At 42.2% G+C, this 144,179-nt stretch overlaps 2 protein-coding genes across 8 annotated transcripts; one reads left to right on the top strand and one right to left on the bottom strand.

Moving 5' to 3' along the window:
- Positions 1 to 29,907: 29,907 nt before the first annotated feature.
- Positions 29,908 to 95,716, bottom strand: LOC119233739 (uncharacterized). 7 transcript variants are annotated; one of them, XM_037496333.2, is made up of 7 exons: positions 95,128 to 95,716; positions 90,675 to 90,811; positions 89,779 to 89,906; positions 86,865 to 86,939; positions 33,321 to 33,400; positions 32,987 to 33,074; positions 32,193 to 32,535 (listed from the first exon to the last, which is right to left on the bottom strand). In XM_037496333.2, exons 1-7 carry the CDS (start codon positions 95,146 to 95,148, stop codon positions 32,417 to 32,419), a joined length of 648 nt encoding a protein of 215 aa, XP_037352230.1. In that variant the 5' UTR covers positions 95,149 to 95,716; the 3' UTR covers positions 32,193 to 32,416. The 7 variants fall into 7 exon arrangements, 5 of the variants coding, with proteins under 5 accessions (XP_054546028.1, XP_037352230.1, XP_054546030.1 ...); XM_054690055.1 differs by lacking the exon at positions 95,128 to 95,716 and adding an exon at positions 94,243 to 94,355; XM_054690052.1 differs by lacking the exon at positions 95,128 to 95,716 and adding an exon at positions 93,839 to 94,063.
- Positions 95,717 to 99,267: 3,551 nt separating this feature from the next.
- Positions 99,268 to 102,518, top strand: LOC119234778 (serine/threonine-protein kinase MARK2-like). Its single transcript, XM_054690691.1, has 4 exons — positions 99,268 to 100,458; positions 100,500 to 101,756; positions 101,980 to 102,111; positions 102,335 to 102,518. The coding sequence occupies exons 1-2, from the start codon at positions 99,492 to 99,494 to the stop codon at positions 101,588 to 101,590; spliced, it is 2,058 nt and encodes a 685-aa protein (XP_054546666.1). The 5' UTR covers positions 99,268 to 99,491; the 3' UTR covers positions 101,591 to 101,756; positions 101,980 to 102,111; positions 102,335 to 102,518.
- The last annotated feature ends 41,661 nt before the right edge of the window (positions 102,519 to 144,179 follow it).

The raw sequence follows: 144,179 nt of genomic DNA, 5'->3' as shown, positions 1-144,179 counted from the left end.
TGTTACGAACATTCTTGAGCAAGTCTTTGTGGAACCATATATCCATATATATATATATATATATATATAATTTCTAGATCCAATAAGACACAATGTTTATATATATATAAAGGATATATATATATATATCACACACATATGTATTTCCTTTGATCACTGTGTGGTTGGGCAATCTCTGTTATCAGGTAGGCATGTTGTTAATTTAGAAACAAGCATTGGGACATTTTAAACTCTGACCAAAAAAGAATATGGCCAACTCCTACTTTCCCCACACAATTGTCCAAATTAGTGGTGTCATCTTTTCTTTTAAGTTTAGTCCTTTTAATGGTGTGAAATAACATCTTACTGCATTTTTACAGCATTTTCTCTTTTTAAATGATATTGAGTGTCTTTTCACATTTTCACAGTTCACTGGTATCTTGTTTTGTGAAATATGTCTTTAAATGTTTCACAGATATTTTTTAAAGATTTGTTTAATTTATTTATGCATTCAAAAGCTGGGGTGCAGGCTGTGGGTGGTGAGAGCATTCACCAGAGACAAGGTGGGGAGCAGAACAGGCAGATCTACTATAATCCACTGTGAGGGAAGCAGCAGGGAGACAGGAGAGGTCTGCTGAGCCATGTGGGCCACATCCCTGGCCAGGGATCGAACTCAGTGGCTGTGGACAGCTTCGTAGTGCTGAGATTAAACCCCTTGCACCACTGGGGAGGCCCCTTTTTGCAGATTTTAACAGGCTGGAAGAGGATTTGTGTATCCTGAGCATCAATCATGTATCATGCATATGTGGAAGAGTATAGTTTAAAATTTCATTCTCTTATGTTTTACAGTTTGATTTGAAGGGAATTTTAATCATGTATAATTTATCAATTTTCACTCTTAAGATTGTGTTTTCTTCATTCTAAAACATTTCCCCCATCTGAGATATAATGCAAAGCAGTGATGTATTCTTTCGAAAGGTTTCTAGATTTAATGGTTTCATGGACGCTTACCTTCGATATATTGACTTAACTTGTGTGGATTAGATAAGCTAAGAATCGATGTCCTTTTGATTTCATATGTCAATGCATTTAAGAAACATTTGTCAGAAACTTTGCTTTCCCACCACTGACATGCTGACTTGCCTGTGTGAAAAAGAGTTTCTTGTATATATGTGGGGCTAATCCTTTCTTAGTTTATTGTGTTTCTGTCATGATGTTCTCATTCCTGCAGCTTTGTAAAAAACCTGCAAATTTGTTCTTTTTTTTCAAAATCACTTTCACTAACCCAGACCCCTTGCATTTCCAGACTAATTCTAGAAATTACTTGTTTACTTATTCAAAAAATTTGCTAGGCTTTACAAAATTGTAATCTAAAAATTGCATAAATTGGGTCTTATTGGATCTAGAAATTCATTTTAAGAGAATTGAAATTAATAAAATTGAATTTCCCATCCATGAACATAGTCGATCTTTAAATATATTTAGGTCTCCTTTAAGTTCTTATTGCAATGAAACATGTAATTTTCAGTGTAGAAGTGTTCTACTGTTTTGTGAATATTTTCTTAAGTATTCTATGCTTTTGATGCCATTGAAATGGTATTTAATATTGTATTCTCAAATATTTCTTTCAAATAAATTTTGTATCTTGAAAATACCTTGTAATATGACTATTTTTCTACATAAACATTTCGATTTTCAATATAGTTTTCCTTCTTTTGTCCCAATTTTCATCCTTTTAATGTCTTGTTTCTATTCTATTGCATTACCTACATTGTGATGGCAGGATTCACTGGGATTTTAGTAGTCAGTTCATTCTATCCGGTTGAGAGAGTTTTGTATGTTTTGGTTAGCTAAGTGGTTTTTGGAAAGCATAAATTGGAGCGTGATTTTATTAAATGATTTTCTTCATTTTTTGGAGATAAGCTTAGAATTTGATATTTCTTTATTGTTCTATTTGATTGTTTTTAAGTGTTACAATAAGCAGAACCTCCTAGGGGTAAACCACAATGAGTACAGGGGATTTAACCTGCCTGGATTTCCAAGTGTTCCTGCAAATGTTTCTTGAATGTTTCATAGAATTCTCTTCACATACCCTGAGGTTTAGCCCTGGAGCCATTTCTAGGGAGTTGTTCTATCTGAAAAGATAATCAAACTGATTATATAGTCACAGACCAAGACAAGGTCCCTGGGTTAAACCCCAAGGTGCCGGGAAGGCTGGAGCAGCAATCTGGCCGGGTATTCATATTTCAGAAGGATGAGCTCTGGTGCCCAGAAGTCTCTGTCACTTGGCACTTGAGGGATTTTATTTACATCCTGAAAGGCTGGAGCAAGGAGGAGATTCTTTCAGAAAAGGGAGTGGGAAGCTGCCTCCTTCCTCTTATTAGCAGAGAAAAGTCATTCCCCTTACCCGTCATGATTGATGCCTGGATACTCATTTAGCTCAGCTCACCGGGGCACAGGGCATTGCCGTAGTGGGAATGATGAGGGAGAGGAGGGAGCTACATGTGTCAAGGAAGCTGACACTGCTGAGAACACCGTGTGTGCCCAGGGAGGGTAACATTAGCAAAGTGTGGTAATAAATACCCAACAACTGATCATTGTATATTAACCGGTGTCATCCATTATTGATCTTATAATATTTTGTAAGTTTTTAAAGTTTAGCTTACAAATGTTATTGACTTGTAATAATCATTTTTTTTTCTCTTGACACTTTTTCAGTATCAAAATGTGCTGGGAAGTTTTCTCCTGTCTTCCTCCATCTGTTTTGTTTGCATTTATTTGTAGCTTCTACAGTTTTAGCCCTGAATTGGCACAACAATACAAACTCACAACGTGATCAAGAGCAATCCAATCCAAGTTGGGTTTCTGGCATTTTGAATAATTTAAGTTTATTTGCTCCTTTGGTTAAATCTTTTACTAATAATTGTGTAGAAGACATTTACAACTCTGTATTTGCCCTGATTAGTACTCTTACAGACTCTGGGGCACATAATTTGGGAAAGGAAACTTTCTCAGCAGTTTGTACTTTAAAATATGTCTCCTGTGTTTATAGCAGCACTGTTGACAATAGCTAAGCTTTGGAAACAACCCAAATGCCCAAAAATAGATGACTGGATCAAGAAGATGTGGTCCATATACACCATGGAATATTACTCAGCATTCAAAAAAGATAAACACATGCAATTTGCAGCAACATGGATGGCGCTGGAAGGGATCATGCTCAGCGAAATAAGCCAGAAGGAAAAAGAAAAATACCGGATGGTCTCGCTCATAGCAGGAATCTAGAAAACTTAAGTAAGGGACCAGGAAAAAGAATAACTATAAGAAAGTAAAAATCAAAATCAACAAACAACTATGAACCAGAGACACTCTATAGGGGGAGGGGGTAGGGAGGGGAGGGATTGGGGTCAAAATAAGGGGGTTGCAATTGTATGGGGAATATAAAAATAAAATTAATCTTAAAAAAATAAAATAAAATATGTCTCCACCTGGTACAGCTGCTGACCTGAAAGAGCGGGTCCTTTGCCTTCCAAGAAAGACCTCAGCAGAGAGCACCGGTGTGTTTGCATCAGACAAGGCTTCCCTAGAGGCTCATGCCGGAGGGAGCGAGCGCTGGAAGGAGACTCTGCCGGGTCCTCAGGGCAGTCAGGAGGGTCTATTCCAGCGCAGGCCCCGGAGGCGGGAGGGCTGCACGGAACCGCGCCATGGGTCGGGTCGGGCCGGCCCGGGCGTGCGCAGCAGGCTGTGCGCAACTGTGCGCTGGGCTCTGGGTTCCTGCAACCAGCCCGCCGAGGTCATCCTTAGCCAGCATCCAGGGTGTTCCTCCAGTGTGTGCGCTATGACCAGCGTGAAGGGCCGCCCTCGTTGGACAGGACTCTCTGTTCCAAATAAAATAGCAAAACCCAAAACAGAGCGGAAACCATGGACGCTCCCTCAAGCTCAACAGCCTCTCCTTGGAGAAGAGCCGTCACTGAAGCAAGACGCCCCGCGGACAAGGAGGAAGGCCTGGCACAGCCTGTTTCTGACGCTAGGCAGATGGCCGAGGGCCACAAAGAACTTCTACAACTCAACAGAAAAGAAAACAGTGAACACAACCGGGGAAGAGCTAAGTAGAAACGTCTCCAAACAGGACAGATCTGGCCAACAGGCACCTGGGAAGCGTTCCTGGCCCCTGTCATCGAGGAGGGCTGGGCGAACCACAGCTGGACACCGGCCGGCTTCCCTGGGAGCGGCCGCGTCCCGGGGACCAGACGCCCCCCACCTGGGCGGGCGCCCCGGGCACTGTTGGGGGACGGCGCGGGGTCGAGCCCCGGGAGCCCGGGGTGGGGCTTCTCCAAGACGGAGCGCGGGTCTCCCTGGGGATCTAGAAACCCCACTGCTCGCTGGGGCCCGCGGCTGGCCCCGCCCGCGGACAGGAGCCCCAGGCGCCGTCACAGGCCCTGGGGGACAGCGGGCGCCCAGGGCGCGGGCTGGGGCAGTGGGGGGCGACGGGCATCTGCGCGCAGGAGAAACCCGCTCCCCGGAGAAGGGGTGGACGACAGCGGGGGGCCGGACGGCGCCCAGTGGAGCAGCCCTGAGGGCGTCTCGCTACCTGGAGGCAGAAAAAGGAACGAGCTGCAGGACCCATCACCAGCTCTGACTGCAGGATGGAAACTTCCAGAAGGGGGACTGGAAGAGGAAAAGCGATGTGGGGAACGGGCCCAAAGGACGGGGTGCCTTGGCACGGTGACCGCATCCGAAGGGGCGACCCTGTACCTCCAAATCATCAGTGCTGTACCCAGTTATCACCGCAATAAAACAAATAAAGATGCGAAAAAAACTTTCACTGATCTGGTAAATCTATGAAACACAAAAACATGCCGTGTTTGAGAGAATAGCTGGGCAGGTGGGAATGTTTCCCTTCAGTTAAGACAGACCAGGCTGGGCCTTCCTGGGGGCTCAGGGGGTCAGTCTCAGCGCTGCGAAGCTGTCGGCAGCCTCTGCGGCAGGAGTTCCATCCCCGGCCAGGGAGCTACCCACACGGCGCGGCAGACCTCTCCTGGCTCCCCGCTGCTCCCCTCAGCAGTGTACTTCAGTCAATCTGCCTGTTCTGCTCCCCACTGTGCCTCTGGTGAATCCTCTCACCCCACACCTCCGGCCTGTACCCCAGCCCTTGTATGCATAAATGAATCTTTAAAAGAAAAAAAAAAACCTAGATCAGGGGAAGCCTCTGAGGGAGTCTCACCCGAGCTGTGAGAGTTGACGCTGGGGCCGGCGCTGCAGGGTCCGGGGGTCTGCGGGGAGAGCTCACAGGGCCACAGTCGGGAACCAGCAGCTTCAGGGTGAGAATTTCTATTGGTTCCATCCTGGAAAAAAGCATGTGGGGTTTGGCTGGAGAAAGGAAAAGAGATTGGGCTTCCCAGGTGGGATCAATAAAGCTAAGGGCATCAACCCCTGCAGGGATCCGAGGAGTGTGTGTTCACCTTCCCAGGACGTGTCTTCATTTTCTGCTCTTCCCATGGACATCTGCCACCCCCTGGGCTCCCGCGAGCTCCTCACACTCACTCCAGCTTTGCTCTTACCCCACAGGTAATGCTGTGAGTTTAAAATTCTGACAAAACTTCACTGGTCAAGCAAGAAGTGAGCCCAGCCAGGCAAACACACCTCCCTCTTTTTAATAGGTTTGAAATATCCTTTGTCTAAAGAGATGTATTATTATAGAAAAGATCTATTTGGCAATTTATAGTTCACTTTTTATCTATTCAATTGTTCCCTGGTATTCTTAGAACAGAAAAGGGAGCCTTTTAAGAATAATAACATGCCAATTACCTTTAATTACTCTCGAGCTCTTTCAGTTAAAAAAAATCTCTCATTTTAGATTTAGCTGGTGTCTGAATAGAACATTTTATATCTGAAACCCTTAATGGAAAGGCTTTCCTATTTTCCACGATGTTCTTCTCTATTTAATGTGTTCTCTAAATTTAACACATTATTGAAAGTGCCATCCTTCTAGCTGATCAGCTTGAAAAGATGGAGAACCCACAAGTAAAGCTTATTATCCATTTATATTTTATTCTGATAATGTTTCCATTTTCACAATCAAATGCATGTTGATGGTAAAATACATTTTTCAAATCTATTTTATATAATACATTTTATGTAAATTGGACAAAAACAGTGATGTAAGCAAAGCAGAGAGCAAAATTAGGTATAATAATAAATAAGAAAGGTTGAGACCCACAGGTCACAATGGCAACTGAAACTTTAACAGAATCCAAAACTATTTCCGGAAAATCTGGAGTTGAGCAGTCCAGAAAAAAATGTTGAGCAGTCAACCTGCTAAAGATGGAGCTTCCATATGACCCAGCAATTCCACTCCTAGGTATTTACCCAAAGGACACAGAAACATGAATTCCAAAGGGTACATGTGCCCCTGTGTTTATGTTTATAGCAGCACTATTTACAATAGCTAAGCTATGGAAAACAACCCAAATGTCCCCAAACAGGTGACTGGTTCAAGAAGATGTGGTGCATGTACACAATACAATATTACTGAGCCATCAAAAAGATGAACTCATGCAATTTGCAGCAACATGGATGGAGCTGGAAGGGATCATGCTCAGCAAAATAAGCCAGAAAGAAAAAGAAAAATTGGTCTCACTCATAGCAGGAATCTAGAAAACTGAAATAAGGGACCAGGAGAAAGACTAATTATAATAAAGAAAAAATAAAAATCAACAAGCAATTATAAACCAGAGACACACTATGGGGGGGAGGAGGGAGTAGGATCAAAACAAGGGGGGTGGGAATTGTCTGGGGACCATAACCAAGATGAAAATGCATATATTGTGCAAAAATGAAAAATGATGTAAAAAATATATAAAATATAAAATAAATAAATAAATTCCACTCCTAAAAAAAATGTTGAGCAGTCAATAATCACTGCAGGCCATCAAGCTTTCTTCCTGTAGCAGACTCTGTTTGGTAAACAATCTTTGATAATTCAATATAATCTCCTCTCGAAGAGTTCTGATTGTAGCCAGGGCATTCCATTAATAATGTATCTGATTAAGATAGTTTTTTGAATTGTATTTTCCATGCTGTAAAATAAAAATGGTATCTCACTTGACTGTTTTGTGGCTTGGTTTAGAGGGAATTTACCCTGAGAATATGATATCTCTAGGTTTTCTGACAAAGTATATTTTAATGTTGGAAAACTCATCACGATAAGCTCACTGTCACGCAAGGAGAGCACCAACTTTTCTGAGGGAGAGAGACATGTCAATGAAAACGAGTTTATAGCACCCACAATTGCTCTGTTATTAGAAACTTTATCACTTCTTATGTTTTAAAGTCTCATGTTTTTACATTTACTTTAAAATCCACATTTTCACCTTCCGGACACCTATGTGAGGTTGAAAAGGAAGTCACAAAGGAAATATGACAGTTTAGGAAATGAGAAAGATTGTAAGTAGTCAAGAAATTTCAACACATTTCTGGAAAAAGGAGAGGGGACTGAAGGATACCAGGGAATATTACGAAATACGGCAAGTGGGCAATGAATATGCAATGTTCTTGTTTCAAGGAGATCAAGCTTGTGTTAAGGAATCTTGCTAAAATCTGCAACAAATACAATGTCTTGATGATTCTTCTGAATTTTCTCTGTATGTAATATTATCACTTTGTGGAGATTTGTTTTCTTTTTTCTAGTCTTTTTTTTTTTTCATTTAAAAAATCATATTCCCATATGGTTTTTATATTTCTTTTTGTTGATGTGTTGGATAACGTTGATTGATTTTCGGATGTTAAATCATCCTTGTGTCCCTGGAATGAATCCTACTTGGTCGTGGTGAATTATCTTATGGATACATTGTTGGATTCTGATAGCTAAAATTTTATTGAGGATTTTTGCATCAGTGTTCATTAGGGAGATTGTCCTGTAGTTTTCCTTTTTTGTGTTGTCCTTGCTTGGTTTTGGTATTAGTGTAATGTTGGCTTCATAGAACGTGTTTGGTATTGTCCCTTCCTTCTCAATTTTTTGGAAGAGTTTGTGAAGGATAGGAACTAATTCGTCTCTGAATGTTTGGTAGAATTCATTTGTAAATCCATCAGGTCCTGGGCTTTTGTTTTTGGGGAGGTTTTTGATTACCATTTCAATTTCACTGCTTGTAATTGGTCTGTTTAGGTGTTCTATTTTTTCTTTATCTAGCTTGGGTGATTGTAGAGTTGTAGGAATTTGTCCATCTCCTCTAGATTGTTGAACTTGTTTCCATATAACTGTTCATAGTAGTTACTGATTATTCTGTTGATTTCTGCTGTGTCCGTTGTGATTTCTCCTCTTTCATTGATGATCCTGTTTATTTGTGCTTTCCCCCTTTTTTCCTTTGTGAGCCTGGCTAGGGGTTTGTCTATTTTATTGATTTTTTCAAAGAGCTAAAAAGAAACTTCTCTGAAGAGGAAATGCAAATGGCCAACAGGCATATGAAAAAATGCTCAACATCACTTGTCATCAGGGAAATGCAAATCAAAACTACCATGAGATACCATCTCACACCAGTGAGAATGGCACATATTAAAAAAACTAGCAACAACAAATGTTGGCGAGGGTGTGGAGAAAAAGGAACTCTTCTGCACTGTTGGCGGGAGTGCAAACTGGTCCAACCACTGTGGAGAGCTGTGTGGAGATTTCTGGACCTACTAAACATAGAGCTTCCATATGATCCAGCAATTCCACTCCTAGGTATTTACCCAAAGGACACAGAAACATCAATTCCAAAGAACACCTGCACCCCTATGTTTATAGCAGCACTGTTTACAATAGCTAAGCTTTGGAAACAGCCCAAATGCCCAAAAATAGATGACTGGATCAAGAAGATGTGGTTCATATACACCATGGAATATTACTCAGCATTCAAAAAAGATAAACACATGCAATTTGCAGCAACATGGATGGCGCTGGAAGGGATCATGCTCAGTGAAATAAGCCAGAAAGAAAAAGAAAAATACCGGATGGTCTCACTCATAGCAGGAATCTAGAAAACTTAAATAAGGGACCAGGAAAATGAATAACTATAAGAAAGTGAAAATCAAAATCAACAAAAAACTATGAACCAGAGACACTTTAGGGGGGCGGGGGCAGGAGGGGAGGGATTGGGGTCAGAATGGGGGGGCTGCAATTGTATGGGGAATATAAAAATAAAATTTACTATTTAAAAAAAATTATTTATAATAAAAATAAATTAAAAATTCGATCAAAAAAAATCATATTCCCATGTCTAAAACTCCCAATATAATGACCAGAACCGCTTATAGCATCAATGTTTATCTTGTTCCAATCTCAGAGGAAGGATTTTAACATCCCTTTGGTAAGTATGATGCCTTTCAAAGGACTTTTGTAAACAGACTTTATCAGGTTAACCGCCCCTTCTTTTATTGATATTTCTAAGTTGTTAAAATGTATGATTTTTTTAAACTAGCATGTGGAGTATTTCTGCATGAACTTGACTTCCTGATTAATCTGATCACCCTTAAAATTTTCCATTAGGATATAGACAAAAATTAGATATGTATAATCTCTGAGTTACTGGTTGTAATTATTTTCATGAAGAAGTGAATATTATAACAGCTTAATTATATTTTACTGAAGGATTGCATCTTTGTAACTCATATAAATGTAATTCGGGGTTTATATAGTCCTGTCAATCTACTTTGTCAAACTAAAGTTACTCAATTCATATTTATTCATTCTTTTAAGAAAAGTGAGGCAATGCCATTTATGAACAATATATTTTTAATGCTCAATGGACTGTAGTAGAATTGACGGATACGGATGCCAACTCCTCCATAAATAACAAAACTGCACAAAAAATGAAAAGACCAAAATCCGCATTAACAGGGCTTCTCTGACCCGTTGGCAGAGGATACTGTGTGGGTTTTTAAAGTAAGTGCTAAAGGGAAATGTTGGGTAATGGTTCCCAAGATGTATTCATTAAACCATGGGGTTCATTTTATCGGGCCATGTAAGGAAAGTAGCTGGAACTAGATTCACTGCAGGTGAAATTACATAAAAAGGAAGTTAACGAGAGATCCTCATCCCAGGTTCCCTATTAGACGTCTGTTCTAGGGGACAGACACACTTCCTGTACGTTATAAGGGCCTGGTTAAGAACAAAACTATATCTAAGGTTACGAATCATAGAAAATCTATTTTTAAGAAACATTATAGGATATTTACTTCTTAACAGTTTTGTTGAAAAGAACTAGAGTAGAATCAATATTTCCTCATATGAAATATACATTCCTTTCGTCTCCTTTTAATACTATTTCTATCTATTAGTTGTTTCTCATTTTTGTCCAACATTTTACTTTGAGGAATAAATGATCTACCAGATATCAAGTTAGTGTGGTAATTGTGCTTTATTCGTATTTCAAGGTAGTGTGCTTTATTCGTATTTCAAACAATCTTACAGACATGCCAAAAATTACATTTCCAAATAAATTTTGAAGCCTACTTCTCATTATAAATTAATTGGATGTAACAAGATATAAAAAATGAGTGCAGCAGAAATAAAGAAAAAAATGAGAAGAAACAATGCAGGAGTCTATTGGGTAGAGTTTGCTTCAGAGTGGATTACCCAGCATGGCACTGACCGTGCACTCAGCCTTGTTAGCAAACGAGTCAAACTTTCGCCAGCAGCATACAGAGGGCGTTCAGGTTAACGTGATTCACAACATAAGAAAATTGGGTCAGTCAAATTGCAGATCTTATGTGGGACAGAGTCTAAAAGCCTGTTAGTAACAACAATCATGTCCTAAAGCAGGAGGCCCAGGAACTGAGCTGCAGGTGACCTCCTGGGCACCCTTCCCTTGCCATGTAGCCGGCAAGCTCAACTCTGAACTTGGCCTTCAATTAATTATCAGCAACCAAGTCAGCTTGAATAACAATGTAGTGCCCCGTAGCAAGCGCTAAGTCACACATGCTTCTACCAGCCACTGAAGTTGCATTCCAGGAAATTATTCTTTATAATTAAAAAAGCAGAATTACTTTTATAACATAATATTCATTTTCTAATTTGGGGCAGTGTCAGGTACATGCATGATAAGTCAATGTCGGTTTGTTAAAAATTGGCTTCAGAATAGGTCACCTGTGTTAATTTCTACATACCAAACAGTTTAAATATGAATTTATTTATTTGTTTATTTGTTTATTTGTTTATTTATTTTAGAATACAAATAGAAGTTTATTGTACAAAATTCAGGGCTTCATATTTCACAGCTCACTAAGCTTAAGAAATACTAGTAATGTTTTTAATCCTTCACAAAAATTTCAATTTCTCTATGCCTCCCCTTCCCCAACACCAGGTCAACTATTAAAAATTAATAACCTGCCCAAATGATGTTGATGTTATAAACAAACACATGTATTTTTTAACAAGTCCTTTTTAACACAACTATCCCAAAATTATTTCTTGGCATAAGTGATCTTCATGGCATGGGATGGTGTGATCTTAAATCCTTGTAGTGCATCCCTGGCAGCTCCAGCTTGTCCATCGTTTTCAAACTCAACAAAAGCAATATCTGCCTCCCAGGTACCAAACGTACTTCCTTGAAAGCAGGGAACTGGTTAAACAGCATGGATAACATCATCTCATTAGTCTCTTCTGGTAAATTATTAAGGAATAAATATAGTTTGGAGGGTAATCAGGGACCTGAGGATGTGGCATTGCATTTCCCTGAGTATTAGCTGAATTTAGTGTTCCCTGGCCAGGCTGTTTGTTTGCAGTTGTCGCAGTCTGTTCTATAGTTTTAAATGACTACATTTTGCAAGAATATTTTCTGGAGCGAGTTTTTCTTGGCTCTGGCCATTCACGGGTGTTGGTTCATGGAGGGGCTGCTCCCCACCTCTGCGCGACTGTGCAATGCTTCCAGGGACACGTCTGCAAACGGCTCACAGCGGGCCCAGCTCGTCCATTATTAGTCTAAGGTTCAGCATCAGCCATGTGAGGAAAAGATTCTGCAGGAAATGCTGTTTTCTTTTTGATGTATTTTAATGTTTTTCCTCTTAGAGTCTTAAGTGTGGGGCAGAACTTAACCAAAGGACAGAGGCTCCGCTGACCCCAACTTCAGCCAAAGCCCAGCTGCGCCGCCCAGGGCGTGGGTCTGCTGGACCAAGGAGCGCGCGGTGCATCTGATTCTTATTTTCTTGGATGCTATTTTGCCTTGGGTTCCTCCTCACAGTATTTCCAAAACACGCTGAGCCTTGACCTCGAGCTCTTTCTTGTTTTCAAATCTATGTAAAGGGAGGACCAAGTCGCCCCATCCTCGGGCCTCACGCCCATTCCAGGGCAGCCCGCGGGGCTCCTTCCCTGCCCTGGACAGGAGGCCTGCGTTCCTGCTGGAGTTCTGAGATCCTTTCTATCCTGGCTGACACCTGACCTGTCCAGAAGCTTCCTTCGGCCGCTCCCTCTGAAGGGATCTTCCTTGGCGCTGGCCGGGCTGATGCTGCTCTGGGACAGGAAATGCAAGCCAGGCTTTGCGCCGTCTGTAGGCACCTCGCAGAATGGTAGGTATTGGAATTAAGATGATTTATTGTTGTTTTTCCTCACTAGCTTGGCCCCACATCTCTCCTACTTGACTAGCAGAAGTGAGTGCTCCAAATAATGAACTCTCTGCTGTGATTCAAGCCTCCCCGGACTTGCTGTCGTGGGCCTAAGACATCCAGAAAGCTCTGGAACTTTGAAGAAGCCCAGAGAGAATGACTTGTCAGCATAAGAACTGTCCTAAAATGTGGGAGAAATTATCTGGCACAATAACCCTATTGACCTATTTCAAAGACAAAGTTCATAGGAGCATTAGACTCCCCAGTGTGGGGTGCCATGAGAGAAGTGGGGCGTCATTAGAGATGTGGGTGTCATTAGAGACATGGGGTATCATTGGAGACGTGGGCGTTTGCACTGTGAGGAATCTCCTCCTTAGCTTCCACCCTCTGTGATGCTAAAGCCTTTTGGTGGACCCGCTTCTCTCCTTGCAATGACCCAAATTTAGGATAAATTACTTTTCTTCTTGACACGTCAAAATGCTCGTCTTTTTCAAAGCATTCTTCTGTAAAGGAAATGTATTAAGTGTATGGCAAGTCGAATCGTAAAAGCGTGAAAGCTAAAGTGAGAAACAAGAAATGGGCGCGATTCCTGAGCTGGCGTGACCCTTATCCTCTCACAGCCAAACCTCCAGAGCAGCAGCACCTCATCCCAGCACCTTGTGTCTTCCGAGTCTACTGAACTTATGTGCAGCAGCTCCCACCACGGCTGCCCACCACGGCTCCTTCCAAAGCCAGCCTCACGGGAGGTGTTTCCTGTCTTACGATTCTTGATCCTGGGGTGGCGCCTGAGATGCGTGAATCATCATTTCATTCTTGAGGTGCTTGTGCTCTGTTTCAGGAAGGGAAACTTTCCTTTATCCAGAATCCTCCGTTGAAACTGCGTGAAATCAAATCTGAACTCAAGTTCATGTCCTGCTCTGTAAGAGGGACGCCTCCTCTCAATTTCCTTGTCTCAAAAAATGAGAAGACAGTGCTTGTGCATCCACTGCTGTGTGAATACTGGTTCCGCTGGTACTAGAACACTAGACACTTTTCAAAGAAAATAGTTCTCTGTAGTGGTGGACCTTGTGCAAGTTGCTTGCCTCTGGATGCTTGCATTTTAATAGAAAAAAACGCAAATGAACTAGAAAAATGATACATTTATTCTGTCCTAGATTTGTTCATTCAAAAAATGCCTACTAAGTTGTGACTTTTTCCGACGCTGCTGACGTGAAGGAACACCACGTAGATGCATCCTACTCCTTAGCGTAGTGAGAGAAACACAAAGGCAAGAGAAACACCAGTCTGGGCAGTGGCAACTGTTATAAAGAACTTCAGTCAGCAGGGCAGATAAAGACAAGGTTGCTGGATCAATTGCATATAAAAAAAATCAAGATTGTAATATTGTAGGATATTAAGGACAATCAGCTTCAAGAAATTGGTTTTTGAACATGAGACTCGTGAAGCACAGAGCCTGGGGTCCCAGATCAGTCACCCCAAGATGTGACAAAGTGATCCATTGATTACTCCTAACTACAGAAGCAGGCAGCCCATGAATGGTCCCGCAGCCGCTCTCCCCCCCTGAAAGCAGACATTTTCTGCTGGTCTTCCTCTCTGCTTCCCGAGAAAGCAGAAAACAAATCTCTAGCTGAAGGGCGCCCTCCCCATGTGGAGATGGGGAGCCACCCTTGCCCTCAGACCAGGGACCCCTATGTGCATGAAGCAGCCCCCCTTCACTCGCTGAGTTCATTCTCCCAAAAGCACTTTGAAGAGTGTCTCTGTTCTGTTTTTCACATCTTCATTGCTTCTTTGTCTAATAAAGATAACAACTGGCTGCTCAGGGGTCTCCCTGGTGGCCCAGGGGTTAAGCTTCAGCGCTATCAAGTTATTGGCAGCCACTGCAGTATGAGTTTGATCCCCGGCCAGGGAACTGACCCACAGGGCACAGCAGACCTCTCCTGTCTCGCCCGCTGCTCCCCTCAGCAGTGCACTTCAGTCGGTCTGCCTGTTCTGCTCCCCACTCTGTGTCTGGGGAGTCCTCTCACCCCTCACACCTCTGGCCTGCACCCCAGTTCTTGTATGCATAAATAAATAAATCTTTAAAAAAGAAAACTTGTGTGATTTGAAGAAAAGCTTCTATTCTAACTAGACATCAGCCAACAATGGCTTTTAGATGACAGTGAGAAGCAACTATTATATGTAAACATTTAATGCAATCACTAAGTAAGTGCTTATAGGAAGCAAGTGATTTTCAGACTTCTGAAAAGAACCAGAAACACAATATGTGGCTAGAAAGCAATAGAAGAAAGGGATTCAAAAAAATATAAAACTGTAGGCAACATGAGAGAGGATGAGGCAGAGCCTTGGAAAGAGCTCACCAATGAATTATTTTTGAGGATTATGAACACCCAGATTTTAGGATCGAGTGGCTAGAAATTAGTCATATCGAGAAAAGTATATGTGTGTATTATTAGTTTTTTTATCATCTACATATATTTGTGTCAGCGTAAATAGCAACCTGTGCAGGCTGAGGGCTGCTAAGAGAAGCTTCTGTCGCTGAGTGGCTGGACAGCGACTTAGGAGAAAGGCAGTCCATTAGCTCCCAGCAGTGCCCCGGCCAGAGCGAGCCAACGAGGAAAATGACCTTAAAAGGAACATGAACACCATCTGCACAATATCTATAAATATCCGCAAGTATCTTGCTCATTTTTTTTAGTTGACTTGATAGAGATTTAGGTGCATAAATAATACACATGGGTTTTCCTTCATCTGCAACCCAGGCGTAGCCGACGCTGAGATGCAGGGCTGTATTTCACAGCCTCTTCAAACACACTCCATCTGGAAGTTGCTTAAAGAATATGCATGCACACTATTCTTTAAACCTAACTCTCAATAAATGGGTGGCATTCCACACGCATGCATTCATCTAACCTTCAGAAAATATGTTATTGTTTAATTAATAGACGTTACTTTTAGTTTTAAGTTTACAAATAAGAGTGAGCAAAACGAACAAAAAAAGCTCCACGTGCAAATTTTCTGTGGCCGGGTGTTCATATTTACTCTCTGTGTAAATACTCAATTCTCAGAGTAGTTGTCAGTTCCTCAAAGACCCTGTACCTCATTTGCCAATCAAAAGTGCTCACCCTCGTCCTGCATGCTCATCATACACCTGTGGTTTTCCTTTAGAAGCCTAATAAAACTTCCACTTGTATTTTCATATAGCTGCATGTTTTTACCCAAGTAGTAATCTATTATTTGGTTTATTTAGGCCTAAAGATCAACGTGTGAGAACGGATTCGAGTAATCCATTCTAAGGAGTAAAGACGTGTGCATGACTTTCAAATGATGTCATCAGGATCATGCACTTGTAAGTGTGGAGCTGAGACTCAGCCAGCTTTTGTTTTGCAGGTGCTCCTTTTGTCTTGTTGACCTTTCTTGCGTGTGATCCTATCTCTCAGGAGTGAGCTCGCCTGAGGCGTGTCTGAGATCCTTCACCCAGCATTGGTCTGGCTAATTATAACTTCAACTCAAAGATTATGATACAGTATAGTAATTACTGTATGCTATGCTAATGTCTCCACTGTTACTCACTTGAAAAGAGTACTTTATATTAAACCAGCCTGGTCATTGTTAGAAATTATAAAGTTAGAGCCATCGAAGCATCCCACTCTAATGGTATCAATATTTAAGAAGATAATAGAAGTCATTATCGCCGTGACACCAATTAATCCTTGTTAAGCACCCACAGAATTCCTGGCGCTGAAGAGAAGGAGGAGCAGGAGCAGAACGTATGTAGAGAACCACTTAGCTTGGTTCATACAAGTAGATACTTTAAATGTCCATGAAGAACCATGAAAAGAAAGTGCATGTCCAACGCCAGTCTGGAGGTGAGAGCATGGGGAGATATTAAAAACTGGGTGTGTTGGGGCCTCCCCAATGGCACAGCAGTTGAGCGCTGGGTTGTGAAGCTGCCCACAGCCTCTGCAGCACCGGTTCGATCCCCAGCTGCTCCCCGGCCACCGGAGGAGGGTCCTACATGGCGCGCAGACCTCTCCTGCCGCCCGTGCTCCCCTCAGCAGTGTGCTTGGTCCTTCTGCCTGCTCTGCTCCCCGCTCTGGCTCTGGTGAATTCTCTCACCCTCCCGTGCTTCTGACTGTGCCCAGTGCTTGTATAATAATAGAGATAGATAGATAGATAGATTGATTGATTTAAAAAAAATCAAACAGAATAGAATTAAAAAAAAAACAAAACTGGGTGTGTTTTTCAAATGACGTTCTTGTTCTTGTATTGTTCAAGTAGATTTTTGTGTCAGAATTTTCTAGAATGAGGTAGGTTATGAATGTGTGGAGTTAACACGTAGATGTTTGAACCAGATCAGTCTTAAGCTGTCAAGTTTAATTTGCAATTGCTTCATCAAATTTTTGAAATGACGCTGAATATCACCTCTAATAGCTGCTAAATACATAAAATAGCAATTAGGAACTTTGTCAAAAAGGTTAAAATTTAAGTTCTGCTTGCTCGATGACTGCAGGCCGCACCGCCTCGTTCTGCACATCCCCGGTGACGCTCCCGTCCTAGGCTGGAGAATATTTAATTATGTGGAAGCTTGAACAGAGCCGCTCGTCTTTAGTCACCAAACCAGGACCAAGGAGAACCAGGAAACCAACGGTTAAGCCAGTGAGTCTGCGCCCACGAAACGGGGGGTGGGGGACAGACCCCGCCAGCGAGGCCAGGGCTGACCGCACCGGGGCCCGACGCCTGGGCGGACCGTCCCCGCGTCTCCACCGCCCGCGGAGCATCGGGGCTGGTCGAGTCAACACCAGTAGCCCAGAAATCGCTCATTGCTTTATTTTATTTTTATTTATTTATTTTTTTGGGTGGGACCCTCGCCGGCGGCCGGGGATCGAACCCGCGCTGCAGAGGCTGCGGGCAGCCTCACAGCCCAGCGCTCAGCCGCTGCGCCCCCGGGGAGGCCCTCATGGTCTTAATTACCCAGTAGCCTGTCGACCTGCTCTGCACCCGAAATCACCTGCTTCATTTCACAACCATCATTTGAAAACACGGAGAACAATCCCCGGCTTGTTAGTTATTGTTTTCCTACCTTGGGACTCGCCTTGTTTCAGAGGCATTTTTATTTTTTTCCCTTTAGCACCCTAAGAACTATATTAAATGGATTTTTTCTTTCATTGTACTGGTTGCGAATGATGCCACAAGCATTTGGATTTCTAATTTTGTATTTCTAATTTTTTGTATTTTTAATTTCTAATTTGTATTTCTAATCAGCACACTTAATTTTTGATGGCTCATAGATTTTCTTCTTTAAGTTGTGGCAGATTTTATTTTATATAATTCTTATATCATTTTTCATTTTTGCACAATGTATGCATTTTTATTTTGGTTAGAGTCCCCATACAATTCCCATCCCCCTTATTTTGACCCTAATCCTTCCCCCCTACATGTGTCTCTGGTTTATAGTTGCTTGTTGATTTTGATTTTTACTTCATTATAATTAGTCTTTTTCCTGGTCCCTTATTTAAGTTTTCTAGATTCCTGCTATGAGTGAGACCATCCGGTATTTTTCTTTTTCTTTCTGGCTTATTTCGCTGAGCATGATCCCTTCCAGCGCCATCCATGTTGCTGCAAACTGCATGTGTTTATCTTTTTTGATTGCTGAGTAATATTCCATGGTGTATGTGGACCACATCTTCTTGATCCAATCATCTATTTTTGGGCATTTGGGCTGTTTCCAAAGCTTAGCTATTGTAAACAGTGCTGCTGTAAACATAGGGGTGCAGGTGCTCTTTGGAGTTGATGTTTCTGTGTCCTTTGGGGAAATACCCAGGAGTGGAATTGCAGATTTTATTTTCAAAATCCACCATCCCCTGTGTTCCTTCTTACAGCCCCCTCCGGAGGGCAGGGACTCAGTCAGTTGTGAGTGACCTTCTGCAGCGGAGACCCCCCCAGCACCCAGTTACATTCTGGGTCAGCCTCTTGACACCTAAGCGTGGGGGCCTGATCCCAGCCCCAGCGCTGGACTTGTACACATAAAGCAATGGTGGGACAGAGAAAAATCTTCCATTCCGAATTCCTGATTTTCAGAATCATTGGTTGTAATATGTTAATTTTTGTTAGTTTGTTTTTAACATTTGAGGTAAGCTGTTATGAAGTCACAACTGGAGTAAATGGTTTTCAAAGCATTGCTTTAATTTTTCTGTCCACATGTATTCTATTTTCAATGGATTGGTTTAGTTATGGGGTTTTTGGTTTCTTTTATGGCTTTTCTCTGTGTGTATATGTATATTGTCTATTTCCTGGGGAAATACCTTGTTTTTTTCTATATATAATTTATGTATTTTTGTGATATATTTAGATCTCCATTTCTTGATCATCAATTTCAGACAATACTATAAGAAGCACTAATTTGACAAAAAAAAAAGAAAATAAACACACATTTCCTCAGTAGTTATTATTCAGATTCCCTTCTCAGCTAGGTTATTTTGATTATTACTAATTTCACATATCATGATTATTTCTCTATATAATTTTCAATAAAACTCTGAAATAAAATTTTATTTATTTATGTGTTTGATTTTCTATACACTCCCCTTAACCTAATTGAGGAAGTTAATGTACCTACCTCCTCCCAGCTACCATATTCAGCTCTTAGTATATAGTTCTCTATGCAAAGAGAAGCTCATAATAGTCACCATCTGATACCTTTTTGGGGGAATTGTTTAGTTATAAACATAGGTTCAATGTTTTGCATTATACAATCTATCACAAAACATGACTAACACATTAATTTCTTCTTTCTGTTGATTCTAAGATAGACATATAGAAAAACATTTTTTTTTTGTAAAGTCTGTAGTTGGAAAGTATTATTATTGAAAGAGATAGTTTCTCACAAAATGAACATAGAACAGATACAGTGAATTATAAATAGATGATTAGCATTCTAAGGCTCACTTTACATATTATAAAATGATGGCAAGGAACTCACTGGTGTCAGTTCTTCCTTAGAGATTTAAATTCTACTCTGCTGGCACTAAGGCAATGGAAAAAGACACAACTACAGGTCTCTGAAGACTTTGAATTTCTGTCAAGGATTCTTAAATGCATGACTGTCAAATGCTTGTTTTTTGACACTTTATTTTTAGGATCCAAAAAATATGTACACTGCCATTCTCTAAGACAGAAGCCACAGCAAGTTTGTTTATTTTGCAACTAATTATGTGGGTATAGATGAACAATTTTTTTTTACATAAATAGAATGAATTTTAGGTTCTCTGTAAACTGAGCATTAAGTCTTAGTCACAGGGTTATTTGCCTGATTTTCTCATGCTAATAGGGTGTAAAATGAAAGCAGGAGCTTTGTTTATAGAAAACATTAAAAGCAAGAAAGAACACTTATGTGGCTGACAAAAGAGTCTTTCTTCCTTAAAAACACTTGAAACTTCCAAAAGAATATACAAACTTAGTTCATCTACTTAAAGTGCTTTCATTTGTGAGATTAAAAAAAAAAATACAACATTTTTTTATGGTTCTTCCATAAAATGTTATAAAATGGCAAAGTAGGGGAGATGGTTTTTGAATGTGATTGATATTGTAGAGCCCAGGGCAACAGAAGCCATGTCATGTACATATGCTTGAAACATACTTGAAGGATTAAGTTGGAATAGATTTCTTTGTTGTAGCAAATGAATTTTTAGCTCCCTCCTTAGCATATTTTCTGATATCTTTACATGAAATAATATAGCAAGAACAGTAGGCTAACAAAACCAGAGGACTAGCAATCATTCCAATAAAATTCCAATAAAATCTCTGAAGAATCTCAAAATCAAGGGTGCAGGTGGAGAGAACATGATTGTCAAAGGAATCCAAAGATAAATTACCCAGTTCAAGATTGTTCTCTCTTTTGTAATAAATATATGTCTACTAATCATTTCAATTTATCAGGTCAAAATTTATTTGCAAAGTCTATTTTTTATTAAATATATCAATTATACTATTACTTGACTACACATCCATCAGGGCTCAAACAGGAAAGATGGTAAAAATACAAAGATTAAATAATTATGATTATTATACAAAATACACGGAGGGTTAGTATGGGTAAGTGATTGTTCAAGAAAGGGTTTTAGACAGTAATATTTCTAGAGAAAATATTTTAGATAACAAACTATATGGATAAAAGTTATGACAAAATATAGCTATATTTTTTAAATTTTATTTTCTATTATGATGGCATAGAATTCTGTGACAGGTCAGGGCACAGATTACAAGAAATCTCATTCTATTTGTTTATATTATAAATAATTTACTATGAACTGGAAGTTTTATCTTTCATTTTACTAAGTGTGACATTGCTGAATCTTACTTTCTGTCTCCCATCACACATAATTATTTATATACTAATAATAAATTTTTATATTTTCTAAAAATAGTCTTAGAAGAGATAAATCCTACTCCCTCCCACCCTCCCTGTAGCGTGTCTCTGGTTTATAGTTGCTTGTTGATTTTGATTTTTACTTTATTATAATTAGTCTTTTTCCTCACCCCTTATTTAATTTAGGTTTTCTAAATTCCTGCTATGAGTGAGACCAAGGGGGGGAGTGGGAATTGCATGGGGACGATAACCAAGATGGAAATGCATACATTGTGCAAAAATGAAAAATGATGTAAAAATATATAAAATTAAAAAATAAGAAGAAGAAAGAAAGAAAAAAGAAAAAAAGAAGAGATTTAAAAGCAATTACTGGAAAACACAAATTCTTAAAATAAATTGATTGAAGTTCCAAGAAAAAGCTGCAAAAATGTAAACCAAAGGGAATTTCTAAATTTGTGTAAAGAACTTATTGTGATTACATAAATAAAAGGCAAAAAGAACACAAGAAAAATAAAAGAGTCAAAGGCGTGTTATCTACAGTGATTACAGCAAGGACAGGCAGTTACGCTTAGGGCAGGAAAGAACCAGATTGGGAGGCAAGGGCGGGGCTGAATGAACTGGGTTATGATTTCAGAATATGAAAATCACAAATAAAGAACTCTAGGAACATAACTGAAAACGAAACGAGGCACACTTGTCATTCATCACTTTGTCAAAAAACATTACAATAAATGCAAATAAGGATGCATGAAAATGCCAGGCGTACTGAATTCAGTGAAACCTCTTTAGAGAGGGCTTGGCTGATGCCAGGGATAAAGGAAATTCATTTGCTTAAAAACCGACGCCTGTGGCACGTTCTGGGCAGAGTGGACGCAGGTGGCTGCAGGGAGCTGGGCACCGGGTGGTGAGGGGAGGGTGGGGGGCTGGGCCGGCAGGGGGAGAGTCTGGCTAGCGAGGGCCTGGCTTCCATCTGCGTGAGAGGACAAGGCATGGGAGGGGCTTGAAGGTTATGATCCTCGTTTTTTTTTTTAATTTTTTAAAGATTTATTTATTTATGCATGCAAGAACTGGGGTACAGGCCAGAGAGGCAGGGGTGAGAGGATTCACCAGAGACAGAGTGGGGAGCAGAACAGGCAGACTGACTGAAATGCACTGCTGAGGGGAGCAGCGGGGAGACAGGAGAGGTCTGCTGCGCCATGTGGGTAGCTCCCTGGCTGGCCCAGGATCGAACTCACGCTGCAGAGGCTGCGGACAGCTTCACAGGTTGTGTCTTAACCCCTTGCACCACCGAGGAGGCCCCATGACGTGGCCCTTAGGAGTTAGCCAGTTCCTCCTGGATACCGAGAACAAGTGTAAGTGGCCGGTGGCCGGCAGAGGCCCTGAGCAGGGTCTTTGAGTCACTGCCTGGCGACGGCGGGACGACGGGGTCAGGGAGGTGAGTTGTGGAAATAAGTTTTCGAAAAAAGTGTGTACGGATTTTATAATGTTCACAGTGAATGTCATTATTTCAAAATTAATCGACGTTCAGGGAATATCAGGAATATGATTGCTGACACACATGAGACTCTTCCTGAGAGGCTACGGTCACTCTAAAATGGAATTTTTGTTACGTCAATACAATCTGAAGTGGGAAATCATGAGGCTCACGCGGTGTTTTAGTAAAGACTCAAATATAAGAAGCTGCCAGATGCAATCACAGGCTCCTCTGGTCAGTACAGGCCCCTGCAGCCAGGACGGGGGTGAGCGGCCCCAGCGCTGAGTTCAAGTTCATGAAAACTTGTTTCTTGAACTTGTTCTTTCAGTTCGTCCATGAAAACGCAGAGTTGCGGGAGGTGACCTCTCGGGGACCCCAGCAAGGGCCGAGGGGTTGAGAAAGACCGAAGAGAGAAATGTTTGCAGTGTTTCCTGCTGCCTTCGGGACCAGGAGGCCCCCTCCCCTCGGGCTGGCAGGACGCGGTCAAGGTAAGCCTGTTCACAAGGAAAATCCTGAAAGGCCTTGACCTGGTGTGATGGCGCGCGCGATTTCTGGACACGCGCCAACCAACACAGAAGAAAGCCCGCGCCTTCCTGTCCCGACTCGGCGCCCGCATCTCCCTCTTGGGAACCAGACACCGCAGACACCCGGGCCGGAGCCGGGCCAGCACCTTGGACGGTGACCAGCCGCGCAGGTCCGTGCGCTCCAGGACAGCGGCGCTTGCAGCTTACCGGGTGCAACTGGTCACATGGGAGGTGTTTGCAAAACTGGGTCGTTTTGTGTTTTTTTCCCTAGAAAAGTTGACACTGACGCGCAGCAGCGCTGGCGCCGGGTCCTCAGGGCGCGCTTTGCGCTTCTTGGCGAGGGCGCGCGCCTGCCGGGTGGGGGCTGTCGTGGCCCCCAAAGCCTCGGAGTGGACGAAGCAGCCTCACCTGCGTGATCTGGACACCGAGCTGTGAGTTCGGGCCCATGCATTATGCAAAATGGTAGCATCTATGAAAATGTGTTTCATGAATCAACTTGGAAAGCTTTTTCCCTTGTCTTTGTTTTGTAAAATCATGTGTCAGACTCTCTCATGGTGACGCCCGGCCCAAAGGTATGAAGGCAAGTGTTAAAAAAGTGAGGTTCACAGAGGGTTTCCTCCTATAGGTAATCCAGAAGATTCTGTATGCCCTAAACCCACCCTTCCGTAACTGAATTGAGACGATTTAAAGATACGTGGATGCTAATGTGGAAACCTGTGTTGTTAACAAAATCGACCCTCATGTTGGTAACATGCAAAGATATTTTCAAAGCCTTTTTTTCTTTTTGATTACTAGAAAATCCGGGATTGTCTAACCTTTTATCATCTGCAGGTTAAAGATCATAATTGCAATCACACGACAAGAAAGAGGATTTCTCCCAAAGCTGGACTGTGGCTGAGCTGGCTATCCAACTCTGTTTAAGTCCATGTAAGTATAATCCTTCCGCCCACACACAACAGTTATTTTTGCTTGGAAAAAAAAAAACACACATTGGGTATATTTGCCAGGGATAAAAATATATTCCTTGGAGGATTATCTGCATCTGTAAATTCTACATTATAAAATTATCTCACCCTGGTTTATTTTATTTGAATTGTCCTTACACTGAGGTTTCAGGGCCAAAATACCAAACAAAATATAAATTTTCACATAAAATTCTCCTTAAATTAGGAGAGTTTGTTTCTAACATACATTTAATTGGCGGGATAATGGAAATATAAGATCATTTACCTTTAGTGCTACATAAAATTTAAAATGCAATAACTCCCAACTGACAAATTTGAAACCTGCTTGGAGTTCATTCTCTAGTAAGTTTTGTAATTTGACACTTCATCTAGAGAAATTGGGTCAGAATTTTGTTTTTCCTGCTTGGCCAATTAATATTTGAGCAGTAAATTGTGGGCTTGTAGAAAATTTGCTTTTATATTGAATTTGAAAGCTCAAATAATCAATGGCAGGAGCATGTTTTGTAAATATGCTCCCCTACTCTGGTGGAGCATTATTTTGAGGCTAAAAGGGTGTTCTAATGAGATCTGTTTTTTCTTCCTTCCTTGATAGTTCTACCAAAGTTTTGGAATTTAAAACAAAAATATTTTTGCAAAGTACTTAAATAATTCATCTAGGTACACTTAAAAATAGTGTCTAATGTAAAATATCCCTAAGCCATGGAGAGGTTACATGTATTCTGTTTCTCTACTGTTTTAGTCCCCATTCTATTTTAAAAACTACATTAGTCCATTTGAATAAGTAAATGAATAAGTTGTTATTACTTTACCATCAGCAATTACAGTGTGGGAAAATTAGCATGCTTTTTTCAAGAATCTAAAAACCATCTGAAATACTACCAGGTTAACCTAATAAATCATATTTTAATAATTTCTAATGTTCAAAAGTATCTTTCAAAATGTACTCTTCAGTAAAGTCCATCCTTGTTAATTTTAAAAGAACAAAATCATAAATCTGTATTGACTCTGGTTCACATGTGTTTTGTGAAGTATTAATTCCAATGTTTATTAATTCTGAAACTTCTTAAAGAGAGTTGATTCAAATTTTCACATGAAAACAATTTTCCAAAGATACATAAGAACGTCATATAATGTGTTTGGAAAGATGGTTCAGAGAATTATTTAGTGTAAGAAAATTCTCATTTGGGACCCTCCTTAGTGAGTTTTAAAAAGTTATTGAGATGCCTAGTTTGATGATAGCAATTGGAATTTTCCTTTAAAGGTAACATTTTATTTGAAAATAAAAGTGAAAGGCAAACAGTGGCATCCACTTCTTCTGACAGATGGTTTATGCAAAATCCCCAATGCTCAGGAGCTAGAAAGATAGGCAATGTCCGGGGCCAGGGAGGGGTTCATCTGAGACCTCTGCAAGGCTCATATTTCCCTCTTTACACTGTTTTGCAGGGGCTCACTTTGCTCACTCTATTTTTAAAAAAAAAATCATCATTGTTTATATACATTCATATTCGGTAGGTGAATGTTTCTTTGGTTTGCATTTTTGTTTCTGACAGCTAACATGATAACCTTCATGTTCAGGTAGAGGGCAGCTTTGGACAGAGTGCCTGGTTTGTCATTTAAGAGATCTATTTCTATCTTAGCTCATTTATCTGATGCCTGATGCTAAATCAAGTAACAGAAATTGGTTAGACACTTGCAGTAGGAAAACATGGCTGGCAGGCTTAAGCATCTCTGCACTGAGTGTTTCTATCTTTATTTCCATTTCTCCATCCATCCACTCATCCATCCATCCATTTCTATCATCTGTCCATGTGTTTAATTATCACCTATTTATCAACACCTGTCATGAACTAGGAGACAAAACAATCGCTTACATCTCAATAAACCGTTATGTGACCTCCCATACTAGACCTCTGAATGCCTTTCTGCGACTTTTTTGTAAAACTCATTTTGTAAACATGAAATGTTAACCATAAGGTTGCATTTAGGGCTTTTATTTAAAATTAAACCTGATACTAAACATTTATTCACATGCTATATTCTTTTACATAGTTTTTCAATCTAGGATATATATTTTTCCTCATTCTATGTAAAAATTAAATGCAATGGTAATAATCTACATAGTCAGAGCAGATACAATAATGCAGGGGAAAGCACAAAATGCAGCAACATGCAGTAAAATTCTTGTATAGATAAAACTGAAGCTAGTCTAAATATGAAAACAAAATGTGATCGGTGAAGTGTGATCAATTTATAAAAATAAATATCATTAATAACATTCACTGACCTTAGGCCTCCTATCAAGGTTCAACGGGCACATAGCAAACATTTTTGAATTCCATAAGTGTATAGGAACAAAGTCAAGATTTTCTGTAAACTGGAAAAAAATCTCTTTAACCGTACATGGTCCTCTTAATAATGTTTACTGGAACAAAAATCAAAGCTCATTCCCCTTAACCGTACATGGTCCTCTTAATAATGTTTACTCTTAAAGCAATTTAAGATCATTGTAAAGTGATATTTCTAAGTGATCATTATGAAACAAAAGAAGTTATATGTTCTTTTATAATATTTGATGTTAGACAATTTTTAAGACAGCATCTAAAATAGCTGCATTTCTAAACGTGTTCCTGCTGGTAAATGAACCAGAAGAGAGATTTTTATTGTCACATTTGCTAATACTGTCTCATTTAATTAGGTTGATTTATTATTACTTCCTTTAAAAAGTTTATCTTGTTGGGTCTCTCTAAATATTACCAATGTCTATTTGCCAGCTGTTCTAGGTTCCTTAAAGGACAGTTGATATTTAATTTTGTAAACTGATCAACTCTATTGTAAATATTCATAAATATGGCCAATTGTCAAATGTCTCAAATGATGCTCATTTTAATGACCATTTAGTCACAAACAGAATATCAGAAATAGGTTTAACCTGGTGTAAACTTTATATGTTTCATGGAACATCTCTCTAAACACACTTTTTTTCTGATGACATTGGTGAATTAAAAAAAATATATATAACTTTAAAAATAATTAAATCAATTGCAAGTGAAATATTTGTCAAAATAAACATATTCAGCTCATCATAACTAATGCTTATTGTGCTACTAGCCTGAGAAAGCCCTAAGTTTACCAGGTTTTTAGATAACACAGGTTAAGTCTGTGTCTTTTATTGACTAAAAATACATTTTCAAGACTCTATACTCCACATAAATGGTAATAATGTATTTGATATATGGGATTCTAGAAGGACTTTGACAAGATATTCATTCCTATTTGAGCTTTTAATGATAAAGAATGGCTTAAAAGGAAAAAAAAAGAAATGTGTTTTCAGCAAGCTATAGGATTCTTTAAATTCAGCCAATGTTTGCCTATAGAACCAGAATATAACAAGTTGACATAAGTTTAAATTTGTTTAGAAGCAGGTGTTATATTTAATTTTTAAATCAGGGGAACATGGCAGTATCTGTGCGTGTGTATCAAGCCTGTGCATCACCTACACTATGGAGTCTAGCATTTCTATTATTTAGAGACATACATTTGTATTAAATTACAATGCTAGCTCTTCAAGTTTGAATAACGTCTGACAACAACCAAATAAAAACTTGTTCTTGGGAGACTGTAGCCCCTTCAATAGAGCACATCTTCATGGAAAATATATTAATATTTTAGGCTTTAGAGTTTGTTTATTTTTGTTAATCTTTTGTTGATATGGAATGCATTCATAAATGTACTCCATCTATTAAGGATTGACTTTTTAGATATTTTTCACTCTGGTACAAATCAAGACCAGATCTCTAAACAGAACTTCCAATGTCCTCCAAACTGACCAGTTATTCCTCCATCAATGGTAATCACCATTTTGACTTTTAGTAGTATTGATTGCTTCTTGTTCGGTAAGTATACATAAACATCACCAATCATATATAATGTACTTTATGGATCTGATTTATTCCTCTAGCTATGATGTCAGTGAGATTTATCAGTGTTGTGTATTGTGATTTTTATTATCATTCTTGTTATGACTATCACAATGCATTTATACAATCTACCCTGTCGGATATGTGGGGAGTGTCCAGCTGGTGGAGACTAAGGGACACTCACATTTGCACACTGCTGTCAGGTCACATATCCTGGTGCAAGGCAGTGAGTGTCTCACACAAATTTCTATAGGACTGTGAACATGTGTCTCTTCTCAGCCTTCTGGCGGAGATGAAGGGCAGGGCTGTGAAGGCCCAGTAAACAGACCCCAGGAACACACCTGCAGTTCAGGCAGGGCACAAAGCTGGGCACTTTGGTTTCTTGTCACTGCAGTGCATGGAAGCCTGGAGACCCACAGACACCCTTGGGGGAGTCAGTAGAGGGTACTCAGGATGTGTGGGGTAGAACTTGTCCTACCTAAGGCTCAGCAGAATCTGTAAACCAGACAAGCTCCTGGAATTTTCAGTTCCTTGATTTTCAGAAACATGATTCTGTGCTGAGTTTCTGCGGGTTGGGTCCTCACTGTCTTGCTGCATATTGGTATGAGCACCTGGTGTCACATTTGATATTCTTGACGAGTCCAGTTTGCTGATTTTGCAAGTCGTAGCTGCCTTTGAAGACTCTGATTGATGTTCCGTGCTTAGCCCTCCCATCACAGTCTGCTTACTACTAGCTCCATTTTTTCCTTCGCTAATTTCCATGCCTCGAGAGGAGAATGGAAGCAGGGCCGGGGAAGCTTGGGGTACTTGGTTATTCCCTCCTGTGATAAAAATTCACTTATTGTTTCTAAAACTTAATGTTAAATCAAATATTTCCATGCACGCCAATGCCAACACACCTGATGAGCACACATGGAGAGTTGAAATCTATACATTCTATTTACACAAAATATGGGAAAGAATAAAGACACAGAGGACACTGTCATTTCCAACATCTGTTTTCAAATCATGTTCCTGTTCAAAAGTTTGGAAATGATTATTCCTTGGTCAACTAGTTTACCAAAAGACAAATCGCCACCACTTACAAGAGTGTAGACTCCAGACGGAGTGACTGTAGTGTAATCAAATGTACTGCGTCTGTGGGATACCATGCTGCTTCTCCATGGGGATTCTTTGGCTAATAAGACAGAGAAAGACGGGCCTCCCTGGTGGCGCAAGGGGTTCAGCACCACACTATGAAGCTGTCCGCAGCCTCTGCAGCACGAGTTCCATCCCCGGCCAGCCAGGGAGAAACCACATGGCGAAGCAGACCTCTCCCGTCTTGACTGCTGCTTCCCTCAGCAGTGGATTTCGGTCAGTCTGCCTGTTCTGCTCCCCGCTCTGTCTATGGTGGGTCCTCTCCCCCCGTACCACATCTCTGGCCTGTACCCCAGCTCTTGTATGCATAACTAAATAAATCTTTAATAAAAAAAGACAGAGAAAAATATTTACAAGTAAATCTTTTTATCTCTAATACAAGCAAGCTGAACAACCTGATGGTCTTCATCAATATTGGTACTTACTGAAGATCTTTACTTTCTGAATTAACCATGGAAGTGGGGACAAATCTTTTATGCTAATATTCATGGTAAAATAGTTTTTTTTTTTTTTTACGCAGTTGAAGTCGAGAAACAACCTATTTCTACATTTCAGTTAAAAAACTGAAAATGCTTTGACTTCTAAAGATTAAATTAAAAAAACAGTAAATAAATATGTGATATGATTTGTTATCATCAGTTCAAGCAGGTAATGCCTATGATACTCACTGATCTCAAGAATAGCTTAATTTTCTTCCTCTGAAATATTTTTTTTTTTTTGTCTACACCTATGTGTTACCACAATTTTCATGAACACTTGAGCCAAGACCCTTGGAAAATAACTTTAGCAACTGCACACACCTTAGCAAGCCATGACCCAATGCCCAGTCACTGCCCATCATGAGAATGATTCCCTGGTTCCCTATTTATCATCCCTGCACCCTGTTCACGTGAGGCCATTGGGTTTATCTAGAAAGGTGAGAAGCCCCTTCAATCCCAAATCTCACTAGATAGTCAAACACTGATTCACAAATAAACAGATTACTTTCTCTCTCAAAAACAAGTACTTATTTAATTATGGATTATTATAAATTCTAATTCCACATTGTGAAACTGTCACGGTGGGTCCCCAGGAAAGGGGGAGGTTCCAGGTTTCCTGCCCCACCCAATAGGAGGGTGGAGCTGGGCAGGGAGAGAAGAAGCTGCAGAGGAAACTGAGAAGGAAGGAAGCAGGATGGAGCCAGGAGGAGACCTGGAGGAGGCACATGGAGCCGAGAGACGTGAAGAAATCATGCTTGTCTTGTGGTCGTGGACAGGATGACACAGATGTGGGTGAGACCCGTGGGGAGGTGACAATGACAGTTTTTTATCTTGATGTTGATTTTGCACTTTTCCTTCCGGGCTTGTCTGGTTGTTTCTGACCCTTTTCTGTGGGTCCCACTGGAAGATGCTTTAGACTTGGGGCAGCTTTGGGGCCTTGTTCTGGGCCCATCCTGCCTGAGTGGCCATTTACCCACGAGGGGACGGGTCACTTTGGGTGCTTGCTTTAGAAACTAGATTCTTTGCCTTTCCTGTGTTGTTTCCTATTTGTATCAAAGTTCCTCCCCATTAAAGTCTCCCATGTTTTGTGTTGATGCGGCGGATGGCAGAACCCGTTCAGACCAGGCCGGTTTGCGGGGTTTGGGTTTGCCCCTCTCCCTGCCCTGTAACAAAACTGAAAGCATATTATGTACCAGTTTCATATTTTTCACCAATTCCTCGAAATTCTCCTTTATAATTTCTCTGTGTTTTGAACGGCACACGTTGTCCAGAATATACATGCTAGGAAGAATTTTCTAATTCATTTGCTCTTCATTCATTACTCAACTATTCAGCTGTAATCACTTTCTTTTGGGTAAAGATTTATTCCTTTGTTTAAACTTTTATTTACACACTCTTGATTTTCTTTTCTTGAAATCCGATATACAGATGTTGCATTTTTTCAGAATCACTGGCTCTCATCAAACTTAGATGACAAGAAAGTAGAATTTCTAATGGCTCTTCAGGTCTCACCAATGCCTGCCTGTATTAAGAGAAATAAGTGATATTTATCTGTTTCTTGTTGTGCTCCATATTGTAATTTATTACTAGATTCACTATCTGATGTGTTCTTAGTCACTTGTCCATATTGTCTACTTGTCACAAAACTGTTTTACTGGTTCTTTTTTGATAAGATTTATTTATTTATGCATACAAGAACTGGGGTGCAGGCCAGAGGTGAGGGAGGTGAGAGGATTCACCAGAGACAGACTGGGGAGCAGAACAGGCAATACACAGCTGAAGGGAGCAGTGGGGAGGCAGGAGAGGTCTGCTGCACCATGTGAGTCAGCTCCCTGGTAGGCATCGGAACTCCTGTTGCAGTGGCTGGCGATAACTTCACGCTGAGACCTAACCCCTTGTGCCACCAGAAGGGCCCTGTTTTCTGGTTCTTGGAGGCCCTCGCTGTCACTCTACATTGACTCCTTTAAAACTGTGTGGCAAATCATATTATTCCAATTAATTACTAAGTATTGGAAGCAAAGTGGTAATGTGGTAACAGCTTCAGTTTGCAAAGGATAAAGCAACTGGCTTGTCTCAAGATCAGTCATGAGAACAACTCACCCACCCTACCCTATATTGTTACTGGCACAGTAACAATAGTCCCAATGCCTCAAGTTCTCAGCTTAGAATAGGAGGGTTAGATTTTTGCCTGTGGGAGAAGACGGCTAAAGTGCTATTGAGAATTTTTTTAAAGTGCTACTTAAGAAATGCAAAGTGGGCTGGAGAGAAAGAGATTCAATCCTTTGGCAAGAGGACAGGCGAAGGAAACAGAACCCAACTAACAGGTATCAGGGCCGGCCCCTGGGCTGCAAGACCTCAGGGAGACCCTGAAACACCAGTTCTCTGAAAGACCCAGGAAGAAAACATCCAGGGAGTGACCTGGTCTCCACAGACATCTGCCCAAGGACAGAGGTGGCATCGCCCTTTGAGGGGGCAGAGCTGTGAGTCATATGTCACTAATAATATTCAGCTCGGATATTACTGATATATTAGTTATCCTAAGTTGACTTTATGGGCTCTAAAAGAAACAAAAAGTAGTGCGGAGAGAACGCGTGCCTTCTAAACAAGATGAAAGCCTAGAACGTCCTCGTTATCAAACTTGGCACTGACTTTTTACCTCTGTAAACCCTGCCGAACAACCGCCAGTTTATACGTTACCAGATCGAAAGTCCTTTCATTGGCTTTTTTCACCTCTTTTCTATAAACCTGTCAGGTCAGATTTTCTATTGTTCCTCTTCTTACATGATCTTCTGTTCTTTCTACTCACCAACTTAGAATAAACTTTTAAAATGCGTTTTCTAAACCATTCATTTTTGCTGTTAATTATACCAGATTTTCTCATGCTAATTCATCATTTTATACATAATTGTACTTTATTGTGAAATAGAAAAATCCTGATGATACAATACATGTCTTATTCTTATTCTATGTCTCTTGCAGTCATCCTGAGATTACAATGCATTAGAATAAAAATTGTTTTTTATTGATTGACAGTTTTCCAAAAAGTTGCAGAATATTTCTCCATACAAAAAGAAACATCTGAATTATTCTTTTGCTTAAGTACACAATTAATGGGTTTTCTGAAAAGAAAGAACATATAAAATTATTTAGATGCTTTTCCCAGAGTGGAATTGAAAACATGAGGGAAAAAATGTAATGCTTTTTTTAACACACAACAGTTTTAAAATAACTTTATTTTTATTTAGTGAAATATTGTATAAAGCATCATGCTAAAAGTTGGATAAATTAGGCAACAACTTTATTCATCTGTAAGACAAATAGTATCATGGTCTTAAGAGAAATTAAAACAAAACTGTGTTTTTCTCTTTAGTGACATATCCACAAATCAAAGAAATTGTGTCATTTAAGTTTATACATTTGAATATCTATCTATATGCACATGCATATATCTATATGCATATATTTTATAATTTATATCTTAAACTATTTTGAATAATTGAAAATATAGTCACCACCCATTTTCCTGGATTAATAGCCCGGCTATTTCACAGGGACAAAAAACCTCCTAACCTGTAAGTTCAGCTGCATCACTTAGTGTGCTTGGGAAGTCACAGTGTTTCAAAAGAATGACATAGATCGCCGGTTTCCAATCACCTGTCTGAATTAATCCATATATTTGCCAACTATAAACAGGTGCCTTTTGTGTACCGCTAGTAGATTATAAAAATTAGAGCAGCCAATCAAGACTGCTATGTACTTCACATTTGAAAATCTAGTATCAACTTCTTTGAAGATTGTTGCATTTTTTTTCTGTTAATGTATTTTCAATTTGACAACACTAAATATTGCAGCAAAGTGCTAGGCATCATACAGAATTAGAGAGAAGAGAGACCTAAATACTCACAAGTAGAGAATCCCAGGACAGTGATGGAGGGGGCAGCCTCTCCTGGACCTTGAGTAGGAGACTCGAAGCCTCCCAGGTTGCTGTCGACACAACAACAAACTGGATGAAAGCATTCAGGAGCAACCAACTCCCATCCCCAACCTCAGTCATCTCTGACATTTATTTCTGGAAGAAAATAATATTTCTCGGGTACATGGAAAGAAGAGACACAATCTAGAGGCAGCAGCAGTGAGGTGGAGAATTGGGGAGAAATCGCCACAATTGTTAGAGGTTCCATGTTGCAGAATCGTTGAAATAAAGCCTGTATTTTATAAAGAGAATTTACATTATTGTTGTATCTCATATTTCTGTGGAGCATAACCAGATGAACACGCAGTATAATTCAAATGACAACATTACTGTCCAATGCTGTTATTTGAATATATCAATATATCCCATTTATTTCATTTAAGGATGAGTCTGGAGCTTCCTGATGTTGCTTAACTACTGGCTGGAAGTTTGGACATCCTAGAGAGGGTGAAAGGAGGGAGCCTTGAGCATATCATCCTGAAAATTTGGTTCCCTGTATGATAATTCATATTTGAGATTACATATATTCAGTAGGAAACCTTTGCTTATAAGCAACAATGGAATTTCTAGTTCTGACAGAGAATACACTTCAGTTAATACTAATTTTGACACTGTGTACACCTCAGGACCTCCAATAGCCTGCTAATTTAGAAAGATGATTTTCTGAAGACAAACTGGAGAGTAAGTTATTAAAGCAATTATTTCTAAATGAGAAATGAGGAATCTTAAATCCCTTCATCCAAATCTCAAGTGGCTAACGCATGACTCTGCATGAATCAAAAAGATTCTTTGGATTTCCAAGCTGACCTCATCTGGAAAAGCTGAAACTGACATTTACACTTGCCATCTTCCTGAGCATAAAGAAAAGAAAATACCTTTTGACCCTTTTACCTTTAGTCAACATTTACATCATTAATATCTGAAAGTAAATGGAAGAATTACAGTTTGAAGGTGTATAAAGCTAATTAGCACACAAAATTATGAGTTTTGCCCTTTTTTGCTGTATAACACGCAGCTGACACAGTTCAGTAATTGATGCAATTTCTGACCTTTCCGCCAGTAACTGCCCCTCTCCCTCTGGGAACCCAGGACTGTGATGAACTTCAGTCATTCCCGGAGCTTGGCAAGTCTGGCTACGTCTTCCCACACACAAACTTCTCTCTCTGCTAGTTTGTGACTTGTAAGGTTTTCCACAACAATCCTATTCCCAGATTCTACTCCAAAGAGAATATCAGGAGTGGAATCAAATCAAACCACCTCTAATCTATGACAGTCAGTATAAACCACACTAACATTTCTGTTGGTACCAATGTCTTTTTTCTTGCCTTTTTCTTCCTGGGTTTATCTTTATATTAGAGAATTTGGTCTGTAGGATTTTTCCAAATCAATTTTATGCTTAATTTAACTTTTATGTTCTTCTTGCATTTGTGTTTCTGTTCTTCAAGTTTCTATAATGACTTTGATACAGTAACTTAGTGAAAGTTTACTTAGTATCTGGGAAAAGTTAATTCATTTTTTATAAAGTATTTCATTTACTATCAGTAGCTATTTTAGGCCCTGGGAGAATTTACCTTATCTCCGTTATTTTCACTCTCTTCAAAGTAAACAGAGGCAGGTATTGTGATTACATCTTGGAAATAGGAAAATTGAACCCTGGAAAGTTAATGGCTTGTCAAGGTCATTTGAACTTGAAAACACAGCTGAATCCATATTTCATATGTAGAAGAAAGATTTAAAAAATAATTCAATATAATCATATGTTTGGGTATTTGCAAAAGGTTACAATTTTTGAAAATCAACAGAAATATAAGCTCTGCCATGGCACCGAGGCAATCAATGCTAATGAATATTATGTAGATTTATGTGCAACAAGAGCCAGCCAGCCAAGGTTTGAATACATAAGAAATATTCTATAATTTCTCATTTCCATTTTTACCATGAACTCATTGGTGAAGATGGAAACTTTGTCTCTTTGTCAACTCTCAGATACACTGCTTGGCATCTACTTCATTCCTTACAGGGACTCTAATGACAGGGAAATACTAATACTGTGACTGGCAAACACTCTTCCATTAGCCAGTTTCATGGAAGAGGAATCTTTCTGACATTTGACATGATAAAATTATTTCTATATCCATGCAAACTCTACTTTGTAAATTATTTAGCAATATTGATTACCTTATCTGTTCAAATCATCTGCAGTCCTTATATTTTAAAGCCTACACTTACGTAAATATTTGGATTAGTTAAAAGAACTACCTACATAGCATTTTCTGATTTTCTCATTAAACATATGCTTCTGAAAATCACATTTCCATGAATTTTGCCAAGTATTCCTTGTTATAACATAATTCAAGTTTGAGAACATTCACATGATTGTTTGATTGATTTATGCCTCATAAGGAGACACGGAAATCATTTCTGCCCCACTTTTAAAAATTATAGAAAATTATCACTATTAAATGTTCTGTTTCCGTGTAATGGTTACGTGATGTTTAAAAGGTTGCTAAAAACAAAATCTCTTTTAAACCAGTTTTAGTGACCTTGCAAATGAAATACACTGTTGTTTACTGTGTTATGTGGCTGCATTTTAAAGGGCACTCTAGGTCACGTTATAACACAATTTACAAGAAGATAATATTTTAACAACCAAATAGTTATCTGTCTTGAGTTGTATTCATTTTCCTGTACTTCAAGATTTTTGGAAATGTCATGATCAGAATAAGAAGAAAGAGCAGTTTATTGTAATCAAAAAATGAATAAATATTTTCCTGTTCAAGAAACATTAGGCAAATGTTAAAAAAATGGTAGCGTATAAAATACCTTTGAAGTTTTATTTATTACAAGCATACATTCCCCTAAGCTGTCATGCCATATAGGTAACTTTAAAGGGCAATCTCTCATGCTCTCACCATTGTAGTGAGTTTATATTACCTGATACAAATACAATTACTGCAAATGACTGGGGTAGAAGTGACTCATTTCAGTCTAACACTTCCATCCTGTCCAAAACAAAGAAGTGACGTGCGGCTTTTTAAGCTTCATTTGTTTAAGGCTTATCCTTGACAACACTGTGAAATGTTAGAGCTTGAAATATTCTATATTAATCAAATTTCTAAAGAGAAAAAGAAGTAACAGAATACAGATGATTGGTAGATGGTGACAAACATACATAGTTCTATTTTTTAAAAGACTTTTTTTTTTTTTTTTTTGCATGCAAGAACTGGGATATAGGTCAGAGGTGCAGGGGGTGAGATGATTCACCAGAGACAGAGTGGGGAGCAGAACAGGTAGATCTACTGAAATACACTGCTGAGGGGAGCAGCGGGGAGACAGGAGGGGTCTGCTGTGCCATGTGGATAGCTCCCTGGCTGGGGATCAAACTTGTGCTCCAGTGGCTATAGATAGCTTCATAGTGCTGAGACTTAACCCTTTGCACCACGGGGGAGGCCCTACATACAGTTCTTAATAGCAAGGCATGGGAGGGACTGGCTCACATGACTGGAGGCTGAGAAATCCCCGGGTCTTCCGTCTGTAAGCCGGAGACCAGGAAAGCATGAGCGTAGTTCCAGCCTGAGCTCACCCACCCAAATTCTAACCTCTTCCTGCAGTACCTCATAGACACAGCCTTAATTTTTAACTAGATATCGGTGCATCCTATGGCTCAAACAAGCTGGCACATAAAACTAACCTTCACATGTTCTATATTTCAAAACATATGTAATTTTTATCACAGCTCAAGCTTCTTGAGTCCATGCAGTATATGAAAAAACATGATTTTATATTTAAGGTGTCAAAAGAAAATCATATACATGAGCTACCCAATCCAGAACTTTAGTATAAAATGGAGTTTGACTTATACTTGGTTCATGTTAGCGCTGAGTTAAAATGTTGAGTAGGGAGCAACAAAGGAAACAAAATCATTTACTGCGAAAATATCCAAGGGAAAATAGAATCTGAAAGACCAGAAAGACCAGATTCTTAGCAATTCCCCTTAGCAAATTAGCCAGGTAGCTAACTCAGATAGTCAAGCAGTGCCAATTCTTATTCATAAAAGTAATAAAATACATTTGTGAAGATTAAACACACTATTCATAAAAATGAGTGCAAAAATACTAGACTACAAATATGCAAGTGTGCAATTTTTTTCCCATCTTCTTCTCCCTTGTTCTCCCATCCCCTGCTGTGCGTCATGCTCTGCTCCGAAGCTCATCCAATTGGAGTCGGCAAGTATGAGTAGCATCTGTGAGGCTCCAAACCTAATCCTTACGACGTATAGATGGAGACCTTGACTCCCTGCTAACAGATGACCTTGAGCTCCAAGTGTCAGGCAACCAAGGGCAGTTTTTATTTCTGATACCTAGGTGTGATTGAGGGGAATACATTTGTATTTTTATATGATACATTTGCCTGATCTATCTAATATGTGATAGAAGCGGCCTAATATTAAAAAGCAATATTGCCATGAACGGGTATGTTTAAGTTAGTATTGCCATTTAGTGGATCATTTTGGAAGCATGCATTCTTCATTTTGTTGAGTCATTCTTCTCTCTTGAAATGGAACATTCCCTCGTTTTCTTTCCACCTTCTCAAAAAGCTTGAAATGCACATGCACTTGCACTCTGGCGGTGGGCACAGCATCCAGCTGAGCTGGGGGAAGCATGCACCTCATCTTGTTTTCTGTTCCTCCTAAGAATTTAATTAGCTAATTAGCTTCTCAGGTGTAAGCAACAGATGCCTCACATCTGCCCATAATGTGTGACTAGACTCTTTGGATGCAGTCTCTGTTGGCTTTTTCTTGCTCACATGATTCCAAGGAGTCCTGAAGCTAATATGCCGGCAGTCAACATGGTTCTTCTCTTGCCTTCCTTTTCGAGGTCCTTAGCTTTCCCCTCGCTCCATAACACTTGCATGTAAAGATCAAGATTTTGTTTGTGTTCAGAGTAGTCTGGTGTTTATATTCCAGATATTTTCTCCAAATTTCTTGGAAAGCGTGTTAATTGTTTCTTCTAACACAGAAAAATACCTGTTTATAGAACCTGGAATCCTTGGAAAGAAGCAAGATATATAAGGCTGGCTGATATGATATGAGTCAAAAATACATTATAGACTTTAGTGAGCTTAAAGAATCATCCAGAAGAATGGAGGAATCTTTTGGGAAATAGAAGGAACCAAATGGAGCCGATAAAGGCATAACTGGGGCAAAATCATGAACAGGAAACTTCTGGGTGACGCATCCTGCATCGCCGTCACAGCCCACCCTAGAGCCACGTGGTCTTTGCTTCTAGAAAATGAGCCTGGCTCTCTCTGCCCCGCCACCCAGAGGTCAGGGCAGCAGAGTCGCCCTCCCCATCACCGTGCTGGCTGCAGATTGAGTCACTCGGCTGAATGGAATCACAAGTCCACTCACACCCAACGCAGGGAAACGGGTAGGTGAACATTCAGCCTTTGCCAAAGAAGTCAGGCCTGGATTTTTACTAGAAATAGAGTGAAGGACAACCCAAATAAGTAGAGCGTAAGGAACCTGGCTATCTGTAAAAATAAAGACGCCAACTGCATCAATGCAGACCAAAAAAAAAAAATCTCAAGGAAAATACTTCCTGTCACAACACACAGCTACAAGGTTTTTGTTGATAGAACTTCCTGGGATGACAGAGAGTTTGTATATTTTGATTGAGAAACTGGTTTAGTATTCGCCAAAACTTATCAAATCTGTGCTGTGTGGGGTGTGTGTGTGTGATACGGTGTGATGTGTGTCTGTGTGTGTGGCGTACATGTAGTTGGTGTGGTGTGTGTGGATTGGGTGGTATGTGTGGTGTGGAATGTGTGGAGCGTGTGGCGTGTGTGGTGTGTGTGTGCATGTGCACACATCAGTACACAGCACGTGAGAAATGATGTGATAGAATTTTACCTGCGCAAGTCACTTTGGTATGTAGTGCTAAACTTATCAACCTATTTCTCACATGTATCTTAATATATAGATGCTATATAGAGGGATGCACTAGACATAATATAAATACAATTCACAGTTATGTACAAAATACAAATACCGTGAGAAGGAACTCACAGAAAGCAAGGTCTGAATCTGCAGCATCTATTAATAAGTGAGAGGTGTCCTCTTCATGTGCTGCTGTACAGGTTTATGCTATAATGTTTTTTTTTTTTAATTTCGCATGTATTTCAGAATAGAAACTAGATATGGAACTTTTTAAAAATGTGTTCATAAAAGTACGAATTCATAAAATATAACATGCATGACATCTTTAATGTCACTATTGTCTTCTTGTAAAATTAAACATGAAAGTGAAAATAAAGTTAATCAGGAAACTATGATTGTGCAGGCACATTAATTTTTATTTCTCTTGCAAAAGCTAAATGTCACACAGATTCTCAATGTCGGTATAGAAATATATTTAGTCATACAATTTTATTGTGTAAGCATTGTGAAAACAATTCTCATTTAAAATCCATGAGAACTTAAATTCCAACCCTGGCTATGAAATTGCTTCAATATTAAGTCAAGCTCCAGGGATATGTTTTAGAATCCAATCTTTTATGAAATTTTATGCCAGTGATGAGAAATTTTTCATGTTCATTTCAATGAAAAATAATGTCAGGTGATCAAAAACAAGAATTTCAATTCCAAACAAATCTCTGGAGGTGGCATCAAAAATAAAAGCAATTTTTATCTGAATAGGTTTTGAATTTTCTCTCTTTCTAGGGAATTTGTGGTGTTTCTTTATTGATGATAAATAACACAGTAATACTTATTTTGATGCCCTGGCAGATTAATGTATTATGCCACATCATATTTGTTTCATATGCCACTCTAGAGCAGAAAACACGATCTTTAAATCCTTTTTATCTATTCACTCAGCATTTTATCACTATGCACATCAAATATCTTTATCAACTGCTATTTGGCATTTTGTCTTGAAAAGAGAAGAAAGGATACCCCAAGATTAAAACTCCCCAGATTATCCATCCCCTCACGGGCAAACACCCTGACAAGCAGGATCAGCCCGAAGCAGTGCCACTGAGACCCGAAAGCTTACCTCAAATCCTAGGCACCCTCTGGCAGAGAAGCACAGGAAAGAGCCTCGTCTGGGCGCGTGTGGGACAGAAGGGGAGACACATAAACACGAATCAAGACAAAGGCGGCCATTGGCTCTGCATGAACCATCTCCCCACACTTCCTCCTCCATGTGTCTCCTCCAGCAGTGACAGGGTGCAAGCAAGGCCACCACGGAAGCAAACTCCTGAGCCCACATGCATTCGGTTACAGACCAAACATGCCTCCTCAACGCCCACTCTAGTTCTCAGGAGCTCCTGATCAGGAGTCCAGTCCATGGCGTGCTGGGACTTTTAATACCAGGGGACTGCATGTCAGTGGGGTGGGGAAAATGGCACCTCTTTGTGCGGCAATGCCCCTCCCCGTCCATGGGGAGGCATTCTGTAACAATTACTTGTTTTGAACCATACCATCTGGGGACTGCTGTGGTGAGCTCAGCTTTCTGAGGAGGAAGGCCAGAGAGGCTGCGAGCATGAAGGGTGAGCATGTTTCTCTGCTGTTAACCCGGCTAAAACTGATGCAGGATCCACCAGATACTGGTTATGTGATCTTGGACAACTCTGTGACCTCACGATACTTCACTGTCCTTATCTATAAAAAATATGTAGTAATGATGACTGAGCTCTTCTAAATGCCATGTGGAATAAATGAGTTTGTTTGTCTGCAAATAGTACCTGATACAAGACAGATTTTACATGAATGTTAAAAAAATAAACTAACTTTGCCATGAGGTTCAATACAAAGAAACACATGTTTCTTTCTTGGTTGTCAATTTAAAATTTGTAATATTGATCTTTTCCCTGTAATAAAGATTTAATTAATCAATATGTTTCATAAAGTTACACAATCGGTGTTCGAATCACGGAAGGTACTTAATAATGCACAGTATATGTTATTAATCTTGGCATGAGGAGGCAATAATTTTATTTATCTAAAATCAATCTGCTTAGTGCAAAAAATCCTAACTCAGGAAACGTGGCACAAATGAGCAAGTGCATCTTAAAAAAGGAAATTTTGTACATTAAATTTCAGAAGGCAAGAAGTGTGTGGAACAAAGGAGTTTGTAAGGAAGGTAAGAGGTATCGAGGAGCACCAACTGTAAATGTCACACTCACCCACATTGTGCAAAAAAATGTTAAGCAAATGAAATGAGAAAAGAGCTTGTAGAAAATCACGACTTTGAATATGGTGCCGTGAACAAAACAGATGGAGTCTCTAAATAATGAAAACTGTTCTTCGCTCAAAATTAACAAGGAGAGACTGACTTAGCCGGTGGTGAACAAAGGCCTGCCTCGCTTTATCCAGGCACAACTTGGAAAGATAACAGGGTAAAAATTGCACAAACTCACGGGAGATCCGAGCTGAGCATCAGCAAACGCCAGTGGACCGTGATGGAAAGGTACAGCAAGGGCCCCAGGACGAGAGGTTTTTCGGTTTTACTTTATCTGTGGAACATTTAGGGAAACGCGCCACAAAATGGCTGGCTGCAGAAATTAATGGCTGGTCGTGGTGAGAGATGAGGCTGGAACATTTGGAGCAAGTGTTTAACGCACGGATATGCTGTCTTTCTGCTGCAAGTCCACACGTTGCCCTATAAATGTTTAGGAAGCTAGAGGCTAAAATATTTCAGAAACAAATCGATTTATCTCTTAAAAGCCCAACAAAGAGATTATAATAAATCAAACTTGATAGTTGTTTATTAGAGAAGTAGTAGCGGAAGTTGAAAATTCATGAATCACGACTTGGTAAGGCAGCTTGAACACGACTGCATTCTCCCTGAAAATTTTTGGGACTCCATTTACATTGGAATGAAGGCACTATGTAGGAGCCCTGTAATCCTTTGTGACCCGAGACACTTTACCAGATTCCTAAATGTACAGTGTTGGTGGCCTCCACTATACACTTTTATTTTATTCTTTAGCTTCTCATGCCTTCCATGGATTTTTAAAGAAGAATTGACATACAGTATTGAATCAGATCCTGGTATACAATCCAACGATTCGGTATTTGCAGACCATGTGTCCCGATCTTGACTATTTCCCATCTAATCACAGCACTTATTTAAATTTTCATTACCATAGTATTTCTTATGGACAACACTTATTTAAATTTTCATTTATGACTGGAAATGTCTACCTCTTGATTCCTATTACCTATTTTGCCCACCTCCATAAGACACCCGCCCTCTGCTCTGGTAGCCACCAATTCCAGTGTGCACTTTTCACATGCTAATTTATAAAAATCAAATATTTCAATCACTTAATAGCATTAGGAGATTTGGGTCTCACATAAATGGGAAGCATGCAAATGAAGTATGAGAATTACTTCTGTATGTTCATAAAATTATCTGGTTGACACAATGCTTTCATCACCTCTCATACTACTTCTTATCAAGAAAGAAAGAAAGAAAAAAAAAAAAAAACTGATGCTATTTATCTGCTTCGGAAGTTTTGTAAGGCTAGTTGGAGTGACCCGTCTTTATAATGTGATACCCAGCTAAATGACATTCAGTTTCATTATAGTCTTATATTTCTGAGTACAGGAAGGAAGTAATTTGTCTTTGATGCAAAATAGAAAGCATAGAGCTCATTTGGGTATGATAGAGATGAAGAAAAAAGAAGGGGCTGACCTGGTGAAAATTAGATATTCATGGAATATATTACACTAAATTGCTCTGTTTCTATCGCAATCCTATAATCTTTCAATGGAAAACCTCCTTTGGCAGTCGTGAGTTTCCTGCATTGGACGACAATATTCCACTTACTTTGTTAATGACATATGTTGCTCATTTATCAAAAGTATGGCACGTGGGAAAAGAAAAAGATACTTGCAAATGAAAACAAAAATCTAAGCGATATTTTCTTCAAATGATTATTTACATCAATAGGTTTAGATCTGATTTTTTCCTTAAAATATTACAATGTCTAAATATCACTATTGCTTTCATCATGAGATCCTTAATAACTGAGGAGACCAGGCCTTTCAATTTGGTGTTTCTCGTTGCTTCCAGGAGAGAAAGTGTAAGTGCTATTCTTTGCATCTTTTAAATGCAATCAAATGTGACTGAGATATATATGCTGGATAATATTTAAGATGGTGTCATATCAAATGATTGTCTATTACTATAGCTCATTTGATAATATCATAAATATTTATATATTATCTGTGTGTGCACATATAGATTGACAGATATTTGTCTGTATATGTCTGCATCATAACAAATACACTTTGGCAAAATCATTTAAAGTTGCATATTTTCTTAAGAAAATGTTCTTTCTGAAATCCTTTCTTTTTCTCATGCAATTATTCGTTTAAATTGTGAATTAGCAAACCTTTTCTCCATAAGTAGACACCCACATTAAGCATGTGATAGCAAATGAAACTGTAATCTTTTTCTACTTCAAAATATTCCATGTTCTAGATCCTCATGAAACTTATTGAATTTATAAAAGGCAAAAACATCTAATCTCATTTACCTATAAAGATGAAGGCACAAATGAATAATAAGATTCAACCTTATATAAATGTACTGAATTTAATGTCCCTTTAAGTAATATAGTACAATGTTCTTTGCGGTTCTAATAGAATCAGAAATCCACAAGAGGTTTTGAAACCCTAAGCATTGCACCGAATTGTGGGACGAGGAGATTTTGGTAGGTAGGACCCCAACATAATCCATCCCTCTTGCTGTATCATGGTGACCAAACTGTAACAGTAAAATACTCCAATTCAGATAATGTAAAATCCCCACATGTATTTATAAATATAACAACAACATTAGCAAGATTAATCAAAGCATTTGTTTAATTTATAATTCTCCATATATTCTGTGCTTTCATTGTTATCCAGCGGGTGACCAAAAAATATTTTCAAGTGACAATTATGTTCATGACAGAAGATGAGTCAGAACCTTCTCCATCTTCTGTCTGCAGCGTTAGTAGAAACACAAACAATTTATGCAAGTACAATTTAAATTTAGATTCAGGCCTACCTTCATCATCTATTTTATGTCATTAGGGTGAGATGAGTGAAGGACACAATGGCACTCGCTTATACGTGACCTTCTGTAGGATAGGCACTGGTGATTCTCACAAGGCAGCGTAACTTTAATTAAAAATAAGTAAAATCCCGATTAGCATATCCACAAAGAACCAGACTTTCTATTGAAAATATAAAGTTACAAATGAATTCTGTATGTGTTAAGTTCTTGTGGCTCCTGTGTAAATGTCTTCAGAGGATGCATTCTCTCTTTCTAATTTTTATTAAAATTGCCTTACATGAATTATTTCTTGTTTTTCAATTCCTCTATGTCTCTACATCTATATCCCAACTTACAGGGTAAATTGACTGAGTTAAACAACATATTCCATTTGCTCTGAAAACTCCATAGTGTCCAAAAGATGACTTGCAATATTATTAATTCCATAATGTGAAATTTAGCTTTCCGTTATTTGTGCTAGTGTAGGCAGCAGATATGAATAACCCCAAATCAATTTGTGTTCATCTATAGAGAAGGCTTGAATTTATACTAGACCATGAAGTGTTGAGGAACTGGGAACTCATTTAATACAGTATCACAACACCAACAAGAGCATGATTAGAAGTCGCTAAGTTGTCAAATAGCCTCATCTTTCTCCAATACACACTACTGCATGAAATCTCCTCCCAGCAGGAAATGTTTGTTTTCTCAATTTTTCTTGTAATGTTTTCTTGAAGTGAAGGTTTTCTTAAGTATTTTGTGATTTATATTCCCTCTCTGCCTGCAAAGAAACACTTTAAACTGCATATATCCAAAAACAAACAATGGGATATAAGATGTCTACGAGTGAAATATTAATTAGCATAGAAATCTGGAAGCAATTGTAGCAGAGAAACATGACTAAAGATATTACTAATTAACATAATAATGCATATAGTAATTATCAAGAACAGACAAAGTGGGGAGGGTAGATAAATATTAATTTCTGTAATACAATTATCTAGTAGAATATTTTTATGTGCATCAGATGGTAAATCAGACCTAAAAATTTTGAGTAGGGAGAAACAAAGTAAACAAAATTATGCACTGCCATAATATCCAATAGAGGTTAGAATTAGAAAGACCAGATTCTTAGCAATTTCAGGTAACAAATTAGTCAGGTAGCTAACTCAAATAGCCAAATAACTCTTGCTTTTAAATACAATACCATAAAATAGATTTGCAAAGATTAAGCATACTATTCATAATTAGTGCAAACATACTAGACTACAAAGTTTGAAACCACAAATTGTGAATCACAGACATCTCAGTTCTTTGTCTTTAACTTACTCATATTTTGGGGTCATTTTGTCAATTTCCCCATATCCCGTATCTTCACACCATACTCTTATGGACAATTCCTCAATTATCTGCTACTATTCCTGCAACTTCACATATTTATACTATATGTGAAATGATATAGATGCTGTTTGTTCCATAAAGATATATATTCTTTTAAATTAAACAAACGTAAAATATTTTAAGATATTGACCACGTGTTCTTTATCATTTTCCTTAGCTGACTCTTGTGCTATCAGTTTGCTGTTGTATACCTTTTAATTTCAGATTGTATTCTTATATTGTGCTCCTTTTTCTATAGAGATCTGGTTCAGAGCATTTGAATGAACTGATGTCATAAATTAAAGATAACCTTTATGCCTGCTTGATTATAATGAATACATTTATAGATTTCTTCTACAGGTGTCTTCCAAATGCAAAATAATATCATATTACAGAGATTTTTTTTTTCAACCATATGTAGGTGGCCAAGTCTCCTCTTATTATATTTACTAAACTGTAAATATTTTCAAGCAAGGCTCTACGTCTATTATACCCTTTCATACCACCCAGTTTATGACAGAATATATAAGCTGAAAAGTGTTTGTTAAATAAAGGTATAATGTATGTCCCAAATTTACTAACTAAATAAATTTGTCCTGGAATAGCTCTAGAAGTTATTTAACTGAAACATATTTTACTATAGAATTTGTGTTATAAATGTGCTTACAATCCCAGCTTGGCATACACTTTTGGTTAAAATTTCCCAATGGCATAGAATAAAATACAAACTCCTTAACCTAACTTGTAAAGCCCTAAAGGATCTGCCAGGAAACCACATCTGCTTTCTCCCTTCACCACTTTCCTATGTACCTCTTATGCTGACCTCTGTTTCTTGAATATGCAAATGCATCACGAACCTGGGTGGCCAAATGTTCTGCTCTTTGGATTGTTCTTTCTCTGTTGCCTTATTACTAGGGTTTTACTGTCACTGTGATTTCTAGATCATACATGCCACATATTCAGACAGACCCACTTGGACCAGTAAATGAAAACCAACCAGCAGGCCTATCTATAAATATTATCTTTCTATTTTAATCCCCGGCCTGGCATTGATCATATCCCACTATTTTTTCCTGTTGGTTCATCTGTTTGTTTATTTAACAATTCCGCTGGCGCTTATATGTTAATATGAGCTGCTTAAAAGTCAGAGCTTACCATTCATATTCACTACCTACCATATGAAACAATTTCTAGGCACAAGGTAGGTATTTAACAGAATGTTAAATGATGACTCTTTTATACAATGTCAATTGGGAAAATAATAGACATAGAATCTTAATGGAAAAATATTGAATCTATTAATTGTTCTGAATATCCATAATTTATCTCTGGCCTAAACAAATCCCCCTGCCAGCACCACATTCAGCACTGTGTTAATGCTATATTGAGTAGCTTTCATGGAACCACATTTTGGCACTGTGGCAATGATTCAAATTTAGAAATATGATGAGAAACACCTCTTGAAGATTATTTACTGTAAGAGTGTGCCTTAATACATAATCCACTGCCCTATAGAATTTCCTTTTTAAAAATGACTAAGAGGCAGATATTTTCCTTCCTCTGGTTTTAATATCAATAATTGTTTGATTCTTCAGAAATTAAATATTACTGTCAGTATTTGTCATGTAAATTTTTCTCAAAACTACATCGAAAAATCATAGAACAAGTCTACACCAAGTCCACATTGTATAGCAGCATGTGTTTCTGAGCATTAATTTGATGATTTTTATATTCTCATGCCTTTTCCCACTGAGACTTGGTTCTATTGAAGCCCTCCAAAATCCTTTTTCAAAAATAAGTCTATGTGGGGCTTCCCTGAGGGTGCAGGGGTTAAGTCTCTGCTCTATCAAGCTATTGCCAGTCTCTGAGGTAGCCTGAGTTCCATGCCCGTCCAGGGAGCTGACCCACAGGGCACTGTAGACCTCTCCTGTCTCCCCGCTGCTCCCCTCAGCAGTGTATTCAGTAGATCTGCCTGTTCTGTTCCCCACTCTGTCTCTGGTGAATCCTCTCACCCCACCCTCTGCCTACATCCCAGTTCATATATGCATAAACAAAGGAAAATAAAACTTTAAAAAAAGAGTCTGTGTTTTAGTGTATGTCTTAACAATGCTAAGGACACAAGTACTTTGGGTATAAGTTAGACCTTACCCTTGTGCATATAGATGAATAAATGCAAATAGCTTTGACATGGAAATTGATGAGTGTCTCAGTCTATGTACTATTTGTTTTTAAATTAGTTCAAATGGACAAATGGGTTGTACATCTTAAAATATTGTATTATAGGTTTTTTAATTGGTCCATTATCACTTGGGATATATTGCTAAAGTTGTCAAGGTAGGTCAGATCATAGTGAAGGTGATCCGTGAAGTGAGATTTTAGATCTCAGCCTGTATTTCGGTTTTGCTCTTTCATTTATGAAAAAAGTGATTGAATTATTAGTTATAAGCTGGTGGGTGCAAAACAAGAACTGGAAGGACAGAGGAGCAAACAGAAATTTTATAAATTTTTATATTTCTATCATCTCAAATAAGTTAAAACTTCACATACTTTATAACAATGACATCTTAAACTCAGCGAACTACCAAGAAAAGATCATTGTGAACACTCATAAAGTTCTCCTTTATTTCCCTATCATTAACAACAAATTGAAAAAAAAAAAGTTCTATGATAACAGAAACAACATCTAAGCATAAATACTCTATGACTCATGAGTAATGTTATATTGTGTGTCCATTTGCCTCCTGAAAGTATCCAGCAGGGTTGCGTTGCATCAATATTTCTTTCCAAAGAACACAGAAACATCAATTCCAAAGAACACCTGCACCCCTATGTTTATAGCAGCACTGTTTACAATAGCTAAGCTTTGGAAACAGCCCAAATGCCCAAAAATAGATGACTGGATCAAGAAGATGGGGTCCATATACACCATGGAATATTACTCAGCATTCAAAAAAGATAAACACATGCAATTTGCAGCAACATGGATGGCGCTGGAAGGGATCATGCTCAGCGAAATAAGCCAAAAAGAAAAAGAAAAATACCGGATGGTCTCACTCATAGCAGGAATCTAGAAAACTTAAATAAGGGACCAGGAAAATGAATAACTATAAGAAAGTGAAAATCAAAATCAACAAAAACTATGAACCAGAGACACTTTTTGGGGGGGGGGCGGGAGGGGAGGGATTGGGGTCAGAATGGGGGGATTGCAATTGTATGGGGAATATAAAAATAAAATTTATTAATTAAAAAAAAAAAAACAACACCACAGGTTTGATATTAAACTATGAGAATTTAGACTGAAAGAGGAAATATTTTGGAAATCTCTTCATGTCTGAAAATCTTATATTTCCAATGCCCCTTTTTGCTGTATATTATGCAGGCACATTGGCTCACTGGGCCACAGCCATGGACTGCTGCTTGCACGGATTTAACTTCTCTGGTTATCAAATTGTACCGCGTCCTCTTAAACCAGCGTTTCCAGCAATGATGCAATTGCCACCCCACAATGGCGTTTCTGGTAAGGATGAATTTTTAGGATGTGTCTTAAGAATGAGAAAAAAAAAGTGTTCCCCTTCTGTACTCATTGGGATATTTAGCAAGAGCCAGCTCAAATGCGGACCGTGTCTGCCAGGGGGGGGGGTGTGTACATTTTTATTCCAGAGGCAGTTTCGCTGAGATTCTCAGCATGTCTTCAAATGGGACGTATTGTACAAAGATGCGGGCTATTGTTTTCCTGAAAATCTTTTTTTTCACGCTAATTCTCCGTGTAAGGTCTATTTTATGGACTATTTTATAGTCTATATTATGTGACTATATTATATGATTATATAATTAATATTAGTTGTGTGTCCTAAGTTGTTCTTTTTCAGATCATATCAACTCGTTCTTGAGAATACAAAGAAAGGTACTGAGATGTTTTGATCATGATTTGCCAGTCTATGATTTCTTTTCAGTGAGTACAGATTGAATTTTAACTTCTCACAGAGAAATAGTCAGGGTTTCTTCTCCATTAATCTAAGTGATGTTTAAATTTCCTTACTGATGTGATGTTTTAAATATGACTTCTCTTACAAAAAAAATTCTATTGTAATTATATCATGAGAAAAACAGAAACAATGCCCCAATCATTTTCTTTCAACACCTGGAAAATTCCAAATTTTGGCATAAAAATATTTTTAAATTGATCAAGTTTTTGATCTTTTTTTTTTTTTCTGAAAAATATTTGTTTCCTAGATTCTTTGCCTGAGTTTTATTCTAAAATGATAGTATCACAAACTTCTGTAATCAAACCATAAGACCCAGTCCTCATCTTAAAAGTCTCTTAAATTATATGACTTAACTTTGTGTGTATCTTCTCTAAAGTGTTTCCCCAGCATTGGTAAACAGCTTAGGTGACGGAATTTGATACACCAAAAGGAAGTAACTTTCTTTAAGATAAGTTCTAACTGTTGAAAGAAGTTCACCTAATTATAAACAAAAATGGTGAAATAGGATACAATCTCATGAAATCTAAGTTACCTTCTGACCTCATGTGAGTGGCTTCATTAATTTTCTAGAAGTTTCTAGAAGTTAAAGTGAATTCAAAGGTGTTGATCCTGGGCTCATTGTCCCCGCTCTGGTTCCAAAACATGGAATTATTTTATTCTAAATGAGAAGGCCTGAAATAGGAATCCTTAATTAGGAGTCTGAAGGGATACGTGTGTTATTGAGGTTTGTGAACCTGGAGGAAGAAAAAAATGCACTATTTTTCTTATCTCAGACTGATGTTTAATGTTTCTTTCTTTTTTTTTTTAAAGATTTATTTATTTATGCATACAAGAACTGGGGTACAGGCCAGAAGTGGGGGGGTAAGAGGACTCACCAGAGACAGAGTAGGGAACAGAACAGGCAGACTGACTGAAATACACTGCTGAGGGGAGCAGCAGGCGAGTCAGCAGAGGTCTGCTGCCTGGCCAGCCGGGATCCTGGCTGGCCAGCATCCTGGCCAGCGGGGATCGAACTCATGCTGCAGAGGCTGTGGATAGCTTCATAAGTTGAGTCTTAACCCCTTGCACCATCCGGGAGGCCCTTAGCATTTCTTTTAATTAGGATCCCAGCAATTGAATTAGTTAGTTACTGCTGCATAACAATTACTCTGAAACTCAGCATCAGAAACACTAAGTGGAAACCAACTTCCTTTGAGATGTCTGTGGGTTAAGGATGCGGGTACAGACACTCAGAATTTCAGGTTCAGATGTCAACTGACATCATCAACAGTCGATTCACACATACATTGTGTGTTCTATGTACTCAATATTGTATTCTTGTAATAAAGTAAGCTCAAGGAAAGAAAATGTTAACAGGAAGTTATAGAGAACATAAACTTGCATTATTATAAATGATAACATAGATTATTACCTAATTAAATGTATTCATGATGTGAAATTTTTTTTCTGTATCTAGGCTGTGTGGTTTGTGAATTGTTCAAATTTTCACAAATTTCAAAAATCTGTTTCCAACGTCTGTATGGAAAGAAACCCATGTATACGCGGACACGCAGGCTCTGACCCGTGTTTCTGGAGTTCGTAATGCCGCTGTGGAAATGAAGGCAGATTTAAACATCACGCTCTTGTTGATGTTTTCGATTATGACTGTTATTTTCCTTCATGGAAAATTTTGTCTGATGCAACTATGCACAGCATCCTCTGGCTGTTGCAGCACACCCAGGATGCGTGAGTCGGGAATATTTTATAGCTGCTCATCCCTTCCAATAACTTGGCCTTGTTTGGAGTTCAGCAGAGACCCCGTACACAGGAGCTCTGTGACACGCTTCCTTTCCAATTTGTGTACAATAAATGAAACCTATTGTTAATAGTAATAGGTAGTTATTTCACATTAAGAGTAGTTATTATATATAAAATTGCTATTCAATTCAAAACAGATGCTTTGCATTTAAAAGCAGCCGATGACACCAATTACAGAACAAGTACTCTACAGCGGCAGCTGCTCTGTGCCCCAAACAATATCATTTTCATGCTGTCATTAAACATTTAAAAACATCTTCTTTTAATACACCGAATATTAATCATCAACTATTTCCAATCCAGTTGTATTTTTATCCTTTTTATTCTACTTGACTATCTCTTTCCTTTTCTATTTGAACATTAATTTATAGGTCGAATAATTCTAAATTTTAATTTAATCAAAACTTTTTTTTCCAGATATAAAGTTAATTAAACTCAGAAAAATTCAAAGGAAATACTGTTTTACTTAGTCATCTAGAATGCCTAATTAACTAATGAATATTTTATAATCCTCCTAAGGAAAACTTGCTTGAGGAAGACAGTTATGTAAGCTGGTGAATAGTTGGCAAATCCCTAAATTCCGTATTTATACCGACTGCACACAATATCCAAACATCATCATTTAACTATTGCTGTGTAAAATAACAATATGAAATTTGTATTGAAACACAAACAAATATAATCTACAGTTACGGGTTCACTAATTAAATCCATTTAATTCGAGTTCATTTATCTACTTCCCATGATTCTTAAATTGTTAATCTATGATAGTGTCTGCACATAAATTCCTGAGGAGAATTCTGAGGAGCAGCGTGTAATACAGGTGACCACCAACTGTGCAAAATACAGGCTCCCTCAGTATTCAAATAACATTCTTAGCGTTTGTATGGAGGTGGCTGGCTCAGGTTTGCATCACTATAAATCAACACCCGGCACAGGCGACACCGCAAAACCTCAAATTCCGTCTTTTCCATACAATCGCCCCCCCTTATCTGATTAAGCCACTCCCCTCCCGCTCCCATCCTGGCAACCGCTGACTTAGCCTTTCAGTCTGAACGTTAATTTTTGCATTATTTACTTTGTTTTGTTCCTTTATGTAGCATATTTGAGTGAAATACTCGAGGGAGGGATTTGCCCTCCAGAAAACTTCTTTCCCTAAGCATCTCCCCCTCCGGCCCAGCCTTATCACAGGCAGTAGGAGGCCATCTGTGCTGATACCCGAGGAACACCCACCGCGTGGACATGGACGTCTTCTTTATCAACCATCTGTCTTCATCTTCTCATTCTGCTTGCCAGCTAGGGAAGGCAGGTCAGGCTAGAGTATGCTGCGGTGGAAAGTAAACCCCAGTATGCCAGGGCTTTGACCCGTAACGGGTGGATTTCTCTCCAGTACCACAAGGCACGCTTGTTAGGTAGACACCACTGGACGCCTCAGAGAACTGGGCTTCCTCTGGCTGTGCCTGGGGCTCACTGGCAACCCAGCATTCTCCGACATCCTCCAGCCAGCAAACGCCAGACACAGAACCTCACAAGGGAGTGCGGACATCTGGTCTGGACCGTCCCTTGGGCTCACCTTCCCTGGCCAGAACTGTCTGATGTTGTCCCTCAGGAACACTGGGAATTGCAGTTAAACCCCAGGCCAGTCACTAAAATGAATCCAACCCGGGGTATTGAGAGCATCACCCAGTGGCCCTGGCGACCTCTCAGACAGACACAGAACTGACTGTGCCAATTTGCAGCCAATCACTTCACCAGAGGGTTGCGTGCTTGGTGGTGGCTGGAACCTCAAAGTCAATACCATCTCATCTGAAGCACCCGGGTGAGCTACGGCCCCGAGGACATTCGTGACGCCTCCCGCAGTGAAGAAAGTCCATCTTTCTCTTCAGGAAAGCAATAATCCAGTCCTGCACTGCAGTCCACACCATTGGCGGGACAAGTCATAGTCTCTCAATTCAAGATGAGTTTTCTTAAATAACTCCGTCTTCCATCTCTCTTTAGAGAATAGACTATGTCTGTGCATATGAATCTACTAATCAGCACAAGATAAATACAATAGAACTTTGCACATCTTCTTGGCAAGAACAGCTCTTTTGAAAGGTAAGCTTTAAGCCTTAAAATCTTTGTCACAGGATGATCAACTCCTAAACTTGGGTAAATTCCCCAGCACTTGCCACTGTAAAGCTTAGTCCTTTAAACAGCACACACGGCGTGTCCAAGGTGAGCTGTGAGTCACCTGTCTTGCCAGCACATCTGTCCCTTCTCTGGCTGTAACGATAGCCTCCTTATACGTTCCTTAATGCCCTTTCCTACCCAGAGCCCTTAAGCATAATATTTTCTCCTCGCAATCTGATGAGCTGCCTGCCTACCTACCCATCATCTGTCTACAGGCACGCCTCATGTTACAGGGATCACATTTATGTGCCTCTCAGATTTATGCTTCTTGCACACTGAAGGCCCCTGTTCTCCCGCAGGGAGCGGATCTCTTGGGGCCATTTTCCAACAGCACATACTCGCTTCCCGGCCCATTTAATTAGGAAACACACATTGCCTTTTCAGTCGCGATGCAATTGCATACTTAAAGGGGTGTAGTGTAGTATTAACGTAACTTTTATACATACCGGGAAACCAAAATATTCATGGGATGGCTTTATTTTCAGTATTCACTGTATTACAATAGTCTGGATCTAAACTCACAGTGTCTCCAAGGTCTATTTGTATATTTTACAAATATGTTTTATATGATTAAACATGATATAAAGTATATAAATATATATGAATAAATTATAAATCTAATTTTATCAACTTATGTTTATCCATACATATATCAAAATATTTTATAAATCTATTTTAATGCTGTTGCATATGTCATGAATATCATCAGCAAGGTAAAATTATTTTACAATATTGTAGTTGGCTTGATGAAAGCGACTTTTGGTATTGTTTGTATTAAGGAAATGGCCTTCTTCGCTTCAGTGGGGGGCTTTCACGGTGGACTGCATTGGCCCACCCTTTCACTATCACATGCCATTTCTTGTCAGTGGCGTAACATTCATCCTCATGAACAAACTTGCAAAAGAAATAAGATTTTTGCCATTTAGACTTTGCTCCTGAATAAAATGCCTTCAGGGGAAAATAGAAATGACTTTTTTTCTCCCCATTTCCTTACCCAGAATAACAACTCAACTGGCATAAGTGAAATTTTATAAAAAGAGACACATTTTGTTTGGAGACAAGTATGAAATATTCCAACCTTAAAGGTGGACTTTTTAGAAGATGGTGAAGAGAGAAAAACAACAACATTAATGGCAGAGCAGTTACTGGCTCATCTGTGTTGTTAACACAAATTGCATTGTCGTAAAATTGCACCATCCTCTCCTGCGAGGAATCAACGGCGTTTTATCATAACAAAAGACTATTCTTTTCAAACTCAGTGGGAGAGGCAATAGTGGAATTTTTATTTAGAATGCACAGTGATGAAGAATTGAGCTCAGCGCTGTCTTGTAAGCGTACAAGTTAAAAGAAACTTTCTTATATATGAGCTGAACTTCTCGGAAGTGATATTATACCTAAAACAAATAGCCGTCACTTAGGAATTATGAGACTTTGATGGACAGACCGATCTACCTACCTACCTAGCATCTGCCTGTTACCTATCAGTAGATGTCTACATATCTCTCCCTGCAAAACATGAGTTAACACAATTTGCTGAAGCGCCATCTTTCAAATAATATGAGTCTCCAACTTCAGAAAAATACGTGAGCTAGTAATTTTCATGTACGTGCCACCTTCTTCCAGGGCCTCCGAGTCAGGTGTTGGCCTTCTTCTTTATGAGTCTGAGAGTCAGACATGCCACAGACATCCACGCCACAGACATCCATGCCACAGACATCCACCCGGTGCCCTGGGACATCTCATCGGTGATCTGGGCGCCAGACTCCCCAGTGTCTGGCAGGACCTGACCAGCACCAGGGAACCAGGGAAGCTGCCAACCCTTACTCATGGATGTCGGTCATGCTAACTGCGACCCCGTGCCAGATCCCGACTAAACCATCTGGGGGCTGCTGGGTCTGGCCCCAGGCCACCCGCATCCCGCCTTGCCCTGGGAGATCAGGCCCGGCCTGAGGGGTGGTCCCCGGCGTAGGCACCTGCTCCCTGCAGGGTCACGCCCCAGCAGAGCGCGCTGGAGGTTTCCAGGCAGGAATTTGCTGAACGGGGTTTCCCCCAGGAGCCTCGAGAGGCGACCCCGCTGGACCAAGCCCTTCGCTTAGGTCTTGTGACATCCTCAGCAGGGCCCCCCGGAGCTGCCTCGCCTTCTCCCTACAGACCGGACGGCCATCAGTGTGTGAGGTGTAGATGCTGCTCGCGTGTGTTTCTTTTTAGACTGTCTTGGGATTTCTGATCATTACAAAGGGCTTTGTGGTGTGGATGTCAGTAAAATTAGATCCCGTCCATATGCACATCATGTGCTTCCCAAGGGGCCATCTGCTCCTGCGTGCTGTGCTAGCATAACATTGACACGAGGCTCTGAGAATAACCATTCAAGATTGAAATCTTAAAACACCCATAAAAATTAATTGATTTTTTTACTACTTCTCTGAGTTCATTGCCTACTGGCACGGGTGTGTATATTTTGCTGTATTATCCTTTTTCCATCTTATTGCTTTTTTCGTGGCCCTGTAAGAACACAGCTCTGAGAGCAGGACTGTTGGAGGGTGTAAAACACCACGATAGCTATTGTTGACAAAAGACGTGACTAGTCTTAAAAATAATTTTTCTGTGTAACTATGATCCCTATAAAGCACTCAAGTGATCTTAATCATATATGCAACTAACATAATTTTTGATGCATTTATAAATTGACAGATGTTACAGTTCTCCAAATTTAGCAGACATTAAAGACAATGCATTGCCAAGTCTAACTTGTTCAAATAAACATTTTATTTGTTATAATCATAGTTTAATATTCTATAATTTTCATTTGTTTGACTTATATGGAAACTAAAGGCTGACACTTAAAATTTTTCATGAAAGCATCTTACTTCACATCATGCCTGGTTCATTACTCTGGTCCTCTGGTCAGGCACATCAGTATAAATCTGCTGAGCTCACACTTTCCTTTGCATTTATAAATGAATTAAATTTGTTCCACTGACACTGGACGGCTTAGTGCTGCTCTAAGACTTCCTGCTGGTCCTGGAGTTTGAGCCCCACGACCCCTTAGTTACGGCTTCCGCACATCTCTGCATCCTCGAGGATGTGTGCCAGCTTCACCTGTGGGGGGGGGCGGTGCCCTAATTTCGAGCATCAGCACTAGCAGTCCAGCAGGCCAGCTGCTTTGAGGGGTTGGGGTCCTCCGTGGTAACATCAGTGGTTCTGATGGCTGTAAACACGTTCGAGAATCTTCTTTGCAATGTGATGAATCCCTTGGCTCAAGCCAACATTGAGTACAATCCGTCCAAAGATAATGACATCCCAAAGATAGAACGGGGAGATGCTGTGCTGGGTGAAGTCAGACCCTGTGTGGAGAGTCCATGTCTACTCCAATGAGGACACACCACTAGCCCCTGTAAAAAGGTGAAGGAGGTCAAATAACTCCCCCAGGCGCCAGCTAGTCTCCCCAAGGGCTTGAGCCATCAGCCTGTGTTGCTGATCAATTACCAGATGATCCAGCAGTTTGACACCCGGGTATATACCCCAAAGTTTTAAAAATGGGCATTTTAACTAATGCTTAGACAGAAATGTGTACTGAAGGATTAATAATAACCAAAAGGTAGAAGCAATTTGTACTCCTCAAATCGATTCAACAATTTCTACAGGAACTGATTCAATCTCTAATTCTGTTGAGTCTGTCATTTGCATGTATCATAAACGGAGCAAAAGAGTGAGACAGTGGGCCCCAGAGAGGACATGTGGGTACTGACAGGCCACCTTCGAACTGCAAAACGTCAGTCACTGCAAGGGAAGGAGTCCTCGTCATGTGCTCAGAATGTAAAATGAGTAAGAGAAGGCTCTGTCCCCTTCCAGTGAAAATTTCCTGGGTGAATGGATTGCCGATCACTTACAAAATGATCCAGTTGCTTTCACTGAAAGGTGACTTCCTTCTCAGCATCCCAGAGACTCCAAAAACATCTACAATGATGAAGTAAGATTTATTCTTCTCTACAGGAATAATCAAACCTAGTATGCTTTCACCTCATTTCAAATACTGAAGAAATTGCGTAAGATGCAGGGATACATATTTACTCTTATAAATGGGAAATATATAAAGAGCACTTATAAAACAATAAACAATTAAGTCAACCTTGAAATTCTGAGGTTTAATGATGCTAGAATGAGTTCCTTCTGCACCAATTAAAAAGTGATGGGGGTTACAGGACCATGTATTAGCATGTAAATGTGTATAGACAATGCACACGTTTTTTTTCTTAATAATATGATTTTACTATAGATTCTCATCAAGCGATATTATTTACTTCGATGAATTTATGTTCACAATACCGAAACTCGCTTCAGTACGAACCTCTTCATTGTGTAGGGAAATGATCTCCATATTCAGGAACCAACTAAGTTTGACAAGTGGAGCTAAAAATGATTTCAATTATTATTTAAATAAACTTGAGTATTTGATACTTGGCTTTCAGGCTTCCTGATCCAGATATCTGCCCTGGATTCATCTGCCGTATCTATTTATAATCTTTTTCTGTTCTCAAATGTTGGTCACAGCCTGCTGTGAGCAGCTTTCTTCACGCATTGGTCACTGCATGGAGGAAGGGTTAACGGCAGCTGGCAAGACTCCCTGCAGTAATCTGGGTCACTTATATTTTACAGATCAGTAAAATTTCTTTACCCTGAAGAGAATTAAATCGCCACCCTGAAAACGCACACTCACACATGCATGCACAGTACACACACACGCACACCAATCTCCCACCTCATTCAGGAGTTAATATAAAGAGAATGCAGTACCTAATGGAAGATGCAAAATTAAAATAAAAGGAGGAAAAAGGACGTACACATTAAACTATTTCTATGCTAGGTTTTCTAGGGCTTTCTCCTATTTCAGTAGTCTTGTTTGCGAAACAACATATTCTTCAAGAGGAAATGTAATTGCAGGGCAATTTCTCAGCTTTGAAAAATATTTTAATCCATAATCCTCCAGCTCCATTATCATAATCATCATGGTCAAAGGAAACAGCTTCATGCATGCATATTGTTCTAACAATACACTTATGGTTAGTAGAAATTGGACCACACATACTACGTCAAAGCTGAAGTTAATGGAACATGAACTTTATTTTTCTTAAACCTGTGTTTAGTAATAACTTAAGAAATAATATAAGGCCATTTACTATGTTTATGCCACGTTGAGTGTATAAGCAAATATTCACACTAAATAAGTAAATGTACATGGGAATAAACACTACCAAAGCTAATTCACATACAGATATGTCAGCACGGGAGAGGGAGAGGTGTACAGAGCAGTCCGCATTTTAACAGACCTGTTGTACGTAATTTCTATTCCTTATATTTATGGTTTTCCTGCTCGTAACATATTCAGGCAAAAATATGTATTTTTCTCTTTCTTTTGTAAAATAAGAATACTTGCTATTTGGTGATTTGAAACTCCATAGTCAATGGGTGGTGGCCATCTTTCTGTGTTATTAAAAAGGTTTCAGTTCTGTATTTTTATGATTGAACATGATTTTATGACTGGCCATGATGTGGGTTGAACTTTTCTCTTAACCAATCTTTCCTTTTTCGGGACATGTACATTTTGTTTTTTCATAACCCAATAACCCATACGATAACCACTAGGCATCGAGTTAAGTAGACGGATAGTCAATTATAAATTTATAGAAAAAAATTCTAGAAGTGAAAATACAAAACTTTACAGTTTCTGAAAAATGTTGTGATTGGCCGGCCACACTCACACAATCACTATAACACGATTTTGTGTTTTCCCACCATCCTGATTTCATTTTATACTATGATCTTATCACTATTATTTATATTTTAGAAGTTGACAGTGTTTGAATAGCTAAAATCCCCTCTATTTTTATTCAGATCATCTTTATTTATTGAACAATTTGTTTGCATTTGAAAGGTTTTTTTCCTCTTTTCACAGCTATCGGTATTATTGATGTCTTAGAGTAAGACTTGAAGTTGGGGAAAAATACTTTTTCGGTACTGCTATCACTCATAGTATTGCCAGATTTAGATGTCAAATTTCTTTCATTTATAAAACTGTAGCAACAGCTTTAGTTTACTTCTTATCATTCTTTAGCCACTAAAGTAACTATTTCTTGTATGGGCTAGAATTTGATGAATTTGGTAATAACCCTGTCTAAAGGGAAATAAAAACAACTGTATGATCCTACCAGATAATTTATTTGACTTATCATTATAAAATCTAATTAGAATTAAGTTGCTACAAATTAAAAGATTAGCAGTAGCACAAGTTATAGCATGAAATAGTATATCACTAATTGAATGTGAGTTGGACCATATATTCCAATTACTATCTTTCATACTGTATAGGAAATACTGGTGAGTTATGAAGTATAGCATTAAAACTTCATTAAATCAGACTTAAAATCTATTAAAAGATAAATATTCATGCATTTGTCTCCATCTCACCAACTATCAAGAAATTTTTTTCCTTAATCTGGTTGGATTCCTAAAGCAGGAAATTTTAATAGACTTAGATGTTTCTCAGATATGAATTTTTAATTTTGCATCATTCTTAAATGGAAACATTTGCTGTTTAATTATAATTACAAATTCAGGAAAATATTTATTATATAAAATAATTGTGTGCAAATGCAAAATGTATAAATAGAACAAAGCCTCTCATTAATAATACCTCAACACAATAAATGGATTACTATGGCTTATATTGCTGAGCACCTTTGCCATTTTTAGTTGCGCATGTGTGTGCGTCCACTGTTATGTACAACATGAGATGGACGAGTCAGTATCGCTTGCTGTCTGAAACACTGCCTCAAAGGATGCGGACATTGCTCTTGCATATTGAAAAGCTACACGTCTGAAATGCACACGACGCCACAAATTCTAGACAAGAATGGACACAGTGCGGGACCTCTGCATTGTCACTCCTCGTGAGCTTCATCACCAGACAGCACACAATGTGGATTTTAGACCCTGCCTTACACACACAGCTCCGTGAAGGCATGTCATTAGCCCCATTTTACAGATGAGGAAGCATTTGCTCAGAATGTTACAATAACTTGATTAACATCCCTGATTCAGAACAACCAAAAAACTGACTCCGCAGCCCTGAGCCTTAAAGACGGGTCTCGGTGGTTTACATTGCAGGCTGAAGACCTGGCTGTCAACAATGAGAACAGCGTGGACTGCATGTTAGTTATTTGATCTAACTTGTTAGCATCGACGATGCTTACTTTGAATAAGGTAATTGGGAAATGAAAAATAAACAAAGAAAGCTTGTGCAGTGGTATAAAGTAAATCTCCCATAAATTAAGCTTGGATAGGCTGCACATAATAAGTTTCTATCTCTATTAATAGCACATTTATACTTTAACCTTATGAGTTATTTTTAAAAGTTCAACATTATGATTACTTTTAAGGGTATTTCATTTTGCCAAATCTTGCTGTGTGCGCCTACTCGGTTTCAATATGTGCCAATAAAAGTAATAACTGAAAATATTATACTTAGAGATTCTAATAATGACAGCAGCTAACCAATACATATCTTGGAAAAATAAAATTTGTCACAGATATTCAGAGTACATTTTGTCCCTCCAGCTAAATTTTTTTAATATTTTGAGATACCTCTTTTATTAAAATAGAAAATGAAAAAATATTTGAGGAGTTATTGAAATGACAAAAATTCTATTTTTAAATTGAATGGCTTTATTATTTGCAAGAGATATTACATTTTCAAATGAAGTTGTGAGCACATTAGCAGTGGTTTAATCACATTGGTTTGGAAACAAGATGAAGAAACGGTTTGCAGGCCAGGGTGTTACACACCCCTCCAGTGCAAACTCACCTCCGAGTATGTCGGCGTATATGCCAGGCCACCTTTCTCCACTATTACTCCCTCTTAATGTACCGATTCAGAATATTTGTCAACATTTAATAGCAAGTTAAACATTTAATAGCAGTTTAAACGCAGAGAGAGAGAAATCAATGTTAAGTATGCCGAGGCCGCCCATAAATGTAGGTTCTGGCAGAATTAAAAGAGACTCAAAGAAAGACTCAAAGCAATTAACACTCTTTTTCCTCTTTCTTGAAGGGGGGATGAGGTTAATCATGACAGAAACGGTGAGGAGTCAGGAAAAACCGGGAAAGAGGAAGCGAGATCACACTTTAAAATATTTACGTGACAAGTCAATCTGTTCTTAATACTGGTCTTGGCAGCGGTGTCAACATGAAGGCTATGCATCTGAAAGTAATTTGCATTGATAGTACCTGTCAATCTGCTAGCTAAAAGGCAAACTGCAACTTAGGATTTGGTTCCGAAAGAAATGTACCTGCCACCTTACGGAAACAATGCGATGAATCGTTTGGTAAGTGATTAAAGAGCCAGGAGTCGATAGAGAGAAAGAGACAGGGAGCTGGACAGACAGACAGGTGGATGGAGAGTCAGCTGCTGTCCTGAGGGCGGGCTTTCCAAGTCCCTGGCATGGCTGAGAACCTTGGGCCTGATAGTCCACGGGAAGGCCCACCCTGACCATTGACCGGCAGGCACCTCTCTCTGGACTGTGAGGACATTTCCTGACTCCCTGACACACTTGGGTTGTATCCCCAACCTCTGGGCAATGGATAGCGGAGCCAGGCACTGTCTCCCACTTGTGGAACACGTCCTCAGAGAAATGGAGGGACAAGATTCACAGGACCTCGGCCACTTCGGCCGTGAAAGGTCTCAGGCCCCACAGCCTGGGCAGGGCGGGCACTTGTGTGCGCTTGAGGACAGCCGGTCTTCATGAAGCCTTTATGAGGTCCTTGCCGGCACATGCAGCCCCCCAAGGTGTAAACAAAGGGAATTGTGCTTTCATGGTCATTTATAGCCACACGTTTCCATTAGTTTTTGCTATTTTACTTTTTAAATATATGTGTGTATAGTAGTTCAATTTTAATACAGATGAGTGGTTTTTGTGGGGAGCAAAATTATTTCTGATTTATACCATCATGGCCTTGTCCTTGGGAAATGCCTTCTCTAGTTTATTTTTTTATTCTTTTTTTTTTTTTTTTTTTGAGAAATATCCCTGCCCTACAGGTCACTGTAGTTATTCCTTGTGTGCTTGGACATAGTATCCATATTTTTTTTATTCTGATTTAAAAGGTCTCTTCTTAACGTATTCATCACCTCAAGAATTTTTTTAATTTCCCACAGTACTGAGGACTTTCTAATTTTTCTTTTTTTTTTTTTTAATTAGGGTAAAATTGGTTTGCAACACTGTGTATGATTCAGCGTCACACCACACCCACCACCAAGGCCCCAGAGTCCTCACCACACCCTTTAGTGCCCCTCCCCACCTACCCCCTCTCTTAGCTTCACTTTTACAGCCCCATTTCTAGGGTTGCTTTTTGGCTGATGCTGTGCTTTGCTTCTTTATATTCCACATATGAAAAGATCCAGTATTTTAATCTTCTTCTGAACTATTTCACTCAGCACCATCCCCTCCAGTTCCACCCATGTTGTATGTGGTGGTTACAAAGAGTTCTTTTTTTATAGCTGAGTAGTGTTACTTTATATATGCATATATATATATATATATATATATACACACATATATATGTATGTATGTATACCATATACACACCACATCTTTTTTTTAAAGATTTATTTATTTATACATAAAAAACCTGGGGTACAGGCCAGAGGTGCAGGGGGTGAGAGGATTCACCAGAGACAGAGCGGGGAACAAAACAGGCAGACCGATGAAACACACTGCTGAGGGAGTCGTGGGAGAAACAGCAGAGGTCTGCTGCACTCTGTGGGCAGCTCCTTGGCCAGCCGGGGATCGAACTTGTGCTGCAGAGTCTGTGGAGAGCTTCACAGTGCTGTGCTTAACCCCTTGTGCCACCATAGAGGCCCCACACCCCATCTTCTCAATCTGCTCCTCGTTCCTTGGGCACTGACGTTGTTTCCATAACTTGGTTACTGTACATAGTGCTGCAGTGAACACGGGACGGCATGCATCTTCTTGAATTTTCATTTTTTGAACAGATACTAATACTTATAATTGAATTATAGTTTTTGACATAAAAAAGAATTTATCTTGTCATCCTTCTTCTGGCCATCGTGGAAAGAAGCAGTAATACCTGACGAGGGCATCCTAATAGTACCGCAGTTAAAAATACTAAACAAAAGGAACATTGAAAGTCTACCAGAGATAAAAGCAGAATTCAAAATCTCTTTTGTTGAAGTCTTCAGTTGTCCATGTTTATTTATTTTCCATTTACAAAATGCGTAGTAGTTTGGAACAGCAGTTTGTTCTGAAAAATGTAACCTATAAACTTGAAAATCATATGTTTAATAATGTGGCTTGTGTGGGCATCTGAATAAATAATGTGCTCGGTTTCTTTGCTTCCAAGCAAAATCATGGCGAAATGGAATCTGAAATATGTTTGTGGGAGTCCAGTTGGAGGAGGGAAGCAGTAAAGGAGGCATCCACTGAAAAGAACAAAGTGTTTATCTGATATTTATAAACTCCCAGTTGAATAATTCAAGTCAATGTTAATATTTATTAACCTCAGAAAAAAATGATGAGGGCAAATAAATTTAATAGCAGATATCGATCAATATATGTAATAGTTAATAGTTAAATTTATAAATAATGCAGAAGAGTTCATAAAGACAGTTTTCCAAAAACTGTTCTGTTTATAAACTATATTGTTAATAGTTTGTACTATTTCTGTATCAGTGAGTTTCAGAAATCTCCTCTGAGAGATAAAAAGCAGAAAAGGTCACATTTGGATAGAAAAAAAAAGATGATTATTTCATTAAAAAAAAAAAAAAAAACAAAAAGAGAACAGTTTAGCATTTGATCTCCCAGGTCATGACAATGAAAGACTATTCTTAGCAAAACATAATTACAGCGCGTCGTAAATTATAATATACAGTAAGGAGAGGCCAAAGCATAAATGTCAAGTCCAGGTCATTTAAAGAGTGAACGGAGAATCACCGAGGGCCTCCACTCTGTCTCACGTCAGCAGAAACAGATTTTCAGATCCTGACTGTCGTGAGCATAAGAGTGACTGATGGAATGTTGCTGGATTTCACCGTTACACCCACAGTGTCTTTTAGACTCTAAGGGCCAAATTTTCAGGAACTGTGAATGAGTGACTTCCGTCCAAGCATAAATTCCAGCTGTGAGAGTAACTAAACCTTACAGTCTGCTGTTTTTGAAAGCGGAGTTCGACTCAGAATCAAGTTCTCCAAAAGCCAATTATCCCTATGACACCAGGAAGCCGAGATATTGCATTCTTTTATGATGAGATAGCTGTGTGAGGTTTATGGTTTCTTGAAGATTTAGGAGCGCATCCAGGAGTTTTTCAACGAGGCAATGGAGGCCAATATTTGCCTCTTGCAGAAAAAAAAAATAAGGAAGAAAAGCAGGTTGTGCTATTTCTAGTGCACCTGAAATGGCCGGGCTGCTGTTCTCTGACCCTCTTTCTTCTCAGACTCAAGTTCAAGCTCAGCTCACTCCCCTCAAGACTCCTCCCTCCCTGCGCCTTCGCTTCCTTTGACCCTGATAGCTAAAGGGCTTCAATTGCTTTATATATATTTTTAATTTATCAAAAGACAGGAAAAGACAAATCTGCATAGGTAATTTTTAATAGTTTTTTTTTTTTGGGGGGGGGGGCTGGGGGAAGAAGAAAAGAAAATGTGTAAAATATCTTTTAAGATTCTGTTAAAATGGCCAAAATAGTTTCAATCTTTGAAGGAGGTTTTACTAATGAGTGATGCCTTATTCTTTCATGTTGTCAAGATCTACAGAGTTCTTAGCATATCTCTGGGGGTATACTGGGGGGAAAATAAGTGTTTTTTAAAAACCTGTCCTCATACAAGGATACACAGCAGAGAAGCAACACTTACTGGCAAAATGGGTGTGAATTCCAACAGGACAGAATATTTGCTCAGACACAGGCAGAATCAAGAAAGGAGGGTGTGTAACACCCCTACCCCCCACGCCCCACCCCATTTCACACAACAATGGTTCCTGACCCAGCTTGGGGTGTGGCCAGTCCATTGAGGGAGACTGGCACATGGGCAGGAAGCTCAGACATCCCTAAAATGACCTCCTTTCAGTCTTTTATTTTTCTTTAATAAAATAACCAAATAAAGGGTCTCCCTGGTGACTCAAGGGGTTAAGACACAACCTATGAAGCTGTCCACAGCCTCCGCAGCATGAGTTTGATCCCCGGCAGGCCAGGGAGCTACACACATGGCCCAGCAGACCTCTCCTGTCTTGCCTGCTGCTCCCCTCAGCAGTGTATTCCAGTCAATCTGCCTGTTGGGTTCCCTGCTCTGTCTCTGGTGAATCCTCTCACCCCCCACACTTCTGGCCTGTACCCCAGCTCTTGTATGCATAAATAAATAAATCTTTAAAAAATAAATAACCCAATAAAACACATTTGTTACCAACATCTATTATTCCAGCCAAAAAAATGGAGTTTAATTCTCAATTTTTAAATTAATCTATGGTCTTTCTTCACAATAATTCCACTTTTAAAAATTTTATTTGATTTTATTTTTTAAAGATTTATTTTATTTATACAAGAGCCGGGGTACAGGCCAGATGAACGGGAGGGTGAGAGGATTCACCAGAGACAGAGTGGGGAACAGAACAGGCAGATTGACCGGAAGACACTGCTGAGGGGAGCAGCGGGTGAGACGGGAGAGGTCTGCTGTGCCATACTGGGCAGCTCCCTGGCCGCGGGGATTGAACTGGCACTGCAGAGGCTGCGGACAGCTTCACAGCGCTGCGCTCCACCGCCTGCGCCACCAGGGAGGCCCCAGCTTTTAAAAATTTTAATAGCTATCAGCCTAAACCTGAATAACGCTAACTTTGGTCTTCCTCAATGATTTTCTAAGTGTTCTTTCATATTCTGTTTTGTTTTGTTTTGTTTTGTTTTTTAATTTTATACTCTGTCTCAGTTTAATGAAGTAGTGACGGAGCCAAATACTTGCTGGCAAAATTTCACTGACTTTCTACTAAACGACAAGCAAATAGTTTTTATAGGCTCCTCGGGTTAGGCTTAGGGGGGATACACCATCATTAACAATCGTACCTCTACGTCTTATTTCTCTTTTATCTCTACCTGTGTTGTCTGGTCTAACCATGGTTCTAAGTTGTTATTTTTTGGCCGATGAAGGGGTAGGTGTTGGCTGCAAACTAATAGACTTCAATAATTCCATCCAAATATCAATATTGTGTCCTTTATTACAAAAGTTAGCTCCTTAGAACGTGAATGTATTAAAAGTCCACTAAAAAACCTTCAACATAAATACTAAAATGCCAGACAATATATTACATCTGACTAGACTCTCTTCAGACTAGTCTCTATTTGCTGTAATATATTTTTTTTAATTTATGAGTTATGTTACGTCCTTGTTTGTTTGTTTCTCACTTCAGGGGCCGTCACCACAGCTTCCCTATGACCAAAGCCCCATCACCCTCCACCATTGTGCGCTGGGCCTTCCCCCCCCCCCAAATTACACCCCCCTCCCCCCTGGAGGCCTCGGGTCTCCTGCTGTCAAGGATTCCTGTTAAAGTCTGTCTGTCTGACCCTTTGTTTGGCTTCTCTATATTCCACATATTCTAGTGGTTTGACTTTCATCTCAACACCGTGGAAGCCACACAGACACTCGCGGGTGTCTGCTCTGTGAATACCAAGTCCATCACCTGATCTAAACAACAATTTTCTGCCTCAGATAATGCTGGCTATAGAAAAATGCAGATCAAATAACAATAAAATGAAAGAGAGAATAATCCCCCAAGTCACCAAGTGATAAGATAAATTCATTAAGTACAGTGCGTTGTACAGAAAAACATACATAAAGATAAAAAATAAATGGTTACAAAGATCAAAAAATCATGGTAGACGTTAAAACCCACAAAATCAATTTCGGAGGAACCTCTGATCACGAAAGGTAAACATTAGACTAGAGTCGTTTGCTTGAGAAATTACTGGAATGCCCGGAAAATATTTTCAGATACGAAAATTTGGACGTTCATTCTGTGAAGCTGCCGCGGGAGGAGGTCGTTACTCGCGTGGTCGCCTTCCCCCGTAAGAGCATTGGCATGGGTCACATTTTCACCTCTAATTTAAAACTTGTTCCAACTGTAAAATAGAATCACCTTTAAATTCGCCCCCGCGGCCCGGCGCGGCCCGAGGCGCAGGTGCGACCAGGCGGGCCGGGCGCGCAGCGATGCTCCGAGTCTCGGCGCACCTGGCCCTGAGCTGGCAAGTGTCAGGGGCCGTCTCCTCAGATGCTGTGCTGGAGGCCACACACACCGCCGTGCACCTGCACATGTGCAGGTGGAATCGCTCCCTCATGTGGAGGTAAACGCGCTGGACCCACGCCCCGAGGCCGCCGCGGGGCAGGTGTCTCCACCGCGGGGCAGGTGTCTCCGCCTCGGCGCGCGCGGCAGCGGGGCCCGAGTCACCGCGAAAACCCAGCCCTAAGGTGGGGTCCACATTCTGCACTTTATTAGAAAAGAACATCTCTCTGCGGCTCAGAAACGCTCTCTCTGCGGACGCCCCCCACCATGTGTGGGCGCCCCCCAGCATCCTTTCTACCCCCGGGGTCTGGCAGGACCAGGCAGGCGGGGCGGGGGCGAGGCCAGCAGGTGGGGGTTCGGGGTGGGGGGGGCAGGCGGGGGTTGCGGGCGTCCGAACATGGGTTCTGGGGCCCCTGGAGCTTGACGGGGCTGTAAACGGACTCCTCCGGGACGCCTTTCAGAGGCCACTGAGCACCCCGCTCGGCTGCTGTGAGCAGCCCCCCTCTGGGCATGTGGGGAGACCAGGGCAGCGATTCATTCTGCTGGACTCACTTGACCTCCAAAGGATGTATTGCAAGGGAGGCCGACAATGCAGAAACGCAAATGAAGAATAACAAGACACTCACTCTACTGCAGTGGGGACTTGGAAAAAACCTAATGCCTTTATGTTTATATATATATATAGTACATAATATATAATATGTAATATATACCATCTCTTTACATACGGTATATCAAATATATCGTATCACATATATAATATATAATTGGAGTCGATAGCGAATTTTAAGATAAATCGCAGTAAATTCATGAACACAGATATGGAATCTGAAACTGTTTTTGAAAAGATCCCCAGCCCTACTCTTCTCTGCAAGCAAAGTTATTTTTCCGAGAGTAACTACGGTTTTCGTGAAGCATTCAAGGATTCATTTTCTTGGCCACCTTTTGATCTCTGAACACTGCCCTTTGGCTGCTGACTGTTGCAGCCCTCTCCAGGCGGGTCACACTGTCCTCTGTGTCTTCATCACGACATCAGGGAAAATGCATTTACAAAGAAAATTCATTCATTTAACTCAAAGTGTATTTACACTTTTAGCACCAACAAAAACGGTAGATTTTAGTCAAGGTTAACGTGTGAGTGGGGTAGGAACACGGCGCATTAATGGAGTGCTAGCTTCGGTGTGACAGTAGGCAGGAAGAGCCCACATTCTCTATGATTATTTAGGTGTAATTATTATATTTAGTTGAAAAGAGCAAGTCAGTACGAATGTCAAGAACAGGCGGGGGCTGTGCGGAGTGAACACAGTGCAATGCTTAAAGTCGTCTGTCACTACCATGTGACAAACGGAATTCCACTTCTGTAAGAGAAAAGCAACTATTATCGGACTTTAAAGAAATTTTAAACCTATTTTCCATAAAGATGGTAGTTGTGGGGAATTGCTTTTGTAAATGAAAAAAAAAATCACAAAGAGCACATGGGCGTGGTGATTTCATCCTATTGTCCTCACAGGTTGTAATAAATATTTATTTTTATAATCACTCCAGGAGTGTTTCATTTGTGGAGTTAAATATGCGTTTATCCCAAGTGAAAAGAGCGGACACCCTAGACTATATTTAGAAAAGAGGATCTTAAAGCTCATTTCTCCTGCAGGTTTGAATTTAGTAGAATATATAGGTCTTCATTAACTTTTATTACTAATTATGCCAAATATAATTTTTCTTCCATCCTTTGTAATGATCCCATGGTAATATTTGGTGGAGTCATAGTTTTGAAATTTGAAACGAGCAATAGGTGATATTTTTTTTTTCAAGGAAAAAGAGTGGATTGACTCTCCTGAGAGCGGCATGTGGGGGACAGCCTCCACAGAAACCTCAGCTAGTCGTTCCGGAGAGTAACTCCAACCAGAGATGGACAAAGGGCACCCCCACTTTTGTAGGGCAGCTCCTGCAGACTTATGCTGACCACTGAGCTGAGGTAACTACTGAGAAAGACCCACGGAGAACTGAGAAAAGAGAAAGGGGTGATTTCCTGGTATCAGAACACTTCACACCTCTTGCAACAGATTAACAGTTACCAAGGTAATTCGAAATAAATATCAGTCTAACATTGATTGCCAGCAGACGAGAGAGAGCTGACCTTTTCCCTTGATTGTTGCTTGGGATAATTTATAGTATACATAAAATCTGAAACAGGGAATTATATATGTCATGTCCCATCCATAAGGCAAAGATCAAGATTCTATAAATCCTTCAGGGGAATACAGAGCACTCTCATTTCGAAACTAGCAAATTCACTGCATCCAGGTGATACAAACAGCCGGCAAGGAAGTCCAGGCAGCCAAGGACAGTGACCCCAACCATAACTCCATCCATGACCCACTGGTTTCTGTTCTTCTCCCCCTCCTGAAAGAGCCTGTGCCAACGTGGAAGCAATTGCTTCTGTCAAAAGAATGAAATACAAATGCATTTTGAAAAAGAAACATTTCTTCTTCCCAAAGCTGGGTAAGATGTGAGCTGGCCAGGCGAGGTGAAGACCACGAGCAACGACTGGAAGTGGAGACCAAAAACCCGCCACACAGCTCACCCTCCCGTGGGAAGCCGCGAAGGGCCCTGGGTCCCAAAGACCAGGACGTCTGGAGGGCAGCCCTCGCCCAGCCACTAAGCTCTGTGCTGTTTCTTTAAATAAAATGGCATCTCTGTGTGGGGCTCTTTGGGGGCTCCTAAGAAACAAGAGGAGTAACTGGGCACCCCCACCCCTCACTGGCAGGCCTGCCACGCTGAGCAGGGTAGAGCTTCAGTGTCCTCGAGCAAATCTGGAAGCCTGGAAAACCTTCTTCACACTCATAATGAGCCTGGGATCAATGGATCTTTTCAATAGGCCATTTTCTTCTGGTTAAATAAGACACTTAATATGTGAGCATTTTGTTCAGATTCTCTTTAGGGACATTTTTTTCCATGAAGTTAGGCACACCGGGGTACAGGGAAGGGAGAAAACGCCCAGTAAAGTAAGCCGTGTACAGAAACACGTGCAGGTTTCAAATACTTAAGAGAAACGATGCAAAATCAAAATTAACTTTCAAGAGGATTTGACCATAAGAAAATTCAGACAGGAGGTAAGTCAACAGTAGGTAAGCAATTGGTATGAAATCTAAATTAACTTATATCAAAAATAGTTCAGGGTATGGGGTTAATTGGTTAGCAGATCACCTTGCTGTAGGGATATAGAGGTGCATTTTAATTATAACGTCTTTATAATTCAGTCTTGTGCCACACGGCCACAAATGAGCATGAAAATGGATGTATAATTACTGCGGGTGATTTTGCCTTTGAGTCATAAAATTCATATTTTTATTAGTTCTAACATGTAAATTGCAGCAGGGTGGTGGTGGTGTGGGGCTTGGGGAAACACGTCATTCACAGCAGCATGTCATTCTAGATCCTCCTAACTGTGACGCTAAAATATGGGATGATTGTTGTTTTCTGTAGATTGAAGGCAAAGACAAAAATCTTAATTGTCTGTACTAGTCTAAGGCATCCTTTTCAATAGCACTTACGGAGAACAGCGCTCCTGCATGTTCTCCATTGCTCGCATGTTAAAATATTCTACTCCTGGATACCTGCCCGACAGATACAAAGACATTAATTTGGAAGAAAACCTGCACTTCTTTGTTTATTGTCTTTTACCAGTCAGTTGTATGCTATACTCTTCAAGTCACCTGAAAACCTTTAAGGATGTGTTCATCCTTGCTTGTACATCCTTCCAGGGCTCCCGAAATGGCCTACGTATTCTTTGCCTCCTGACACAATGAACTGTTTTAAAAGACAAAGTACTCTGAATATTATTAAGCTTAGTTTCCTTTTCTGATTATTTTTCCACCATTTGGAAAGCAGTAGAATTCGCAACAGAGAGTCAATTATCCCATTTCCAAATATTATTAAAATTTCTCTACTCTCTCTGAATAAAGTTCAAAATGTGAGTTTTATATCTTCTATAAAATCAATTAATAATCATGTATAACTCTATTAGCTTTGTATTAATGGAAACATCACCTCTCAGAACCCCACCAGTTCAGACATTTAAATTAACGTTATTAATATTTCAAATAATCGCTTAGAGATGAATATTTATAATTCAATAATCTACTGTTCTTGGTATCTATAATAAAGTGTTTGATCTAATAGATATGGTGCCAGACTATATTTAGCATGATAATTATGTTTGATTTTCTAAGTGGAAGAGATATACATATTTGTACCACGAATAATAAGTGTTGCTTACTCGACTGAGTTATTCAAATTCTGAAGGCCAGAGGGAACTGCTCTTTCTTATATGTGTATGTAATCCTCATTATATATTACTAGAAGTTATGTGCATTTAAAATGACTTAATTAAATCCTAAAAGTCGAACTTAATCCTGAATGGAGTATGATATATGTTTCCAGGAAAGGAGAAATTAATCAAAATGCCTGATTTTAATTTATCAAGACTAATTTAACATGCATTGGAGATAATAAGAAAATGTTATAACATTAGCATGTCATAACTGAGAAATTCTTAAATATACCTTATTTTTATATAAATTGAAAGTTACGTGAATGAGGTGTTCCTTTTCACTGAAGTAATTAAATGAAGAAGAGGTATAAAGTGTCTCAATCAACCCTTAAATTATTATCACGTAGAAAGTGAGCTGTTGTGATGATATGCACGTTTACCCTCTTAATTTTAGTTCTTCCTTTCAAGTATGGAGTTGGTCATTACTAGACAAGTCAAGGATGTTTTATACTCAGACTGCGGAGGTATACCTGACCCGAAAACGCAGCCCTTCTCCTTAAAAGATTTAAATGCATAGTAATGAATTAATTACAAACTTCTGAATATTAAAGTCTTACTTGAAGCTGAGAATAAAATGTCTACAATCCTTTTATCATCAACATACAGCATCTATTACTACAGGATAAAGAGAGAAAAGGTAGAGAGAAACTTATTCTAGGATTTTTATGGAAGGATTTACACACAATTCTTAAGAACAATACTAATAAAAGTTAATACTTTAAAGTGACAGATTTTCCATTCAACTCTCATGTTCAACACTCAGTCTTGAATGTGTACACTGGCTTTATGGGATCTGAATGTGGTTTTATTATATAAATAATCTCATGGTCATTAGTACATTCAATCACATATACAGAGACTAAAGTTTCATATCGGTGTTCCTGTTTAAGCCAAGTCAAAATGTAGCTTAACACATAGTTCATCTTTCAAGCTAATTGTAAAAAACAGAGGTTTTGAGATTTGTTTTAGAACCATATTGAATCTTATTTCCTGGATTAATGAAACATTTTCATTGTAGTAAAGCTAGATATGTACAAAATCAAAGTAGAAAAAACTACCCATAATGAGATGACTATGGGTAGACATATTGACGGCAGTTTGGAGAAAAATCTTTCCATACATTATTCTATGTCTAAGTGAATATTTTTTTTTCTGTATAAACATCTGAGTGTTTTATACAGAACTTTTTTTTCTGTATAAAACTACAGATACTTTTGCACCCTACTTGGCTTAATCAATAGAATCCATTCAGTTAAGTAGCTGTACTTTCCTTTAATAGGATTCAGGTGGGTGTGAGTTTAGTGCCTCTTGAGTGCTCAACACAGCTGAGGAACATCAAGCGATGGCTACACTGACCCGTGTGTGTCTCCTTTAGATGAGGATGCACAGGACTAGCTCCCAGCCCGCCAGTGAAGACTATTCTAGACCTGTCAGCCAGGTCAGCAGCCCCCTGGAACTTGCTGAGAATGCGGCCAAGTCTAAATCAGGACCTAACTAACACCAAGACCCAACCCTGGCTCTTTGCTCTTTGCTCCAGAGAATTTTCACTCAAGAATCTTCCCAGTAAACATCTACCTGCTGTCCCCATCTCAGACTCTGTTACCTGGGAGACCAACGTGCCAGCCAATGGGAACAACAGGTGAGGGACTCAAGTGTGCGCTGGGACTCTGACCTAATGACTCATTATTCTGAAATCTTAGTGAAGCTTGAATGTAGCGCATGTTGCCATAACGGCGCCCCATTCACTGGCTATCTAGAGCAATTCTGCCTGAGGTCTTTCCCTACAGCGTTCACTCGGCACTAACTTGTAACATTCTCTTGCTTTTGAACCTTTCAATGCCCAGATGATGTGTGATGCCAGTCAGGAGAGCAGGAGCTGAGAGTCCCTGTAACCTGTCATCATCACCAACCCGGTGTCAGGCCTGAGATATTTAACAAGACAGTACAGTCGAATTATTCATTCTCTTGTTAGCGACACCGCTCTTTTGTGTTACTTCACATTATCTGAGTCTTTGGGCTTTTAGAAACAAACAACAACAAAAAAAAAAAGAGTAAATATTTTACTAAAATTGTCTATATGAAAGCACTTGATGTAAAGTTGATACATTTAAAGAAAATTAAATAATTATTACATAGTGTCAATGGAAGAGAGAAGCTTGGCATTTTTCCCTGAAACATTTTTTTTTTTTTTTTTGGTCTCTTCTAAAAAGATAGAAAGAAAAATGTCCCCAGTGGGTAGTTAACACAATACACTTTGTCAAATGTATTTCAATGAGTTACAAATAATTTCCATAAATTTAACCTATCAGAAAAATCTGTTTTACACGACTAGAAAAATGATCTTCTGGCAGGCTACGAACCAGGTCGTCCTGATTTTAAGTGAAAACATTTTCGTCCTGAATTATTTTGCAGTCGTCAAATATTTACAGAATGTATTTTTCAATAAGTCATCAAAAATCTATCTGGTGAGTTTTATTGTGACTTTTCCTTCTCCGTCGGGCACTGGCACGATTCCCCAGTGAGCGAGGGACACCGCGGAAAACCCAAACTCGTGCCTGCGCGCTGGAACTCAGCGGCTCCGGGTGTTCGAGCCCGGCTGCTTCATGTCCACGGGGCCGCCAGGCGGTTCCCTCCAGGGACCGTTTTCGAGGCAGGCGTTGAGGAAGTTTTTTCTGCATCTTGTGAAACAAGCAGCCCTCCCTGCCTCGGCACGCCAGCCCGGGGGCAGCCAAGGCCCGGGCCGAGGGCGGCGCAGGAAGAGGCGCGCGGGCCTGCGCCTTGGGCCGTCCGGGGCCACGTGCCCAGCCCGGCTCGCCCCGGGGCCGGTTCTTCGGCTCCGCTGTCGGGCCCGGCCCGGCCCGTGTGTTCCCAGGACACGTGAGGCCGTGGAGGCGGCTTCCAGGGAGGCCGAGCGCACGGGAGACCGGAGAGGACACGGAGCCGGACTCGGGTCAAGCGCGCGCCCTCGGGGCTCGACGGGGCGGGCACGACTCGCGCCCCTGAGCTCCGCGTCCTGTCCCGCTTTTCCTGCGCGTGGCTGGGGCGCCTGGCGGGGGGCACCCTCCTGGGCACCCTCGGCTCCGCAACGCCCCGGCACACCCCCGCGCACAGGGCCTCTGGGCAGGAGGTTTGTGTCCCGGGAGGGCGTCCAGGCGGGCGGCCCCGCTGTTGATATTTATCTGTGAACTCAGGAGCCCCAGCTCTCCCCAGCTCTTTTCCCGAGAAGGCAAACTTACATCTCATGCCTCTGTTTTTAACCCCGAAAAGCAACCAAACTAAACCGCCCCCTACTTCTGCCCTGGCCCTGGCTGAGCTACCTGAGCGCCCCGAGGCGCAGGCCACGCCCCCCCTGGTGCTGCTCGTCTTCCTGACTGCGTCCCCCGTCAGTCTGTCTGCTGCTTTTTTAATTCTCTGCCCGTCTGTGAGAATCCACAGGGGCACTGCGTGACTTTCTTTGTACCCCAACAAAACAGATTCCTAGATAAGGGGGGGAAAACACATCCAGAATGGGAGCAAGCATGTCTCGGAATACACATTCTCCTGCTTCTTGAACATTTAGAAATGTGTTATAGAGAGAAAAGAGTTTACTAGATGAAAAAGATCTGAATATTTTATGACTCTTCAAGTTTGTTCTTCCACAGAATTTCAAACAATTTGAAGCAACACAGGATGCACCAATAGTGTCTAACTGTATTGCCACAAGGACTTGCAATTTAACTTGTGTTATTTTCTAAATTAACATGCAAATATTGGTGCTTTACTTTGCTTGATTTCCACCTATAGTTTAATTGAGCTCTTTGTCAAATACACTTTGATGTAGCCTATCACTTTTGTGAGATGTTTACTATTTTTTCATTTACCCACTTAGGCTTTGATAATTTTTGGAGTGGTTCTCTTTAAGGATGAACAAAGAGATCCTGATCTAAGGCATTAAAAAGTACTTTGGAGAGGAAAGTTGTGTATTAAAGAGGACTTTTGGGGGTGAATCAATGCAATTTATTGACAGATTAAATGTGAGATGGGAGAAAGAGTGTTTTGGGAGAAGTGTGTTTATAAAACTAGATGACCTCACAACTAATGGAAGCAGAGAGAATATTTAAAAGAGCAAGGGCAGGGCGTACTTGCTTCGGTTCTGTTCAAGCAGAAAAGTCTGAGGAAGATTCATGTTAAGAATATGCTAGAATGTAAAGGACTAGAACTAAATGAAAATGTCAAGAAAGGAGACATTTATATTATGTAGAGGCCACTAGAATAACACAGAATATGGTTGTGTTTAAGGAAGAGTATGGAGAGTTAAATACATATTAAAGCAATAAAAGAGACGGGCCTCCCTGGTGGCGCAAGGGGTTAATCACCTCACTATGAAGCAATCCGCAGCCTCTGCAGCACCAGTTTGATCCCTGATGGACCAGGGAGCAACCACATGGAGTATCAGACCTCTCCTGTCTCCCCTCAGCAGTGTCTTTCAGTCAGTCTGCCTGTTCTCTTCCCTGCTCTGTCTCTGGTGGATCCTCTCACCCCCCGCATCTCTGGCCTGTGAACCAGCTCTTGTATGCATAAATAAATCTTTAAAAAAATAAATATTTAAAAAAAGAAAACAATAAAAGAGAGTACCCTTGACTGCAAGTAGGTAGGGGATATTTTGTTTAACCTTTGAAATTTACCATAGCTGGAAATACTTTTTTATTAAATCTGTATGTATGAATTAGAGAATATCAAGCACCAGATTAAAAACTCATTGTATTGGGTTTGTTTCCTAAAATCATATCTATAATTAGAAAAGGAAATGTCACAATAGAATGTTGAAAGTATTCAAACTATAGTATCTTTTTTTGGAAAAATACCTTATTGGTTGTTTGTATCTAAACTTTCGTTTCACGTTATGCCACATAAACATAGTGAAGCCTGAAACATCAGGTGTATGATCTGATCTGCCAAGTCACACCAGGGTGAAAAGATAAGCAGGCAAATGTGGTGAAGTGTTGAGTGAGCAGCTCCCTCCGCCCATCTGCCTGGTTATGCATCACCCTTTGTTCCATTGTTGAAGTATCTGTTGGTTGAAAAATAGGCCACACCCAATCAAGAGTAGTCAGACCCAGCTGTTACTCTTCCGGATCCTCAAGGTCTTCCTTTCAAGTAGCCATTTCTACTCCAAAAAGTGTTTCTTCTTGTGCCCACAGTACATAGAAGACATATTCTATGTCGTAGTGTTGATTAACGGATTGTGTCAAACGGGTGGGATGAATTGTGTGCTCCATGAGCAAGAGAAAGCTTCCCACTTCCAAATTCAGATTTTCTTCCCTTCCCTTTTCTTGTTTTACAGTATGTTAGAAGAATCAATATTTTATTTTAAAACTATTTTAATAATAAAATGATTTCAACGTATCAATCATTACATCTATCATTCTATCAGAGGCTCCATGATTTCTAATCCATTCAGCTCTTCCATTGTCATGGAGTAGAATGACAAGCTCTTGATAAAAGTAAATATTTTTTTGACAGAAGAAATACGACCCAGGGTTGTCTCTGGTGGAATGAATATCATAAAGGACTTCCGTCAAGGCTGTTAAATGTGAAATGACATTTCCAGCTACAGAGCTCAATAAAGGCTTTGCAAGCCCTCCTGTTTAAAAACAACCCAAATATCAACTAGTTCCAGGTTGGTTCATACATTTGAAGCAGACTTTTTATTGCTAAAGCAGAAACTCTCGATTTTTGTTATAATCCCTAATGTACAGAAAATTTTGTATTAATAACTATATTATTATTGTACATTTTCTCAATAGATATTATATTTCCTTGGAGCAAATTCAATTTTATGGTAATATATGTAGTCATGGTTCTAGTGAGTGAAAATTATACCATTATTTCTCATTTTGTGTTTAATTTCAATACTTGACTTTTGAATAAATTCTTCAACTCACTTATATTTCTTTATATGTTAATTTAACAAAAGTGTTGTGCATGTATAACCTATGGGTTCTTCTATAGCCATCAATTATATTTGAGTAGCACATAACTTTATTTTATAGGATTTCTGTTAGCATATGCCCCTGAAATGGAAATATTTTCTCTTTGTTTGGGGGAAATTATCATAGGTATAATGAAGTAGTTTTCCTTAATTGCCTTGGTATTGAACTTTATAAAATAATAATATTTTTTATAAACTGACTTCTTAGATAGATTTTGCAAGTTATAATTGAAAAACAAAAGCATATCATGTGAAGCTTCAAAAATATCTAAAATTCTCAGAAAAAGATAGGGATTTTTTTTAAGATTTATTTATTCATACAAGAGCTGGGGTACAGGCCAGAGGTGTGGGAGGGTGAGAGGATTCACCAGAGACAAAGTGGGGAACAGAACAGGCAGATCCACTGAAACACACTGCTGAGGGGATCAATGGGTGAGGCAGGAGAGGTCTGCTGCGCCACGTGGGATTCTCCGTGGCTGGCTGGGAATCGAACCCGCACTGCAGAGGCTGCGGACAGCTTCACAGCGCTGTACTCACCCCCCTGCGCCACCAGGGAGGCTCTGGATTTGTGTATTAAGAAAACCTCTCTATTATTTCTTTTGTCTATTCTTTAAAGCAGTTTTTCCCAAAGTCACTATTCTCCTATTGCATATTTGCCACTTTTTTTTTTTTCTTGATGTTACCTAACCAGGGCTTTAAATCTAAGAGTGAGTAAGCCCTATGCTTAGAAGTGGATTATAGCTCATTCTCAAAATGACCATTTTTGCAGAAATCTAATCAAAGTTTTCACTCATATCTTGGCTACTGTAAATAGTGTTGCTATAAACACAAGACTGCAGATTTTCTTTCAAATTAGTGTTGTTGCATTTGTTGGAAAGATGCCTAGGCATGGAGTTGCTGCGTCATATGGTGGCCCAGAACAGATGAGTGGGTCAAGAAGATGTCGTGTATCCACATAAAGGAATATTACTCAGCAATCAAAAAAGATAAAACCACGCCCTTTGCGGCAAATGGGTTGGAATTGGAAGAGATTATTCCAAGTGAGCCAGAAAGAGAAACATAAATATCAGATGCTGTCACTTACCTGTGGAATCTAAAGACACCAAACAAAAGATCAAGAACAAGTGTTAGACTGACCCTGAAAGCAGATCATAGCCCTGAGACACTGGGGGGGCCCAGTGGGCTGTGGTGGGACTGTAGGTGCTGCGGTGGTGGGAAAGCACCTGGAGTCGCCCCGGCCTGCCTCCCCTCATGCGCTCGCGCCCCGGGGCGCAGGGACGGCCTCGGGGTGGCCGTCGGGGGGAAGCCCCCACGCCCGCCCGGGGATCACTGCTGCCGGGGTTTTTTAATTGTCGCATCTTTTTGCTCCAACTAGATTATGTTTGGATAATTCTCTCCCATTTGCTGTGACAGCTTTCTAAATTGTTTTTCCACTCAAACCTTAAGCCCTGCCAAGAAATCCCGACGTGCCAAGAGGAGCTGACAGCGCGCGGAGCCAGACGCTCCCGGCACGGATAAAAGCGCATTTGCACAGACCAGGGGCGCAATCGCCGGCTGTTTGGGGGCGGCTATCCGGGGACCCTGGCCCAGCCCCTCCTCAGCAGCTCGGGCGCTCCACACACACAAAACCGCCTCCTCCAGGGGCCCCCTGGGCGTGCGCCCCGGCCGCGAGCTCCCGGGGCGCCGCGGGGTCCCCCGGCCTGGAGCAGCCACGAGCCCGGCCAGAGTCACGTCACCGGGAGAAGCTTGAGGGCACAATGGCTGTGACGCAAGGGTGTCACGCTCATGCGTCACAAAACTTAGGCGTCACAAAACTTACGCATCACAAAACTTGGGCGTCACAAGACTTACGTGTCCCAAAAGACGTCAAGGGAGACTGCAGTATTTTCGCTTAAAAATTGACTTCATTATATATTTCTGCTGTTTCTGGCAAGAAACAGGTGAAACCCAAGTTTGGATTCAAATACCTGCGCAATCCCAGGACCAGGGACTCGGCGACGCCTGCGAGGACACGCGGCCGACAGCGTGAACACGCGCCAACTGCATTTACTTTAGTCCATGGTTTGCACTTTTGTCTCCGTCATTCACACTCAGGCACGTTCACACAAAACCCCACACACCAGCTGTCCCAAACGGCGTCCACAGCTCTTCTCACGCTCTCATTTTGAGATTTAATTTTAGGACTCGCTGGTGATATCTTGTGACAGATCCTTGGTGAACAGGCTTGAACAGCCCGTGGATGAAAATACTGTTTAAAATTTCAGTAAATATCGCGCACGTAACATAGTGAAATATAAGCTGAAAATAAATAGGCCCCGAGGAAATAAAACTAAATAGACAACTACTCATTAAAAACTTGTTTTTTCGTGTAGGTTCTAAGCTATAAGAGAAATGAACACAAAAGCGCATCATTTGGTTTTGCTGATACATGATGACGCATTTTGCACACGGTTTCCAAACTGGGGTGCCTGCTGGAACTGCGGCTGAAGATTTCAACTCCACGGGTGCAACACATCCACCTGGAGATCCTCGTGTGGTCGGAGGGGCAGTCTGGGTGTCTATCTTTAAAAATGTTTCCTGCTGGTTTCCCGGACCCGAGGGAATGGAATCTTGCAGCCCAACATCGGCTTCAAGAAATATTCCTCATTGTCCAGGCATTAGAATAGAAGTTATTTCTATTTTTCGAGTGAAATAGTCATTATAATCTTTTCGGGACTGTCATGTGTAATGGTGTGTAAGTGCCTCATTCCAGTGAAAGGAGGGCTGGCTCCAAGTAGTCACTTGCATTTTTAAATCCTAAGCTTGACTTCTCTTTGGTGATGCAGAAGGTCGGTGGGAAAGCTGACCGTGTTTGCAGGTTAGAAACAGCAACATCTGGGAGCAGACGTCACTCCAGGCTGAGTCACACAGGAGAATCCATGACGGCCCCGTTGGTCAGGGTAACTGCCCTTTTTGCAGATTAGAGCAGATTAAATTTGAAGTATCGTGTCACAGGTAGAATATTTTGTAGCTATTCTGAATCTGTTAGACATACACTGACACTCTTGCACACCCCTCACAGACATACGTATATGTGAAAAGCACATTAAAAGGTAACATGTAGGGTTCCCTGGTGGACTAGGGGTTAAGCACCACACTATGAAGCTGTCCACAACCTCTGTAGCACAGTTCGATCCCCAGCCAGGGAGCTACCCACATGGTGCAGCAGACCTCTCCTGTCTTCCTGCTGCTCCCCTCAGCAGTGGATTTCTGTCCATCCACCTATTCTGCACCCCACTCTGTCCCTGGTGAATCCTCTCAACCCCTGTACCTCTGGCCTGCACCCCAGCTCTTGTATGCAATATATAAATAATTCTCTTTTAAAGATTTATTTTTATTTATGCTTACATGAACTGGGGTACAGCCCAGAGGTGTGGGGGTGAGAGGATTCACCAGAGACAGAGCAGGGAGCAGAACAGGCAGATGGATGGAAAACACCGCTAAGGGGAGGAGCAGGGAGACAGGAGAGGTCTGCTGCGCCATGTGGGAATCTACCCGGCCAGCCAGAAATTGAATCCATGCTGCAGAGGCTGCGGACAGCTTCACAGCACTGCTCTCAACCACCTGTGCCATTGGTGAGGCCCTAAATATATTTTTTTTAAATGTAATCCATATCCACATCAAGTAGTCAAATGCATGTCTGGGATCATGCTTTATATCAGCAAGGTAGTTTTATTTTAACCAAACTGCAGCATAGCCCTGATACCTTTTTGCAAAGTCATTTTCTTCCTACTCTGAAAGCTATGATGGTCATATATGCTGAAACAACCCTGCTGGAGTGTGGATCACATTTAAAATGATTGCCCGCATGTAGAGCTCATTCTCCAAGAAATCATTTTACTATCCAGCATTTAGCCAGCTCAAGAACCATCTCAATTCTTTGCCACCTCGCTGTTCCGTGTTGGTATTTTCCACTAAAAAGAAAATGTGTTTGAATCAAAGTTCATTAAAGCACAAAGGGCTTTAGTCACACTCCAGATGATTCATTGCGAGAGGGTCTTGCCCATCACAAATATCTCTGATAATTTGTTCTGCTGTTCTTGGCACGGGTTTGGCAACACGCGGCAGAGAAGGACTTTGAAGCAGGAAAGTGTGTTCCAGACAGGAGCTTTCACAGGTGTCTGGACTCAGATGTTCTTCGAGATCTGAGACAACAGAATCACTCTCTAAGCCATTAAAGTTTGAAGAGCAACCAGACAGATGTTCATTCTTTCATTTAATATTTCAGACAGCTGCGTAATGGCGCGCTGTTGTTTTTTCATTTCTTTTTTTTTAATAACATTTAAAAACTAAACTTGGTTTAAGGTCACTTCTGATGACAGCTTGAACTGGCCCGCCAGCTGTTTAAACGTTCCTGACATCTGCCGGGGAAGATGGAAAGCTTGCCGTGCCCCGGCCTAAATGTGTGTTTAAAAAATATTTTTTTGTCTTTAACAACATCAGTAAAAAACGACATGATTAATTGAAAGGCGGTGTGTTTGGGGAATGCATACCTGCAATCTTGTGCCTCTGTCACCCGCCACCTTTAAACAGAGACACATAAATCTCCCAGAACTGGTATGATGTAAATGTCCCATATGCGATTAAAATTAAAAGGGTTTATTTCATTCACACTTTATGAGCTGTAAAACATTATTGCTTATAAAAAAAGAATTCCCAAATGTTCGGTATCATTTTCCCAAGAGGTATGGCAGATGGTAGCACAGGTATATGAAATTTAATCTGTGCAATAACCTTAAATATACTTGCAATTATTAGAGATTAGTCTGAATATTTGCAGAAAGACCTGGGGGAAGCCCAGGCCTGGTGTGACTGGACTCTGCTCTTCCTCTGGGCTTAGGGGCTTCATTTAGGGGTCAGTCAGCTCTCTGGGGATGTGGGCATGTTCTCTGCATCCTTCACGGGGAAACTGCCTGTGGGGCGTGTTTTATACCACAGGACACAGGAAAGAGGAAAATGTGGGTGCTGGAGATTTTAACCTTTGCTCGGGAAGTGTCTGTGACGTGTCCTGCCTCAGAGTGAGCAGGAATGAGCCAGGGAGCAGTGCTGCGGCGGTGCCTGTGGCCGAGAGTGAAGCAAAGCCAAGTGGTTTCTCGTCCAGGCCAGGGCTGCCCTGCAGAGCTCGGGCGGAGGGTGGGGTCTTCAGAAACAGCCAGCCCCGGGACAGTGCGGATCACCGGCTTTGAGAGGCAAAGAAGCCCTGAGCAGCCTTAGAACCTGCACACTGTCTGCACCGTCCTGGGGAGGCGCTTTCCTGGAAACACGGGTTTATGTCACCCTAAAGTTGGTACTCGGGTGTGTTGTTATGCAGAACAGGACGCACTAGGTGGATCAGCAAAATGTATGGAAGGAAGGACTATTGTTTCCAGACCAACTGTCCCCACTTTACACAGGCAACACCAACATCCACAAATTGTGTCGCTTAGCTAAGATCTCAAGGCAAGTAAGGAACACATCTCGTTAAGTTCCTCATTCCTTCGCCCCAGAGAGGATTGAATTTCCACCATATCATCTTAACTCCTCAGTAACAACACCTCGTCCTTTGGTAGTCATTGAACCGATATTTTGAGATTATCATTGACTAGAATCAGCCAAATAAATACAAAAGCACCAAACGTTCTACAGGCCTAGAATTATAAAGAACCATGAACAAAACTTAGTCCAAATCATCTGTCTATGGGTGACCAAGAGACCCCAAAGCCCCCTGTGTAATTAGTTGTAACAGGAAACAAAAGTGAATGTGTCAGGCTGGGCATTTTTCTCGTCAATGGCAAGTGGCGGCAGGTCATTGTTGTCAAACTCCAGGGCCAGGAAGGGGACGGAGACCCGCGGGACGGTGGCACTGAGCCCTCAGCGGACGCCCCCTTTTCCAAAGGTCTAACAGGCTGCTGTGTGCCTCCCTGACACCTGGGTGCTCAGAACTGCTATCATGCTTAATGGCATGACTTAATGCTTCCTTCCTAAAATAGGATATAAATCTGTATCTATTGACATAAATGTGTGTGTGTATGTGTGTTTTCTTTTTCTGCCTGTCAACATGGTGAATTGCATTGCTTGACTTTTGCTACATATGTGTTTTAAATGCTGCATTCTTGGAAAAATTTACTTGGTGATAGTGTGTCTATGGGGAGGGGATTTGACTTGCTAATATCTTTGAGAACTTGTGCTATGTTTAAGATGGATGTTGGTTTTGTTTTAGAGTTTTAGTCCCTCACCAGTCCTATTTAATAGTTCCCTGTAAATCCTAAAAAAAAAAAAAAATAGGCAAGTAAACAATAAAATGCATTCAGATTAAAGAGGGAAAATAAAATTATCCCTGTTCACAGATGACATGTATGTGAAAATCCCAAGGTATCCACAAGAAGCTCATAGAAATAAGTGACTTTAGCAAGTATGGGCTATAGAACAATTGCAAACAATATTTATCTAATATAACATTTACTGTGTGTTGCAGAATGGGAAATGTTGCTGAAAGAAATGAAAGAAGACGTAAGTGCAGAGAGGACCTACTATGTCATGTGTGGAAGTCTCAATACAGTTATGAGATTCACTTCAAATATTTATCCACTGAATGCAATTATGAAAATCCCAATAGAATTCTTTGTAAGCATCAACCAAAAGATTCTAAAACTTCTATGGAAATTTAGAGGAACATGAATAGCCAATGCTGAAAAGAAAAAAGAATGGAAGACTTACTTTTTCCCACTTAAATCTACATTAGTCCAGATAGTGAGGTGTTAGTAAAAGGGAAGGTTCATGGACCAGCAATACAGAATAGAAGATCCAAAAGTAGCTTGACATACATATTTTAATTGTTTTTTTTTTGAACCAATGTCAAATGGTAATTCAGTGGGAAAAGGTTATGCTTGTCAACAAATGGATGGGTAAGAACTGGGTATCTATAGACAAGAAAAACAATTAACAGCAACTCACAATTTAGATTGAAATATCTCCAAATGGATCATTTTAAGCTGAAAGGTACAATTACAAATATCATAGAAGACAGCATTGGAGAAAAGCCCTTTTTGACTGTGAATCAGAGTTCCCTGGCCTGGCACCAAACGCATAATCAATAGAAAGTCCATAGCAGGACTTCAAACTCAGAGACTCTTGCTGAGTGAAGTGGCAGCTAAGAGGATGAAGATACAACCTGCAGAGTAGTGAGAAACATTTTCAAGTTAAATACCAGGCAAAAGACTTGTGCTCCGCATACGTCAAGCGCTCCCAAAGCACAGCAATAAGAAAACCAGCAACCCAATAAAAAGTAAATGAAAGGTTTGAACAGACACTTCACTAAAGAAGGTACCTGGGAGGTAAATCAGCAAATAAAAGAAAAATTCCAATCATCATCAGTCATTGAATCCTTGGGGAATTGTAAATTAATAAAAACACACTAAGATATAATTGAAAACCTATTAGAATGGCTAAAATAAAATTTAAGAGTACTAGCAAGATGCAGACCAACAGATACACATGTTAATGAGGAGCTCGCAAAATGATGGTCTTTTCAAACTGTGTAAGCAAGTTCCTTCTAAATAGAAGACTCGCTGAATCACCTGAGAGATGCATTTCTTTTGGGATTTATCCTTAACAATGAAAGCTTATGTTCATACAAACACATAAGCTTTAATGTTTTAAAGCAGCATTATTGATAATCGCCCAAACCTGGGAGGAGTCTACAGGTGGTTGATAGGTCCGGTCCGTGAATAAACAACTGTCAGAGGCGCGCAGCTGGTACCTCTCAGCTGACTATGTGAAAAATTCTAAAGGATATATTACATGGAAGATTCTAGATGTAAAGGGTGGCATATTCTTGGCTTCTATTTTGACTTTCTCGCAAAGGAAAACATACAGGAAAACATAGGGAAACGGGAGTTGATTGCCTGTCTTTGTGGTTATTAGACTCCATATATGTAGGAAAAGAAAAATAACTCTGTATCGAAAGTGTCTTCTACATCATATAAGTTAAAATAATGGTGATAACAACCAGTGCTATTTTCTAATTCACTAAGATAGAGGTAAAATAATATCAATGAAGATTATACTTAACAATTAAATATACTTCTCTTCTTTGTTAAACATCTCATCAAATACAAATATTTCAGTATAGTTAATACCCCAATTATTCCTTTGAAAGAAGATGTCAATCTGGATAATGTTTGGTCTTTTTAAAACACAGTTGCACACTCAGAATCCATTTCTTGCCCTATTGTGTTCCGAAACTCTGTCAAGTTAAATGATTCTTCAGAGAATGAAATTATTTGCCACAGATATTGTAGAAAATGTTTTTGAAAACTCATAGTAATGAGTGAGACAGCAGATAATAGAAGCCTTCTTCGTCTAATGGTGGCCAAATCAATACAAAGCTGAGGTCGCCGCAGTCAGTAATAAGAGCTGATTCAGAAGGACAGCTACTTACGCCATAGGTGGGAGTCGGGCAGCGGTGTTAAGATTCCAGAGATGGTGGCGCCATTTATAGCTGTCAAATTCACACCTGTAAATGAGAAAAGTGAACTCCATCACCTGAGACGGGGAGCATGATGAGGTGGGGGGGGGCAATGGAGGGATTGCTGCACTGCAATTCTTAATTTGAAAATAAAAGATATACAAGAAAAACAATAGTATCTATTTGAAATGTCTTTCTAACTTATCTAAAGCTGTTATAGGTAAGGAGAACAAATATCTGTTCAGAGAGTATGTCTATTCTATATTATGCATAGAAAGATGTTCAAATTAATTTACTAATACCTTGAAAATATTTTAGCCATAATTAAACATTTCTTCCATATTTCATTCAAGTTCAATAAATTTAAGTAAATTAACATTTTCCAGTAATGTAAATGCTTAATTAAAAAATCCTACAGCTCCTTTTTTTTCCTACCTAGTTCCACAGTCCTCAGGAAAATTTTGATCTATTTCATTGGTATCATTTCAGACATCTCTCCATTTAAATGATATCCCTCTTTCATCAGATGGTGAAGGAATACATTTCAGGAAATATCCTCCCTTGCTGTATCAAATTCCCTTTAGATATGAAATGATTGAATTTGCAAAAAAAAATCTTCAGTATTTTTTTGATTCCAAAATGCATGCAATGATCACTTAAGGTTTTTGTTTACCTATATATTGTATTAAAATTATTTGGTTCTGTGTTTCTACCCAAATTTGTTAACCTTAAAGAAATCTCTCAGATAACTATGTTATTTGGCGATAACACTCTTTGCTATCACTGCTTTGCTAGCAGTTTGTAAAACAGGTAAAGCACTTATTATATTAAATATTAATTCTTCAAAGGATTATTCTATAAAAATATAAGTATCTTATTTGTAAATTCACCAAGATTGAGTTGTATTACATATTGCAAGATGTTTCATTTTAAATGCAAATTTAAAATACTCCGTATTTGGAAGGCACAAATGATTGTTTTCCATAAAATTCTAATAATTTCTACCTAACAGGCATTTTTTAAACTATCTTTGGAAGGTCATCATTGCATTTTCCAGAAAAAGTCATACTATCTGGATTCTGGGTAAGTCAGAAAAGAGCAGGTTATTTTGTTACTTCTTCCCTTTTACTGAGGGACGATGAGCACCAACCTCAACACTGTAAGTAGAAGAAAATGTTTTTTTAAAAATTACAGCAGAAATCAATGAAATTAAACATAAGAAACTAGAGAGAAAATCACTGATACTAAAAGCTGTTTTTTTGGAAAGGCCAATAAAGCTGGCAACTCTCTATGAAGCTAAGAAGAGCGAGCAAGGACACAAACTATTAATTTCAGAAACGAAGGAAGGAACATCAGTACAGACTTCATGGACATTCCATGGACAACCAAGGGACACTATCCATCAGTTGTGTTGCAGTGGTGAGGGCTAGGTGGAATGAATGAATGAACAAACAGGTAAGTGAAATTTTACTCATGGTTTCAAGAGACACTCTTCTACCGTCAAGAAACTTTTATGATGTAAACATCCCTGGAAAATATTAATCTAAGACAAAAACTGTCATGAGCCACATAGATACACTTGGGAAATGCCCCCCCTTCTGTCCCCTTGCCACACAACACAATGTGTTTGGTTTGAAAACTAGTAATCCTTTCTTGGTCCAATCTTTCCAGACCCTGTGTCTCTCTTAAGGATAATTTGTGTTTTGCATTCCCTTAAGTTGCATTTAAACCCACTATCTTTATCTAAAACTAAAAATATGGAAGGTAAATGACAGAGGAGCTCTTCACAAATACTGTATGTGAGAAATGAGGACAGGAGGCCACCAGGTCAGGCTGGCATGAGCACTGGGCTCTGCGTCATTTAGCAAACATGGGTGAGCTTCAAGGACCTTTCTACTATCCATTGCCGTGTGCGTCACTAAGTGAACCCTCAGTGTATGTCTATTTATCAAATACTTCCGCCGCTTGTTTAATGATAATATCACACAGACCTTGACATTTACTTCCTTTAGTTATTTCTTAATGTTGTGACATTTTATATTTTTTAATTTTTAATAAGCATTTTCAAAAATAGGCAAAGAAGTCACGTCGGCAACGGCTAGACAAGTAACATTTTGAATTAGAATATATGTCTTTCCATGCCCTTCTTTGCAGCAGTGGTACATGAAAGCCAGCCGTCCTAATCGGGGTCACCGGCCAGCTCATTCCTCCACGAGTATCTGTCTCCCGCAGTCTCGCCCCCTCTTTTCACCCTGGTGTCCTCTGATCCTTGGCCTTATGTTCCAGCCTCAACACATGCATGCACATCCCACCGCCTGTCACTCCTGCAGATCTAATTCTTCCTGATCCTTACATTTCCTGAGTTAAATCTAAAGTGATCTTATATTTAAGGCTTGTAGGCTTCATTCAGAGTTGTGCACGCATTTCAAATTCTAGATCTAATTGGCACGTGTGATTTTTCCATCATCTCAAGGCACAACTATCTCTTCCTTGACCTTGGTTATTGTCATGGTTTTTGAATAGTTTGCTGCTGCTGTTTGAGAACTCCACCAATAAGATGCCCCTCAGGCAAAGGCCCTGGGAAGGGAGGTCACGGAGAGAACCTGCTGGAAAAGAGAGCAGGAGGCTAGAGAGCTTGCTCTGAGACACAGGAGGATTCAGTGGCCAGACGCCCAGGGCATTTGATTGCTGGTCTCCTTGCACACCCTTAAATCCTCCCCCGCCCCAAAAAAAGTGTAGGATTTCCTTTAGGAAAATACGCTTATCAGTATGGTGCGGGAGCCTATCATTCATACCAGATTCTGAGAGCTTGCGGATATTTCACTGTCTTTTACTGGTAAGAGCACTAAAACGAAAATGTCGCCTCTCACAGAACAAGCACACACACCTCTCTGCTCCGTCAGGGGCTCCCCAAATGGAAATAACTGCTGTCGTTTACACAAATGCTGGCATGTCGGTGCACCAACCACGAATGTCTGTTGAGCTAGTGTTTTGATGGGTTCATTGGCACACGCACTGAGGAAAAAGTGAAATAGCTCTTCAAGTCTCTGTGAGGTTTAAAAATGGAATAACTCTTCAACTAAATATCCAGACCATGTAAAAGAAGATTCAGACGATTTCTTGGGGAATAAACTAGAGGAATCTTATTACCTATAAGATTATTGATATCTGATACTGATTTAAAAAGTTGGACAGACTAACTGTAAGTTACCTTAATCATCCAGCCGCTGGTTACAAGAGCATCAAGGCCTGGAGCCTCAGGGCACAGCAGCCCCCCTCCCCCACCAGGTAACTGTAGCTTTGTTTTCAAAAGTGTCAGTTAACTGCAGTCAACTGAATCCATTAAAATATTTTGAGAAAGCTCACATTCACTTAACATTTACTACAGCCCACTTATATAACTTTTCAAAATTATTATTTGTTGCTGGTAACCTCTAACTGTGCTTCACTTATAAATGTAACTTTATCACCAATGTGCACATAGAGAAAGAAAATCATGATGTAGAGAGTGTTCCGTGCTATCAGTATTTCATGCATCTGCTGAAGGTCTTGGTGTTGTTCCCAGAAGTCGTGGGATTTCCTGTATTCATTCCAGCTCCATCGCAAACATCCAGCAAACAATTTTCAGTTCTCCATGAAATATGGATAGGGCGCAGTTTTACAGTTTTGTTGTCTTATTGTTTGAAGTCTAGAAACAATGTTAGCTGCTTTCTTTCATGAGGAAATTTTCTAAGGAAGAAAAAATGCTGTGTAATGATGACTCAAACACCAAAAGACACCTACTGTTGGGCGAGGACGGCCACACCTGTGGACTCTGATGCAGACGGAGGGGCCGTGGTGGTGGGTGCGCCTGGGGGACAGCATCTGAAGAGGTGGGAACCTGCCCCTCCGAGTCCATGCAAAGCTGTCACCAATGGTGCCTACAGAATAAACACACAAAAACAAATAATAAGAAAACACCCTCAAAGAAAGATGGAAACCACTTGGAAATCATGGTGCATGCCCAAGCAATTGCTCAAAGTTCTCATATGAAGCAGCTGTGCTTGGTAGGGTCAGATGATTATTTCCCATATTGACGAGAACCCAGAAGATATTACAGGCGACTCTGAAATACAAATAAAAATCTACGGGGCCCTGGAATTTCTTTAATGATTTTTTGACAGGTTTATGTCAGTCCGCATTAGCCCACAAGGAGATGCAGTGGATCTAGCGACAGAGAAGGGGCACTTGTCTCGGGGACCACCTCGGCTGCGCTGCAGGGCAGGATAACCAACAAAACCCTGCAGCTCCTTGAAAGAAGCGAGGAGCCCGAAGAGACACGTCCGAGCCGCAAGCACCAGGCTTCCTCGCCAGGGCCCAGCCGGGCAGGGCCGGAGGAGGCAGCTCAGGCCCCGGGCGGGAGGGCGCAGCCCCTGGAGAGGCCTCGGCCGTGCGCCCAGCCCCGCGGCAGGCCCGGGGCCTCTCACGCCTGGTCCTGAGGCCCGGACAGCGCAGGCCAGGGCTGCTCAGAGCCCCTCCCGACCACCAGCCTCGCGTGACCCAAGGCCGCCCCCACGGACGAGCCGCAGTGAACAACTAAACTCTAGCTGGGGCAAGACGCGGACGGACGCGCGGACAGACGCCCGCGGGACAGGCGCGCACGGACACGCCCGCGGCTCAGAGCAGCTCCGGGGCGGCAGAACTCAGGGCCGTCTTTGGAGACAGGGTCGGGAGGGTCCCAAAGCTGCCTGATGAGGAAACCACAGCTCTGGGTTCAGGAGGTGAATGATCTCGGGAGATCTGGCAGAGACTTGCCAAGTGCGCGCGCTGTCAGCACTGGGAGAGTCGGCGACGCCACGCCCCGGGGGAGGCCCAGGGCATCCGTGACACTCTCATCAGACTTGTCTGGGGGTAACCCCCCCCCCAAGTCTGGATGAGAACTTCACAGGGAATGTTAGGGGGAAAGGCTGTCCTAAAGCTGATCCCATACAGGCTTCGTGGACTCCACCCCCACCCCAGGCCAGAGCCAAAGACCCTGGGAACTCCACATCCCATCCCCACCCAAGGGAAGGGGGCTGGGACCTGAGGGTGGGGTTCAGCAGCCAGGGTGGGATAAAGGCAGACACGTGGGCTTTGGGGGGGGATCCCCATTTTGGCTCCCCGCCAGCTCGCAGCGTCTGGCCAGCTCTGAGAGTGCCTTTGGGTTTCCAGGTCGGCAGACCGGGTAGGACGCATGAAAGACTTTATTTCCCTATTTTCTCCCTGAGTTGTACAATTTCCTTATTTCCCTTTCTCTTGTAAATAAACCTCTTATGAACCTTTCGTGTGTGCCTGCCGTGGAGTATTCATAAGTCCCTTGTAAGCGCGCGGGTGAGGACCCACAGCCAGGCCACCCGTTCAATATCGGGGCTGTCCTATGACAGGACCTCAGCTCTTGACAGGCAACAACAACACTTTCCTTATCCACATATACACAAATAACATATAAACAAAGGCCCAGAGGCATAAATATCTGCTTGCACGGCATCACTTCCAAACTTTCTGTATCACAAGAGTGGTTGGTTGCGCTTACTGTATTAATGAAAAGAGAGATCTCGCACGTGCTTTCACTCAACAAAGGAACTCTGCCTGGCAGGCGAGAGAGGGTGTGACAACTTCAATACACATGTACAGAAACAGCACACACCGCACTGCCCCGTCAAAGTTTTCAGCCTTTAAAATATGCAAAGACATGCCAAAATGCATTTGCATTTCTGAAACGGTGTCTCTTTCTATTCTTAAATTCAAATGAAACCTTTTCTTTTGAACGTGTGGCAGCTGCACGGACGCTCTCAGAGCGGCCTGCCACGCTTTGATGATGTGTGGCCTTGGGGGGAACAAAGCCATGATGCCCCTCAGTTCTTCTGAAAGGTAACAAATTGTTATAGGACAGGGAGAGGGGCAGCCCAAGCCCCGCAAACCTGCCTATTCTACATGGGTTCTGCCATCCGCCGCATCAACACAAAACATAGGAGACTTTAATGGGAAGCAACTTTAATAAAACTAGGAAACAATACAGGTAAGGCAAAGAGTCTAGTTTCTAAATGAAGCACCCAAAGTTACCCGTCCCCTCGTGGGTAAAAGTCCATCCATATGGGATCGGCCCAGAACAAGGCCCCAAAGCCTGCTGCAAGTCTAAAGCATCTTCCAGTGGGGACCCACAGAGAAGGGTCAGAAACAACCGGACAAGCCCGGAAGGAAAAGAGCAAAATCAACATCAAGATAAAAGCTGCCATGGTCCCCTCCCCACGGGTCTCCCCCACATCTGTGTCACCCCGTCCACAACCCAAAGACAAGCGCAGTTTCTTCACATGTCTCTAGGCTCCACGCGCCTCCTCCAGGTCTCCTGGCTCCATCCTGCTTCCTTCCTTCCCCAGTCTCTTCTTGCAGCTTCTTCTCTTCCTGCTCAGCTCCACCCTCCCTTGGGTGGGGCAGGGAACCTGGAACTTCCCCCTTCCCTGGGGACCACCCTGTTACAAAATCACCTTCCTCAAAAAGGAAACCCCATCCTCAGCAGATCTATGTGCTCAAGTAAATAAGGGAGTTTAAAACCCTGGGGATAAGAGAGAAGCAGGGAACTTGCGCACAAGCCAGGCGTGCACAGGGGAGGCTGGAGAGGGTGCGGCTCCCCTTCCCAGCACGCTGCCAGCCAGGAGGCGGTGACGGGTGTTGTAAGATGGTTCAGGCAAACGGAACAAAATCTGCTGGGACTTTCGGGGACAGAACTCCCGAGAGAGGCTTTGAGGATTAGGCTAAGGACACGGTGCTGTCTACTCTGGGGTTAGAAGTGTTTTGTGATGAGAACATCAAGCCTTACTGGGGAAAAAAAAAAAAAAAAAAAGCCAAATGAGGGATCAACTGAAAGTTATGCTCGAGAACAGGCCGGGCGATAAAGATGTCAGATCGGTTCTATGCAGCCATGATCTCACCGCTGGGTGCCTCACGGTCATGTAGATATCGCCCAGGCTATTGTATTAATCATCCTTTAAAAAAAATCAGAGTTTGTACATTCAAATTTGCCGCATGCCTCTGCTCAGGACGAGGTGAGATAACAACCGGTTTTGACATTTCAGACTCCAAATGTCATTGTGACCTCATGGAAACGTCACTTCAGAAAAGCGGGATAGGGGGTTTTTGTTTTTCAAGAAAATAACAGAAACCCAGATGGTTGTGTGAAATGGCCCAGATTTTAAATCTTAGGCTTCATTTCAAAGGACACCTGTGCTCTGCAGAGACGGCCTCTGCCCCCGGAGCAGACGCGCGTTGCTGTCTCAGGCTGGTCGGAGCAAGCGCAGGCCAGGTGGGCCGGACGCTCCTCCTCACTCAGACTCACCCTCTGCCTCTGAAGACTCAGGAAATTCATTTTCTTCCTTTCCTTTCCAGAGTGAAAGGCCAACAGAAAGGCAGACAGCCGCTCCCTTGCAGAATTAACATTTGGACACAGTGCAGGATTCTGAGCTCAAACACAAACCCAGGAGGTCCAAACTCCAACCAAACACGGTTTCCATATTTAGCCCCAGAATCAGTGACTCTAGACCAGATACCCCAAGGCTTTGGGAGGGGATCCCAGAGAACCAATGAGGGGGCAGATCCTCAGCCTGATCCACTCCCCGTTGCTGCCCTGGATGCTGCTCCTAGTGCAGCCTCCCCTGCTCGTCCCCCAAGTCCAGCAGAGCCTGAGCACAGAGGACCCCCCAACCCCACCCGCACCTGCCACGGAGAGCCAGGCCGGGCGGTGGGCAACACTGAAGGAACAGACCTCTGCTCCGGCCCAGACCAGTCTGCAGTGGGTGGGAAGAAAGAAACGCAGACAACACACCCCCATAGTTCAGGGGCCAAACGATTCCAAAAGGGGTCCTTGTGAGGCACGTCTGGGCTCCCGTTCATGACATGGAGGCCGCAGCCTCGGCAGATCAAATCTGAGAGGGAAAGATGCGGGGCTCGCAGATGCTTGAGAGAGGCCGGCCTGGGGGCTCGGTGCAGATGCCAGGAAGCGCCGAGGCCTGGAGATGGAACGAGGAGAGAGGACGGGAGGAGGGACCAGGTGTTGATGAAATACCCGTCACGGGCCGCCCTTGGTCCCTCGGGCCCGAGCGCCTCCTGGAACCCAGCTCGTCTGGCTGCGGGTTGCCGGCCACACACCCCTGCCCCAGCACACCTACACTCAGCTCCCGCGGGCCCTTCTTACGCGTTTTCCCCTACTTCCAGGGAAACTCACCTCCTCACACCGAAAGCCCATCGTTCATTAAAAACACAGGCCAGCGCGTGAGAGGGTCCGATGAGCAGGGACTCTGGACACTGCCCGCCGGGCTTTGGCCGAAGAGGCACCACATGGAACTTGTACTAGCGGGGCTAGAAGGACCAGATAAACCCAAGTGGTAGGTGATTTCAGATTTCAGTTCACACCTCAAATCAATGACCCATCACGTTCTCTGTTTCAGTTCATTTTCCCCTCCTTTATGTTTAGACATAGGTATTGACAGTGATTTGGACCGTGAGACAATTTTCAAAGATTAAGCCAACAGGTTAAAATTAAAAAAAAAAAAAAAAAAAAAAAAAGATACCCTCCTTGAAGGGATGAAGCTGTGTTTGATGCTGAATCCCTCCCTGCTTCCCCAGTCACACAGATTCATGTAACAAACGCTGTTACGTAACAGAGCACTTGAAACTCAACGTGGCTGATGACGTCAACCTTTATGACCTCGCACGTGACATTTGACATTTGAAGCACTTTGAAATATCGCTTAAAACTAAGCTTCCCTACTCAAAACTGTTTGAATCTATTTCCTGATGGAGAATGAGAAAATGTTCACATGTAAAAAGCCAAGGGGAGGGCCGCCCCAGGGGCGCAGGGGGTTAAGACACAACCTATGAAGCTGTCCGCAGCTTCTGCAGCACGAGCTTGATCCCCGGCCAGCCAGGGAGCTACCCACAAGGGGCGGCCGACCTCTCCTGCCTCGCCCGCTGCTCCCCTCAGCGGTGTATTCCAGTCAGTCTGCCTGTTCTGCTCCCCGCTCTGTCTCTGGTGAATCCTCTCACCCCCTCCTCCTATCCCTCTGGCCTGTACCCCAGCTCTTATATTCATAAAAATAAAATAAATCTATTTTTAAAAAAAAAAGCCAAGGGGACATTCAAAGTGTACTGCTCCTTGGAATGTTCTTGTCTTAGGATGGTTTGGGTCAGCCGACAGCTTTCTTCCCACACACTAAACTGTCTCGGGAGCTCAAGACATAGGCGGGAATTCCATTTTGGCGTGAAATTCTCAAAACGTGTTCGTGTGATTTCGGTGCCGATGACACTGAGAAGGGAGGGAGAATGTGGTTCAGGACGAAACGGGCAGCACCAGCCTGCAGGCGGTCAGACGGGACATGTGGGTTGGAGCAAAGCAAGGTCAGAGAGCTGGTTAGGGGCAGACATGGGGGTGGGGGGAGGCACTCTGCAAGAACAAGAGCAAAGGCCCCAGGCGGCAACAGGAGGTGGCAGGACGAAGGGCAGCTCACCCAGGAGGGCTGGCGACAGGGAGAGGAGGCGGGGGTGGGCAGCAGCAGACCAGCGAGGGCAGGGAAGGCTTTAAGAAAGGGTTTTCGTGGGCCTCCCCAGTGGCGCAGCGGTTGAGCACTGGGTTGCGAAGCTGCCTGCAGCCTCTGCAGCGCCAGTTCGATCCCCGGCTGCTTCCCGGCCACCGGAGGAGGGTCCCACATGGCGCGCAGACCTCTCCTGCCGCCCGCTGCTCCCCTCAGCAGTGTCCTTCGGTCCTTCTGCCTGCTCTGCTCCCCGCTCTGGCTCTGGTGAGTTCTCTCGCCCTCCCGCGCTTCTGACTGTACCCAGTGCTTGTATAAACAAACAAACAAACAAACAAATAAATAAATAAAACATGCCTCTATTAAAAAAAAAAAAGGGTTTTTGTGACGTTCAAGCACAGCAAGACCACGGGAAGGCTGGTTTATGCTTTCCCTCTTCAACTGGTTGTGGGATGGAGGATGTTTAAGGACGGCGGGGGTAACCCGTGAGGGGGCACCAGTCTTGGCCCAGTCACTTGCAGCCACCCTGGGGCTGGTAGGTGCACTGTCAGTCCCCAAAGAGAATGTGGAGCCTTCCGTGGCGTTTTGCAGTCCCTTAGGCTGAGACGGGTCGTGTGCACAGGCAGGCTACAGAGCACGGGACTCCCACTCTGAGAGAGGCAGAACAGCAGCTCCCCTCTGGCCAGAGTAGCTGGGCGGGTGGACAACTATGGCTATGAGGTGGCCGTGTCGGGCCTCCCTGGTGGCCTAGGGGTGACGGCTCAACACTATCAATTCTGCGGCCTGCATTCCATCCCCCGCCGGGGAGCTACCCACACAGTGCGGCAGACCTCTCCTCTCTCCCCCGCTGCTCCCCACAGCAGCGGATGTCAGTGGATCCACCTGTTCTGCTCCCCCCACTGTGTCTCTGGTGAATCCTCTCATTCCCGCACCCCCAGCAGGCACCCCGGCTCCGTAGAGAATGTTGGAAGCCACAGGATGGATTAGTTCAGTCAAGGACAGCAAAGCAGGGGAGGTGACATGCGAGCAGGCTTGCGAGAAAAGCGGGAGTGAGCATTGGCGTTGGCGGCCGAAACGGAAAAAGAGGCGCTGGCGCAGTATCAGACCCGACACCCCTGAGCCAGTGCTTCTGCGTTTTGGGGCTGCAACTGCGCTCCAGGCTGCTCAGGCGAGACTCGGTCCTCAGGTGATACAGTGAGTGAAGAGTCAGGGTAGGCCTGGGGGGGTGGGTGAAAGGAACCTGCAGTCTGAGTAGCAACAGAACCCCCGTTGTTCACCTGAACCCACCGTTCCCAGATGCCAGGTAATTCCTGCCAGGGCTCGGGGTCACAGCGTCCGGACCTGTCTTTTGCCAACCAACCCGCCCGCAATTCCAGCAAGAAGCAGCTATTTCTAAGCCAGAAATCTCGGTGGGAGCTGATCACCCCCCGCTGCCCCCAGCCCGCGCTGAGTCAGGTCGGGGGGCGGTGGTGTCCCCACTGCAGGGGGCGACCATGGCAGGCAGCACCGCCTGACGGACACACACCCGTGTCGTGCCTCTGGCGACACTCTCGACAGTGAGGGAAGGGGCTGCGTGCTCGCACCAGCGGGCAGACACGGGCAAGAGGGGAGCGAGAGGCCGAGCTCTAGAGCATCTGCCGCCAGCCAGAGGCGCCCGGGCCTGCGGCCTGGAGGTGGCCGCTGGGCGCGCTCAGCCCGCGGGCAAAGATGGAGGAAGACCAGGGCCCGGGGAGTTTGCAGCGTTGGCATGTGAAGGACGGGCTGTGTCGCGTGTCGCGCTCCCAGCACGACGTGTTCACAATGTCACTAGTGGCGGAGCGTGGTTTTGAGACATGAGCGTGCAAGGCAGGGACCGGGGAGCGCCCGCTCAGAGCCGTCAGCGAGGACAGGGCTCCTGGCTGCACATCAAAGGGCCTCAGGCCTTCTCCGGGCGGGCTCTCCCTCCCTGGGGACACTTCCATCTCCAGGGAGCCCTGGAAACACACCTCTGGGCCGACGCGTTTCCCTCAAGGCCAAAAGGTCACTGCCCCGGGCGGCGGCCACCTCCGGCTCTGACTGCACAAAGGGCCCCTGTGACGGTGCCCCCGGCCCTGCCTATATAAGCCCCTGCCCGGCGGCCTCTGCACGTCCTCAGGAGCCAGGAAGCCTCTGGATAGCGACCTGCGACTCGGACGGACGTTGGGCGGTGGACGGTAGCGTGGAGGTGTGGACGTAGCGTGGAGGTGTGGACGGTAGCGTGGAGGTGTGGTGGACGTGGTGTGTGTTCCGTTACTTCCTTCTTTTAGTTACTTATTTTAGTTATTTATTTTAGTTACTGTATTTTCATTTCTGTCCTATTTTCCTGTGTGGTTTTGTTACTTGCTTATATTTTTTTCTCTGTTTTTCTTTATTATTTTAGTTTCTCCTGTTTTCTTTTAGTTTTTTATTTTTCCTGTGTGTGTGGCCCCCCAACCCCCTTTTCCCTGCTGTCGTTACCGTGTCCTTGGTCCCTTCTTCCCCTTCGTCGTCCGTCCTTTTTTGTCCATTTTTGTTGCTCGTTTCCTGCTGTTTGTCCTGTCCGAGTCTGCTCCCCGTCCGTGCTGTCGCTGTGTGTTGTCCTCGTCAACGTAGTGGCTTGTTTTGATCGTATTGTCAAGTGTTTCTATCATTTGTGGTTTCTTTCGTTGTCTGTTCATTTATTTTTGGTGTCGCTAGTCAGTAGATCGTAGTGTTGGTAGATCGTAGTGTTGGTAGATAGTTAGTGTTGGTGTTTTCTAGTAGGTTAGTATAGTTAGTGTCGGGGGGCGGGGGGTTTTGGGGGGTCAGGGGGGTGGGGGGGTCAGGGGGGTGGGGGTGGAGTTAAGGTAGCTTTGTTAATATTTAGTTAGCTTGGGGGGGGGGTGATTTTATCTTCTATTAATCCCATAGTAGTTCTCTTGATACCATATCAGTACTATTGATACCATCTCAATAGTACCCTTGATAACACCACCAGGAGAGGCAGCGCCAGGGCCGCCAGCTTAGTCAGGGCCGCCAGCTTAGTCAGGGCCGCCAGGGTCGCCCCTCCGGGTTCGCACTCGCTATGTGGAGGCGCGGCGCCCCCGAGGCCGCCAGCATGAAACACTACCGGGTGCTGCGCACGCTGGGCGAGGGCGCGTACGCCAAGGTCAAACTGGCCCTGCACCTGGTGACCGGCACCGAGGTGGCCATCAAGTTCATCTGTAAGTCGCGGCAGGCGCGCCTCGAGTTCCTGGCGCGCGAGGTGGACTGTATGAAAGCCCTGCAGCACCCCAACATCATCCAGCTGTTCGAGGTGCTGGACACCCGGGAGGACCTCCTCCTGGTCATGGAGTACGCGGGCGGCGGGGACCTGCAGGAGTACCTGCTGCGGCACGGGCGCCTGGAGGAGCCCGAGGCGCGCGGCAAGTTCGAGCAGATCCTCGCGGCCGTCACGCACTGCCACGCGCGCGGCATAGCGCACCGCGACCTCAAGCCAGAGAACATCCTCATGGACAGCGAGCACAACCTCAAGCTCGGCGACTTCGGGCTGAGCATCGAGTGCGCGGGCGCGGCGCTCAGCACCTTCTGCGGGAGCCCCGAGTACGCGGCGCCCGAGATCTTCGAGCACCGCGCGTACGCGGGCCCCGCGGCCGACGTGTGGAGCCTGGGCGTGGTGCTCTACAGGATGGTGACGGGCGCGCTGCCGTTCCGGGGCTCCAACCTCCTGCAGCTGCGCGGCCGCGTGCTCAGCGGGCGCTTCCACCTGCCGAACTACCTCTCCGCGCCGTGCCGGGACCTCCTGGGCAGCATGATGGCGCTGGACCCGCAGGGGCGCAGCAGCCTGGAGGCCATCCAGCAGCACCCGTGGGTGCGGGCCAGCCGCGAGCTCCTGGCCGTGCGCCAGCCGTCGCCCAGCCACCAGGACGCGGCCCTGACCGAGGCCATGGTGCGCCTGGGCTACCGGCCGCAGCAGATCCAGGCGGCCGTGGGCGAGCGCCGGTTCGACGCCGTCATGGGGACGTACCTCATCCTGCGGTCCCGGCGGCGCGGCGAGGGGCAGGTGTGGCCGAGTGTCCCCGCGCTCCAGGAGCCCGGCCCGCGCGCCGCGAGCCCTGGCGGCCCGGGCTCCCGGGAGGGCCTCCCGCGGGGGTCCGGGGAGGAGCCGCGCCAGGAGGCCGCGCGCAAAGCGGGTACCGCCGCGCCCGCCCCGGTCCGCAGGACCATCTGCGTGAGGATCCCGCAGCTGGACCGCTCCTCAGAGCACAGCAGCAGCTGCCCGTCGAGCTCCCAGGGAGGGGGCACCTGGGAGGACTCTGGCACCCTCACGTCGGGCCCCCTGCAGGGGGACTCCTGGGAGGAGAGCGCCGCCTCCATCCCGGACCCCCTGCAGGAGGGCGCCCCGGGGTGCAGCGCCACGTCCATTCCGGGCCCCCAGGCGGAGGACAGAGCCACCCCCACGTCGGGCCCCCTGCAGGGGGACGCCTGGGAGGAGAGAGCCACCTCCATTCCAGACCCCCTGCAGGAGGGCGCCCCGGACCAGAGCGCCAGGTCCATTCCGGGCCCCAGGCGGAGGACAGCGTCACCCGCACGTCACGGCCCCTGCAGGGGGACGCCTGGGAGGAGAGAGCCACCTCCATTCCAGACCCCCTGCAGGAGGGCGCCCCGGACCAGAGCGCCACGTCCATTCCGGGCCCCCAGGCGGAGGACAGCGTCACCCGCACGTCACGGCCCCTGCAGGGGGACGCCTGGGAGGAGAGAGCCACCTCCATTCCAGACCCCCTGCAGGAGGGCGCCCCGGACCAGAGCGCCACGTCCATTCCGGGCCCCCAGGCGGAGGACACCCAGGAGCGTGGCAGCGCCGCCCCCATGCCAGGCCCCCAGGTGGAGGGTGGCCAGGAAGCCAAGAACAGAACACTCAGTGCAGCCCCCCAGCCCCCCCTCGCCAACCTCAGACCTCCCCCAAGACGCCGCTGGCTCCCCAAGTTCCGCAGGAACGCGGTGGCCCCGGCAGAGACGCTTGGCCACGAGGACGACAACTCCGCCTCAGTGCCGTCCGTCAGCTCCAGCCGGGGCGGGCTCGCCAGCGGGAGGCGGATCATGAACGCGCTGCTGAATCTGTGCTGCTTCTGCAGACCACGCGGCTCCAAACAGAGCAGCAGCGCTCACCCACCCGACGGCTGAGACCGCCACACCCTGCAGAGCCCGCCCGGGAGGCAGCCACCGAGGGAGCAGGAGCGAGCCGGGGAGGGCGAGGCTCTGCAGAGGGGTCGGGCGGGGGCCAGCCAGCGGGGCCAGGAGAAGCAGGACACACACAGGACCTGATCCCAGACGTCCTGGAGCCCAGCAGGTGAAGGGCCAGGAGGGCAACGGAACTGGTGACGCACCTGGGGTGGGGGGAGCAAGGCGGGTGAAGGGGGGAGTGGACATTGGGGGGTGAAGCAGGGGAGTGGAGGTTGGGGGCAGCTGAACAGATGAAGGGGCTGGTGGGGGGGCTGTGGAGCTGTGCAGGGGCGGCCCCCAGAGGCCCCAGGGCCAGAGGCCGGAACCCACGGCCTCGCTTCCCACCTTAGGCTCTGTCCGGTGAAGGCCTGCGCACCCCCTGGCTGGGAGAGCCCTGCTGTTGGCGCCTGGGCACACGGATGGCGCAGAGGACGCGGGAGCTCTGCGGGCCTGAGTGGCACAGTCACCGACTGACAGACACGGTAGGCAGTGCCCCCGGGTTGGGCCCCTTCTAAAAACTGAAGTTCCAAGTTGGAGAACCGCTCACCCGCCAGCTAGCGGCGGCTCCCAGGGCCTCCTGGTTTCCTTCCGAGCCTTGTCCCATCGACCTCTGTGCAACGCGCCTGGGGGGTTCCACTGACACACGAGCATCCTCCACACTTAACTCTCTGCTTGGGCTTAACTGGCTCTTCTCTTCCAACGCAGGTCCCCGAGGGCGCAGGACGCGGCCGCTGCAGAGGGGACCTCCAGGTGACCGGCTCTGCCTGCGGGGCGCTGGGGCGTGGCGGCATCTGAAAGCTGTTCCTCGGCCTGATGGAGACACTCAGAAACGGATTGCTTTGTTAGCGTGTCTATGTCTATGCCATGACTCATTAAATCATTGTTTGAAACCGACCGCGTTTGCTTCTCATTTATGAACGCGCCCGCACTTCCAACACCCGGGTCACCAGATACCTAAATTTCCTTTAAAATTCCTACGATCAGCACTGGGAATTTAAGACAATTTAGAAAATTTTAGAAGTCAGAGGGATCCCACGGTGATAGCACAGTGAGACAGGAGAGTGGCGCAGAGCTGCCGATGCGTATGTCATTGGGTCTTTGCACTATGTTCTTCAGGTGTATGTGCGTTTCACAGGGTCTGTGCAGGTGTGTGCATGTGAGCCTGTACATGTCTGTGTGCATGTGGGTGCTTCTATATGTGTGAAGTGTTCATGTACCTTCTAACGTCAGAAAGACTCAGACAGCTGTAGAGAATTGGTATAACGTCTTCAAAAGTGGGGCCACCCTGGTGGCACAAGGGGTTCCGCACAGCACTGTGAAGCTATGGGCAGCCTCTGCAGCACGAGTTCCATCCCCGGCTGGCCAGGGAGCTACCCACAGGACGCAGCAGACCTCTCCTGTCTCCCTGCTGCTCCCCTCAGCAGTGGATTTCAGTCAGTCTGCCTGTTCTGTTCCCCACTCTGTCTCTGGGGAATCCTCTCACCTCCTGTACCTCTGGCCTGTACCTCAGTTCTTGTGTGCATAAATAAATAAACCTTTAAAAAAATCTTAAAGTTTGATAGAATTAACCCATCAAACCCTAGTTTATTCTGGTTTAGTATTATTCAGGCCCTCCCTGGGGGTGCAGGAGCTAAAGTCGCCGTGCTATGAAGCTATCACCAGCCACTGAGGCATATAAGTTCACGAGTTTGAGCCCCAGCCCAGGAGCTGACCCACACAGTGCAGGAGACCTCTCCTATCTTCCCCACCGCTCCCCTCAGTTGTGGATTTCAGTGGATCCACCTTGTTCTGCTCCCCACTCTGTTGAGTCCTCTCACCCACTGCACCTCTGGCCTACACTCCGGTTCTTGCATGCATCATTAAATAAATCTTTTAAAAAAGGGTATTATTCAATTGGCCATCGATTTTAATGCTCAATATTCAAAACAAGATATCTATCCTTACTTTGAAATATAACATCTATTTTTGTTTACTGTATTCAAACATTTCATAGAAGCAATGACCTTGAACTGTTATTTAATTTAGTTCCAACAAATGCTTATGTTGATGTTCATTAATTTTTCCAGTAATTAGAAAAAATAGAGTAAAAAAACGTATTTTTGATACTAAATCATAACGTGCTTATTTGAAAAATCTTTCTTAAATATAAGACTGAAATTGTTATACATTTTCCTAGTTCATTGAAGATTTAGTTGTTGGTAAGTGAGCATATTTTAAAATGTACTGTTTAAAAACAATACAAATGATATACTGTATTTTTGAAGACTTCTTAAGTGACTTATAACTTAGACAATATTACAAACTTAAAATTAGTGATATTATTAGTAACATCATATATAAAATCTAATGATATTTTTTATCTCCCACATTTTTCCAGATAATACCATGTAACATGGTATATACCATATAATGTGTTTTTATACCCTATACTGTCTACTACCTGGGTACACCTATGTATCCTATTCTGTAAGTGATAGTGAGGGTTTATTTTTATTTGAATCAAAATGATGTTTTATAAAGGAATTGAGTATAATAATTTACAATGCTAGAATTAGATTGAATGATACTTGGATACAAACAGGAAAAAAGAGAGTCTGTGCAGATACTTTCAAACTCCTGTTTCCTGTGATTATCCAGAATAACTTTTAAATACTGATCAAAATTTATTTCCATAGACTAGACATATTCTGTCTCGAGCCTATTGTTGTCATTTTTCATGTAGTATGATTTGCAGATACACTTCAATAAAAATGATTTTTATAGTTGTTAGATGTACATTATGCAATGCTCGTTTAAACATGTTAGCTTTTACTGTACTTGCCTTGATTTTCAAGCAAAATTTTATGTCACAGTACATTAATTTCTATTATCTATCTTTGCACTTTTTCATTAACACACTTTCTTTATTGCAATAAACAAAACTAAAGATGGTGTTAGTTGTCTGGCTCCAGGCTGCAGTAATTTCACCAAACATCTGGAAGACAAATGAATGGAGCAGACTATTGTTGTAATTATATTTATTGATTTGAGTGTTTTTAAATTCTTATTTATCTTGAACAATAATGTATTTGTGTCTATAAATTGATTAATGGATTATAATCTTAATCATGAAATAGTAGAAGTTACAGCTGGCTAAGTAATGTGGTTTCTTACAAATTACTTCAATTACAGATGCCAAGCATTCTGCATTCCCCACTTAACAAGAAGTGGTTTGCCAAGAAGTTTCTTTAATCATTAGCTTGTCTCTGTACTGGCACAGCTGTTGGAAAAGTAACTACCCATGTCAAACGTATCTCATCCCCAAACTCAATCTCCCACTACGCAGTGTGTCTACACAATTATTCCAGGCTTGAAGTGGTGTATGATCTGATATCTTCCCAGTAACAACAGTTGAAACAGTTAGCTTGTATTTATACTTAATTGTTTGCATAATGTTTACCATGCTTTTGAATAACAGAAATAGCCTGCATTGAATAGCAATTACAATATTAAAATACTGTGGGATTTTAATGTGTAAAGTTATGCAGGTTAAAACTGTTCTTTCCTAACTGTCACTTTATGTTATTTTAAAATTTAGACATTACTTTAAAATGGGGCCTCCCTGGTGACACCGGGGTTAAAGGCGGTGCTATCACGCTCTCAGCAGCCACTGCAGCAGGAGTTCCATCCCCTGCAGGCCAGGGAGCAGCCCCACAGGGTATGCCAGACCTCTCCTGCCTTGCCCACTGCTCCCCTCAGCAGTGTGTTTCAGTAGATCTGCCTGTTCTGCTTCCCACTCTGTCTCTGGTGAATCCTTTCACCCCTCACACCTCTGGCCTACACCCCAGTTTGTATGCATAAATAAATATTTGTATGCATAAATAAATAAATCTTTTTAAAAAGTCTCTTTTAAAATGATCTCTTAGATTCATGATCCTATATCTGTTAATAGGATAATAATAGAAGTATATATAAGTTTTTATTTATTTAATTTTTATAATCCAGAAATATGCTTTCCTTTTACAGTAATTTATAAAGAATGGGTGATAGATAGCTTTCATATATATAATATGTATACAAATATAAACTTCTTTCATAGATAGATAATAGTCATATTCTGGTAGTAGGTGAAAGTATTAAAGTTACTGATTTAATTAGTAAGAAAAATTCATTTATAATTTTAATTGCTTTTAAATAGGCTTCATAGTATATTATTGACACGTGAACACTCTGACGTAGAAATTGAGATTCCATTAGACTGCACACACAAAGGAAAAAATAGAGGAACAGGTTTTTATTACTCAGAAGTTAATTTGGAAGAAAAAAATAAAAGTCTGAGCCTTCTCAAATTTATGAAGTTGGAATTCAAACAGTGCTAAATGAGTTACGAATAAAAACCAATTGGCAATAAAAAACTATAGAAGGTGCGTTTTACTTTTTTTCACTTCAGGTGAACATGGTGGTGGCTGTGTCGGGACCCAGGGGGTCGCTGCGGGACAGGGGAGGAAGGTGCCTTCTCGAAGCCACGGCGAACTGACAAGGCCGGGCTGCCTGGGCGAGGGATTCTGATCAGGTTTCAACGATAAACTCACTTATAAAATAAAACACTAATGTATCCATGAGTCAGCACACACTTGGAGCTATAATTCAGTGTAACCTGGCGCCAATGAAAGGTGCACACCACAAGCACCTGAGCCTGCTGTGCGCCGGGGCCTCCCGCCTCACCTTCCCGGGCGAGTCTCTCCACATTTCGGGGGCGGCCACCAACAGGGGTGAGGTGTCAGGTCCTGGGGCTCCTCCTGTGGCGCCCTGAGGATGAGCGACCTTGAGCTCCTTGACCTGTGCCTGCCGGCCATTTGCACGTTTTCTGGGAAAAATGTCTATTCTCTTTCTGGTTTTAATCCCATAGTTTGGGGCTTTTTGCTCCTCAGTGGCACGGATTCTCTATATATTGTGTGCGCTCGTCGCCCCTTGTCAGATCTGTAATTTGCAAACATTTCCTCCAATTTTGTAGGCCGCCTGTTGATTTTTTGACGGTTTCTTCTGCTGTGCAAACTCCATGAGTTGCTAATTCTCATTTCTACTTGCTTTCCTCTCACAACATCTTGCATTTTTCTCTTTGAACAGGATGCTAAATGTCTTGATTCTGAGTTATTCTTTCAATGTTTTAATGGTTTTGCCGCAGCCTTCAGAACAACAATAAAGTCACGACGATAATTGAAAACTCACCACAAAGTTTGAGCATAAAGGAAAAAAAATTAATTTAGATTTTAATTTAGATAAGATATTGATAATTTGTTCAGGTTCTGTGTTACATGGCCATCATTCGGGGAGGAAAGAAATCCTTCATTAATTTCCAAGGAGATAAACAAACACCACAGATCTTCAGAGTGCTTTCAAAAAAAGGATATTTTCTTCTTTCTGAACAGGACCACGGTTGAAGAATTTATTGACTTTATAAGCACAGAAATAGAAGATCAAAACTAATGAAAATTGGAAGCAAAATTTTCAAGTAACTTGATAGGCAATATAGACTGCTGGGGACATCGAACACCAGATGACTTCATTGCAAGGGAGGCCGTCAAAATGGGGATGAATAGGAGGAGAAAAAATGCTGCTTGATTTACAATCTTCAGTCGGAAATTAAATGTAAATACACGCAATTTCCCCCTCCCCTCGCCAACCGTGCTGCTTTCCGTCAGTGTCTCTCTTCCTTCTTCGTGTTCTTCTTTCCTCTTTTTCCTTCTTCAACTCTATAAATTTTCTTCCTTCTCATTTAGAAAATTTTGCAGTGTTAAAATGTAGCATCAATTGAAGTTTAAAAATAAGGGGGTTGCAGTTGTATGGGGAACATAAAAATAAAATTTATTATAAAAAAAAATCTCCTCAGACTCTTCCTTTCTTTATAAAACTTTAAGATGCCCTATGTAGTGTCTCGATTTCCTTTCCTACCATATCCCCAGATTGTAACTACACCAAAATGCTGTTACACAATTTTTATGGGAATATAAACGTATTAAATGTAGGAAGGTCAATAATAGTTTATAGCATTTGATGAATTTCTTTAGGAAAATATATGAAACAAAAAAATTAAGTGTAAGTCCCTAATATTGTCAGAGGAATAGCATGAATATTGGAGGTACAATGAAATTTATATTTGAATTCAGTTATAGACTAAGATAGAAGAATGGCCAATGTATAGGATGTGCTAGATTCGATTGATCTACTAGAGCTAAGATGCTTGCAGTTCAGGGACAGAAACAAGATTTAAATGATCCAAAGTTGACTCAGAATACAGCTAGGCAAACTCTGGGAACTGTTGCAAATATCATCAGCTTTTTTCAATTACCACAATAGTAAAATTTTAAGTAGTATTTAGGGATGCTTCAAAATAACATTTTTCTTTTTCATGTCTACAAAGATTGTAGGGGCTGCCAAGAAGTGCTTCTAGAACCAGATCAAGTTTGGGGGAAGCAGGAGAAACACTGGAAATCTCCAACAACAGAAGCAAATGCTGTTCATTATAAAGGAGACATTTGGGGGCATAATATGCATATATGAAAAAAATTACAAATGGCCGCAGCAAAAGAATATTTTCAATGCTTGAGGTCCGTGCACTGTGCTTCTCTAAGACTAACTGGCTTCTCTCATTGGGTCATGATTGATTTGTCCACTCAGCACGGGAAGTTGGGGTGGGGGTTGCTCAGCATCACCTGGGTTCTCTTCCCAGGTGATGTTCTCAGAATCTTTGCAGTGGAGTCTGGATGACGGGGCTCCATGGCCAGGCACCCAAGTGGTCCTCACCCAAGAACTCCCTCGCCTTCACCGTGTAGTAGAACTCAAGGTGGGGCCAGCTCTGGCTTCCCCCTACACCCCCCCAAGACTGGTGTCCCCCCAGGCACTTGCTCCCTGCCCCCCACAGCAGTGTCACAAAGTGCACCTCCCTCACTTCCACTGGCCTCCCGGGAGACCCCACACCCTACCCGCCAAGACCAGCCACCCCAACGTCTAGGTTCTTTTGTTTGTTTCATGTGCTATATAAAATTTGATATTTTGCCTATTGATGTGAGGCAGTTAAGTATATTAATAAAAAAAAAAACTATCCTACAACAAAGAAGACAGCAAAGTTCAAATGTAGAAATGCTTTTACATTTGACTTTAAAATTCAGAGAATCATCACCCCCTAATTTTCTTCGCTATGCCACAATAAAAAGAAAAAGAGAAGATGCTATTCAAAGAGAAATAAACTGCATCCAATTAATTAGAAATAGTGGTAAATAGCTCTTCCATTTACAAATCCTTTGACTTCTGCACAAGATGCTTGTTTATTCATAGAGGGAAAAGATTTACATGTTTCGTAGAGAAACGCTCTCATGTGATTAAAAAGCAGGAGATGTAGCCTATTGTTTTTCCTTCTGTGGGCCGACTTATCTGTCGGAAGCGCCTGAATAACACAGGTTTGATCTGCTTGGATTCGCTTAAAGATTTCCCTGTACACCGACAACAATGATATGTTATTAATAAGAACAGCTCGATGCTGCAAGTGCCTTTTCGCTTCCTTATGATTTCCTAATTGACATTTTATTTTGTCTAACTTACTGTCTTCCAAGAATACAGTATATAACACACACGACAAACAGAAGACGGGCTCATTGGCTAATTATGTTTTCCCTGAGGCTGCAGGTCAACAGCAGGTGATTAGTATTTCAGATTTGGGGGAAAACCAATATATAATATACATGGATTTTCAGCTGTGTGGGGCTGGTGTTCAAACTCCTGCACTGGTTAAGAAAGGACAACTGTGAGGTGATAGAGGTGTGCACTATTTTTGAAAACTTTTCATCACTTCCGTAGTGTGAAAATAGAAGCCCCCTTCTTTCTCATATGCAATAGGAGCTCGCGTCTGCTTTCCCCACACACACACTCTCCAGCTCCGATCGCTAAGATATATTCTTTCATACTCTTCCCGACAGTGTGATTAAACACTGTGTTCATGGGGTTAGGTTTAAAAATCCAACTACTGATTCTCCTGTATCAACAGGATCAATTTATCACACCGACGCCTATTACCGCTTCAAATCACCAACGCCACAGCGCTCTCTCTTTTTCATCTTTCTAAACTCCCATCATAAATAATTTTTTACCTCTCCCTGATCACTGTGAAGTTTCCAAGTTGTTGGCATGTATCCTTAATATGTTTTTTTTGCCCTAAAGTGAATTTCTTCTTATTTCCTACATAATTTTTATAAATCACTACACTGTTCTCTTAGCATCTTGCTTAACTTTAATTCCATATCATTCAAGGAAGAATAGAATAGAAAACTGATGCATGAGCTTTAGATTCAACCTGAAAAGAAATCCTGCCCCATTGAGCTGGTGAGCCATCGGTCACTTTTTTTTTTAGTTTTATATATTTTTACATCATTTGCCATTTTTGCACAATGTATGCATTTTCATCCTGGTCATAGTCCTCCCCATACAATTCCCACCCCCCTTGTTTTCATCCTACTCCCTCCCCCCGCCCATAGTGTGTCTCTGGTTTATAGTTGCTTGTTGATTTTGATGATGTGGTCCATATACACCATGGAATATTACTCAGCATTCAAAAAAGATAAACACATGCCATTTGCAGCAACATGGATGGCGCTGGAAGGGATCATGCTCAGCGAAATAAGCCAAAAAGAAAAAGAAAAATACCGCATGGTCTCACTCATAGCAGGAATCTAGAAAACCTAAATAAGGGACCAGGGAAAAGACTAATTACAATAAAGTACAAACTGTCGGTCACTTTATCTCATGTACTCCAGAAATCTTTTCTTTAATCCACAGTAAATCAGAAGATCTATTACAATGAGTTGCTATGCACTTTCGTTAAGAAAGCAAGCACTTGTCACCATATTTGATGAGGAGGAAATATTGATATTGATCACAATAGACGTAACTTTTGTCCTGCTCTTGGGAGGAGAGTTTGAGACTTGAAAGGTCGCACTGGGACAGACTGCACAGCTGTGCCTCATCAGGGCAGCTGCTCTGCTCCCTCAGCTGAGCTACATAGAAACCCCGCTCGCACCACCCATGTGTCCCGAGGGCCACCGTTGAGGGCATCTAGCCTGCTGTCTCCCACTCACCAGCGTCGTCACAGCTCCGTGTCCACCCCGAGCAGCACCGCCTGGCTCCTGCCCCTGGCACACAGCCCTCTGGACGTGACTGCATTGATCTGTAACATTATAAATTAATTATTAATGATAAATAGTAACAAAGAAGAAATCATCAAATTAAATAACATATCCCTTATAATGACAGGATAAAATGGTGGAGGTGATGACAGAAAAAGAGATGATAATGCTGATGAAAGTGACCAAGCTGATTATGTGAAGAGGAAACAGAAAGGAGAGACACGACACGGCGCAGAGGAGAGAGGGCAGGGGAGGGGGCGGGAGGGACAGAGGAGCAGGGGGGGAGGGAGGGAGGGGCGCAGGGCAGGAGCGGTGGCTCTGCCAGTGTAACCCACACGTTTTTTTCAGTCTAGGAAAACTTCAGTTCACTGAGGTGCGGAAGGCATGGATAGAATTTTTCTATTAGCGCTACAGAAGAGGCTTCAGATCTGGTTGTCTGTATTTACATGCTTTCCTCCCGAGAATAATTTCGTATTTCACGATGGTTCTAGTTTATCTGGTGTTCAGTCTGCATCTGAACCTGGAATGCTCGTAGATTTTATTTTATCGAGCTGACACTGATTTACAGCCCCGTGGGATTCAGAGGACTTGGGGCCCGCCTCTCAGATATAGGTCACCTGCTAATCATTTGAGATCAGTGCGTTATTGAGCCCACTGCAGCATGGAGACTGGGGTTCTGCTTTTAAATAAAGTGAAATGTATCTCCTCTATAAACCATTAACTACCTGATGAAGACATTTCATGTCAGCGCGCGCTTCCCACGCTCATTACAAATACCGAATGGCTGGTTGTCTGGATTTGTTATTACACATTAGGGTCCTACTTCAAAATCCTCCTGGAAAGACCAAGGAAGCTGCTGCGCAGCTAGAGTTCGAGGAGACTGAACTGGACCCCCGTGGTCCTTGTCCAGCGCGGACTCTGCGAGAAAGCACGAGAGAAAGAGGAGCAGCCCCTGTATCTGCGCACGTTGCTCCAGGGGACCCCGCTGGAGGGTGTTTCTAGGCTTTTATGCACATCAGCAAGGTTGCTGGCAGATGCTGTTAAGCTGCTTGAAGAGCCTCAAGTGCACTGCATCGGGCACGAGCACCCAGCACAGGGGACAGCGTCTTTGGCAGACCTGATGCCAGAAGCTTCGGGGGCACTTATGCTACTGGGGAAGTGCATCCATGATGTTGTCACACTTGCAGGTGATGCGTAAAACCCACAGTAACTGTGTGGCTTAGGTTTCAAAAAACGAATCTGCTAGAACCTAAAGGAATCTCTTGTACATATTTCTATTGAGGAATTAGTGAACACTTTATGTAAAATTTAAAAGTTATTTTCATATGATTGACTTTATTTCATACTTGCACCATATTAAACTATCCTTCCACTGGACCTTCTTTTTTTTTTTTAAAGATTTATTTATTTTTATACAAGAGCTGGGGTACAGACCAGAGGCGCAGGAGGGTGAGAGGATCCACCAGAGACAGAGCGGGGAACAGAACAGGCAGACTGACCAAAGTGCACTGCTGAGGGGAGCAGCAGGCGGAACAGGAGAGGTCTGCTGCGCCAGGTGGGATTCTCCCCGGCCAGATGGGATGGGACCCGCACTGCAGAGGCTGCGGACAGCTTCACAGCGCTGCGCTCAATGTGCTGCACCACCGGGGACGCCCCTCTACTGGACTCTCTAAATTGACTTTTATTTGCTAGAGGGTTTTAGTTTTATAGCAAAACAGAATCAAGTTGCCTAGACATTCCCTAACCTGCCCCACTCTGACACCCTGGGCAGGTGGCACAGCCCTGGGCTAACTAACAATCCCCGGTGACTCATCATCTTCACCCAAAGTCAGCCATTGAACATGCGGGTTCACTCTTAGCATTTTACGTTTCATGGACTCAGGCAAAGATTTACACTAATTTTCCTCATCAGAATCACTACGAAGCCACCTACACACCCCAGCAGCAGCCCTGGCCCTCGAGTAGGTCACTAGGATGGAGTCACCAGTGCGGGTATTTTAAATTGGTAAAGATTTCTTCATTTTCTCCAAGGCAAGCCTTTTGACTATTATTATTAAACAATGTGGAAGCAGAGAATATTGAAGGGCATAATAAAAATCCCCATATTTCTGATGTGAATTATGAAGTAAGTTTTAAATAACTGAGATTTATCAATGATTTCCACTTGTGTAAAAAATAATTGCCATTTTGACATATTTTGTCATAAAGAATAAGCATGTGTGTGCTCTTTAACATGTTTTCCAAAGCACTTTTAATATTCTCCAAGACAAAACCTGGTCTAAATTCAGGAAAAAAAAACATAGAAGTCTCACACATGAAGTGACAATTTATCTGTTAAAATAAATTGGATGAAAATTTGAAAGCAAAATATTCATATTTTAGAATATTTTGCAACTCTGAATTATAGTGTTTTTATTATTTCAGGGATGATATTTTTTCCTAGTGTGCCATATGTACTAAGGACATCTCAATTTGAGGAAAATCCCACTGGACAAAGGACAAATAAAAATTGATGTGAAATGATAAATATCATTAAAATATGAAACTAGCCCTAAATAACCAAATTTGTCTATGTGGGGCATTGTTCATCTCTCTAACATATTGCCCCAAAATCATCTGTCAAAACTTCACTGTCCTTTGGGCCAACAAAGACGATGTTCAGGAAAGATTTTTCAGTAAGCAATCAACTTAAAAAGTGCTATACTTACAACTCTCCAATGCATTAAAACAAAAATTATAATTATAATAATAAATAAATAATAGGAAATTTATATTGAACATAATATTAGCAAAAGTTTTCAGGTAAATGAAGAACAATGTAAATACTGTGGACAGACAAAAGAACATTGCCCTGGGTGGTTTGAATTAACTGAGATTAAAATCTTTAGCAGCTAAATAGTTTATAGAAATTGTTAAATGTCAAATATCCCGAGGCGCTCCACTGGCTTCATTCACTCTGGGGTGAGTGAGTAATGGCCATGCTCCCTTGATTTATCAGTTACCTATTAACAGAAGTTGCATCAGCAAGCGGACCTTGTTGATTTAGTGAAACCCACAAAGCAAACGTTCACACGTGAGTGTGCCATTTTGCACACGTGGTGGCCGTGATCCCGGAGTCAATATAAAATGTGGGACAAAGAGAAGAAATGGGTTTGTGGAAACTCTTATTTTCCTAAAACCACGAATGAGTGAATTCTGTTTGTATTTCAGATTAGCTTTGAAGTTTATACTCAAAGTTTATAAAATGAATTTTGAAGTTTATTTTAGAAACAGAGGTGGGTGATCTGTGACCTTATCTAGAACGTGTTGGCTTTTTCTCTTTTCCTCCATTGCCTAACGATGAGGAGCACCGCCCCTTCTCAAATGCATGGGACCCTTGTCATGTGGTCACTTTCCTGCCCACCCCAGCACTTTCCCGCCCACCCCAGCCTCGCCATCCTCCAGAGGCCCCCAAAGCAGCTCCAGGAATCCACAGAAGAAAACTCTTTGCTACCTCCTCTTCAGAACCAACCAAACTTTGCATTTCTTTATTCCAATTTTGTTGTAATATAATTGACATTAACGCTGTGCAACCTTCACCCTGTATTTCTGTATCTGTCTATCTGTCTATCTTTCTATGCATCCATCTAAATGATCGCCCCGGGAAGTTTCATTCACATCCACCACCGCAGAGTTGTAATTGTTTCCTTGTGATCAGAACTTCTGAGACCCATTGTTAGCAGCTTTCAAACACACGGGATTTGGTATAGTCATCACAAGGAGCACATGGCACTCCCATCTCCTTTACCCTTCAAACTGGAAGGTCATACCTTTGGTGGAAGGTCATACCTTTGGTGGAAGGTCATACCTTTGGACCACCCTTTGCCTATCTCCCCCCCCCCCATGGGAGCTTGTTTCTATGAGTTTCTTCATTTTTATTGCACAGATGGATCTTACAGTGTTTGTCTTGCTGTGTCTGACTGCACTAAGCCTACAGTCCTCAAGGTCACATGGCCGGACCTCCATCTTCTGTGGGGCTAATACTCTGTGTGTGTGTGTGTGTGTGTGTGTGCGTGTGTGTACGCACAGTCATGCGCTACCTCATGACAGGACACATCCTGAGCAGCGTCTTGTCAAGGGAGTGTCAGCGCGTGACCCTCAGGAGCGGGCTGCCACACCTGTGTGACACGGCCTGTTGCACACGCAGGTGAGGCCCTCCGGCCTGTGGGAGCCGCCGTGGGCTGAGGCTCGTGGACAAGGCGCTCTCACGCCACGGCGAGCGCGCACGCGTGTCTTCACGCACCTGCCGGGGTCCGGGCGCAGATCGCTCGGTCTCCTCCGAGTCTAGGGGCGTCGTCAGCGGCCCTGGGGCCCTGGGGCCGGGTGTTTTCCTCCCCCGGATACAGGCCCAGAAGCGGACCCGCTGGGTGACGCGGGTGCTGGGCCTGGAGGAGGCCCCAGACCCAGACGCGGTTGCCCAGAGGCTGCGCGCTGGCCCTGGCCCGGTGGCCTCAGCCCGGGTCGGCCCGGAGAGCCGAGAGCGGGCTCAGAAGCGCTCGGCGCCGCAGGGGCCACCCCGCCGCCCCCTCCACTGGCTGCCCTGGCCGGCGGGGAGACCCCAGGGAGGAGCTGGGCCTCCCTGGGCCCCGCAAGCCTGCTCCGCCCGCAGCTCCGGCCCAGACTCAGCTTCACCTTCTCGCCCAGACGCTGCCACCTCGGGGCCACGGGAGCCGCTCCCGGTGGGACGCGGCCGCGCCACGCGGGGCGAGCGCGCAGCTCCGGGGGACTCTCCGCCCGAGAGACAGGGATGGGGTGCGCGGGGCGTTCCATTGGACTGGGGAGCACGTGCTGGCAGCACCCGCTGCTCGGCGCCCCGCTCCCGTGGGAGGGCGCGGGCCACAGGCCCACGCGGCTGCCCCCAGACCTGGGGACCCCGCGGCCGCCCGCGCGCCCCGACGCCTGCGCGCGGGAGGGGAGCCCCGGGGAGGCGCCGAGATGCGGGGCCGGCGCGGCTGGCACCAAAACTGAGGTTAGCAACGCACCGTGCCTCCTACGCCTCCCCCGTGAGCTTCTCCGTATCCGAAGCCCGTGGAAAATCAGCCTCACTCCCGCCGCGCGCCGCCGTCGGGTCCGCGTGTCCAGGACGCCGCAGCCTCGGCGCTGGCCGCGCCTCCCGCGGGCTGTCCAGAACCGCGGCTCTTCGTCAGGAAACCGAATGTTTGAAGCTTTTCGACCTGGGAGACCGTCTGGCTTCCCGAGAGCAGCTCCCGGGGGGCCGCCTGCGGGGAAGCCCCTGAGGGTTGCGTGGGCGGAGGCCGAGGGGCGCGGGGAGCAGCCCCTCCCGGGTGGGGGCCGCGCCGGGGCCTCGGCGGGAGCCCCTGAATTGCAGCGTCTCGCGCTCACCCTGGAGACGGCGGCCGCGGCCCGGACCCGGGCAGCTCTGACCTGCACGGGGCATAATCGATGTCGAGAAAACCAGCGTCCAGCGAGTGTCACTTCAGAGCTTTTTGTTCTGTGGCTCCATCATCTCACGCTGTTATAATTTATGGGGGACAGTTAAATGACACCGTGGCAACCCCAGCGTGAAAAGGCAGGATATTAATTTGTGTGAACTTTATGCTGCAAATAACTGGGGGAATAATCAGAAATTTTTCTGCATGTAAATTTGTTCATTTTTTTCCTGCTCATCAAATTAGAAAAGAAACCTGAACATTCATTCTGAGATACCTCTGTGTCCTCACTAGTTTTTTAAAAGAATCAAAATTTGGGGAATTAAAATATTTGAGCCATCAAGGAGTCACGGCGCAGATCTCAAGGCATGTCGAGTTTTCATAAACATGTTTACTTACGGTTCATACACTGTCCTGATTTTACCGTGGTGATTATTATATGCACAGATGTATTTCTATGTGCCAAAATACTTTTATAGTTTATGATCATTAAATCTTTATTAATACCCAAAGAATAAGAATAAACGTAGTCCTTGAAATCTTTTTTAAAGAACTGATTTTACCATATTTTTTTTTTAAAAATTATTTTTATTTATTTATGCATACAAGAGCTGGGGTGTCCAGCCAGAGATGGGGGGAGTGTGAGAGGATTCACCAGAGACAGAGTGGGGAACAGAACAGGGAGACTGACAAAATCCACTGCTGAGGGGAGCAGCGGGGGGACAGGAGAGGTCTGCTGCCCCTCACCCCCCTTCCCAGACGGGAACTCAGGCCCTGGTGGTGACAGTGCTAAGACTTAACCTCTAGGCCACCAGGGGGGCCCTTATTCCTTGAAATTTTTTTTTGTGAATTAATAAAAAGATAAATTCCAACTCAAATCAAGGTTTATTCATTTACTTCACAACCTTCTGAATATTTAGATTTTTTTTTGTGAAGATAAAGATGATGAATTTATAATGAGACAAAATAGAGGGAATGACCCAGTCTGTCCTGTAGGTAAGGGGCTTCCGCTTCGCAAATACAGTGATGGTCACAGTGGTCCCTCCTGAGGCTCATATGGAATCAGTCAACTCCTCTACATGAAGTGAGTCACTAAAGCATTGTTAAACTTGTATTTAAAATTTGAGTCAATGAAATACTGTCTGGAAAAGCCATGATAAAAGTCAACTTTTATGCTGAACACAGTAGCTGTTTTCTTTTCTTCAGTCACAGAGCTAGGCAGAAATCTGCTTTGGCTAAGACTACAAACAAAAATGATGATTAATATAGATACCCAAATGATTCTACTGAAGACATTATAAGCAAAATCAAGGATTGTATTACAAACATAATTTTAATATTATGGTTTGCCCAGTTGCTCACAAACCAATTTTAATATTGACTGTTGGCACGTTTCAAATTTGAGTCTGCCGACAAATCTTGAGAATCTAATCATTGTCTTATCAGTCCTGACAATTATGTAAAAACTGGGCTAAATAAAGCTCCATGTTGATGTCACATTCCAATGACCTCATTCAACCAGTGCTTATCTCCACTCACTTTGAAGCCAATCTTGAGTTAGAAGTCTTGGTCATTTGTACCTCAGTAGACAGAGTGTTACTTGAGTGGATTTAGAAGTTATTCTTCACTTTATTCTTCCCTGAAATGTTTTGATCCTAGAAAGTTGTCCCCAGTGACCTTTATTCAATCATATGTCATTTTCTAGTTCATTAACAGTCCATTAATGTTTACTGTGATAATGAGGGACAGCATGGTCAGATTAATCAGCCTCATATCTATTAATCTCATTTTCATACTCATTATTTCTTAAACTTTTCTCCCATGACATGTATTCTCTATTCTCTTAATCATTGTTTTCTATCCTCAAAGTGTTTGTTTTATTTCCACTTGACTGGGATATTTTTTTTTCTAGTTTTTCTGAATATATTTAGGAACAAAGCTGGATATTTTTTGCTGAGTGTAGGTGACTTCTTTGATCCAGATAATTAATTATGTCACATTTTACCATTAGGCATAAAATTAAAATCTTGATTCATACACTTAACATATCTCTGACAATGATATTCTGCTCCCAGCATTATGAAACTATAGAAAAATTATTCTTTGCCATCAAGGAACTCAAACATTGAAGGATGCATTTTAATACGTATATATTTGTGGTTACTAGATTCAATGGTTATGTTTGTCTTTATGATTAAAGTGACAATGAGTAGTAGTTTACTATTGAAATACACGTATCCGATAGGTTAATACACTGGCCAATTTAGTCTCATCTTTTATTCTATAGGTATATTTCAATTTAAAAATATTCATGCTATTACTCCAAATCAGCGACTTATTTTTCCTTGCATGTAATTAATAGTTAAACATTTGTTGGCTGAAATAAAAGTGTTAATGATCATTAAATAATCGAAGTGAGGATCTGGTCCCAGGAGCAGAAGGACAGATGAATCCACGAGAGCTGATCCCACAGTCACAAGTTAAGGTGGGTTTACGGGCCTTGTTCCAGGGCCGCATGTGTGCAGAGCAAAAGGGTGAGTGCTGAGGTCAGAACTGTAATTATCCTGGAAGGGGGTTCGGCTTCTCCCCTGGGGGTTTAGACCTTTGTGTTTCCTTTCCTAAGTCATCCTGCCCCACAGAGATGCGGCTGCGGGCTGTGTGCAGACGCGGCCGGGCCCTGGGGTGTCCTGCTCGCTGACCCCGGGGACGGCGTCGTGGAGACCCGGGAGCCCTGCGTGGTCCAACCCGTCCTCCATCCGCTTCTTGGGGTCCTCGGCGGGCGCCGGGGCGGCCCTGGTGGCCCAGATCCTGCGCGGGGTGGCGGGGGGGTGTCCTCGCTGTCCGCGACCCCCTGACTTCACCCCGAGGTCTGCTGCTGGATGAGGAGGCCCGAGGCACTCACTTGTTTCAAGCATTTCTCAAGCACAAGCTTCCTTTGTCTTCCTGAAGTCTCTCTCTTCTCGTGTGATAAATTGACATGTGTAACTGATGCAAAAAAATTGTGATATTTTGAGACCATTAAAAATAAAATGAGTGAAATTTCCTGAATCGTCGTGTTTAAGGAGAGGCCAACAATAGCTTCTCACTCCAGTAGTAGCGGCTCACACCCAATAGCTTCCACACCGGGCACAGGCAGAAGGGAATTCGCCAGGGGCTGTCACAGAAGTGAGCACACTCACAGGCCTCACAGGCCTCACAGGCGTGGTCTTGCCAATTTATTGCTGATGACGACAGAAGGCTAACAGTTTGCATGGAAGACAAATGCTCAAGAACTGTTTTTTTAAAAGGAGAAAATTGGTGGAGAAACAGTGAAATTTGCCTAGGATCTATGTAGACATAATTTTGTATTTCTTAAAATATCTTCATAGAATTATGAAGTTGTGGACCTGCAATTAGAAATGGTCATGACCTCTGACCTCCCTTCCCACCCATCCCCTTCCAATCCAGAGAAAATCAGAACCTCCTCCCGCAGCAGATACTTCAAATAATTACCACATTCACAGCGGAATTTAACAGCTTTTCATTTTTCATTCTTCACTGCTTAAGAGGAGAAAACGCTTCAGTATTTCTCTCCAGTAATTTGCTGAGTAGAAACTAGGTAGATGGTACTGACTTTTAAAAATTTTTTTAGAACAATGAAAATAGCAGGGAAGGAACAGACTCTTCAACAAATGGCGCTAGGACAATTGTATGTTCACATGGGGGAAATTCAAAATTCAACCCCTCTTCACACTGTATGCAATTTTTATTTTTTAAAATCCACCTACAAATATAACATAGATAGAAACATACCCATTCGCATAAATAGCATGTGTGCCGCAGTTCAATAGGACATGTTTAACCTTCGTAGCTTAATCATTTCAATACGTGAGAACACAGCTAATACACCAAGTCAAGGCTCAGGGGTGAAGTCTGAGCTAACAAAACAGATCCCCCCTAGGCTGCTAGCCAGGAACTGCTCTCAGATGCCAGTGAGTTTGCTACACCAATAAAAACACTTCTTTTGGTACCCAAATTCAAGGTGTGGGTGTTCATGTTATTAATGATAAATGAATAACCTTACGATAATTGAGTAAAATGTAGAGCACTGCTACATCACCTTGTCCTGAGCTAGTTCTTCCCTGTTGACATGGGTCTGGCGCTCCGGCTCCATGCACGGGCGGGCCAAGATCCGTCCCAGCCACCATCGCCTGCAATGCGTTTGGACTTGGCCAGCTTTTCCTGAAGCCGTTATCTTTTCTGCAAAGTGACAAGGAGGACAGACTGAGAGAGCCAAGCCTCTGACACATCTTCAGAACATAGTCCCTAATTTGCTTTAAATATAGAGTAGGGGAAATACATGTATTTTGTGAATAAACATTTTTTTTATGGACTGATAGAAAAGCGACTTACTAATCACCACCTTGAAATATTGTTATGATGAAGATGTGTGCCTGAAACCTGTATGTTATTAACCAAATTACTTCATAAAAATGTTTTGAAAAAGCATCTACTGGGCCTCCCCGGTGGCGCAGCGGTTGAGCGCTGGGTTGCGAAGCTGCCCGCGGCCTCTGTGGCGCCGGTTCGATCCCCGGCTGCTCCCCGGCCACCGGAGGAGGGTCCCACATGGCGTGCAGACCTCTCCTGCCGCCCGCTGCTCCCTCAGCAGTGTACTTCGGTCCTTCTGCCTGCTCTGCTCCCCGCTCTGGCTCTGGTGAATTCTCTCACCCTCCCGCGCTTCTGACTGTACCCAGTGCATGTATAAACAAAACAAACAAACCAGCAAACAAATAAATAAAGCATGCCTCTATAAAAAAAAAAAAAAAAAAAAAAAAAAAAGCATCTACTACCCAAAAGCTTCCCAGATTGCAGAGTCCTTTCAGAAATTCAGGGGCTCAAAGTATTATAAAATACTTTGTTAAATTCACCTGTTACTGGAAAGATTTTTGTTTAGTGCTTTACTTTTTAAATCATTCAGCATGAGTGAATTGAGGTTGTAACCCTGAACTGTTTCCTTGAAGAACTTTTAAACATTATCACCATGAAATTAATTTCTCAGTCCGAAAGACAGGCAAAATATTTTGGGGTGAATGGAATTCATGAACTTTCAGATTGCTTTTCTTAAGGTCAGACCTTTATTGAACAATTATACAACTTCACTCATTGGCTTTCGAACAATGATTGATATCATGGTATCTTCCGAAAGCTTTTAGCCAAGAACAAGGAGTCTATTCAAATATCATGCTAGGGCCTCCCTGGTGGTGCAGTGGGTTGCTTGCAGCGCTGCAAAGCTGTCCGCAGCCTCTGCAGCGCAGGTTCAATTCCCGGCCCGCCAGGGAGATGCCCACATAGCGTGGCAGACCTTTCCTGCCTTGCCTGCTGCTCCCCCCAGCAGTGTCTTCGGTCCGTCTGCCTGTTCTTCTCCCCACTCTGTCTCTGGTGAATTCTCTCACCTTCCTGCACCTCTGACCTGTACCCCAATTCCTGTATAAATAAATAAATCTTTAAAAAAAACAAATATTATGCTAAAAATATATCAAAGTTTCTTTGAATCTTTGAAATGATCATACTCTTTTAAATATTTGGAGACCTCTGAATTTTGGTCATTTTAATATTCTTCTAAATATCAAGTCTTAATAAGCTACTATAATGTAACTGCCATGTGTAAAAAGATAAACATCTTGCTTCATGGTTTTTCTTTCATTTTGTTTTATAATGTAAATATTTTTTTTTAAGATTTATTTATTTATATATCCAAGCACTGGGTACAGTCAGAAGCGCGGGAGGGTGAGAGAATTCACCAGAGCCAGAGCGGGGAGCAGAGCAGGCAGAAGGACCCAAGTACACTGCTGAGGGGAGCAGCGGGCGGCAGGAGAGGTCTGCGCACCATGTGGGACGCTCGCCCAAGATCGAACCGGTGCTGCAGAGGCTGCGGGCAGCTTCGCAGCCCAGGGCTCAACCGCTGCGCCACCAGGGGAGGCCCTATAATGTAAATATTTATAGAAAGTTCAACGATTATTAAATTTCATGATTTGTAGTCAAATACTAAAATTCTCAAACCTACATAAATAATTAAATTTATGAAAATATATGTTCTTTGATAATTTATTTAGTTATTACTAGAAGATGATCTATATATCATGAAGCCTTAATAAAAATTAACAGCTGCTCCTATATTCATCGGTTCATGACACATATTTTCCACATGTTTTCATCTGTGAAGTAGAAGGTGTTTCATAGCTCAACAGCAGTGGATTTTCCCTTTCTTTCGTGTTAGCCATGGTCTGTCCACTCAGTATTCCCCTGACAGTGGGGCAGGACCTTATGCACTCACAGTGCAAGATGAGAAACATCAGTTCCATCTCTCAACCTGGGAGGGGATATAGAAAATATTAAAAGCCAATAAAAATGAAACTGCGTTTGTATTTTGATAGAAGAAATGCAGTCTCTGCAGCACACATCAGGGTTTTTAGCTCCCAGATTAAATGCCCAAGTTGATACACATTTCTTGCATCTCCTGGGATCATGATCAACTCTAATTAGCATTATACAAATTTGTGTTTAGTTGATCCATTACTAAGAAGTATCTTATCAGGTTTTGGCTACTGGATAGAGTGGAAATTTAAGATCTTAACTTTTTTTTTTTTTTTTTTTTTGGTTCTACCAAACACCAATTTTGCAGTCAGAGGTCTTTAAATTTTGGAAGAACTCACTAAGCTAATTATACTCTTTGAAAGAATGGGTAAGCTAATTATACTCTGTTACTCTTGAAAGCAAAACTATAATCATTAATTCTAATTTATAAAGAGAAGGAATATAATTCTAAGACCCAGAACTGTCAGTGGAATGAAATTCATCACCCATGAAATACGCTCTGCAGAGGTTCTTGTGACCATCTGCCAAATTTGCACAAAGAGAATGTTCTCGCAAAGCCTGGGGCTGGATGGGCCCAAACTTGGTCTCTCTTAATTAGAAGTCATTTTCAACCCCACTAGATCCTTATTATTTTTGTACTCTGCATCAGATAGATACAGAGAGCAATGATGCAAGGGTATGCAATCCATATTCTCAGATGTCTATGTCCGGAAGGATTTTTACTGGGCCATTGGCAACCAAGCCAATGCTGTCTGAGGTGCTGGCTGGGGGTTCAGCTTCCTGGAGACACAACCAGCAGGTCTGCAGAACACACCTGCCAGCATGGACAGAACCACCTCCTCCTACCATTCCCTTCCTTAGCAGGAATACACCCCAAACCACAAGCGCCCCTTAAATTTCTCCTGGCCAGTCTTCCCCAGCTCTGTTCAAACTGATTGATTTGATGCCACTACCTCAGTATTTTCGTTAAGCATGTCCTTAACTACCGTCCTCTGAACGCACATGATAGCAACACCGTCTAGCGTATAAAACATTTCGCTACTTAAAACTTTTTTTTAATAAATTTTATTTTTATATTCCCCATACAATTGTGACCCCCTTATTTTGACCCCAATCCCTCCCCTCCCCCCAACCCCCATAGAGTGTCTCTGGTTCATAGTTTTTTGTTGATTTTGATTTTTAATTTCTTATAGTTATTCATTTTCCTGGTCCCTTATTTAGGTTTTCTAGATTCCTGCTATGAGTGAGACCATGCAGTATTTTTCTTTTTCTTTCTGGCTTATTTCGCTGAGCATGATCCCTTCCAGCGCCATCCATGTTGCTGCAAATGGCATGTGTTTATCTTTTTTGAATGCTGAGTAATATTCCATGGTGTATATGGACCACATCTCCTTGATCCAGTCATCTATTTTGGGGCATTTGGGTTGTTTCCAAAGCTTAGCTATTGTAAACAGTGCTGCTATAAACATAGGGGTGCAGGTGCTCTTTGGAATTGATGTTTCTGTGTCCTTTGGGTAAATACCCAGGATTGGAATTGCTGGATCCTATGGAAGCTCTACTTAAAACTTTTTAAAGCTTGCTCGTCGTTAACCTTTTAAAAAACGATGCAAAATCCAAACAGGGGGCTTGAACTCGGCTGGGCTGTTGTCAGAGCGTGGACACCAGGCGGCCCAGGGCTCTCGCCCGCACGCAGCGGGGCAGGAGTCCCCTGGACTGTAAAACAGAGTGAGGACCTGTCCAGCAGGTGCACCCGGGACATCAAGGTGATGCTCGGCGCCTCGGCCCAACTCAGGAAACGCGCGCATCTCAGCCCGTCGGGCTCCGCCATGGGAGCGGCTCTGCTCTGCTGGCCCGGCCCGGCCCGGCCCGGCCACCTCCCAGAACACCCGGTCCGGCGGCGTGTGGGGCCGCTGCACCTGCTGCAGGGGCCGGGGCGCTGCAGCCCAGAGATCACTCCGAAAATTTGCATAATCGAGAGTCACAGATTTAAAATGTGGATTTCACATTAAACGCTGCCCTCAAGTAATCCGTATTTTTTTCTATTTTGTTGTTATGTTTTCCCCTAAAAAAAAAAAAAAAGTGATCTTTTAAACTTGTTGCATTGATTAGTTCCAGGAAAAATGAGTTTTCTGGTTTTAGGGCAAAGCAGGAGACTCATTTGTTAAATTAGGCATTTGCCTAATGAATACAGGAGGATCAGCAAGATTAAGGTCATGGATCTTTCCTTGTTGTCAGATAATGTGTTAAATAAAATCAAAGGGATGATAAACAAGGTACTTGCAGAGAAAGCGTTCCCTTAGGCTTAAATCCAGAAATTGTCTAAAGTGTGAATTCTAAGGATGGACACTCAGAAATCTTCGTTAAGGTGGATAGTAAGGACAAAGAAGAGAATAATTTTCAGGAGATTAAAAAGCCGTATGCACATTTTCTTAAAGAAAATCCTCAAAATTATGCATGTTAGAATTCTGGTCCGTGAATACATTTACAGGTGATTTATAAAGATTTTTGTAGCAGAAATCAATGTTTTTGTGACAATGAAAGTAACGGCAGCTTTCTTCAGACAAATCAAAGGTCACATTAGAACATAGATAAAAGCAAATCTAAATTTCCAGAACATAAGAAATTTAGAATGGCAAAAGAACTAAAGTACTTAAACCAGATGGTAGATATTTTTATTTTTTTTTCTTAAAAACACATGCGATGAGCATAAAAAGGAAGCCTTAAAATCTTTGCCTGAATAAGAAACAGAAAGTAAAAGGGGAAAAAAGTGCTGCTTTATTTATAGAAAACGCCTTCATTTTGAAGGCAGCACTAAATCAAAACACACACAGTTTCCTATACAAAAGTCAGGTGACTGAAAAAAAAAAAAAAAAAAAAAGACAGACACCCTGTAAGGAGATGTCTGTCCTGCCATAGAGACAAGTTTCTCGACTAGAAAGTTTATCTCTGGTAAAAATCCTAATTCTGGGTAAGAGCCCCACTTTTGATTCTTCGAGATCACTCATGGAGTGAGAGACTTTCGTTGGGGGCCTGCGGGTCTCCATCACCTTCAGCTTGAAGTCACGCGCCTGCCTTAGTGGCCCACAGGTGACTCTGAACGCCCCGGAGCTTGTTCAGTGTCCTGTGGGGAGACCTGCCTGCACACCTTGGGGAGGGCTCAGCCTCCGTCGAGATGACGAGTTGGCTCACATCTTGAAAGATAGATCTAGGAGGTTATAGTTTAGCAAACGAAGAAGGGACACCGTCTTGGAGATCATCACTGGCATCATTTGCAAGGTGGCAGCTACCCACTCTGTAAGAAGCCTCTGCAGAACAAGGAAGGGCAAGTCCTGTGTGCCCAGCGCTGGGAGCTACCAGGCGAGGGACACGTCCAGCTGTCGCCAGGACGATCTAAGGCCAGCGCTGAGCCCGGACCCTCAGGGGCGTCCCCTTTCACTTCTGTACCAATTCGATGAAATGCTGAATTCTCCTGTTTTACCGTAAGACTAAAATACCTTCTAACATTACGTTGTTTTGTTGGTGGAACGCAAAGGCTTGCTAATTTAACCACAGATGTAAGTTCCCTCGTCAACTTACTTAGTGTTAAATACAGACTGACATCTTTGCCTGAAATGCTCTCCATATGGGAACACATCATTTTACATCAAAATAATGACAACACAATTGCTATTTTACATTAAAATTGAAGTGAACTTAAAAAAGTCAATTAAATATCTGGTCCCATGTGAATAACATTTTATTCATAAATTTTGTAAAAATATTGCAGGTTAAGATATGTCACAGATGCATTTCTAGCACATCGTCTGCCCTGCCTTTCATAATGGTGTTGAAAATGCTTATTAAGATAAACTTTTATTGTGGAAGTTATTTACCATATAGTATATTTTGTCTATTTTTGTCATACAATAAAATAGAAAAAAAGGCAACAGGAGAAGAAAACATTTTTGTATGTTTTTACCAAATTGCTGGGATTCAAAAAAAAAAAACAAAAACAGTTACTAGGATAGTGGATTCTTCCTAATCTAGTATTTAAAATTGCATCTCAATGGCCTTGGGTTCGCGGAGACTTCAGAATCGCAGCCCATCATGATGGCAGCTTTTACCTTGTATTGGTCATAAGATACCCTCAGCCTTGAAAGCCCATTAGCCTCCAGTCATTTACCCCCCACACACTTTTATAAATATTCTGAAGTACACAAAATGTATATATTCTGGACCTTGACCAGGAAGGTTGTCATTATTTCTTAAAAATTCTTATTCTCTTAAAAACCCAAAAATATCCTATTAAATGTATTCATACTCGACTATATTTTTATTCACTCTGATTTTTTTCCCTTTAAATGGATGAATGAAGCCACTAAATTATTCCTGGGATTTATGCCTCTGTATTACAGTACTAAGGTTGATCGAAATCCAATCTACTTGTCAATTTTCATCATAACTAAGAGTCTCCAGAATGGCACTCATCTATACTTTCAGTCTTAAATGAGGGGGAATTTCTTTACTAGACCTAATTTCTTGTCCATTTCTTCTGGCAGCTAAATTGGTCTTATGTTTGAAAAGTGTTGCATTGTGGGGGAAAGGCTAAATAGAAATCATTTTCCAGCACCTTAAAAAGATAAATGCCAAAAAATCTATGTTGAGTCAGTTTCCAAATAATGAGTAAGTGAAATAAATGATCACAGAATCCTTGTTTCCTTTTATAATTTAATTCCCATTAAAATTGGGTGAGATAACTTTCATTTATCATGAAATCTAATAAATAAAATAAGTAAAATTCTATCTTCGTGTGCATTTAGGAAACCACAGAGAGTCTGTTTCTTAGAGAAAATTGCAAAGATGGGGCAAGGAGTTAAAAGTTAATAATAGCTGATTAGAGGAGGTTTTCTATATATTATTGACAATAGCTCCATGCAACCATTGTATTAATATGTATTTTGATTATCATAACCACTAACAGTCATATTGCAACAGGGTGGTCCCCAGGAAAGGGGGAGGTTCCCTGCCCCACCCAAGGGAGGGTGGAGCTGAGCAGGAAGAGGAGAAGCTGCAGAAGAGACTGAGGAAGGAAGCAGGATGGAGCCAGGAGACCTGGAGGAGGCGCATGGAGCCTAGAGACACGTGAAGAAACTGCGCTTGTCTTTTGGTCGTGGACTGGGTGACACAGATGTGGGTGAGACCCGTGGAGAGGTGACCATGGCAGCTTTTATCTTGATGTTGATTTTGCTTTTTTTCTTCCGGGCTTGTCTGGTTGTTTTTGACTCTTTTCTGTGGGTCCTCACCCGCGCGCTTAAAAGGACTTATCAATGCTCTACTGCAGGCACACGTAAAAGGTTAATAAAAGGTTTATTTACAAGAAAAGGGGAACATTTCCTCATTTCCCCTTCCCTTGTAAATAAACCTTTTATTAACCTTTCACGTGTGCCTGCAGTAGAGCATTGATAAGTCCTTTTAAGCGCGCGGGTGAGGACCCACAGTCAGGCACCCCGTTTTGTATTGGGGTTGCTCTACAACAATATCCCTACACCTTACATCATCAATAAAGTAAGAATTGAACAGTAACTTCCTCCCGGGGAAATCCTAAATATTTTAATTGTCTCTATATACAAGGTACTAAATTAAATGCTTAGCCCAGGGCCTCCCCTGGTGGCACAGGCAGTTGAGCACCGCACTGTGAAGCTGTCCGCAGGCTCTGCAGCAAGGTTTTGATCCCGGCAGGCCAGAGAGGATCCCACATGGCACGAAGACCTCTCCTGTCTTGCCCGCTGCTCCCCTCAGCAGTGTATTTCTTCAGTCTGCCTGTTCTGTTCCCTTCTCTGTCTCTGGTGAATTCTCTCACCCTCCCGCACATCTGGCCTGTACCCCAGTTCTTGTATAAATAAATAAATCTTTAAAAAAATAAAATAAATAAATGCTTAGCCCAGTGTAAGCCATAGATCCTGTCTCTGTTTCTCTGTTAATATCATGCAAACTAGACTGTGTTCCCTGGCATACAGTGCTACCCCAAATTCTGGAAAAGGGACATGTCTCACTGAAACTGTCCTTGGCAAAGGGGTGACCAGACACAGTATAGTGTTTTAATATTTTCACTGATAATCAAGAAAAAATATGTGAATGATCATTTAATTAATGAAATATGAAATACTACACCAAAAGAAAGCAAAATAAATCAGAAGGCAGAAATAAATGAATTTGAAAAGAATAAAATATACACTGATAAATCAAAGAGCTACCTTTTCAAGAAAAGGAGAAAATTAATAAACCATTCCATGCTCTTAATAACAAAACTTAATTGGAAATAGAATCTGGCAAAAAATAGAAATGATGAAGTCATTGAAAATGTAGTGACAAGTGAGAAGAATTAACCAAGGCTACATGAAACAATATGGTAATAAGATATTTAATATTCAAACATAATGATATGGCTGTTTTTCAAACAATGCAAAATGTATCCTATTTCTTTAAAAGAAAGGAAAAAAACTGGAAAACATAAGAAAAACAAAAGTACTTACAAAATAAATTAGTATCATAAAATATTGCATTTATTGCACTATCTCTTAGAATTCTGCTCAGTTACATGAAAACGTGACCTTTGCTTTTCTTATGGTGAGAAAGAAGGCGCTTGGGATGCAATCAGCAAACTGGGGGTGCTGAGCACCACCTGGGTAAGACATGGGAGAAAGAGGCTCTGGTCTTGACCAGCAGGCCCGGGTTATTTCATCTGCTTCCTGCGCTTCCCCTGGTGGTGTCCACCCTTGTTGTTGAGGCTGCACTGATATTTTTTAGATGTTTACAATATTACCTCATTTTGGTTATTGACAAAGGATCTCAATAGTTTTGTAGTTTGTTTAGTCATGAATTCCAATACAATACCTTTTAGACCAAATTTCTCTAAACAGAATTTTTAGTAGCTCAACCACTATTTTTAATGTCCATTCATGTTTAGAATTGGGTCAGCAAAGTTATCAAGAACACAATAATATACAATCAGTACATCCCAGTAGATAGTTGTTAAGTCTTTTCCTTATAAGATATATTTTATAATGTTTCCCTTGAAGCGTGTATACATTTCTCTAGTTAAAATAGACCGAAATGTTTGAATTTCAACTCACAGTCACAGATATGCTAAATTAAATAGGACCTTTCGTCCATCGCTTTCCTTGAGAATGTTTGTAGAAAGAACTTACAAGACAGTTGAATGCAACTTCCTGTGGGGAGATGCTATTGTTCTCTTTACAGAAAATGACAGAAACATCCTGAAGTAAATCTCTGTCATTTTCTGACATGTCCAAAGTCAAACTCAGTCCACATTATCTTTTTTTTTAAAACATTTATTTATTTATACAAGAACTGGAATACAGGCCAGTGGCCGGGAGGGTGGGAGGATTCACTGGAGACAGAGGGGAGAACAGAACAGGCAGACTGACCCAAGTACACTGCTGAGGGGAGCAGTGGGTGAGACAGGAGAGGTCTGCCATGCCATGTGGGAATAACCCTGGCCCGCGGGCATGGAACCCTCGCTGCAGCTTCACAGCGCTGCACTCAATCCGCTGCACCACCAGGGAGGCCCAGTCCATATTATCTTTTATTTCTTTTTTTTAATTATTGTTTTTTAATTTTTTTTACATCATTGCTCATTTTTAAACATTATTTGCTTCCCCTCACCCCCTAAGGTGGAGTCCCCATAGAGTTTCCTTCACCAATGCACCTGTGCACCATCACAAGACATACGTCGATAACATCTTTAAAGACTCATCACCCAAAGCAAAGATAGTCAAGGAAAAGACAAACACCTCGGATTACATCTAACTGAAAAGCTTCTGCACAGCAAAAGAGACATTAACCAAAACAGAGAGACACCCCACTGATTGGGAAAAAATCTTTGCACTCCATTCAACTGATAAGGGACTGATCACAGAGATCTACAAAGAACTCACATGGCTCAACAAAAACAAAATAAACAATCCACTCAAGAAATGGGCAGAAGAACTTTGAAGACATTTTTCCAAAGAGGAAATACAAATGGCCAACAGGCAGTCCATACTACCTTAATGAAGCAATATGTCCTTCCATTGGATTTTAGATCAGTGATTTTAATAGAACGTGCAAATGTGCTAGAGTCTGATGATTTCTTTCACGATTTCAAAGATCGAAAATGAACAATCTTTGTGCTGATGGAAGCACATATGACAGCACGAATCACTACACTCGAGGCCGTTGCTACTGCAGGTCCAGACGGAAGACTCTGCTGATTTTGGGATATGTCACATTTGTGGAGCAAAGTGACATATGCATGGCCATATGCATATGACATGCAAATGGCCTCAACATCAGTCCAGGTCTGAATCCACTCTGTGGGGGCAGCTCCCAGCGGGTCTGTGTCTGTCCTCACGGCTGGCCGCCCCACCACTGGCAGAGAAGCCAGGGAGCACGCCCGGCTCCGGCCTTGTCATCAGACCTTCCTGCTCCGTCAGCACCGCCAAGGAAAGTCCAGTGTTAGACACTGACGGTCAGGGTGACGCTCTGGCTGCCACAGGCGTTTTCTGTCCAAATTCAAGTGACTGGGTCCTTCAAGGGCTCCCAGCTTCATCCCATCGGACACAACCACACGAGGCCCCCTGCCCTTGGCCGCTCTTCTAGAACCTCCTCTAACTCTCAGCCCGGCAAGGTCAGGGAGGCAGGGTCCCCGCTCTGCTTCTGTGGCCTGTCTCCATCTAAGGATCTCAGCGTCCTTGTCACTAAGCGCCTCTTCCGTGTGCTTGGTGGAATTTTCCACAGTGTTTGCTTCTGCGCAGTTCTCCACGCTTGCCCATCCTCAACCCTGCCTTGGATGTCAAGTGGTCACATGTGTGTTTCTCTTCCTTTTGCGTATTTATGTGTGTGATTATCTGTGTCCTTGAGTCGAGCGTGTTCCGCCCTGTCTAAAAATCACTCTCCTTTCCAAATCATGTCAGCTGAATGTTCATCTCCCACACTGGGCCTTCCTTGTCTTCTCCTGACTAATGTGCACAGCATCATCCCCTCCAGCTCCCTCCAAGACGCTGCAAATGGCAAGATTTCGTCTTTTTTATAGCGGAGTGGTTCCCCCGTGTGTGTGCACACTGCAGCCTCCGGGCCACTGCCTTCCGGTCATCTGTCCTTGGGCACTGGGGGTGTTTTCACATCTTGGCTAGTGTAAATAGTGCCGCAGTGGACACAGAAGTGCATCTGTCCCTTTGAATTGGTGTTTTTCTTCCTGCAGGTAGATACCTAGGAGTGGAGTTGCTGCTTTGAGAAATCTCCATACCGTTTCCTGAGGGCCTGGCCAGTCTGCATTTCCAGCAACTACGTAAGAGGGTCCTTTTCACTCGTGACATAACTTTGTTCTTCCTTTTGTCCCACTTACATTTCAGGCATCGTTTTGAATATTTTATTTATAGGAATAGGGCATACTTTTTTTTTTAAAGACTGGAGAAACTTTCTTTTTCTCATTAAAACATTGATAAGATGGGTCCTTGAAGATTTTCTAGTTCCAGATCCTTACTGCACAAGATTAAAGAACTGGCTTTAAAGATACTTGCACAGCCTCACCATTTCATTGGATTTCTCATGGCAGTACTTCTTGGTGACATGTGGAATTAGAAATATTTGAATATTTTTCTAGTGCCAAGTAAAAAACTCTCATAAGAGGCAAAAGATCAAGGGGATGCTATTCTAAAATTTATATTTACCTAAGAAGATTGTTTTATTCTTTTCCTTTTATCAAACTGATATTAATTAAATCGATGTCACGAAAAGTTAGTAACAGTTATCTGTATTATAAGTATTTCAATAATGAAAGATTCTTTACCTAGAAACCAGGAACCAGGAACATTTCTAAATTAAGTGAAAGTTATTGGCAATAAGTCAAATAAGCTTATTAAACATGAAAATTATAAAAGATTTTTTTCCATTCTAAACAGAGTTAAGAAAGCTGACCTGAACTCATCATTTTACTCTGTTTTTCATAGGTTGGGCATTAAAGTAAAATCTAGGTAACTCTATAACGAGACCACGTGTATTTGCTTTGGAATTTACTATCTGAGCATCTTGGTATTTTTTGATGCTAATGAGTTTGCACCAACATTTACCCTACCCGGCCTTAAACAAAACAGAAGGCTCTTGAGGATGAAACCCAAAGTTTGCAAATGTTAAGGAATAAAACATCTGCAAGATATTTTGCATAAGCATCATGGAACAGATCCCAAAAGACATTATTTGAAATGACGGAAAGGTTTGCTGTTCATATCAGAATGGATGGTGTACAGGCCATTGGGGGAGCTGAGCTTACTGCCTCGTATTTCTTCTCCTATGCCCTAGATTTTGATATGAAAATAAAATATGGCTTTCATAGGTCAGCTGCTATTTTGGGCCACCACATAATATTTCTATTTATAACGTGATATATTTACTTCACAGATCAAAGAGGTTAATTATCTTATGGAAGTTAGCATAAGATTACAGATGAGATCGAAGGTCAAGTCTTATAAATATCAGCACAAAGTCCCTTTCATTAAATTATCTCTTCTTTCTAAATAGAGGCTTCTCCAAGCAGGTCCATGAAAGCACACATTTTCTAAAACTGTGAATCTGCCATTGGTAAATGCCCTTATATTCACAAAAAATACATAAAATCAATGTAAGCAATTATTTATGCTTTATTAAAAGGGTGTTCCAGCTCTATGACTCTCAAACTAAAAAAAAAAAATTAAAAATTCATTTTCATTAGTCAGAAATAAACTTTTTGTTTACACAGAAGTAACCTCAAGATAGGCTTACTTCTGTTACTAATCTATGTATTAATTCTGCATAACATTACAATATTGATTTGGGGATTTAATACTCACAGTCATTTAGAAAATAAAACTCACAAAAGCTACTAGTTAACGGGGAGATTCTACTATCATGGAAATTGCTGTTGTTAACCATTTTATAAAAAATGAGATTTAAGATATGTGTAAACAAAAAAATGTAAGCGAGTTGGGGCCCAAATCCATGTGTCTGAGTCGGGAGCCTGTGCTCTTAACTGCTGTGGCATCAGTGACGACTTGAATGATTTTATTTACATGAGGGGTGACCCAGATTTACTGTACTTTGAAATCTTGAAATCTAGAAAAAAGACATAAGGTGTCAATTTTACAGTGGGTAGAACTGGACTTTTAGCAGTGAATTAATGCTGTACATTCATGTTGATTTTTAATAATATATACTGAAACTTATGTAATGTTATAAGTCCTTGTTATTTCAACAAAATTAAAAAAAATAAGGTATTAAGGGCCTCCCCGGTGGCGCAGCGATTGAGCGCTGGGCTGTGAAGCTGCCCGCAGACTCTGCAGCGCCGGATCGATCCCGGCTGCTCCCTAGCCACCTGCGAGGGTCCCACATGGCACATAGACCTCTCCTGCCGCCCGCTGCTCCCCTCAGCAGTGTACTTCGGTCCTTCTGCCTGTTCTGCTCCCCGCTCTGGCTCTGGTGAATTCTCTCACCCTCCCGCGCTTCTGCCTGTACCCAGTGCTTGTATAAATAAATAAATAAATCTTTAAAAAAAATAAGGTATTAAAATTGAAAAAACAGATGAAGAGTTAGTGCCAGGAGGAAAAGAGAGTTGTATGAAAATATATTGTTAGAAATATGCATTGCGAGTTACTGAAAATAGGGTGTCATATATAATATGATGTGTCTATACATGGAAGTACAGCTCATCCAACAAGGTAGCTATTTAGCATTTAAAAGAGCCCAATCAGCAGCTGATTTGATGAAGTGTGAGAGTGTAACTCAGCTCGGATTTCCTGGAACGGACACTCCGAGGAGAGTTTACAGGCCGGTGTTTTAACATCTCTTCATGCATTGACAGATCCCATTTGCAAACACTTGTTTGCACTTAGATGTTAAGGGAGATTCAGTCATCAATTTTATATGTGTTTAGCTTGCTTGCTTGCAGAGTTTATCCTCAATTAAAAGAAAACAAAAGTTAGAGAGAATTCCACCTCCTTCTCCTCTGTGCAGGATTTTGTATAAACCTGGCGTCGTGCATTCCCTGACTATTGTATGGCATTTGCCAGGAAACAGCCTCCGCCAGGTACTCGCTCTCTGGGATGACTCTTGTCACGCAGGCATGTGGGCTGAGGACACGCACATTTTCTGTTAACTCTGTCAACTCCTGGAAGCTGGATTTTCCTGGGAGCTGGTTGACCACCTCCTCCAGTCTATCAGAACACTGTTCACATCATCCCGGTACCATCATTTCGAAATGCAGTTCCCCTCTTGGCGCCTGTGTTTTAAACCGAGTGCCATACATTACTTCATTCCCTTCTAGCACATTCCAGCACCATCTCTGAGCCACTGGGACGCGTGTGATTCACCCCACAAGTGGGAGACGTGCCGCCCACGGCCGGGGTCCCTGAGCTGGTCCGAGCAGGTGGGCCTTGGGGAGACCCCGCGGCACTACTGCGGGGAAACCCAGACAAGACCTAAAATCAGAAATAATTCCAGGGGCCGCTGGAGAGGGGGTGTGAGGAAGAGACGACGCATGCCGGAGCTCTTTGTATAGTGCTTGAAATTTAAAAATCATGTTGAATGCGGTGCTTTATTACACTAAAAATTAAATGATATGCAGCATTGCGGAAAGGGAAACAGAGTGAGCAGAGCTCAGGCCCAGGGCTCACACATGCACACTCAGAAACGCCGTGTGACAGGGGTTCTGGCACAAAACTAGACATCTGAAGAGTTGCGTGTTGTTGAGAGAGAGAGGAACGGAGATTCCGAATTTTCCTGAGGTGAGTAAAGTGAAAACGTCCCCTTGGCTCTTAGCTTTGTGGCATGCATGGGTCCTTGGGATTTTTTAATCTTAAACTACAAGAAAAAGGGAAACAAAAGGAACATGGATTTTAGCTTTTGCACTTCAGAACGCGTGGCCTAGTCACCAGGAGGCCCATCATCATTATCTTTCGCTTTTTAAACTAGCGTGCTGTTATTGTTGACTAATTTCTTCTCTGTTCGATGCATTTCCTATTTTGAATCTTTAAGGAGTAAGATGAAATCTCAACTTAAAATGACAAGACTCCACCGTGCGCAGCTTTTGCTGTCATATTTCTCCATTTTAATAGGACGAGACACCACAGATGTGAGGCATCACAGACATACAGAGCGGGGGAGAAGGCATCATTTATTTATTTCATGGAGGCTATTTGATTTAGAGAGGAGAAAACTAAGACTCAAATGATGTAGCGTACTCAAAATCATCGGGCTAATTTTTGATGGGTCTGTAAGTCTAACTACCAGTGAGCGTTATGAGATCCGGGTGATGGAACTTCAATCAGATAAGAATAGAAAATCTGTCACACATATACTGACTCAGTAAAAATAACTTGGAAAACTTACTCATGGAAAAAGTTTTAAAAAGAAGATCATGTCAAAGCGGAAAGGCCGTTCAAGAAATAGCCTGTTCTTACTAGAGCATATACTTTCAGGTTACATAATTACTTCAAATCTATAATCCAAATTTAATATCTATTTTATTGCAGAAATAAATCTTTCCCAAAAAGCCACCTGGGTGGGCTCATATTAAAATAAAGCATTTTCTTGAAGCCATACTTTTAATAATTAGGAATATTTTTATGTGCATTATGAACATATTGTTGTATTTCATTATTTTTATAGAAATCAGTCGTGTGTAATATGGCTTTGTTTCTTTAGCTACAAAGCATATCATGAATGGTGAGTATAATATTAACAAATATGTTACAATTTTATTCCCAGTATTAAAACGATTCATTATTTAACTTCTCTAAAATACTCTCCCCCGTCATTTGGAAGATGTCTCTGGAAAATAAAACTCCCAAATCTTCTTCAGTAGCACCAGCTATTGCTTAATTTATTCATTAGAGAGATCCGAAATCAGAATTTCAAATATATTTCTGGGAGAAACGTGTGCCGTCGTGGGGGGTCTCACTCACCCTCAGGTTGGGGAGCACTCCTCGTTAGCTTAAGGAGCACCACCCTCCATCCTCACAGGGGGCGCAGGGGTGACCTTGAGGCTCCCCTCTGTTGGCCCCTGAGTGTGGACCTGCACCGCCACAGCTGGGCCTGTGCCCACCCAGCAGGGCCCGAGCAACTGGGGGCTGCTTCACTGCCTCTGAACCCCAGAAGCTGTTCTTCCTCACACCTGCCGTGAGTAAGTGAGGGGGGAACACGCACGTGAAATGCTAGAGCAGTGGAAATGGATGAGCCGATTCTCCCCTGGTCCTCAGGACGGAGAGGACTTTATGAAATGCAAGGAGGCCCGAGGAATGTGCAGGGGCTGCAGGTTAGACCTCTCTTTCCACAAGCTGCATGTGTTGCTTGAGTTTCGGTTTGTTCTTCAGGAATAAGAAGTGCATCGTCTCTCCCTTTAGCAATCCAGAAGAATTTGCAGAATAGAGCGTGTGAAGTGAAATTTGATTTCACGAACTTTAAAATACATTGATTTAAAATATGACTTTGTTCTTATTATCTGCTTCTAGCCGGGCGCTCCATTCCTCACCGCTGGCAGCACCGTAGAGCATCGCTTTTGAAAACAAGAGGCTAAACTATTTTGACATCTTAGGACATGTTTTATGAGTCAGGAGGGACCAGTGCCATTTATTTCACAGGCTAATTCTGAGCACATCCATTTTTTTTCAGTGGAAATAAACTAGTCTGGAAAGAAAAGTAAAAGCCTCTTTGAGGACATGATTGAAGTATCTGCACAGTGTCCGTGACGCCTAGAACTCGCGCCCTCACCAGATTTAATATCTGTAGCAGCAGCCTCGAATCCTTATTTTGAAATTGGCTGAATGTAACCGATGGAGAGGGGAGTGCTTCACTGCTCCTTGGCAGAGAAATTACTCGATGGTGATAATATATCAATAATGTCCAGCAACAGTCTCTTTTCACTAACAAGTGGCTGACTTTGGACTAACAGATCTACAGGTGACATGCTGCATCTATGAAAAAGTTAAATTACAAAACAGTCATTGAAAAATGCCTCACCCTATTCTTCCGGAAGACAATTTCTTAGAGAAAAAGGTGAGATCGGTTTGACCCTGAATCATAATTACATAACAGAAATTACACAGGATGTGTCATAATTTGCTTCTCTAGCCATAAGAGGTTCAGGTAGAACCACTCTGTGCCCAATGATTAAAGCAAGCTGATAAATGGGAAAAATAGGAAATAAGGATCCATAATATTTTGAGCTGTTGGCACACTTCCATCAGCTTCTGCTGTTACTAAAGAGTGTGTCACAGAAACCGATGAAACGAGAGGGCGCTGCATTCAGGGAGGACGTGTGGCATTGGGAGAAGGAGGCCTTCTCTGCCCGCCCACATCGTGTATGTGGCTTTGATTAGCTCCAACCTCTTCCCTTATCAGGTTTTAAATCCAACAACTCAAAAAAGAAAATGAACCCTTAACATGAACTTATTCACGTAACGCTTCTTTCCTAACAACAGGCTCTTGACAACCAAGACCTTTACGTAGGTGTTTGGAACATTTCACACCACACCACACACACCACACAGCACGCAAACCACATACCATGCACACCTACCACACATCTCACGCACACACATACACCACACACCACACACATACTACACCATACTACACACACATTCCACACATATCACACAGATACCGCACCACACACACACCCCCATACCACACACATACCACACACCACACACATCAAACATGCCACACATACCCTACACACAACACACACGCACCTAGGGAGGTCACATACAAGGCTCTGCAGCTCTCAGGAGCCAAGTGTGAGAAGTTGAGACTCTCCCACCCCATTTTATTTATTTTCTACGTGAAAGCACTTGCATGTTCAGCCTCCACCAGAATCAATCTCAACATATTTGATTCCCTCAATATTATTGTAAATTTAGGCAAAGAGTAGCATATGAATGTGGCAGATCAGTAGAAGTTATTAAAATCCTGACCAATGCACTTGGAATATGTGAGAATAACATCATGGGAAAGATGAACCGGTAGTCCACATGAGGATGTGTACTCATAAGGTCGAAAATGTCGCCCCCTAACTGTCTGCAGACAGGCTTGGAACTTAACGGCGCTGCTGGGGAGCGGCCACACGCCCATCGCTCTGCTGAGTGTGCTCTGTGTAAACTGGCATAAACCGTCCTCTCCATGGGCGACGCCAGAGAGGGCACTGGCCCAGAACGACAGTGCTGGAGATGAGCAGTGAGACCTTGTGAGGAGATAAATTTCTAAGTTAATAAATAAGCAAGAAGGCAACACTTTACAGCTCCCCTTGGAAAGCAAAGCCTCTAGCAGTAAGTTAAAGAAGGCAGTGGATGAAAGGGGACCGTTAGAAAGTGTGTGAGTTCAATTAAATTTTGCCTTGATATGAAAATATTTGCACACCATACATCTGACAAGAGGCTGCTACCCAGGATCAACCAAGACGACTACAACTCCACAAACAAAAAACAAACCACCCCCCAAAATGGGCAGAAGAGCTAAATAGGGACATCTCCAAAGAAAACATACAGCTGGGGGCCTCCCCTGGTGACACAGTGGTTGAGCGCTGGGCTGCGAAGCTGCCCACAGCCTCTGCAGCGCCGGTTCGATCCCCGGCCACCGGCGAGGGTCCCACATGGTGCGCAGACCTCTCCTGCCATGCCCGCTGCTCCCCTCAGCAGTGTATTTCATCTGTCTGCCTGTTCTGTTCCCCGCTCTGTCTCTGGTGAATCCTCTCACCCTCCCGCTCATCTGACTGTACTCGGTGCTTGTATAAATAAATAAATAAATCTTTAAAATAAAAAAAAGAAAAAGAAAACATACAGCTGGCCAGCAGCGTGGGGAGGGAGGCTGGTCGTCGGGAGACGGAGATCAGAGCCGCAGGAGAGCCCACCTCACACGTGAGAACCGTCCAAACCAAACATTGGATTCTACAATCTTATGAAATTTTACTGTGGATTGCTTCCTCTCCTCAGTATCCAGTGTAATCTTATGAGAAGAAAATTGTAGATGGTTTCTATTTTTTAACTTGCTTTGTAGCAGTACATGGTCTCTCGTAGGGAATGTTTCTCCCGTGCGTGTGAAAAAAGTAAATTGGATGCTGTAAGAGAGGGCGACGCAGACATACTAGCAAGGCCAAACTGGCAGCTAGCTTTGTTTGGGTGTTCTAATTCATCAGCAGTTAAAGAAAGTCTTGAAGCTTTTAGCTGCAATTTTATATTTGTCTACTCTCGACGTTGTCGTTTTTTAATGTAGTTCAAGCTAAAAACATACACATTTTACATGGTTTTATCTTTGAGGAAATTGACCCTTGTGCTATGAGTATCTCGCTTCGTTTCAAATAATAACCCCTGCTCCAAAATGCGTGACACACACGTAGGTGCTCCAGCCTGCCCTGGGGCGACGTCCTCCTGCTGGAGGAGCACGTCCCACTGGTGAGTTCACAAATCCCTGTCCCGTCCACGGCCTCTGTCTCTCTGCCGAGGCGCGTCATTTAAGTCATTTACATTGAGTTTGGTCATCGGCGTGTCTGGATTCAAATCTGCCATTTTATGGGCTCTTCTCTATGAGCGCCTTTTGTTCTTTCATTTTTCTGGATTCCCTGGTGCTAATTGGGGCTTTAATTATTTTATTTTATCATATCTCCACTTTTACGTTTTTCGTGATCGCCCTGAGGTTTTCAATATTCCTCTTTAATTAGCCGTGGTCACATACTCTTGCGCTGCTTCGTGTCCCCTGTCTGGAATTTGCAACAAGACAGTTTCGTTCCTGTTGTGCCCAACGTCAACCAGTGCAGCCCCCAAGGACACGCAGACAGCCGCTGCAAGAACACACAGGAGTTTATTACGGGCTCAAGACAGGGCTCTCCACAAGCACCAATGTAACGGCGGAGGTCGGGAGCCCTGAACAAAGGGAACAGGGATCTTATACAGGGGTGCAAGTAGATTTCTAAAAATTAAATCATGTGGGCAATCATTCATTAGTTACATAGGTGCATCATTCATTGGTTACACAGGTGCATTTCTTAACAACGGTGGGTACACAGTTATTTCATGGCTAGTTTGACCCCATTGGTGGCCTGCATTGCTCGGTTCTATTTTATGGCCAGTTAGACCCATTACTCGGCTCCGCTCCGCTGTGGCTGGGCATCAGAGATAAGACCAGAGTGGGGTGGGGGTCATAAACCCTCTTTGGAATGCAGGCTGTTTGGTCTTGAGTAAACAAAACTTGAAATACTAAGATGGCGGTGATACACAGATGGAGGAATAGTGGCTAAGTCTCACAGTGCCCTCCTTCCCTCCCCCTGTGTCACTCTTGTCCTGCATTTCATCATTACATATGCTGTGAACACTCACCACATCATGGTGGTTTTGCTTTAGACAATTAAATATAAAAAAGAAAACTAATTTTATATTATCTTCATTCATTATTTACCCTGCTCCCAGTGCTCTCCAGTCCTTGCTATACATTTGTATTTTCTCTTGGTATAATTCTCCTTTTCATCTGAAAAACTGGCATATTTTTTTTCCCTGTCCCTCTGCTGATAGAGGATTCTCCCAATTCTGGTTCATCTGTGAAGCCTGGACACAGAAATCTGGCTAGACGTCTCTTTGTTTTTGTTTTAGTTGCAGTACTTTAAAGATGATTCTCCACTGTATTTGTGCTCGCGTGGTTTCTTGCTGACATGAAAGTATTCTGTCAAAATGTTACCTTTGATTCCAAATGATAAATCTTAAAAAAATAAAATAAAATTGTTCACAAAGCGCTCTATGTAATGTAAATGTGTAATGTAAATGTTTATTTACATAATATAAATATAATTTTTTTAAAAGTTCCAAAAGTGAACTTTTAGAAGTCATAATATAGTACCAGATTTTTTTAACTCCCTTGTAAGCTAGAAAGAAATACATTTCATCATACTTGTAAGAAGTAAGGAATTTTCCATCATTAGGAAGTCTCCTTGCTTGGTACAGTGCCAAGAACACAGATGATCGTGCTGATTCTCCACAAAAACTGCTGAAAGTCCCTTAAATAGAGTGAATCACTCTACCAAATTTTATTAATGGGTTATAAAGAAGAATCTGGGTACATCGCATCAGAAGAAATGAGAGAAAAATCATAAGCATTGCAAATGGAACACCCTAGATTCCAACAGAGCATTCTAAATATCCAAATAATATTTTCTCCAAGGAATATTGATTTCCCTTTCCACCTACCCATTTTTCTTTAGGTCTTTGCATAGAGGCAATTATCATTTAGATTGTTTTTAGTCCTTTGAGACTATGGAGAAATATCTTAATGCAGATATATATACTTAACTTGCTCATAAATTGATTTGTTTTACATTCTTATCTTTCACTGACTCATTATTTGGGTAAGTTTAAATATATGCTGCAATATTTCCCAAGTTCCTTTAATTCAAATACTTGCAGGTAGTATATATATTTCAGAGACAATCCTATTCTTAAAGAAAGTAATTGTCTATTAGAAGAATATCTAATGTGCTGATCAAGATACATACTATCTTTCATAGGCTATTGGTGATTTTTGTCTTAGACAAAACCACCTATATATGTTGGGGTTTATATTTCTGTTATTTTTTTAATTTTATAATTATAATTTATTTCTGTCAATAATTTGATAAGACTAGTTTTTAAAATATATAAAAATTTAAACAAATTAAATATCTAAAGGTAGAGATAATATGAAAAACCAATGCTTATCTATGCATGTCACTGTCAATATATTAAGTATTCATTTCTATACCAAAGTATTTAAATATTAAAACAATCAAATAAGGTTAGTGAGTTAACACCCCCATTGACAGATGAAGAAATTTAAGCATGGGAGATTCCAGGCAACCTAATTAACAAAGGTCATGCATTTATTCCAGTATATTTGTATCTATTGTCTGCATCTTCAATGGCAAAGATGTAAGCCTTTTATGAATTTCTTTCAGAAAAGAAAAATATTAAGTATTAGTGCACAGGAACACATCCATGTTCAGGAATAATTTAGAGTCAGAGGAAATTTCGAGTTTAATCTTCTTACATCAATGGCCCCACTACTATTTCTCCTGAACGGTCCATTTTACCACATCATGCAATCAGGTTGCTTTTCTATGGTATCGATGTCGGTGAGAGAATTTGCAAATGAACTTTCCAGCTTCAGTGAGCGAGACTGGATTTTGAGAAAATCTTTTCCTTAGGATGAATTCTGGCAAGTAAGGGAGTGCTAGGGTGCGCTCGGCCCCTTTCACGCTAATCCTCAGTGAAGTTAAACAGACTGTGAATGATAAGTGCACAAGGAGAAAGGTAGAAAACGAAGGTAAGTATGTACTTTGGAGCTTTGTATTGACAAGCCCTCAAGTAACCCGCCTGCTGGGACAGCCAGTGACAAGGAACAAGTTAGCGTTGCAGGATCAATGCCCGGCGTGTGATCTGTAGCAGGTGTCGCTGCCTGTGTTCAAGGGACATCGATAAAGCATCACAAACAAAATCACTGGACCTGGATGCCTCCCCCACGCCCCCAGGCCCTGTTCAGGGATGAGGCCAGCCACACGGGCAGGCTCACGACAACCCACTCTCTGAACCACCGAGAAAGTCCTTCAGTTCGTGGCGGGGAATTAGGGCCTGACGTCATTCTAGCCAATGCTCCTTACCTTCCTCCCACACGCCTTTGAGGTTTGGGGACCTCCCCTCTCTGCACCCCAAGCTGCTCTTCTTGGACAACGGCCTCTACTGGCTGCTTTGATTACGTCAGGCCCCACTGACCCAAACCGTCAAAACGGTGACGTAGTGCCCGGCACACGCGGGCAGCCTCGACCAGGCCGCTTGTCCAGGGGACGGTTCAGCAGCTGGCGCCGGTTCCTGCTCGGTCTCGCATCAATCAAAGTCCTCTCCCATCAATCAAAGGCTCCTCGATTTCTCCACATTTGTCACCAGAACCAGTGAAACCCCCCTCTCTCCCAGCTCCAGGCCCTGTGAGCCTAGTCAGTGTGTCTGTTTGCACAACAGGAGAAGCATCCGGGCTCCCCCACTGCGGCAGCAACAAGGACTCCAAACAGCAGAAGCCTCTGCTTTTATTGTCCCACCTGCAAGAAGGCAAATGCATGAATCTGGGGTGTTATGAATTGTATCTGGCAAATGCACCCCTCAGGGGATTTATGATTTTAGTTCTGGTGTCAAGGTGAACAATTACATATTTTAAGCAAGGAGTTGATATAGTTAGAATTTTTGATGACTGTGATAATAAAACCAGGCATTTTAAATGGGATTCATTGAAAATCAATAGCTCTGGCTAAGTGCAGAGTGTGAAATATACAATGGAGTTCCGCTAGGTATCACTTAGGAGATGCAGACTATGAATAGGCGATGCTCATAAGACAGCAAGAATGCACACAGCTCTCCCTGTAAGCTTCACGTCAGGTCCCAGTATTGAAGGACAAAAGAGCTTAGATTTTTGTGGATAGACGTCAGAATACCTTTATGATTCTTCATGTGGCAAATTGGGAACATTAGTTAGATGCCAGCCTTCAAGCAAATTCTTTAACTACTCTTTTTTTTTTCTCTCTACATTATTCAAGAT

Source organism: Talpa occidentalis, unplaced genomic scaffold, assembly GCF_014898055.3.
Source record: "Talpa occidentalis isolate TD23 unplaced genomic scaffold, MPIMG_talOcc4v2.1 talOcc4.8, whole genome shotgun sequence".
Lineage (NCBI taxonomy): Eukaryota > Metazoa > Chordata > Mammalia > Eulipotyphla > Talpidae > Talpa > Talpa occidentalis.
This window is presented reverse-complemented; position numbering and strand designations above follow the sequence as displayed.

What these genes read in the sequence shown, in the direction of transcription:
- LOC119233739 (XM_054690055.1), bottom strand. Translation starts at nt 94,272, where the DNA reads ATGAATTTCCTGAGTCTTCAGAGGCAGAGG. An exon ending in TGAGTCTTCAGAGGCAGAGG is followed by an intron (nt 90,812 to 94,242) that starts GTGAGTCTGAGT and finishes TTTATTCTGTAG; the next exon opens with GCACCATTGGTGACAGCTTT. An exon ending in TGATGCAGCTGAACTTACAG is followed by an intron (nt 32,536 to 32,986) that starts GTTAGGAGGTTT and finishes CTTTCTTTTCAG; the next exon opens with AAAACCCATTAATTGTGTAC.
- LOC119234778 (XM_054690691.1), top strand. Translation starts at nt 99,492, where the DNA reads ATGTGGAGGCGCGGCGCCCCCGAGGCCGCCAGCATGAAACACTACCGG. An exon ending in CCTGCGGTCCCGGCGGCGCG is followed by an intron (nt 100,459 to 100,499) that starts GCGAGGGGCAGG and finishes GCGCTCCAGGAG; the next exon opens with CCCGGCCCGCGCGCCGCGAG.